The sequence below is a fragment of the Thunnus thynnus genome, chromosome 13, assembly GCF_963924715.1.
Source record: "Thunnus thynnus chromosome 13, fThuThy2.1, whole genome shotgun sequence".
Lineage (NCBI taxonomy): Eukaryota > Metazoa > Chordata > Actinopteri > Scombriformes > Scombridae > Thunnus > Thunnus thynnus.
In genome coordinates this window covers 27,097,615-27,241,793 of record NC_089529.1, presented here as the reverse complement: position 1 = coordinate 27,241,793, position 144,179 = coordinate 27,097,615, and the positions used below count along the sequence as shown (strand labels likewise).

General features: G+C 39.3%; 7 protein-coding genes and 3 long non-coding RNA genes across 16 annotated transcripts; 3 read left to right on the top strand and 7 right to left on the bottom strand.

The window, feature by feature from the left end:
- Positions 1 to 9,731: 9,731 nt before the first annotated feature.
- Positions 9,732 to 16,607, bottom strand: LOC137196065 (uncharacterized). Its single transcript, XR_010931208.1, has 2 exons — positions 15,615 to 16,607; positions 9,732 to 12,823 (listed from the first exon to the last, which is right to left on the bottom strand). It is a non-coding gene; the product is annotated as an uncharacterized lncRNA (long non-coding RNA).
- Positions 16,608 to 22,915: 6,308 nt separating this feature from the next.
- LOC137195058 (cornifelin homolog B-like) lies at positions 22,916 to 27,783 on the bottom strand. Its single transcript, XM_067607127.1, has 4 exons — positions 27,658 to 27,783; positions 26,747 to 26,857; positions 25,622 to 25,776; positions 22,916 to 24,515 (listed from the first exon to the last, which is right to left on the bottom strand). Exons 2-4 carry the CDS (start codon positions 26,847 to 26,849, stop codon positions 24,393 to 24,395), a joined length of 381 nt encoding a protein of 126 aa, XP_067463228.1. The 5' UTR covers positions 26,850 to 26,857; positions 27,658 to 27,783; the 3' UTR covers positions 22,916 to 24,392.
- Positions 27,784 to 43,830: 16,047 nt separating this feature from the next.
- On the bottom strand, positions 43,831 to 51,187 carry LOC137196064 (heterogeneous nuclear ribonucleoprotein A/B-like). 2 transcript variants are annotated; one of them, XM_067608865.1, is made up of 9 exons: positions 51,070 to 51,187; positions 49,391 to 49,626; positions 48,749 to 48,917; positions 47,851 to 48,009; positions 46,856 to 46,987; positions 46,641 to 46,743; positions 45,963 to 46,109; positions 45,125 to 45,208; positions 43,831 to 44,853 (listed from the first exon to the last, which is right to left on the bottom strand). In XM_067608865.1, the coding sequence occupies exons 2-8, from the start codon at positions 49,600 to 49,602 to the stop codon at positions 45,135 to 45,137; spliced, it is 996 nt and encodes a 331-aa protein (XP_067464966.1). In that variant the 5' UTR covers positions 49,603 to 49,626; positions 51,070 to 51,187; the 3' UTR covers positions 43,831 to 44,853; positions 45,125 to 45,134. The 2 variants fall into 2 exon arrangements, with proteins under 2 accessions (XP_067464966.1, XP_067464967.1); XM_067608866.1 differs by having other exon boundaries at positions 45,125 to 45,205.
- A 6,100-nt stretch (positions 51,188 to 57,287) lies between these two features.
- btg4 (B-cell translocation gene 4) lies at positions 57,288 to 61,093 on the bottom strand. Its single transcript, XM_067608864.1, has 4 exons — positions 60,884 to 61,093; positions 59,568 to 59,705; positions 58,027 to 58,309; positions 57,288 to 57,905 (listed from the first exon to the last, which is right to left on the bottom strand). Exons 1-4 carry the CDS (start codon positions 61,054 to 61,056, stop codon positions 57,690 to 57,692), a joined length of 810 nt encoding a protein of 269 aa, XP_067464965.1. The 5' UTR covers positions 61,057 to 61,093; the 3' UTR covers positions 57,288 to 57,689.
- Positions 61,094 to 73,038: 11,945 nt separating this feature from the next.
- On the bottom strand, positions 73,039 to 90,051 carry slc25a14 (solute carrier family 25 member 14). 2 transcript variants are annotated; one of them, XM_067608863.1, is made up of 9 exons: positions 89,886 to 90,051; positions 89,151 to 89,255; positions 87,728 to 87,866; positions 85,094 to 85,188; positions 77,369 to 77,454; positions 76,309 to 76,404; positions 75,021 to 75,145; positions 74,563 to 74,776; positions 73,039 to 73,789 (listed from the first exon to the last, which is right to left on the bottom strand). In XM_067608863.1, exons 2-9 carry the CDS (start codon positions 89,212 to 89,214, stop codon positions 73,748 to 73,750), a joined length of 861 nt encoding a protein of 286 aa, XP_067464964.1. In that variant the 5' UTR covers positions 89,215 to 89,255; positions 89,886 to 90,051; the 3' UTR covers positions 73,039 to 73,747. The 2 variants fall into 2 exon arrangements, with proteins under 2 accessions (XP_067464964.1, XP_067464963.1); XM_067608862.1 differs by lacking the exon at positions 89,886 to 90,051 and having other exon boundaries at positions 89,151 to 89,862.
- A 1,161-nt stretch (positions 90,052 to 91,212) lies between these two features.
- On the bottom strand, positions 91,213 to 96,931 carry LOC137196061 (uncharacterized). The gene is made up of 3 exons (XR_010931207.1): positions 95,864 to 96,931; positions 94,938 to 95,054; positions 91,213 to 93,830 (listed from the first exon to the last, which is right to left on the bottom strand). It is a non-coding gene; the product is annotated as an uncharacterized lncRNA (long non-coding RNA).
- A 2,092-nt stretch (positions 96,932 to 99,023) lies between these two features.
- Positions 99,024 to 103,783, top strand: LOC137196059 (glucose-dependent insulinotropic receptor). The gene is made up of 2 exons (XM_067608860.1): positions 99,024 to 100,579; positions 101,855 to 103,783. Exons 1-2 carry the CDS (start codon positions 100,009 to 100,011, stop codon positions 102,550 to 102,552), a joined length of 1,269 nt encoding a protein of 422 aa, XP_067464961.1. The 5' UTR covers positions 99,024 to 100,008; the 3' UTR covers positions 102,553 to 103,783.
- A 2,791-nt stretch (positions 103,784 to 106,574) lies between these two features.
- On the bottom strand, positions 106,575 to 122,690 carry LOC137196057 (dual specificity protein kinase CLK4-like). 4 transcript variants are annotated; one of them, XM_067608857.1, is made up of 14 exons: positions 122,534 to 122,690; positions 115,478 to 115,520; positions 114,328 to 114,437; positions 113,116 to 113,210; positions 112,244 to 112,418; positions 110,928 to 110,994; positions 110,549 to 110,662; positions 110,164 to 110,330; positions 109,214 to 109,308; positions 108,870 to 108,999; positions 108,685 to 108,767; positions 108,355 to 108,434; positions 107,133 to 107,223; positions 106,575 to 107,048 (listed from the first exon to the last, which is right to left on the bottom strand). In XM_067608857.1, the coding sequence occupies exons 1-14, from the start codon at positions 122,688 to 122,690 to the stop codon at positions 106,911 to 106,913; spliced, it is 1,545 nt and encodes a 514-aa protein (XP_067464958.1). In that variant the 3' UTR covers positions 106,575 to 106,910. The 4 variants fall into 4 exon arrangements, 3 of the variants coding, with proteins under 3 accessions (XP_067464958.1, XP_067464959.1, XP_067464960.1); XM_067608858.1 differs by having other exon boundaries at positions 106,575 to 107,045; XM_067608859.1 differs by lacking the exon at positions 115,478 to 115,520 and having other exon boundaries at positions 122,534 to 122,655.
- Positions 121,158 to 123,118, top strand: LOC137196060 (uncharacterized). Of its 2 annotated transcripts, XR_010931205.1 has the most exons (3): positions 121,158 to 121,802; positions 122,416 to 122,510; positions 122,666 to 123,118. It is a non-coding gene; the product is annotated as an uncharacterized lncRNA (long non-coding RNA). The 2 variants fall into 2 exon arrangements; XR_010931206.1 differs by lacking the exon at positions 122,416 to 122,510.
- Positions 123,119 to 127,080: 3,962 nt separating this feature from the next.
- On the top strand, positions 127,081 to 142,132 carry LOC137196056 (rho GTPase-activating protein 24-like). The gene is made up of 9 exons (XM_067608856.1): positions 127,081 to 130,491; positions 131,745 to 131,858; positions 132,287 to 132,494; positions 132,621 to 132,753; positions 134,368 to 134,441; positions 134,700 to 134,821; positions 135,800 to 136,034; positions 137,659 to 138,660; positions 139,623 to 142,132. Exons 1-9 carry the CDS (start codon positions 130,440 to 130,442, stop codon positions 139,891 to 139,893), a joined length of 2,211 nt encoding a protein of 736 aa, XP_067464957.1. The 5' UTR covers positions 127,081 to 130,439; the 3' UTR covers positions 139,894 to 142,132.
- Positions 142,133 to 144,179: the final 2,047 nt, after the last annotated feature.

Below are 144,179 nucleotides of genomic sequence, written 5' to 3'. Positions count from 1 at the left end.
ATCCTTGTTCCTGAATTTATTCAAAGTAACAGACAACAGAGTCACCATGAAGCCAAGCAGGAAAACACAATATTATACCAACCTGATAAATGTTATTAAAAAATGTAAGACTATTGAAAACCTAACCCTATACACTTTTTAGTGAAGAATTTTGACATTTGGCACTGTTAATAACAGATTGAGGGATAGCAGAGAGCTGAGGGCTTCATTGTATTAAATGAATAAATTAGACTGGGTTTAATTTGAGGTATGCATTCAAGGGTTCAAGACAAAGAAATAGACAACAAGTCCTCATCTTCATCTTCTGTGCTTTGATAGTGAAAGTGTGTCCGGTTTGAAACGCTCTGTCGGACATCTGAGGACACGCTGACAGTTATGGCATTCAGCTCAGTCAGTGACAGCACCATCTGCTCCGACCGTAAACTCTTTATCAGGACCAAAGAAGCCGCTTTGGACATTCCTCCTCTCTGTCTTTTGTGTTGTTCTCTGTGTTTTGTTTATTTGAGTTGTAAAAGATGTTCTAAACTGTCCTGGTGCAGGACCAGACTGCTGCAGAGGCTTTGATGAGCAACTGTAACTGCAGAACAGCCCCCCCAACCCCATGTGTACACCTCCTCTCCCCCCCAACTGAACCACCCTGAACCCCAAATCTAAATGGGGGGCTTTGATGTGGCTGGATGGTGCCTGTTGTTATTGTTTGTATCAGAGCTTATCACTGCCTGACCTCACCCCCATCCCACCCCCCCCCCCCCCCCCCCCCACCCACCCTCAAACAACCAACACACATGCACACACACACTGCTGTCAATGCATCAGAAAAAGTCAGCGGCATCATGTTTTGTACTGCTTTTGCACATTATTTGTCACATTTAGTAAACTTTACTTAAAGTCAGTCTCCATCTTTTCCTCCTCTCCTCTCCTCTCTTCTCTTCTCCTCTCCTCTCCTCTCCTCTCCTCTCCTCTCCTCTCCTCTCCTCAGTACAGCCAGAATCCCCCCCTGATAAGGATGATGGATGGGGCAGAACTCTGGCTCCAGCCAAGCCCGGCAGCTTCCTGGGGGCTGAGAGATACTGAGGGGGAGGTGGCGGCGGTGTGTTTGGTAGGGGTTGGAGGGGGGTTGCTTGCCAGCACCCTGTGTTACCAATAGGACAGCCAAATAAAATAAATCCATAATAGCTGCACATCACTTGCTTTTGGCGAGGTGAAAGCAGCCTTATTTTCCTTAACCAGCCATGATTTAATGAGTTTAATCAGAGGAGTTTTCAGAGTGTTCTTGTGAGCCAGTGCATGGCAGGATTTTCTCAAAGCACGGTGAATGCATGATGTTCTTTAACCAAGTTGAGGTATAACATAACACATGTTCTCAACAATGGGAAATTAATTTAACCTGCTTAATAAAAACATCAGCACTTCTTGTGTTTTCTGAAATGTTGTGTTTTGCCCTTTAGGACCACCGTATTCTCCACCATGCAGATTAAAGCTTGTGTGCAGTCAAAGTCAGTCCATTATAGTCTGACGAAGTTCTTTCTTGTGTTTGCTGCCAGTGAGAGGCAAAAAAAAAAAACAGATCAGGACTCCTCCCTGGTACAAAAAGGGAACATGGGAGATGGAGCACTAGTAGGCGCTTGGGGGGACGTCATGTATGTTGCATCTTTTTGGTTAAATTGGTATCAATTAGAGCCTTTTTGCCTCCTTATAAAGACCCATCATAAAGTCTACACATGAGGAGCAAATGCTTTCATTTTCAAAAGGCCTCCTTTGCTCCCAGACAAACATGGCAGAATATGATTAAAAACCTCTTACTACTTATTCTCTGGAGCAGCACATCGATTTCTTTATTAAATCAAATTTCAACAGCTTCCCATCAATGCAGTTTGTCATTGAGTCAGACCCAAACGTGTGCAAATGTGCAAATAGATTAAATGAACTTTCAGGAGTTTTGTTTTTCACTTTTTTTTTTGTATTAAAATATTAATTTTTACACATTTGTTTCCTTAAATAATCCCTCCAAAACCAATGCTCTGCCTACATTTTATTTTGTTATGTACTCTGTTTTTGATTTTCTGTTTGGTGTGACCTGCAGAAGCACCATCAGGTCAGATCCCTTGTTTGTGGAAAGTTATTTGACCAAAAAATATGTCCGGTCTCTGCAGCAGCAGTGGCTCTCTATCTCCTACTGTAACTGTAGCGTGTAACCTCCCGGCCACACAGCGCCGTTCTGCTGGAAAACAGCGATTAGGTTAATGATTTGTTTGGGTTTCAGGAAGACAGAGGAGGAAAGTCAAGCAAATATAATGTTAAATAAAAAGCCTAATCCCTGTTTACATCCCAAGCAAAGACAGGCATTTGTTTTCATTATGAATCAGACAAGATAGCGTTTCCCACAGACGTGCTTTTTAAAAATAAAACTCTACTAATGTTCCACAAGCATGTGTGCCGCCAGGATTAAGGGTGCAAAGTCTGCGAGCTGACCTGCCGTCGTATCTTGGCACTATCAGAAACATCGACAAGGACGGCAGCCAGGAAGCTGGCAGCTGCAACCTCAAACAGTTTTGAAAAGTGTGTGTCCTCCTGTCTTTGTCTTTATGCGTGACATAAATTCTCTCCACACGCACCTCAGCTCTGTTACACTTGATACACCCAGAGATACAGCCAAGGGACAACTTTTATTTCCCAGAATTCCCCCCATAAGGTGTGCGCTCGTGGCTCACGGCGATGATTTAGGGGTGTTTATCGCCACTCGCTTAAACATTTACTTTTCAGCACAAGGTGAAGCTGGGAAGAAAAATGTCTCCCTGCGGGGTTCAACCTCTGGAGGATTTAACATGGTCTCTCCCCCCTACACGCTGCTGACGTTTACAAGACAAGCAACTTGCGATGGCACCCAAGGAATCATGGGATACATGGCTGGCTGTCAGAGCATCCGAGTGTGTGCATGTGTGTGTGTTTTGTAAGGTCACTCACGGAAGTACATTCGATCTTGATTGCTACACTGCGTCTGGGAGGCGTCTCCATTTTTCATCGCAACACATTGTTTTGATCCAGTTCTTCTTTTTAATGACCCATAATCCTTTACTGTAAAACGGCTGGAAGGAGATCCAAAGGCCCCTGCTGAGTGACTTATTATCAGTTTATGCTGGAGGATAGAGAATAAATAAATGAACATTTCTCTGCGTACCTTGAACCTTCACCTTTTTATGTTCTTCTGAGATTCTTCACGACTTCTCGGTCGTTTTATTGCTTCTTTCGCTTTTTTGTTTCATTTTAAAAATTCTCTGGCTTCACTCCCCCTCATGCGTGTCACACCCCCCTCCCTTCTCTCACCCCTTGCACCCCTCCACCTCTCCTGTGTTAAGCTTTGATAATATGCAACACCTTGAGCTTTTTAGGAGGCTGCAGTTTTAGAGAAATTACTCCAGAGACGCTGCTGGATGCTAAATGCAGAGGTGTGTTTCTGAAGGGACAGCCGGTTTTCCTCGACTCTCTTAAAGATCGGGACACGGGGGTTGCATGCAGGAGGGGACTGATGTAGGGCCAGAACAAGGTCAAATTTGTAATGAATTATTAGAGATTGTTTTAAATCATTTGGGAGTGTCATTTGGGTTTATTTAACTATAAAATAAAGATAAACAGATACATTTTGATATATTTCCAGTCACAGAAAGCTTAAATAACTTTCAAATAACTGTGTGTGTGTGTGTGTGTGTGTGTGTTTGGGGTTCCCACTAATAGGGTTTTGGCTGAGACACATTAAGATGTGTGGAGGAAAGTAGCCGAGCATGATTAGTGACCACCCTAATGGTATAATGGTATGTGTGTGTGTCCTAGGGGAATGCATACATGGACAAGAATGTGTGTGCGTGCAATGAATCCTTACAACCACTAACTCCAACTTGCACATATTCTATGAAATTTTGTGTCATCTATGAAAATGAAAGCCTGTTTTGTAACACTTGTTACATGTTAATGCTGTGACAGCTGTTAGTAAAGGTTGGAAGTTTATTTAGGTTAGTTTATGACTAAAAGAACAGCTCATTTACATCACTGTAAAGGAAACTTTAAGATGGATAAAAGCAGTCATGGTGATAAAACTATATGCTCACAATGACAATGATGACACGCTGAGGTTTGCCTTTTTAACATCTGGCAATGACAAAAGATGAAAATTTGCTTTTTAGGCTAACTGAGCATCGTCCTTGTCAAATAAATAAAATAAAATAAATAAATGACATGGCTAAATTGTGCTAACTAAATCATAATCAAGTAACGTTAAACTTACAGAACTATTGCGACAATAGTCTGACTCAGCAGCAGGTGAATGAACTGTCAATCAAAACTGTCAATCAACGCACACACGGCAGACATCAAACCTACTATAATTCTTCAAATCTTATTAACGGAGCAATAATTTCAAAAATGACCACCAGGATACTTATCAGAGGACCTGAATTTAGCGATTGAGACCATAATGACTCATTGGCTCGTTAGTATCTCTAGAGAGAAGTTGACGCTTTTTCAAGGGGAGTTAATTGTTGACAGGGATTTTTTGGAGCCTGCATCTAGCAGCCGTCAGTGGCGTCGCACTTTAAAGTTGCTTCTTCACTGGTTTCAGCCTCAAGTCTTGGCACAAGATCAGGACACAAGATGCTAATCACCGGCTCCCGTGTCAGTCCTGTGCTTTGCAGCTAATATGGTCAAGAGTGGTTTGGATAATCAGACTGCAGTCCTTTCTAAGTGCATCTTGGGGGCATTTCTAACTGTATTGATAGGAGCTATCTGATCACACTCCAATCAAGAGGACAATTTTAGCCCCATAATTGATGAACTGATATATTAATCCAAGCCTTCCTCCATGACTGTCAGTGCCAGGCCTTCTGTGTGCTTGTGTGTGTGTGTGTTTGGTGTGTGTGTGTGTGTGTGTGCGCTCAGCCTTATCTGCACTGCAGGAGTGACGTTAGAGAACCGGCCAGGAGGGGGAGGAGGGAGGAGGGAGGAGGGAGGAGTGGGTGTGTGTTTCTCTTTTCAACACACACTCACAGTGCTCTTCACTTTTATTTCTCCTCTTCTAATGCCGCTTTCTGACACCATGACCTCTTCAACTCCTCGCTGTTGGTGTTTTGTAACCATGGTCTGTAGCTGTGAGTCACCTTGGAAAATAATGTGAACTCAATGCCTAAAAAGCACGAGGGAGTTGGAAAAGGTTTTATATGAGTTTTAAAGAGAGAATATTTGTCTAATGATCAACAATCATGTCATCTAGTGGCAGATAAAACTCATCAGGGATGTGTTTACCCTGCACATTAAATCATTTTTATTGTGATTGCATGAGCTTTTGTTTGCTGAAGAGGCAACAAGAGCCTTAAACTCATCAGTCATCATATCCACACACCAATATAATTATTATTATTCACATACGCAGTGACATACATTTGGATCAGTGTTTTCTTGATTACATTTTTTATTTTTAAAAAACTGAAAACCACTATTTTTCACATAATACACTGTGAAAAGTAACAACCTGTGGTGGAAGAAGTACTCAAATCCTTTACTTAAGTAAAAGTAGCAATACTACAATGTAAAATTACTCCATTACAAGTAAAATTCCTGCATTTAAAATCCTACTTAAAGGGGACCTATATATATAATGTTACAATGTCAGATGTTCATATTAAATGTGGCCAAAGTGTCAAATAATGAGGTAAACGTAGGTAGACGTAATCCCTGTGAGCTTCAGACTGCTTTGAACGCTCAGTTTCCAACGTTTTTTTCTACTTTCAGCCTGAGTTGACGTCGGCTGGTGACAGATTTCTTTATATGGTCATCTGCTCCACTCACAGTGCACCAGTTCACTGCTCTGTTCTATTAACATTATGGCATTTTTCCGTTGTTTTGGGTCTAGTCATGCTGAGCCATGACTCGAGTCGAGCTGGCACGCTGTGAGTGTTTTTCCATTACACAGCAGGGCAAAGTAAAATAAGTTGTTTACCTGTTGGAGGTGTGCTGTTCGTCTGCAGCTCCTCATCAAACATCATCATCACTGTGGCTGTTTATGCTTGTACTGTTCCTCCCTGCAATATTTCTAACTGATCCACTGAACAAACAGCTCCAAATATCTTCATATGTTGTTGTGTCGCCCCGGTTATTAGTCAGCTAATGAAGCTCTGCTAATTCAGTGAGGAATACGTTTCCTTCACAATAAAATATGAAGCAGTATCATGGGAAATGTTGGGTTTTCATCACCAGTAATATAACACGACTCTGATACGGCTGCCCTCCAGCAGGCTTCTGAAAAACTAACCAATCAGAACAGAGTGGGCTCATTGGGAGGGGGCCCTTAAAGAGACAGGAGCTAAGACTGTCTGTTAATGACAGAGGCTGAACTGAGTAGCTTCATGAAGGGCCAGTATAAGATAAATAAGGAGTTTTTTGAAACATGCAAAGCTACTCTAATGGAGTCCCAGAATAAAAAATATAGAGCTGGAAATGAGCATAATAGGTCCCTTTAAGTGAAAGTACAGAAGTATTATGAGCTAAATTTACTAAAAGGTGCTTGTTTGGCAGAAAATCGAGCCCTGTGACAGATAAAGAACAAAGACAGAAAGAAGAAAAAGCAAAGTTCTGCCACATAAAGTTTGATAAATTTTTCATCTAAACTTTCCTTTTTTTGTGAAATATTGTGAAGTTTTACCTCTTTGGGCCTCAAACAATTACTTATTTGGTGAAACTGCAATGTGACAAAGAGCCACAAGTACAAACAAGGTGTACAAATCAAATAGTTTGGTAACTACTGGTCTAATCTATAACAATTTTTTTTTTATATTTTATAAGCTAATCATATATTATTCAAAGTAAAATTTTAATCAGAAAAATAACTACAGCTGCCAAAAAAAGTAGTGGAGTAAAAAGTACAAAAAATATTTCCCACTGAATTGTAGTGGAGTAGAAGTACAAATTATGAATATACTAATATACTCTGTTTTTTTAATTGTTTTGTTTTTGTTTTTGTTTTGGCTGGTTAGTGTGAGGTTAAATTGATTAGGGTTGTGTGATTGAGGCCATTCAGACAGAAAATATGAGATGTAATTCTCATGAAACAATTTCAGTGAGATCTGGTTGGTCAGATATGAACAGCAGAGTAGCCATTTCTAACAAAAATCCTCACTTCAAGCTCCAAAAACAAGCAGGACTGACATGTATTCAGATACATGAATGCCCTTGTCTCCTGTTGTACCTGTTGCATTCTCTACAATTTGACAACATCACTCAAAAAACAAAAAGAATGTCTTCCTGGTTATGGGAAAAAAATAGTTAACGGAAAGACGAGAGTGAGCAGAGACGGTAAAGAGGCTGAATGGGATGAGGGTTAGAGGAGGTGATTTAAGACGGAGAGATGACAAGAGCTGGGGAGGAGAGAGGAGGAGGGAGGAGAGGAGATGAGGTAAGAGAGTCGTGGGAAAGAGATGAGAGAGAGAGTGACGAGGAAGAAGAGGAAGGGTGATGAAAGAGGGAGAGACAGAACAAATCTTTACCTCTGTGAGCCTCTACAGGTAACCCGGTTGAATTACAAAAACAATGTCTCCTGTCATGCTCGTCCCTCCTGCACCTCATGCAGCTATGATGACCTCATAAACAGCAAAAGTCACGTTTTCACAATAACGATGAATAACCGGTCCTTCTCGTGCACGACAGTTTTAAGTGGCGCGTGGCGTCTCGCTTAGTTATGAGTTGACTAAGTTGAACAAAGCATTCAATAACTCACACACTTAAACTTGATGCCCACTAGATGGTTTGTGTGTTCTCAGAGAGATTAAAGACATTGAGCCTCATGCAAGAACCACTCAGTACTTTCTCCTCATGGGGAAAGTACTGTACAAGCAGTTTAGGACAAGTTTGGGCAGTTAAGAGAGTTTTAGGTTAAGAATACAAAAATGTTCTCGCAAGAGACTATTTGTTTTTAAAAGACACAGGAATGTTTTTGGAAACCCTCTCAATAGAGAAGAGTGTAGCTATTGGATGATTCTACAAAACCTTGGATTATGTTCAATAACTTTGTTATTGAACGTAATCCAATATTTGCACATGGCAACTATGTTATGGTTAAAGTTAGGGAAATTGTGGTTATGGCAAAATAAATTATGACTGACGTATGGCTAGGATTAGGCAACTTAAACACAAGATTGTGGTGTCGGTTAATATAACGGTTGCAGAACTGTGACAGGATGTAAATTCTGTCTCCTGCATGAGACCACCTCCACACCCTTATTCTCAATCTCAATCAATCAAGCCATATTTAGGGCACTGTACACTGCTTCCCGAATTGGCACTGAATGTTGGCCTTGGACGTAAATCGTGAAGATCAGAATGGTTCAATATGGACGTCATTCAAAAAACTCATTGCAATGGTCTAATTGCAGGGGTTAAAGGGGACATAACGTTTTTTTTTTTTTGGTTTTCTGCCTTCAAGTCAAAAGCCAGGGCTTCAGTTTGTTCTGACTGCTCAGTTTGCAATATTACCTCTACTTCCTCATCGAACTGACGTCAGATTGTTCACACATGCCCACAAATGGCCGGCCATCCCATAGTCTTTGTTGCTAAGGTTGTTCCATGGGTTGTTCGTGTTGTCCACTCGCATATTTCGAATCGGATTCAGGCTCAAATATGTACGCATGTATGTGAGAAGTTTATATTCGAGTAAAGAACAAGAAAAAGTGAAATCCGAATATTTGTTTACGTAACCTCCCAAGCTGGCGAATGACTGTTTAGGGGCAGCTTCCGGGAGCTAACCAATCAAAACAGAGTGGGCTCGTCATGAGGGCGGGCCTTAAAGAGACAGGAGCTAAATTGGCCTGTTTCAGATAGAGGCTGAACTAAAGGGCTGCAGAAAGGGCCAGTAGAAGATAAATAAGGAGTTTTTTTTTTTAACTGTGAATCATGCAAAGATATTTCAGTAGAGCCACATAATATAAATATAAATATAGTCCTGGAAATGTGCATGATATGTCCCTTGAACATTTGGCTATAAAAGAAACAACATTGCCAACATATTTGATATATTTCCATCCTGCTCTGCGCATCAGTGTCCATCTAGTGTATCTAAAGTCTGTGAGCCATATGTGATGTGTAATGTTGGCTTTGTTCTTTTAGGTGTGTGTGTGTGTGTGTGTGTAAGCTTCATGTGTCCTTAGCGTCTGTCTGTGAGATTATAGTTTTCCGGTTCCTTGTGATGTTCATGTAACTTGGTAATGTCCTATTACTGGACTGTCATTGTATCATATTTGATCAGTGAGTTTTTACATAGTTTTACCAGCTCGGGTTGAGGGTTATCAAGTGGATCGGCTCCATTATCATATCATATACTTGTTTAGTGAAAATTGCTAAAAAAATAAAGGAGTGAAATGTCAGCAAATAAGAGTTGTGAAAGAATAAGAAAAAGCACAAGACAAGGGAAGCTTTGAGAGAGATAAACCAGCAATGAATAAAAAAGCCTTGAGTCATTGGTCTAAAAGGACTAAATATCTCCAGCAATGACTGAATTCATCTCCTTGAGATGCAGAGATATGAATTGAGTAATCATGAAAGAGACTGACGTAAACTTCTTAAAGGCTAATTTTACAAGACTACAAACATGTCAACAAGGTAGATAGATATGTGAAATAAACTCCTCATATTTCCAAGCTAAGCAGAACTCATTAGAGCGAGTAGAGGAAGTGAACGGAAGTGAAAGAGTTGAATCGGAGTGCAAACCGCAACAGCAGCCACTTGTTTCTGTTTATTTCAGCTTCGTGTTGTTTGTCTGATGGGACACACATCAAAGAGGAGACAGACGTTGTTGGGTTTTCCTTCTGTCATTTTTCTTTCTGTGCTCCCTATCTCCGTAACTCGGGGGAAACATGGAAGCTGTGTGACCCTGGATGATTTATCAAGACATTTCTCTTCTTTTTTCTCCTTTCCAGTTAAAGTAAATGACTGGTATGTAGAGACTCTGGAGAGTCCACAGCCCCCCTCGCTGGCTATTAGGCCTCCCTCCGCCTCCCCCTGCAGAGAGAGGAAGATAAGGGAAAATTGAAAATGAAGAGGAAAGAGAGGGAGAGAGAGACATCACCACATCCACAGCCAGACCTCTTGTTCTCCTCCACTATCTCTCCTTCGCTCCCTCCTTTGAGCTTGATTAGCCGCCAAGCTTAAGAGGCTTGTTATCAACCTTGGAGACGATGGAAGTTCATCGGCCACAGGACTTGACTGATGGAGGCGGGGATGGAAGCTTTTTCTGTGTGCGTGTGCATGTGTGTGTGTGTGTGTGTGTGTGTGTGGAGGAAGTGGCGTATATCTTTTTGACTGATGTGGAGTCACGGTAGAATGCGGTCAGTTCATTCGTATCCAGGACCGCGGGGACTCCAAAATGTCTGCTGGCTGGTTCTCATTCAGTCACATGACTTGCCTAAGTGCTGCACACAAATCCGTTGTTTGCTCGGGGTCAAACTGAACCTGAAATCTACATTTTAGGCAGAAAAATAAAAGTGTTAAGTTCGGTGCTTATTGAAAGCATGAATCAGATATGACAAAGAAAGTTTACTAATAGAATTTCACCCTGGAGATCAATTAAGTGTTATTTTATCTTATGTCATCCACAGGGGGGCAGCAAAACCGTCTCTTCTGAAGTCCAGACAATAAGTCCTTCTACCCACACAGTAAAATAAGTTATGTGTCATTGCCTTGCAAAACAATCTGTATCTAATAATCGATATTTAAGGTCTAATTAGGAGCTATTTCCACAATATTTCAATTGGATCTCATAGGCATCATCAGCAAATGTACATTGCTCAGTTGTCATAATGTGACATACAGTACCAGTCAAAAGTTTGGAAGGTGTGTCCAAACTTTTAACTGGTACTGCACATACAGAAGTTTGGTCACATGATAACAGATGGTTGTATTTTCAACCCACAACAGTCAGAGCATCAACCAGGAGAGGCGTCAAAATCATCAACCAGGATGCAGATCAAGGAGACCGTTCACATCCGATACCAGCGGCAGGGTTCGCCATCTCCCCTCACATTTGATCGAAGCTCCATTCTTGGGTCACGTATTAATAAAAACCGAGCCATCTCCATGAATACTGAGCAAATTCCATCCACTGATGTACGATGTGGTTGAAAGTTCTGGAAAATGCTGGTAAACGGACTTTGAGTTGAGATTATTTTTTCAAAAAACCTGTATGACACTTACAAAAACAATTAGTGGTAATGTTTTCTGATCTGATGTGGTTTTAAGTTCAGGCACTAAACTAAATCTATGAAACTCAGCGTTAGTTCAGGCAGAGAACCGAATTCAGTTCAAGTTTATTGTCATTATACAGTGCAGAGAACATATACAACAAAAAGTGTCAAGTCACGCTTGTATTGGCTGATTGACATCAAATGACGCCAAAAATTCAATAAGGAAAATCTCTTCCCTCATATTCTGCCTGTATTCCACTATAGATGCATGTGTCATATTTCCTCCTGTTCTATTTCTCTCCATCACTTCCATTTTCCCCTGTCAAAATCCCAGTATTCACAACTCCATTACCGTATCGACCAATGATCTTTCTGCCCACTTTCCTCAAGTCAATCAGTCCCCAGATGTGGTTTGGTAAAAGTCAGAGCAATTCTGTCATTCTGTCTGTCAGACCTACTATTGCGCAACCCACCTTCTCCCCATCACCACCATGACCTCCGTGATATCCAGGGAGAATCGTCCGAAGGTTTCCATCAACCACTTACTGGTTCCAACCCGTCGGCGATCCTTTCCTATCTCCTATCTTCATATAGGCTTATGTTTCACAAAATCTTTCTCTGTTGCTAACCTCAATAAATGTTGTTCCATTTAATCTCTCTTTATTGAACTGTTTCCAATGTGTTTCACAATCATTGGCTCATTCGCAGCTTTGACGCCTGTAACGTCCAATCATATTCATGCAGGTGAACAGTGCAGGGAAAAAAAAGAAATATTTTGTCATTGAACATTTCAGTCATACGTTCAGTATCAACATATTTGCCACTTGTCAAATCCATTTATTAACAGTGTTTGTCGTTTAAGTTGACAGAAAACGTAACTCTGACAGCATTATCTTTTCTGTCGTAATTTAGTTGAATAAATAAACATAATTTCCCAGAGACAGGGTTGGTCAGAGATGTGCAGTCTGTGGTTTCCATCCAACCTGGTTAGGAAAAAATTTTGAGATGGTAAAAAAAAAATCTCAACACATCAATATTGCAAACGATGCAAAAGTGCTATTTTTACAGTTGCCTTGTATTTCCCTGTAGTCTTATCAGAAGCTGTATCAGTTCCAGTCCATGACTTGGTGAACGTTGTCTCTTCTCTCCTCTCTGTCTGAGACCTCGCCGGCTGTGGATGAGGCCTCAGAGGGCGACAGCACCGTGTAAACATTCCCAGCCCTCCGAATCTGTCTGTCTGCCGGGGGTGATGCATCAGTCCAGCCCGTTTGTTTACTGGCCGAAGAATGTTAAGAATATAGGCTTCAGTCTGTGTGTGTGTGTGTGTGTGTGTGCGTGCTTGCATGTCCGTGTGATTGCGCACTTAAAATAGAGAGTGCGAGGAGGCCAGGGGGACACATGGGTGGGGCGGAGTCACGAGTTTTGTTTCCTTTTTTTTCGTCTTAATGTTTGTAATGATCCAATGGGCTGTGGATCTGGTGAATATTGCACGCTGTTTAGTCTACCAATCACCACGGTGACAAAGAGTCTAGGTTTGAAGGGGCGGAGGTGGAGGTGGAGGTGGGGGTCGGAGTAGTTAGTGGTGTTGTGGGTCAGGAAAGACTGCTCTGGAAAATAAAAAAACCCATATGTAAAAATACACAGAAAAAGCTGCAACAGATTCAGGTTCTCCTCTAATTGTGACATTGCAGGTTTTGCTTTATTGGTCTAAAAGTAATTTTAGGGCTGGAGGACTTCTTTGGCTACAGGAAATGACAAATTTCAAATTAAGAGGGAAACAATAACAAACCATTTTCTTAAACGCCAGCGACTAAGCGCTGCATACAGAGCTGCAAAGCATCACAGAGAGCTGAGCATACAATAGGTTAGGTTACTGAAAAGATATTGTAAGATTTCTACCTATAGATACCTAATATTTCTATCTATAAACATGTATTTTTAAACCTCTTAAACCTGTTATTACAAAATACATGTTTGTATTAGTTCTTCAAATCCACATAACTGTATGAACTGTTATGAAATTTGTTCAAAATGATGCATTAAACATTGTTACAAAGCCATGAAAAGATGGTTTCTCTAATTGTTTTTGAATATTTTGCTAAATGGACTGCACTTATATAGCGCCTTTTTAACTTAACGGACAAAGCACTTAACAATTTTCACCCATTCACACACACACACTGACACACCGATGGTGGCCTGACCATCAGGAGCAACTTGGGGTTCGGTGTCTTGCCCAAGGACACTTCCACACATTGACAGGAAGAGCCTGGGATCAAATTATACCTCTTGAGCCACAGTCACCCCCAGTGTACGCACCATATAGCTTCAATCAGAGGTTTGGACTTAACTTACATGATTTGGCCTTGAGTCAGACGTGAGTCATGAATCATAATGAAGATTTTGGGCTATAAAATAAAACTGACTTGACTGACTTGTACCTCAACTCGCATTAATACCAATGAATCGTGACTTCTCTTGGACTTAAGCTGTTTGACTTGAAATCACTGGATATCCTTCCCAAACCTAAAGATTAAAAATAATCTAAAACATTGTGCAGCGAATCAATTCTTCATTTTTCCTGACAACCAGACAGCAGCAAATCATGTTGCAAAAACAGGAGGGAAAGGTGCATTTGGCAGATAGACAACTGCCAAATGCCAAATCTTTCCTTATGATACCTCTCTCAAAGTCAGATATAACAACTAGGGAACGATCAAAACAATTAAATGATTTTCAAAATAGTTGCCAATTAATTTTCTGTCGATTAACTAATCCATTAATCGTTGCAGCTCTGAAAGACGCAAAAAACAGACGTCGACATGCGAAATATTCAGCTCAGAAATGACCGAGCATTGTGATGGTGTCACAGGAATAACATATAAAGGCACACCTCAGCATTTTGCTTTTTAAATGTTATTAAGTTTCCTGAAAAGTAATAAATACACACTAAATGTTACTCTGTTTAACAGATTATAATGACTTTATATTTGGGGACTTTGTTTAGGACTAGAAAAATCACAAAGTTTGGGACTTCTTGGTCTTTGAATCAAGAAAACCATTTCTCTACTGACTTATGAATTCCTAAACAATGCCTTAGTTGCACCTCTGGCTACAATTAAGTGTTAACAAGAAAATGTACAACATGTGTATTTGATAATGTCATTGTCAAACAATGCTTTATCAAACATTTTAAAGCTAATTAAGTGTACATTGTATGGTAAAATCTAGGATTAAGACATTATTTAAACCAAACCTGTCAGAAGTAAGATAAAAAATTCTAAAAATTTCCTGAAACAATTCCAGAGATGCAAGCAGTGAGAAAAGGCAACAGTGACTGTGCAGTGCCACCAAAACCCTCCATACACATACACACAAACACACACACACACACACACACCTCCAGCACCCCCAGAGCTGCTCTGGACAGTTTAAACTGCTGCTGTCTGTGGAAGGTAATTCCTGCGGCTGCACTCTTACCGTAAGACACATTAATTCTCATCTGTCTGCAACAGTTGGTGTCACTAGGGGATGTAACATATTTGGGAAATCTCGTGGGATGTTTAAATGCTTGGATTTGGTTTGTTTGGCTACTTTTTTTTTAAATTTGCGTTATGTTCATTTGCATCAAAAGTTTATGTTGTACACACAGTACAGACAACGATGGCAACAGGCTGAGGAGAAGAGGTGAGATGTCAGAAACTGCTAAGCTCTTTAAAAGTTATCTGTATATTATTAATCAATCACTACACTATTAATAAATTAACTTTCTCCAACACTGGATATAGTTGGTGTAATCAATATAAAACCTGAGAATTTTTGTGCATGTTCATTTGGATTCAGGAAGCTCTCTAAAACATTTGTAAATCAATCCTCTGACAGTACAAGTGTTCATTTTGTTTTATAACAATATCAAATGTGGATGCATACTGATGATCATTTGTAGTATTACATTGACTGACAGTATCAAAGTCTAAGTGTTCAGGTTGTAAATGGTCAAAAGCTGTGCATGAAGATTAAAATTTAAACATTTCTGAATGGAATTCCTTCTGATGTTTTTATTCCTTTAACTAAAGATTTAGATCAGATTAGATCACATTTTTAGACCACAACATATTTGCATTTTTTACTAATCAATTCATTTTTAAATTAATTAAAACATACAGCTACTATAATAGTCTTTGAATGTTGAAAACATACAAAATATGGACCTGTGTACTGATGTCAGTTGTATCATTCAATACCATGTGCAACTCAATGCAAATTAGATGTATTTTGTTAGACCAATTAAAGTCATTTTTTCCCCCCTAAAACTTAACGAGCTTGTAAAGTCGCTGTCCAACCCAAAAAAAAAAAAAACAACACGACATCCACACAAGAGTTATAGATCTTATTCACCCTTTCAATGAACCTTGAGATGCACTTAGAGGTTGTTTGCAGCAGCCGTATATCACGGCTAACAACAGTGGAGATCCTCTCCAGAGGAGCCTGGCATGGCTTTAACTCCCAGTACTGACCCCTAGTGGAAGAAAGGTTTATATATGAATACATGAAAGAGCAACTGAGGCTTCATAAAACTTAAAAATACTGTGATAGAGGAGACATTTGTAAATCTAGACTCCTATTACAGCTATAAATACTTCTGTTCCAAACTTTTAGCAATGTGTAATTTGCTGTATGTTTTGATTAATTAAGTAATTGATCTATAAAATGTCAGAAAATCTTGAATAATGCCCCTCACAAATTACATGACATCTTCAGTTTGCTTGCTTTGCCTGATCAATAGTCCAAAGTCAAAGGATATTCAGTTTTAAACAACGATATAAAACAGAGAAAAGCAGCAAATACTCACATTTTAGAAGTGGGAACCAGACGATGATTGGAATTTGTCTTTAATAGATGACTAACAATCAATTGATTATCAGAATTGTTGGCAAGTAATTCTTAATTTATTAATCAAATCATTATTTAAGCCCTAATGACAATAAGACCAAAAACAAATGACAAAAAACCTCTAATGAGACCAGGAAGCATGTAAACACTGAGACAAGCAAGTGATTAAAGGCTGTAATTGGATTCAACTGGTAAGAGAAAAAACTCCTCCAGAAACCAGAGTTCAGTTTTTCATCTCTTATTTCTTATGTTCCCCTTCGGTGTGTTCGCCAAGTGTTCAAGCTCTCTGCTATCTGAATGACAAGGTTCAGTAATCAAAGAATTTGTTGACCCTCCCTCCTCTTCACTGAACTCTCTTCAGCTGCTGCACCTCCCATCCTTCTCTTCTTTTTAATTTGTCTGTATGTGTCACAGATGAATACGTGCATGTACAAGCACACACATACTAAAGGCCAAAGTCCAAACACAATACTAAATGTGAAAATGTTTCTCCAAAATATTCACTGCTAGTGTTTTTAACTTGTTGTCCCCACAATATCTCTGCATGGCAAAGGTTTGGTTAAGATTAGGCAACTAAAACCTTTGTCTTGTGAAAAATGACTGCAGAGAAGCATATGCAGAAGTAGCATGACCTTGTTTTAGTGCAGCAAAATCTCAGTATTATTATCAGATGTACAACAACAACATGTCCCACCAGTGTAACTCTTTGCGTCGTCATAACATAGTGCTATTTCCAGCCTGAATGCCTGGTCAGGGAGGAGGTGTTGGGTGTAAAAACACGGGAAACTCCAAACACGCCGAACACTGCATACCCAACATACCCTGCCAGGTACTTTGTCGATCGCCTTACCTCTCTCTCTCTGTCCTCGTTTCCTGTCTACTCTACTCTCTACTATCATCTAACCAGGAAAGGCAAAAATGCAACAAATTCTTTTAAAAGATGAAAACACAGGAGACTGTCTAAGTGGCAGATCAGGAAACACTCACTCATGAGGTTTTTGTGACTGTAAATTCAGTCACTTTTTGAAGGCACTTTGAATATCTGTTGGTTACAATATTCTGTTTAAACATCAACACACTCCAGAACTATTAATTTTATTTTTATTTATTTATTAACTATAAAGTTACATCATATGTTTGAGTGCAACAAATCTACAAGAACTTTATGCAAATGTTTTTCAGATGAATACTGTTATCAACATATGTGCCTGGCAGTTAATGTGTAGTTAAGGTCAGACAACTAAATCCACTTAGTTACTGTCAGAGTAGGATTGTGGTCTTGATTAAATAATAATAACAAGACTAAAACCTAGTATATGGCTGGACTGTGTATGAAACGACGGATACAGGATGTGGCAACACGTGGCGACCAAGCCCCCAGGAAGTGTGCTGGGCTTTGACTAAAGCCAGTTTGACATAGTATATCAAGTTAGGACTTGCATACTTGCTAGTTCGGACTTGGCAAGTTCAACTCGGGAGTACAAACTTCTGAGGACGGGAGGACCCAGTACAATCATTCTGCAACTGGAACAGCAGCGTACTTGCTGACAGCAGCAGCTCAGCTTCAACACAACTACCTGACTGTACTGTGACAAAACAATCTCAACTCAAAGCTCCACTTGCACTTATTTTTCTCTCAAAATATAACCTCATTGATGGAGAGTAAATTATGTTATTCAGTCTGTAATGTAGCTATAATAAAAGTCCAGACTGTAATGTAGCTTAATAAAATAAAACAAAATTTAAAATAGACTGATCTGTACAGCCCCAGCCCCAGAGCTGTTGTTCTGTCCAGTAAAAACATGAAGCTTCACTTTACATTCAGACAAACTAACATGGCAGCTACGATTGTTAGATTTCACCTGTGAGTCCAACATTTATCTTACAAAAGGAACTGTATCATATATGAAAATGTTACAGAGATATTAGAGCCAGATGTAAATCACCAAAGAGCTGCACATATCAGTTCAATGGATCATGTTCCCCCCCGGGATGATGATGGACGTTGACCGGCCGATCATCTCAGGAGTCGGGCTGCTAGATGCTGCTGAGATGACCGGCCGGTCTCACCCAGCCATCTCCTCTCACATCTCCGAAAACGTCGGGCCAATTTCCAAATAGGCGTTATTTGGATAAACTGACCACATATTGGGAATCTAAATTGTTACTTTCTCGCCAAGCTTAATATATTTACATATTAACAGTCCTACAGCAGAAATTACAATATCTCCGCCGGCTTCAGCCAACCAATGGTGTAACTGACTCGGTCAGTCACAGACATTCGTGGTTACAGGAATGGCTCCACTGTTGCGGTCCAGCCAAAAATATAAATAGTGACTGCTGGTATGAAAAGGGATGTGCACCTGGGACAACAAAATCATAGAAAAACACTCACATTTCTTTTCACTTCGCTCTATGATCATCACAACAGTTCCTGCATTTATCACTGAATGTTGTTAAATATCTGATGAGTGTGGATTGTACTGTTCTTCAAATGTCAGTTTTCATTACTTTTCATTTCCATTGACCTTCATGTTATCAGGATGGCAGCAAATCTCAGAAACTGAAATGTCTATATAACTAAAGGTAAGAATTTATGTTTTTTGGGTTTTTTTGTTTTGCAATTTGAGTAAACTGACCCTTTAAAGGCTTTTCTACTGTTTCAAGATCTCAGTGCAGATGAGAAACCTTTAGAACAGGATGTGACATAATGGTAAAGATGTTAAATATTACTTGCATCGACATGGCCACTTACATGGATGTCAGTATTTTAGAGCATTCTGGGCCACAAAAACTCACCACTGAAACCACAGTTGAAATTCTTTTCGGACTAAAAGCTCCTGTGAGTCAGTGAGTCACCAAACACCAAAACTCTCACACATAAGCACACCCACACATACACCCACAGCCTTCTGATTTTAATAGACACTGAGACACAAAGATCACTGAGGGATCAAATAAGTCTCGCCCTGCATGCCCCTTTGGCCCCAGCTCTCTACCTCCCTATACACACACTGACACACACACACACACACACACACTGACACACACACACACACACACATACACACACTCATTGCACCATCACCAACCTCTACCTATCCGTCTCTCGCTATCAGCAGCTCCCTGCTGCCGTTGTTTTTAGAGGTCAGAGCTGTTTGTTTGCTCGGAGGCCCATCGTCTGATAGAGTGTGTCGGACTACGCCTCCCCCTCCCGCCTCATCTTAACCTGAGCCGTTATCAGCCGACTCCCCCGGCAACTCCAACCTTGTCTTTTAAAAGGAACATTTCCCCAGGAAATTATGGAGAGACTCGGGCAGATAGACGCTGTCTCTATCTGTCATGGTGGAAACCTCAGAACAGACAGGATGACACTCAGACAGATTTCATGAACTGCAGGTTCAAATCCATCTCGTGGCCTTTGATTCCCATTTCAGGCCCTGGCTGCAGGATTTACTCATCAAATATAATTAAGGCTCATCCTTTTGGGCTTTTTTTTAAAGCTGATTTTCACTGTGATTTATTTCCCCACAAATCCAAAGCGTTGTGTTTGTGGCTGAAGATTATTCAGAATAGTAAATAGAAAACAAGGTCCTCTTGTGCTGAATTCATCCAGAGGGGGACACGCATGTCAGAATCAGAATCAGTAAATTATGTTTGGACACACTTGAAATTTTACCCCCAATATGCTTCCATACAAATTTACAGTAAAGATACATGTACAGGTGATATGCAGCTAAAACAAAGACAGTAAGCTAACAGAGATAAGTAATATGTTCAGATAACTGTTCTAAATGACCGAACAAATAAATAGTGAAAATACTAGAGAGTGAAGAGCAGAGGCAACCATCCACAGTGCCATCTTGAGCGTGAACCGAATGTCATGGTAATCCATCCAACAGTTGCTGAGATATTTCAGTTTCAGTCTGGACCAAAGTGGTGGATTGACCAATCAACAGACCTGCATATACATCCATAAAACCATTTCCTTATTATGTTGATAAAACTAATGTAATTCAGGTGGCATTTCTCTCAAAACTTTTTTGTTGCATGTAAATATGCATGCATATTCTGTTACACAACACCATGTTTACAATCAGACACCATAAAATGTAATGGTCATGTTTGTATATTTCTACATATGAACATAGAGCGACCATTATGGTTGCACACAGTAATTGTTGTCTTATTGTAATGTAGTGTTAAAAAAAGTCACTCTAATGAAGGTCTTGTTTGTGTATCTGGAAGTACAATATTACAGAATAAAACCTGGAATGAAGGAGGATGTTTTAAAAAGAATACACAAGAATGACTGACGATGATGGAAACACTGGATAATGCACAGTTTATTGTTATTGTTTGGCTGTACCAAAACAATGACAATAACTTTCTTCAAAAATGTTGAAATTGTATTTATTTTTCACTTAGACTGAACAAAATGCTCATTTATCTCCAAACAATGACAGATTACTCTGACACAAATCCCCGTTGGGCTCTCAGAAACCTCCTTCTCCTCAGCACAGAGTCATCTGGCTGATTCTGGCTGGAAGTGCAGCCGTCCGTGTGGCCACAGGAGAGAAAGAAAAGAGGAAAAAAAGCAAACCTGTGATGAAATTACTCCCCCAACACTGGATCAAACCCAGCGGGGAGGGGAGCGCCAACCACCTGATTAAGCAACATGGAGGAAATGAGAGAAGCAAAGGGGTCCATTTTCTTCAAGAGTAGGAAGGAAAAACCCAGAAGAAAGAATGGGAGGGGATGAACGAGGTGGGGGTAGGGGGGTGGGCGGACGGGGGGGGGGTTGTAGGTGGGATAAGTTGTGTACGTGTGTGTGTGGGGGGTTGAGGGTGTGCGGGGTTAAAGTCACAGATTTTAAATCAGTTCTTTGGCCTTTAACGGGCACAACAGAAGCCCAGTATGAGAGAGCAGAACAAAGAGGGCAGCAGTGGCCTCGACCAATTAACATTCCTGCAGCCTTTATGAGCCGCCTGGACCCGCCCCTTCAATCACACCCCATAAAAGTCACAAACATCAATTCTTGCAAACTATAACTGTCATTATAATCCCATTAAAAACAACCCACTGAGCAATTTACAGTGAACACCAGGGCCAAGTTTGCTGGCAGAGGGAAGGGATTGCCTTAGCTGGAATGTGAACCGGACTAAACAAATGGGAAAGTTTATTGGGAGTAATTTGACAAAATATGACATGATAGTGACTCCATAAATCCACCATCCAAACTGAACAACAGTAAATGAGGTTAAATCTCTTCTTCTCCTGCCTCTTTTAAATTTATTTGGGTAATTTGAGATTTTGGCAAAGATCTAGCTGACCACACAGTGCAGATGTTGTCATTTAAAGCTGCATTTATCACATTTTGGCCACTAGAGGGCAGAAAAACACCAAAAAAAAGAGCCAATAAATACATAGCCAGTGCTTATATAGTTGTTAAAGTGTTCACCTGATGAACCTAATATTCACCCTCCTTTTAGCTCTGTTTTCATCTCCACCAACTCTTGAGACACATTTCTGGCTCTTTAAATGCTTTAAATGGACTTTCAGACATTTTTATTGGAAGTTGCTACATGTTGAGATAGATGAGTTGGCTCAAACTCCCACACAGATTGTAAAACCAAAACAATGTGCTAAAAGAGGCTAAAAAGCTCTGTGGGGCTTCAAAGTCATAAGAAAACACAACTGCAACTTTTAATATTAGCATTTAGTTTTGGTGAGTCTACACCTGAGGCTAACAAAATACCAAGTTATGTACAGTCAGTGTACAGTGTAGTATGGAAGACCAATTCTGCCAAGAAAAGAAAAAACAACAAGAGATGTTAGACTTGATAAAAATAAATAAATAAATAAATAAATAAAGCTCAAAGTCAAAAGTCAAAATTATAAGATAGCATTATGAGACAGTATGACTTAGTACCTCATAATTTTATTTTACAGTAGCATAACTTCTTTTTTTTTAATAAATTGCCAATAAATAGAGGGTGGGAAAAATAACAGATACAACATTTTGCAATCTAATATAACAGCCCTGCAATAAATCTCATGAAGTTCATGTCATGTCCTCATATTTTTTTGTTGAGACTGTTGGACATGATTCAACTCTGGATTTACAGGATGTGGACAAAATAACAGAAACATGGCATCAAAAAGGACATTAATGTTGAAGTAATTGAATTAGTAAAGCTTTTATTTTATTTTATTATATTTTATTATTAATTCTTGATAATGCAGGAATTTGCAGAGAGAAAAGCTAATTAAGAAACCAAACTAAATATTGATTCATTATTAATTTATTACTGGAAACGTTATTCTCCATATATGTTGAATTGTACGTTTGCCTGTAGAAAAAATTCACATTTCTGTCACACTTACAATTAATTTGGAATTAATTGATGCGAAGTATACCAATTGAACACTGCATACATGCATAGTTTTTTTCCAGGATAAGACATAAAGATAATTACAAAAGAAGCAATGAAAGTGAGTTATGCTAAGATGAGTCTCATTTAGAGATACATGTCAGCTTTAATAGAGGTCTGAATGTCTGGTAAAAGAAGACAGATATTCACTGCGTGAGCTGCTGGAGCATCAGTCTCAAACACTGCAACATGATGTGGAGTTCATTTATGGTATTGGGGTGTTATATGGTGTTTTTGTAATTTTGTCCACCTTCTGTTTGGGTGGGCGACAGGTCCAGTAAGGTGAGACATGACATGCAGATCATTGGTCTGATCCCCTGTGACCCCACATGACCTCAAACTTTACTAAAAGCATGTTGGCTCATTGTGAAGAGTGTGGTTCCATCTGGTGGACGTCTTATGTTTTACATTCATATTTAAGGTGAATTTAAGTTAATATTTAAAGTTGCAGAATCATATGCTTTTTGAGCAATGGGCCTTTTTTGCTTTACACATACGCTGATTAATTTATATATTTATTTAAATTATTTTGACCTTATCTGTACAGCATTCTGTCAGATGTGTTGATTTAAAATGTTTTGCTTGAACATACAAAGAAGCAATGGAAAGTACATTTTTATTCAAGAACTGTATACTTACAAATACAGTTTTGAGGTACTTGTACTTTACTTGAACATTTCCATTTTCTACTGCTTCCTATTTCTTCTCCACCACTTTCCAGAGGAAAACTCTTTACTTTTAACTCCAGCGCATTTATTTGACATTAAAAACACATGATAAGCATATAAAATACAATGCATTGGTAAAGATTAAACCAGTGTTTCCCAATAGTTTTGGCTTATGAGAAGTGTCTAGTTAGGGCCCCTTGTCATTTTCAAATTTCATTTCCCCTCTAGACAAGTCATAGGCCTGAAGACCCTTTGGAGGGGCCTGACCCCCAGGTTGGGAACCACTGCACTAAACTACCTAACTATATATAAAGTCGTTAAAACTAGTTCACCTCAACCGGTTAGCCTACAGTAGTAAAATGCTGCTTGCTTTAAGTACATTTTACCAAAAATAGTTCTGTACTTGTGAAGTGAAGGCTCTGAATATGTTTTCCACCACTGCAAAGAAGAAACAGCAAACTGTTGTCATTTTACAGTAAATAATTTTGGTGACAATAAATCAATAATTAATAAAAGCCATCTTTTTAAATATGACAGTGCCAAACATGAGCTATAACAGATATATATTTAAACACAAAATGCAGTACAGACAGTATACTGTGAAGTGTAACAAAGCAAAAATAAAATTGATAAAACTATCAATTACTGTATTTTTATGTAACAATTTAATTTAAAATTGCTAAATACCAGTACAATAAATGATAATATCATAAGATATCAATTAAAAAAATACAATGTGATTATGTGATTATAGAACGTGTAAGAAAATTAAGCATCAAACTATGAAACAAACTTTCGATACTAAATCCCAGGTTAAGAGAATATACATCTAGAACAGTTGAAAGTAGGAGTTTTGGGGTAAGAAAGGGGTTATGGGAAATACAGAAGAGAGGATTCTAATAACAATAAATTGAAAACTTATTTACATAAATTTCTTGTGGCAAGAGCTTTGACGCATGATGCTGGAGGGTTCTTCTCAGTTAACCTCAGTAAATTATTATGACTATATAGTACAAATGTAAGGCTACAAATTTTCATTCGACTACAAAAGCACTTAAGGCTTTAAGTCTTTCTCAAATCGCTTCAGTCTTACAACATGTTATTATAGTAACATCTGAGGCAGGTTGAGGTTTATTGAAATATGCGACAGCCCTGTTGGTGATGATGAGAGACGACAGAGGTCATGTGTGCTTGGCGCCGACCAGGAGGATTTGGATTTTTCTTCTCTTCATCTCTCTGGACATCTGACACCAGGCGCAGGGTGTACAACAGGTCGCACACATGCAATCGTCACACATGGTGCCCTGAGGATGAAATGCAGTGACGTCTCTCAGTAACAGAGTCTGGTAGGGTTCTGCACTTGCTATACTTGTTGCTTCCCTCAAAGTCGTAATTCTTACACTCAGATTTAATCTACCGTGGTAAATCATACTCATAAAAAATGTTCCTACTGCGACCCTCCAGGCTGTATAGCATGTTTTTTTGTTTTATTGTGTGTTATTTATCTATAAAACGTTATTGCAAAAATTGCCTCATTAGCTCTGTACTCACACGTTGGTCACATATTAATACAGAACTTACAATGTCAGATCAACTTCACTGATTTTAACATCAGCTGTACACATTCAAACTGAGCTCGCAAAACCTCTCATCTCACTAAAAGATTTCAAAAAACTTTACTGAAGTACTTGAAATTCTACTTGTAATTGCTTTTCTTAATGTGAATTTAATGTCTTTTGTGTATGTCCGTTCATGCTTAAACCGCACATATCTATTCTTGTACACAGGTTTCTCTTGAAAAGGTTTCTCGTGAAAGGTTTTCTGTGTGTCACTTAAGTGTGAAATGCAAGAACGAATTAATTTGATTAAATATTTTGATTTAAAGAGAGATTAACTGCTTTCATGTGAACCCACCCTCTCGTATGGGTTGTGATTTTTACTGTCAAAAAATATTCCCAATATAAATATTTTTGCAGCCCAGAAAAAGCAGTCATTGGGAAATCATATTAATTATTTGAGAATAAGTCTGTAATACTACCGCCACTACCATCATCTTTTATTAAGTTTTTGAAAACCAACCTTCCTAGCTTTTTAAGATCTGACTGACTTAAAGTTTGCAGTGGAATAAAACTAATAAATTGTTCAGAGGACTTACACAGGTTTTGTTAAGTAGGTAAGGTGAAGAAAAAACAAGGAAAATAATGAATCTTTTCACATTTGTAAAGACTAAAATTTAAAGAGAAACTTAATTGTAAAATGAAAAGTAGCGATTGATTTAGCCCAAATTGATCAAAATTACACTGAAAGTATGAGGTCAAAAAAATTTCAGATTTAGGCTTTAAAGCTACCAGAGCTTAAAGTTTTCCACCTGCCAAGTGAAAAAGACACTACCACAGAATTGTGTCCTTACTTTGATGCCGTAGCGCTGCCGCATGGAGACCCTCATGGACATGGTGATGGGCGGGATGCAGCCGTAGATGTCCAGCAGAGGGAGGCAGAGACACTGGCCGTAGGCCTTGGTGGTTTTACAGGCGAAGCAGGGACAGCACCAGAAAGCAAAACAGCCTTAACCAAGAAACAAATAAACACAAAAGCAAAGGATTAACACACCCGTACCAAGAAAAGACACACCTACAAACACTCAGAGACAAGGAAACACACACATTATGCAATGAAGATATGATGAAGTGAATTAATCACCTGCTTTTTCTGGCTCTTATGACTTTCCGTCACATCATTCATGAAATATTTATGCTGTGCTGTGACCTCTGAAATCTTTACCAGGCTACAGTTTTTTGCAACAGCACTGATGTATTTTCATGTACCATCATGTTCAGTCCATATTATTATAATTCTGTTCAATATTGAAAAGTTTCTTTGGTGTTTAAATAAGAGCTGCAACGATTAGTTGATTAATTGATCGACAGCTATTTTGACAATTGATTTGACAATTTGACAATTGAATTGTTTTGAGTAATTTTTAAAGTAACAAAATGTAAAAATTCTCTGATTCCAGCTTCTCAAATATGAATATTTTCAGGTTTATTTATTCTTCTATGACAGTAAACTGAATATCTTTGGGTTATGGATTATTGGTCGGGACAAAAGAAGACATTTAAAGACGTCACCTTGGCCTTTGGAAAACAGCAATCGTCATTTTCCACCACTTTCTGACATTTTATAGACAAAACAACTAATTGAAACCTTAAAAATCAACAAATATAGTGATTTGTTGTGAGTTACAAATGGAATTAGAGAGAAAACAACTAAATGACCTGGTACCGTAATCCCTTGTATTTTTATGTACAGTCGTTGGTTCTATCAAAATATGAGTTTTACACATATTTTAGAAAAAAACAAAAACAACAACAACAGAGAAACAAGGAACAAAGATATGGCCTGAAAGTGAACAAACACTGTCCTTTTGTTGCAAAGTTATAGCATGATTATCTGAGCTAAACAGATAAAAAATCTACTCAGAGTTGATCATCCACTGGTGTGAGTAATAATCGGTCACTATAGTACAGACACTTACACTCGGGCACGTCATCGCAGCAGTCACATATCCCGGATCCCCACTCGTCAGACTCTTGGGCCTCCATCACAGGCTGAGGCTGCTTGATGACCATCTTGGACATGGTGGCTTCTACAGGAGGAACCAGAATGTAGAGTTCATGTTGCATATGATTAATAATGTCACTCATATAAGATATATATGCATACACAAAGTGCCTAAAATGTATTGCTGCCATTTGGTAATATCTCTGCTGCAACATGGAGACAAAATGACAAAATATTCACTCAATTTGGTCATTTAAGTGAGTAAAACTATGGAACGTAACACAATTTTACAGAAGATGTTGTGGTTTCTGGGTGGGATTTTGGATGTTTGTATGAAATCTATCTATGTTGTTAATTGCGTTAACAGTGTTACCTCCCCTACAAGCCTTGGGAAGATCACTTATTCTCTATTTCTCTACATCTGATATAAATTGTGAATTGAGGCCATTGTGTTGAGACTTCTTTGTAATTTTCGAGTACTGATATACCAGTTCATAAGTTGTCACGTTAGCAGAGCAACCAATTCACTGGTCAAAAAAGCATATTGGTCTAAATAGCCCTGAAATCAAATGTTTCTCACAGAAATATCATCAATAACTAATTAAAGAATGAAAACCACAGTCCAGATCTCAGGATTGTTACACTGTGAAATTAGCAAGTGCTTGAGGAGAACCCTCTCAAGTCTTCAATACAGTGGACTGACTTACAGGGATTTTTTTAATTGTAATTTCTTAATAATTATTTATTATTATATACATTTTGGTCTTAAATGTCTGAGTGACTACAGTCATTAAGTCATTAAGTAATTAAGACAAGTAAAAAATAATAAAAGTAAATATGTATATAAACCAGCATACCTTTATTATAGGACAGTTAATGTCTCACCTGTGTCTTTGAGGAGAGAGCTCTGAGTCGAACGTCCCGTTGCAGCGGATGTCTGCACTGAGAATCTGTCCTTTCTCCGTCAGTTCAGAAATACCTGCAGACACCAGAACACCTGACAGAGTAAACTGGACATACTGGTCTGTCCTGTACTCCTTAATTATCCTTTTGTACTATTATTTATTGAACCATAAAGGTGAGGGTGTGGCCTTGGCATGCTCTCTTTAAAACCCATGTCATGGCCTAATGTACAAAAAATTGTGTGACACTGTTCTTATATAACTTCCAACAAGCATGCCTATCAGTCAATCTGACTTTAATTTCATGTGAACAAATAGTGATTTATATCACCGGGGGCATTTTTCTCAAACGTTAAATGGTACAATAAGTGTTACCAAAAAAACAAACCCTTGCATATTATCACAGTATTCTATTTTTACTGCAAAATGTTCAAAAACAGGGACAAACAACAATGAAAATATGTTTAAATACAACATGTCAGTCACTTCAGCACCTGGTAACATGTGATTTTTATCTGGATACGTTATCTGAATAATGACATCTGATCCGAAGCGTTATTTCAATTCTGTCCGCATTGTGATCCGATTGCAATATTAGTTAGTCAGGATATCTCGGCCTCTGCTGCTTCGATTTTGACCGTTCTTTGTTTCTTGTGAGTCCTCCAATTTTATGAAAGTGCTTTATTAAATTGCTGCTGTACTCCTTTAAATTCTGGTGAAGTTTAGACAACTAAAACTACTTAGTAAATGGTTTGTTTGTTTGCCCCCAAAAACAGCCATCTGACTGTACAGGCAGTAGCTGTACTAGCTCGGTACTCAGTGACTTTATGTGCGTGGATGGTGCCTCTGCTGTGTTTGTGTTCAGCTCAAAATTTAACTGACCTTTCTCGTGTTTTCCTCCCATCTGCCTCCTTTTTTCCCCTTTTGTCTCTGTTTGTTTATGAAGTAGATTCATAAAGCGTACATTTTTTGTTCAACATTTTCAACTCGTGCAGATGTGTCTTTTTGTGCCCATTACAGTCTTTTCATTGATTTTGTATAAAATATTTTCTTTGCTTTCTGTATGAACACACCAAAAGAGTTTTTTCTACTTCTACCTTTGATACCATACAGTCAGTATTCATATGCATACTTATCAGGAAGATGCAAAAATAAATCATTTTAAGGATATCAACAAAGAACAATGCTTTTGTTCTTTGTTGATATCCTTAAAATGATTTATTTTAAGTAATAATGGCATAGCTCAAATCTGGGAAATTCAGGTCACACAACCAACAAGTCCAGAACAGGTAGAAGTGATGCAATAGATGGGTCTTGGACCAAAAGGTCACCTGTTTGGCCTCCTTTAGTAAATCTGGACATGTGTCATGAGTAAATATCCTCTCCCATTACTGTACACCAGCAACTGCAAGTAAAGGCTGTAAATGGGCCGCGATTGTGAAAAGGATCCCCAGAAAACCTTCCCTGACTGAAGTGGATACATTTCTCTTTCTTTACCAACCTTGTAAAGATGTGAGATTGTTGTGTCAATGCTTCTACAAATAGAAAGTATATTGTGTAATGTAATTAAAAAAACAAAAAGGTAGGGAGTTGATTTGACTTTAGTGTACCAAAACAGAAACTCATCTGTTAACACTGAGCTGCCAAGCCCTGCATTCCTGATCAGTTAACAAAGAAAACTGAATGCCACAGTGATTATTATACCTGTTTTACATCATCATCGTCATCATCATCTACAATACAGAGACACATTTAGTCACACTTATCCACTGGAACATTACCTGGAAATTTGTGTTAGCTACGCATCAATTGATTAATTATCAGTGTTTCCTTAATTCTTCAGCATTATTGGCTCATTGATACATCAGCTGATCAGCTGCCAACTGACAATAACTTCCGTTCATGTTCATGCAGAGGTGCAGGTGTGCAGGTGTGCAGGTGTACTTCTTCCACCTCCACAGCCTCCTCCTCATGTGTTGTAGCTTTGGCATTATGGATTTTGCATGTTATAGCTAGTTCATGTTATATTTTTGTTTTTATGAAAAATAATAATATAATTTTTCATTTGTTTGTTTGTCAAAAAGTGGGTGAAAGTTGGACGTAAAATAATCAACCCAAAATCCAAGTGAAAATCTGATTTTTAGCCGTGCCAGTATGGTAATCTCAGTCTGTCAATCGGACCGCCACTTTGTTCCAGACTGAAATATCTTAACGACTACTGGGTGGATTCTCAGATGTTCATGGTGTCCAGAGGTTGAAACCTACTGATTTTGGTGGCGCCCTGACTTTCCATCTAGCACCACCATTCACACCTTCATTTCCTTTTACATCGACTTTTACAAATCATTATTTATTTGACTTTATGATGCAGCAGTTGCACTAGACTAAGATAATATATATCTCTCCAGTTTGGCTGAATTAACTGAATTTAATTTAAGATGTTGATTCTGACTGCTTCTAAAGACCTGCATGGTTTGGGTCTGCTATATAGTTTGGATCATTAAACTCCTTATTCTGCACCAAGACCCCAAAGATCCCCCTAAGATCTGCAAATCAAATAGTAAAAGTTCAAGAATCCAGACCAATCCAGGCCAAAGGCAATCATGGTTTTACTGTGGAACAAACACCATCTCAGTCTCAGATGAGATGAGTCAGTACCACATTTTGAATGGCTTTTTAAAAACACAGCTGGCAGTTTTATAACCTATTATTCTGACGGTTTTATGTTTTTCTTTTATATTTTGTTATATTTGTCTTTGTTTGGTTATTCCCCAAAACCCTTGTTGTGTTTTATGTACAACTGTAAAGTACCTTGTAACTGAAAGGTGCAGTAGAAATAAAGTTGTAAAATAAAGTTTGCATTGGAAACACTTTAGTTTTACTATTTATTGATTTTTTTTTTTTTTTAGAGTGAGTCAGATGCATTATCAGCAGCTCATCAGTTTACTTTCTATTACTGGAATAGTTTCAGAGCTGTCCTCGCTGCCAGACCACCTAGTTTACTGTAAACTGTGGTGATCATCAGCCTCTTGCAGCAGAAGAAATATCTTTTATAATCACTGCTCGGATTCTTCGAAAGCCTCAAAGATCCTTGATGTGAGAAATGTTTGCAACATTATTGTCAGAGTGAGGATCACATCCCAGGATACCTCTGCACATTATCTGGATATGTTCTGCAAAAAAGATTAAAAGATTTTTGAATTTTATGAAATAAGACAAAACATTCATTTCTGTATTAATTTCTTCCATGTTTGAATATAACACCTTAGAGAATAAGTCTGTTTTATACTTTATTTTTCCTATTATCAACAAATCGCAAGATAAAACCAAAGCCAACACATCTTCAAATATCTTCTGACTTCCATACCACACATTTGGTGCCCTAATAAGTATTTCATGCAGAAGTATGGTGTATGAGTCAAAATAAACTGCAGTGTGTGTGTTCATAGTAAAGAAGGATGTGTGGCTCATTGATAGTTTCTGGAAAACAATGCAGCTCTATGGAACAGAGGAATAAAATATATCAGATTTTAGATACACAGACAATACTTGTTAGTAGGATACATTTATTAAGGGATACTGTACTTTAATGTTAGGTCTATTGCATTACTGCACGTGTTTCTGGGTTCAGGCTAGGACTACTGATTCAGCAGCTTTCCCATTACCTTCAACCCAGATCGATGGCGCCTAAGAGCCAGCACACACCGGGCAAACTGACCCTGATGCACTATGATACACCTTTGCTTTCCCCTATGTGAACTTCGAACCATAGCCTTATATAGATGGAGGGAGAAACGTGACAGGCAGTTTATGAAGCCATGACGATCACATGATTTACTGAAAGCCACAGATAGTTGGAACAGTTGAGACCTGTTAGGGTTACTACAGTCTCATGTTCTTGACTTGTATCCTAATATTTGTTCACAGCTGCACACATGTTAACAGAAATAATACAATACAGTGGAGAAAAGTAGTAAAAACGCCCAGGTGTACATTGCACATTGACATAAAACAAATATACTGATTAAACATAGGAACTGATCCAAATCTGATATGAAAGCAACAAGCAAAACGACCCAAATCATACAAGAGCATTTTCGTAATCTTATCCTAAACCTTCCAACGCAGCATGCTTGTACAAGGTTTCCAAATCTCTGAACTGCACAAACCTGTCATGAATTTGCTCATTTCAACTTGATGAATGCCACGTGTACATCAGTAGACACGTGTTCATGAGATTTGATCCTCAGCATATTCACCACATTGCTATACCGTGTAAGTATAACTGTTATTTGTTTATGGGTAGCATACGTTCACAAAAATCTTACCCAAGAGTGAAAATAACTTCAATTTGTGGAGTTTCAAGTCCTGTTGCCAAAAAAAAAAGTTAGACCGTGAGAAAAATAAAGAGGGAATGTTTGACATTCCCAGACAACGTCTTGCTAAAGCTGAGAAGTCTAAAACAAGATTATTGATAAAACTGATGAAGAATGTGAAAGCTCCTTCTTAACTCACTTGTACATGCCAATTAAAAGCAAATCTGTTCGTACAAAGTTTCTTGGCAATGACTTCCTGAATCCTGCTACTTTGTTGCAAGAACTGGTTCAATATGTGGTCACTCAACAGACACACACACACACACACTTCAAACCCCAGTGTCCAACGGTCTTCCTGCTTTGTCCACATCACATAAACTTGCTGAACTCAGGAGATGAAGACCAGACAGCAAATGTCAGATCAGAGCAAACAAATAGCAGAGCGGCAACCTCGCGGAGTGACGTTAAAGTTTATCCTCTATCAACATAATCTGGAACTTCTGTTTGAAATCTCTTAATTTCCCAAGTTCAGCAGCAAGCAAAATGAGTGCAGAGAAAACAGAAAAAATAGGAAGATTATAAGATTTGTTATAATGAAATGATGCATGTAGCAGCTATAGCAACCCTGTCTTGTAAACATGTTTATATACTACTAATGTGCAACAGCATATATGTTGAGGGAAAAGTAACACTGCCCAGATTATATTCTTTATTAATGTTATGAGCAAATGTTTTTTATGAACATATCTGCAAAGTTGCAAAATGTTCATATTGAACGTACCTGCAAAAACCTTTACTGACAATGAATTCCAGCAGTTTTTGTTGCAATACTCGATTGTGAAACCAGAGCATGATTAAGTTTTTTTTTTTTTTTTTATTTCTGTGGGGGCAACTCACAGCACACAGTGAAGATTAGGAAATAGTTAAATATTGAAAATGTTAACTGGAAATTAGGTCAATGAGAGCACCTCGAATGACTCATAACAGTCAAGTTGTGGGTCGTAAAACCAAAACAATACGCTGAAAGATGCTAAAATGCGTCGTGTTGTGTGATGATTCTCTGTAGGCTCATCACTACGAGTGACCCCTCTCACATTACACATTGTCATTTGATCCATTGTTATTACAAAATATTGATTCGTGCAGCTTTAACTTCAAGCCAGTTTGGGTGAGAAGTCTTACAACTGCTATTGATGAAATGAAAACAGCCACTGAACTTGCACCAAAAAACGCTAGTGAGTGGACCTTTATTTGGGATTGTTTTGTACATTTTTTTTGATTGTTTTGGTGTATCAGTGTAGACTACAAAACATATCTGCATTAGTTTGGACATGGCCTCAGATAAAGAGACAAGGGCAGTAGAAAACAATCACTCCTTAACTCAATTTTGATGTTTTTCATTCTTACTTGCTTCTTAGTTACTTTTGCCGTTCTATAGTTGATTTTATCCAACATATTTTCCCTTTTTCCTTGAATTTCATCACCAATTCCATACTAAATGTTGCCCGTAATCTGAACTGTACTTTGTACCGGTAACCGGTACAGATCACTTAAATGGGGACTGAAACAGGGTCAGAGACAGAGAGAGAGAGGGTATGAGTTAGTGAGAGAGAGAGAGAAACCAAAAGAGAGAGGTTAAAGAGAGAGAGAGAGAGAGCAGTGGCGAAGCATTCAGTTCTGACAGGAGGAAGAGGAGAGAAGAGGGAAATGACGACCTCATACTGAAATCTGGTATTTACTGAATCAACAGTTATGTGTGATGTATTTTTGTAAAATATATAAAGATGCACTGCAACTGTTTGCATGATTGCTGCATGATTTTCATTAATATTTAGATATACTGTAGATGTATGTATGCATGTATCTGTAGTAGCTTGAAACTTCTTGTTTTGTGCTGGACAGGTAGCGAACACTTTGCTAGTCTGACCTTGATTGTTGGAATCGGGTGGTTATATTTTTATTTAGGGGGGGGATATGAGAGAAGTGAGACAGTTTCTGTCTGTACAGCCAGGGAACCACAACAATGTGCTGAAAGCTGCACACATCCTGTTTTTATTTCCCTTTAAGTAGCTTTCAGGTCAGAAACATGATCTTTTTGCACATTGTCTGACAGTATCATATATGTATCAGCTTGTTTCAGCCACTCATTGAAGTATATAATGCTAGTATTTTACTAATATGTAAAGCAGCCATGCTTAAAAATAGGTTAAAGCTGTGTTGATTTGTAAAGAATACTTAATATGATCAGTGTGAGACTGCAGCCATACTGTTGTGTCTTCTTCATCTTGTTATTATTCATATTTTTCATATTCTTCCTCCTGCACCTCTGCAGCCAGGAGCTCTGGGTTTCAGTCTACCTCAGCTGGGACATCCTGTTCTTTTATATGGTGAAGCTGACCAGGACATCTCAGCCTGGGCTCTGTGGTGGCTGTCAGGGTCTCCAGACCCACAGCGTGACAGATTTGTACTCCTGTCCAAAACACTGCAACGACAGCTTCAGCATCCACAGGTTAGTTCATTGAAACATGACTAAACACAGAGGAAAATATCAGCTTCTTTCCAGTCTAGCTTGTGGTCTTTCATTGAATCTTTGCCTCCACCTAGTGGAGACTGTCTTGAACATACAGGGACTGTCTCAGCTGCAGCCACTGCAGCACCAGTAACCCACAGAAAATTATCATCAGTTCTGCAGTTTCCCCACAACTCTGCAGTGTTTTAGCATTTTTCAATCCTTTGTTTTGAGACTGCAAACATCATTTTACAGGAGCAGCAAGCAGCTGTTAGTTATGTTAAGTTATGATAAACCCATTGTATGCTACATGCCCAGCATCACACGGCCAAGTAAGCGACTAGCTGGTGAATTTCATACAATAACAGACTGTGTTTAGGATTAAAAACTACAGTCATGGCTTCTGTGCCCTCTTCAGCTTTTCCTTTACTTTAAAAAAATGCATTTCAGGTTTTTTTGGCCTGTTATCCCTTAAAATGAAGCAATTTCCACAACCTGTTATCTCTCATCACAGGTTGAGAATGGCTGTGAGTTGTGGTTTTTGCTTCTCTTGTCTGGAGAGATTAAACTAGCCAAGTAAAACATAAAAATTAGGAAAAAGTCTGAAAAATATGCATAAATTTGTGAAGCAAAATTAAATTTTTGATGCTTTTGATCCAGTTAACAATTTCACAATTCCTCAGAGTTTGTGACCCTTTGGGGGGTCCTGATCTTTAGGTTGGGAACCACTGATCCAATCTGATCTAATCTCATTTCATCTAATCTACTACTTTAACAATGTGATTTACAGGTGCCTCAAAACAACTGAAGATTTTCTACCTCAAACCAGCTGTTCCTGTAATACAGAAGCTGAGCTGGAAACTTGAGACTACAGGGTGATGGAGGGCAGCAGTAAGCCAGAGACCATGACTTCTAGTCTAGGAAGGACCTCAGTCACACCTGGACCTCTACTCTCTGACCCCCTGGAGAAGCTGCACAGCCAGGCGGATTCTATCCTCACTGCAGCCCGGCTTGTCCGCAGAGGATGGGGAGAGCAGAGGAAGAAGACAGGGTGGCAATTTTCCCATATCAGCTACTCATCACGTCAACCCGCTCTCTCCAGTTCAGATGGAAACCAGGGCCCAAACCGTGCTGAGATTTGCCAGAAGGACCCCAGGAGTGGGCGGGTTACTGATGCGAACAGCAGAAAGACAGCTGAGGACGGCATGACAGGCTCTGAAAAAAAGACAGATGAAGCAAAACAGGCAGCTGAAGCTGCCAACAGACCCTCAGCCAACAGACAGGCAGATAGAAAGATGGATATCTACAGCCAGGCAGGTGTGGTGTATGTCTGGGCGTCTGGCTGTCGCACCACATGCAGACAGTCCAGAAGATTTAAGGCTCCGATACTACCAGTCATTGCTGAGATATAGCATAGCTGTGAGTTGTTAAAGAAACAATAAATTACGGAAAGGTGCAGTTAAAAAATATGGTTATGATTCTTCTTGGCTATAATAAGGGCACTAGAATCCAGACTTTCATCAAACCCTCTTTTACATGGAGGATATTGATGGCATGAATATTATTGTTGTGATTAAATGGACAGCTGTATATATTTGGTGTAATGTGTTGATTTGTTCATTAAAATGCAACTATGTACAAATGTAACTATGGGTTGGTGGTCTGTTCTTGTAAAAACAACATTATGAGTGCAGGATAATCAGGATTGAGACACATTTTTGTTTTTTCTACCCACAAAGTTTTTTTAATGTCCTAAATTGTGTCATCCAGCCATTGCAATCAAAGGATCAGCTTAACTTAACCACATTACTAACTCTTTCTGGAATGTAACTGTAACTTGAGATGCAAGTTTTGTTACCTACAGTGTAAAAACTGACTTTTTAAAACCACCTCTGCTGAGAATGACAACATCTTTTAGACAACTTTAATTTTTCCAAAATTTCAGCTGACACTTCCTGTTGACTCCATTGCTAAAAAAAAAAAAGCCATCACACTCCTTACAATATGATTGCTCATACAGACCAATTCAATTACTAAATGAGGACAGAAAGTTCAAATTAACAGGCATTATATCTACTTTATTCAAGGCCGTACCTCCTGTAATAACATTAGCTGCCTGATCAACATTATCACATTTCATATAAAACATTGGCCATGTTCTCTAAGCACCTTGGACAAAACAGAGAGGAAGAAAAGAGAAAAAATGACACACAACTTTACCCAAATTATACTGATAAAGCGAATAACAGTGGTTATGGTGCTAATAATAATACAACCACAATGATATGAAAACATAATGAACATTTACATTAACAAATCTAGGATATCAAACGGCGCCATCTAGTGGCTTTTCTCAGACATGGTACTGACTGAGCACTTAAATAGGAGCTGCTTTTCTTGGCAAGACCGTGGATGTGTTGTAAGAGCTGAATACTGGACCAAAAATGGCGCCCATTCAGTCCAATAAAAACGGCTCAGCTTCCATGCACACCAAAAAAAGTTTCTAGCTGTTTGCTTCCACATTGTGCAGCCCCCTGAATATGGGCAGTAGTGTTTCTCCCTCTGACCCCACGCACAAATTCCCGCCCGGCCCATTGACTTCACATTGTGATGACGTAAAATACACTTTGCTGCTGTCCCTGAGGGGATTAGCACATTGATTAGCTTCCTGACCCCCATCTACTGCATGGATAAAGTACCTCATACAACCCTACTTCAAAAAACACGAACTATCCCTTTAACACTACGGCTGCAATACCCGCTTTGGCCACTAAATGGTAAAGGGGTGGCGCTGTTTCGAATTAATTTGACAGAAACAGAAGAAGTGAAAGTAAACAGAGTTAATGGTGAAACGTAACGATGTTTTCTTCTCTTATCGTGACACTCAAATTATGAATGAAAGTAGATTTGATTTGTAATGCACACTTGTACTAGTGCATTTGCTCTCGTCTAGACCTTTCCTTGTTTTTGTTTCATGCAACCTGTCGTCTCTGTAGTTTGTAACTTAGTTTACAGTAAGTTAATTGACGTCTAAGGTAACGTTAGCTAAAACGGTCATTTTATCAGCTAGCTTTATTGCACCGGATGATTTATATAAAATGTTGGCACACACATACAAACACACAACCTGATTTAATTTAGCAATGTTTCCTCTATAATGTCACAGTGCTCCATGGCAAGGAAATTACTGCAATTTCACATTACTGGAAGAGGAAATGTGAAATTAAAATAATCATTCAAATGACTTATCTAAAACTGAAATAAGTGTGATCCAGATGCTTTGGAAATAATGAATATATTGATTGTAGTATGAATAAAACATTTTTTATAACACTAGAGAGTGACAGATAAGGGACAAAACTAAATTATTGCCCATGAATATCAATCCAAACATATCTGTTTCAGTGTATACAGTAATGTATTAATCAATTCACACATTTGTTTTAAACAGACCGAGAGCATGAAGAAATTTCTGTCTCAGGAGGATCACAGAGTCCTTCAGACGAGGCCCATCAGGCCATTTACAGCAGGACAGCTTGTACCTCATCAACAAGGCTGAACAGGAGGAGGAAGCAGGCTACTTCAACCCTGTGGGCCACAGCAAGGACGGCCTTTTGTCCTCGCTGCAGTACTGCAGGGGATTTAAACAGCTCGAAGACCTCCAGAGGTACCTGGCAGAGAGACCAGCAACCAGCTGCTGTGGAAATTGAGGATGACAATTTGGTGGGCTTTGGGGCCCGGGCCAAAGCAACGAAGGGGGACATTTGGAAAAGTAGGGCTGATGCCTTTGCTTCTTTCATCCTGCACAAAAGCTGCGTTCCCAACAACAAAATGCACCAGCTGTTCCTCCTCCTCTGCATCTCTACCTGCAGCAGCCTCCTCTGCACCTCTACCTGCATCCTCCTCTGCACCAGCCCATCCTGCCTCTGCCCCCAGTTATGACGAGGATGTCAGCCACTGGAACTGCTCTCTCCATCAGCGCAACAGGATGAAGACTGAGCTGGAGGCCTTGCGTCTATGGTCAGGGTCCCAACCAGTCCGGCATCCAATGAATATGGTATCCTTGTGGCGTCATCCACCTCAGCCTGAACTCATTGACTCGATTTCTGAGCTGCCATCACCCAAATACTTCCAGCTCCCTCCTTTCTTTATCTGGAAGCCTGAGCATGCCATCATGGAGTGACTCAGTAACAACTACATCCTGCCTTGTCTCTATGGATGTCCTTCTCCCCAGGTTTTGTCTTCAGGTGTAGGAAGGCCTCGAGTGATTGTTGGCACCAGTGGCCAGTATTACATCTTTGCTTCCTGTCCCAACTGCAAGATATGTAAATGGTACTGGTTTGTTGACAAGCCTCAGTGGCTAGAAATGCTCCAATGCTCCAGCATTCTCCCAGCTTTTTTCTGCTACAAGGAGGCCTTATGCAAGACAGCGATGGATGAGCTAAGGAGAACAGGCCAGTCTCCACATGACATGGCCAACCAGGTGACTGAGTTGCTCCACCTCAAATATAAGCGTGCCAGCCTAGCCTTTTCTATGCCATGAGGACTCACCTGCAGGTCACTTTATCATCTGGCACCATGTCATTATATGCCATCATGAATGAAAACTGGATGTTCCTCTCCTGGGTGATGCTTCAGTCAGAGCCAATGTCTGAGGGGCTGGCCCACTGCTACAACTCTGCTGGGGTACAGAAGGCCAAGCACCAGTGAGTGGACAAGTATGAATCATAACCTGAACATGTTGTCAGATTACATATTTATTCAGTTTAGATTAAATCATTTCATACATAGAATAACTAGAAAAAGTAACTCACACAACATCATCATTTATATAATTTTTGAATCATCAATCATTTTAAAATGTTACATTTATTGGGTATTTACATCTAATGAAAATGTGTATCAGCCAATTTCACATCACACTTATCAATACAATTTCTCTTTGCTTTTTTGTATAATTAGAGACTGCTCTGCTCCTTTATGAGTCCCGGACCCTGAGCCTCACGCGCACCATTAATGGGATGCCTGGAAGATCACTGATGCCATTGTGGCTGAGGCCAACTCTAGGAAGTTGGCCAACGTGTGCGTCACACAGCAAGTTCAACCAGGACACCACCGTAAAGCTGGATTTGTTCCACTGCACTGAGCACCATCCACTTCATAGCACCTTCTGCAAGTTCCTGTCTGCAGCAATCGGTGTGGTGGATCAAGATGACCTGCAGAAGCTGAAGGAAGCCTACACATTCTCATTGTGCCTGCTAATCCAAGGTGCCTCATCAGAAAGAGTTGGTAAAAGAGTGGAGGATGTCCAACACCACTTCCCCCTGACCAAGGACCCCAATGGTGTCTTGCTGTTCAAGCCCTCAATGCTGAAGGAGTGGAGGATCCAGTGTGTCCACATCCTGAGAGGCTGCCTCAGTGACCCATACGATGGCACCCTGCAGCTCAACTATGTGCAAGAGCCACTGTGCCCATCTGGATCCCTGTCAGGGGCACCTCTCAGCAGGAGGGCTTCCACTTTCACCATGCCCGCTGGTGTAACGGGGGACTATATTAGCCTCACAGTTTATAATGCCCCCGTTAAGTTTCCTTTATATCGCTGATAATAGTGACAGCCTACAGTCTCTGCGTTGTGTTGTGATGATGATGGTGGACTAACGGCTGACAGTTAGTAACATCAGTTGACTCCAACGAAGACACCCAGACAGCTCCGATGTCGATTCAGTGATGTCTGTTTATTGCTTACAAGCACTTCGGGATCTGGGGGATACAAGCCCGGTCTCAGTAAAACTATTTAACATAAATAAAATCATAATCAAAGGAAACTTACAATACTAATAAATTACTTTTGTGACAAGGCTTAATAACCGTTAAATAACAAATTACAGGGCCAACGGTCTAACCTTGACCGGGATCAAAAACTCACTATATTACAGATTACACAAAAACACTATTGATACAGATGAATCAGTTCACATAGATAATCACTCTGAATGTCTAATGTCTAATAATTATAATTAGTTATAAAGTCTATCTCAGGTCAGCTATACATTATTATTTACAGGTTTCCATTTAATAGTCACACACTCACCTGAGGGATACAAGCCCGGTCTGACTTGTTCCCCCGGTGATGGGCTTTATAGCTGCATCATTACCTTGGATACTATGTAGCCAAGTATTAAATATTAAATATAAGATAACAGCATAAAATAATGAAAATAACACAAATATGTACACCTTACAACTATTAAATAAAGGTAAAATTACTGACAAAATTATATTCTATATTAAAAGTTATTGCTGTTAGACATAGTGACCATTTAAAGCACATTTAAAACTATGTTTTTGGTTGTTTTTTTTTCTCTTGTATTTACATGTAAGGAGACTCAAAATTAGTAAAAAGGTGTGAATAACTCACTCATACAGATGTTTCACTTGTCAAGATATTCTTAAACAAATAGAGGAGTAAGAGAAACTGGCCATGTAACTCTACTCAACATTGATAAAATGTGCCCGTATTCACATTTCTACATTCTCAAATGCACCTTTGAAATTATTAAAACACACATAGTGATAACATATGTTCAAACATTTAGAATTCAATACCTTTGTTAGACTACTTTGACCTGGGGTTCATATTTGTCTGGAAGGACTCAATGTCCATGTTGAGGCTACACACAAATCTACAAACTGCCTTTATCATGCATTTAAAGCACAACTAATGTATTTAATGTAACATGCAAGAGGCATATGTTACACTGGGTGAGAGGCAACCAGGTGTCCACCAGTCTTTTCCAGGCCCAGGGTATGACAGAAGTGGTGAGGTGGCTTCTGGATTTGAAGTAGCCTGACGTGGTGCTGCCAAAAGTGTTTGACACTGTTTTAATAGCAGATTTAAACAGGGCATCTGAAAGGGTGATGGGGGCCATCAAATACCCAGCACTCCACCTCTCTGTGAGGGATACAGGGAAGAGGTTTGGACTGTAGTACCTTGAACCAGGCTGTGGTCCAGTTCCACATGACTGGGACAAACACAAGTCCATAAAGACAACCCTTCCTCTTCCTCCTCCTCCCCTTGTTAATGTAAAAACAGAGCAGCCCTGCGTCCAGCCATAGTCTAGCCCTCCTGTGGTGTTTCACTTCCCTCCTGCCCGCCATGCATCAGATGCCAGAAAGGGAGACACTTCACAGGTAATCATCATTCAACTTGAATTTTACAAATTGATGTTGTCTAACAGGGTTTGTCCAGCTGTTTACCAGCTAATCACTGATAGTAATTCGGCCTGTTTTCCAGTTGAGCTGTGACATCAGTGAGCTATTCTCTGTCTCAGCAACAGCAGCACAAACTGCCCTGCAAAGCAAGTTGGCTCTTTTATGAACACAGGTAATTCTAATTATAGTGTAGTCAAACATACTCCTACAAATAACTTAGTTAGTAGTTGACATCTCTCCCACGCTTAATGTAGAGCTTAATACTTGTTCACACGCATGCCTCCTTTTTTATTGTACGTTTCTCACAAGTTTACTTTCTCAATAACAACTGATTTTTTTTTTTTTAATCTTATTTTATTTTTCTAAGATCTCCAAAGGACACCACCACTGCCACTGGCTGCTTCTCCCAGGGCTGCTCACACTGGTCCAATCAGTCTTTGTATTGGACCACAACAGATGGCCAGCCTCGATGAGAGCAGCCATCGATTAACTGCTGGCTAAACACAGAGGACGAAGGACCTCCTGGGGCGGGTTAACACTAATTATGCAGCCCTGATGCACAGCTGCCGTGGTGACCCCAATAGCCCCCTGCATCCAACCACAAAGCAGCACATCTCACGCTACATAAAGTACTTGGCAAAACAAACCAATGCCAGTACTTCACTTAACACCAGCCCTAAGAAGTGCCAGCAGCTGTGGCAGCGTTTGACTACAGGGAGTTTGTCAGTGTCCCTATCATCACTTTGCCTCCAGCCCTGGTTAATCCACCAGCGCCAGCCACACAAGCGGCTGAGGGCTGCCTATAGGAGCCCCCTCTGACCCGGGCTGCAATGGAGAAGGTGAGGGAGATCCTGGAGAAGCAGCAGGGAGCCATGCAGGAGCTCCCCAAGAGAACATATAACTGCCTCACCAAAATCCTGGTGCCTCTGGGATGACTCCTCCATCCATTTTTTTTATGTCAGACAGGAGAGGTGAAATACTTTCACTGCTCCACTAAGGTCTTCCTTATAGTAATTAGTAAATATTGTTTATTTGCTTCTATTTCCCGGACTTATTCTTGCTCTTGAGGAATTCAAAGATAAATCAAATGCTTGTCTTTGTTCTTTTCTCATTATTGCTCTTTTTTTCTCATGATCTGCTTTCTCATTATTTAGATTTTGTTTATTATTATTAGTACTCTGTTACATACTACTATTATTCTGTACTGTTGTGTGGCCCAGTTCAGAGTTCAACTGAATGCTTAAGTACCACAGAAATCACCACTGTACTAAATCTGCATGACAAAAGACAGATAACAAGACCTAATAAAACATCACTTCTTAAATGAAGAAACATGATTTTTGACATGAGGTGACATAAACCTCACTGCCACTACAATCTAATGATAACCTGAAGAAAAGGTGCACAACAAAGTGATATTCATGTTTGTTGATTCAAAATAGCTGTTTATCTTTGATAATGTATGACAGGCTTTGCCCCAACCAGGATTCAAACCTGCATCCAGAAAATCAGCATTAAATATTCAGGTGAAAACTGCTGCGTTACAGAGCAGTTCAGCACTCTGGACAGCGTGAAAAATGCTGCAATTTCATTGGCTGTAACTGTGTCACACCCACCTGTGGCTGGCCCGCCCTCCCTCAGGCAACTATTTCCACCTCAACAACACTTCTTGCCCCCAAAGGGAATCATGAGTTACTTGGGTCATTATGTTTTTTCCTAGTTTAGTCTTAAGCGTATGAACCCTTATGACTTAGTATTTTCATAAGGGACCTTTCCCCTTCAATTGATACCTTTTGAGCAAACTTAACACTTTTACAAGATAATGCATCATATAAATGGCATGACTGCTGAGAATATTAATGATAACCAGAGGGAAAAGCCTTTAGAATTAGTCAAATCTATAATTGTTCTGAATAAACATCCTCAGATCCTCAAACTTGAATTTTTGGCCAAACTACAAACAAATTTTAATGGCAAAATGTATCAAATTCTGGATTATTTAGGGAAACAACAAAGGACAGGAAAAAATTTCAGGCGCAATTGAAAAACAAAACTATTGTCCATTCTTCATGACTCAGTTCATTATTAACAGTAACATTAAGCATTAGAAATACACAGATTACAAACCAGAATGTTTATTACTAATAAATTGAAAGAGACACTGAAGTCCATCCAGAAAAACTAAGCAGACATTTTATCTCAGAGGTCATTTCTAAAAACTAACGGCACTTGACGAACACAAACTAAACCAGCATAGAAACTTAAACAGTTTGCTTGTTATTTAAAAAGATGTGGACATAGTAGGAAGTCCGCAGTTACACGTGGCTGCGTGGCTATATTATATTATATACTTCATCCCACACATCTGCATGCTTGGAGGTGTTAACTTCCTTGGTAAACTCAGAACATCCTGGAAGACAGAAGCTTTCAGGCAGTCCTTTTAGGTTTAAGGAACAACAACCTCGAAAGTTTGAATTCCCTCATGGTACACTGCACTCCAAGTAAAAAGGGAGAAAGAAAATAAAACAAATAAAAAACACAAACGTAGGGATGTGAAGCACAATTCCTGAGTTAAGCTAGATAACTTCAAAAGTTATCTGCCTAACATTCTTCATTACTACAGATCATTAAAAACCAAGAAAATCATAATAAATCCATCAAAAAAAAAAGCTGTTGAACGGGTTTTGTATTAAAGTTCAGTTGTCAAATTCTTCCACCCCAGAGCCTGGAAGCATCAGAACAAAAAGTTATTACTGAAAACGGCTTTTATTTGTCAAAAAAGCTCCTTTACAGCGCCAAGATTTCCAACCTGTAAAGCCAGCAAACATGTAAAATACAACCCTTACAATACATTAGAATCAAAACAGGTACCAAAAAGTACAGTAAAAATTACACTTCCTTCGATGGAAATGTGGAGGGAAAGAAAAAAAAAAAAAAAAAAAAAAAAGAACACCAAAGGGAAAAGTAAAACCTAAAAACGAAAAGGATAAAAAAAAAAAAAAAAAAAAAAAAAAAAAAAAAAAAAAACATGGAAAAGTTACATTTCTTTTGTTTTCTGTACAAATGGTCTTCTGTCATAAAAGAGGTTGAGTCAGGACCAGTATGTCCGTCCAGCTGTCGGTCTCACTGGATCGCCAGAGTCCTGAGAGAGAGAGAGAGAGAGAGAGAAAGAGGAGACACACAAACTTAGTTACACTGTGTTGAGTAACACTCTCTTCATCTCACGTGTAAGTGACACCAGACAAAGCAGCGCACACACACTCACAAAAAAAAGGTCAATTGGAGAAAACTAATTGCTCTTGAAGGTTAATTCTCTGAACACACTTTGCAGAGAAGCTCGGCATCACTTGGAATGATTATGGGCACGGTGACAGTATATAAGGGTACGGCAGGTAAACCCAGGGCAGACCTACCATGTGATCATCAGTATGGCTTGTAGCCGGTCTGGTGTGCACCCCGTCTCGGGGTTTTCCCGTAGCTGGCACTGCCCTGGTCTGCTAGACAGAGAAAAACAAACACATTTCCAACATATAGCAAGACACCTACATTCAATCTACTTAAAGTCAAAGAATAAGTCAGCATCTTGGGAACTGTCTGTCTGCGGGAAATGTACTTTCTATAAACAGTGTTTGTGTAGTCCATATACAAACCCAAACATAAAGACCACTATTTGTGGGTTTAGGGGTAGTTGGGTGCTGTAACTGGTCAGTGTTTCCAGCTATAATGCAGGTGACCAGATACAGTCATTGAGCAGCAGATACACGACTCTGTACAGCAAAAAACAACAAAAAGCCTCCAGAAAGCTGCACACAGTCACTGTGTCCTGCTGTCGTTCACTGTTTAGAGGGCGTTACACGGTGCAACCATTTCTCACGAACTTTCAATCATCGATTTTATTTATTGATTTTCTCGATTAAATCAATTAATCTATAAAATGTCAGAAAATGTTGAAAAATGTCAATCACTATTTCCTAAAGCCCAAGATGCAACCTCAAATGTCTTGTTTTGTCCCAACAGCCCAAAAATATTAAGTTTACCATCATAGGACTAAATAAATAAAAAACATTGACATTTAAGAAGCTGAAACCAGAGAATTTTAGCATTTTCTCTTTAAAAAACACCTCAAAATAATAAATAGATTATCAAAACAGCTTATGATGAAATGTGGGGGGGACACTCACAATTGAGACTATTGTATCCCCAACTACAATAAACTATGTTGTGCAAAATGTCTTTTGTATGTCAACTTACTGTAATCATATCCAGGACCATATCCATAGTAACCAGAAGAGTAGTCATAGTTGCCATAGCCACTGTATCCACCATAGCCATAGCCTTGGTTACCATATCCCTGGTTCCAGTAGTTTCCGTAGCCCTGGTTCCAGCCCTGGCTCTGACCTGGGACACAAAGTGACAAGTTCACATGAAAACCAGTTCAAACAGCCCGGAAAACAACTTTCCTGGCAACACAAAGCACAGAAAGCTGAAACCCATTTAGGCATTTACATAGGAATCTAAGGCTTATAACAAATGCATTAACAGCAAGTCAGACTATTTCTGCTCAGAAGTGACAGGTGTGACACCAATGGGACAAATTTACAAGAATTCCCCCGCTGCAGCTGATTGGTCAACAACTGAATGCCAACAGGTGAAATCACAAAAACTCTAAATGGAGGTTTTGAGGTTAACGGTGGCGGTTATTTAAATGCTTCTCTGGAAATGTTTAAAATGTCTAAATCACTGACTTATTTACAGATTTTAAAAAACATTACATTTAATGTTACATTTTATATAACGCTTCAATTTCAGCATTTTAAAAAGAGACATGAAAAGTTATTTTTATTATCAAACTCATACATTACGATTTGCTGTCCAGACATTAATATTTTATCAGCCAACTAGAGCCAGCTAGCCCTAAAAATCTCTCACCTCCACGGCCTCTTCCTCCCCGGCCTCCATAACCACCGCCACGTCCCGCTCCATACTGCTGCTGCTGGTACACCTCCTTTGGCTGAGCGATCTTCAGCTCACACTGCAGAGGAGACGTCAAACATACACTTTCAAACCAGCAGGCGGAAAAGGCCCTGAAATTCTTCAATTAGCAGTGCATTCAGTAGATCACTACTGTGTGTGTTTGTGCATACCCTGCCGCCCTCGATGTTGTGGTATTTCTTCTCCAGGCACTTCTTGACGCTGGCTTCATCTTTGTATGTGATAAAGATGAAACCCCTCCTTTTCTTTGATTTGGGGTCAATGGGAAGTTCAATGGTTTCAATCTAGAGAAGAAGAGGAAGAAGGTGGAGGTACTGCTGTTAAAATGTTAACATGATACACTTCTACATTTTATTTTTGCAGATGTTTTCTACTTGCAACACCACAGGCCTCTAACACAAGACCAAAACAAGTCTGCCAGCTGACTGTCCAAAAAATTTAGGTTGAACTTCTTCTGGTTCACCATACCAGATTTTTACATTTCCCAAACAACCACGTTGAAATGTATCCCTGTCATTCAAAAATGGCAGGGGTAAATTCAACAAGTGCCAGAACATCCAATAAGAATGATCTATTTTTCATCGGCCACATGTCAGATGAATCTTCAACTTGGGTTCAGACGGCCACTCGTTCATTAGCCAATCCCTCAATTAGAAAAAAAGGCACCTGTGCCCGGCTCAAGGATTAGATCAAGTAAACACTGCTGGACAGCAGCCACGGGATTAAAATTCAACAACACATTCTTCATTCAGATTTCTGTGGTAGAGAACAGCATGAGCAGTTAAAAAGAAAGGGTCTCCAAGGACCAGTTTCATTGTACTGTAATTAAATTCTGTAGAAATGACTGCCACTGTCCTTGCAGCCCATTCTGTTAATTGAATTATATGTACATCTATGTGCAAGGCTATTCAAAAGCAGCATCAATGAAATAAGTGCCTGCCCACTGAGCCAAAGCTACAAAATGTATTATAATAGACAACTTTCAATTACAGACACATCGTCAGATCAAAGTGTCAATTAGTAGCTTGAAGTCAGTCTGCCGGCACTCTAAGCTACACACGGTTGAGCATACAGGACAACACTAGAGTCTACTCTTCCATCTGGAGATCTTGTGTATTTTTTAAGTGGCTCCATATAGTGCACTGACCTCTCCAAAGGCCCCGAAATATTCCCTGATGGTTTCCTCAGTTGCTTCTGGGTTCAAACCGCCAACAAAGATCTTCTTGACGGGCTCCTTCTTCATGGCCATCGCCCTCTTGGGGTCAATCTGACGTCCGTCCAGTCTGTGTTCCTTCTGCTCCAGCACCTGCACACACACAATCATCGTTTGCATGAGTGTTACCACACAGCAATTAGACCAATGATATCAAGAGCCTGGAAATAACCCCCTTGCACTGTGTGACATGAAGTAATTGTCTACAGAATTGACTACATTAAAACTGTGTGGCAGCATTTGGCCACACCTTTTAAGTGCAGCACTTTATTTTAAGCAACATAATAGAGCAACATGTGGCCTCTTTGTGGTTCACTGCATGCCTCATTAAAAACTGATTTAGACATTAGTCACAACATGCTACCCAGACTTATCTGCTAGCAACATATTGTGCTAACACAAAAGCCTGCAGTCTATGCCCTGCACTCATTCACTACAGTAATGTTTATGGTGCATGCCAAGTAGAATTACCCGAATAATTTATACAACTGGAACAAAAATCCATGTATTTATCGTTTTACGCTTATACTCAAGCAGCATCATGACAGTACTGTGTTGATTGACTTGAGTTTAGAACTGCAACTAAATTATTTTCATTTGTCAATTAAAATCGGTTAATTATCGTCTCAATTGATCAGATGTTCTTTAAAATGTTAATGAAAACGTTCACATTTACAAGAAGCTGGAACCAGAGTTTTCATCTTAAAAAACAACTAATCAGTTATGAAAATAGTTGACATTTCATCCTCTGATGATCCGACTAATCGTTGCAGCTCTACTTGAGTGATGTAACTACATGACGCAGGTTTCAGGCAGTGAAGAGGGGACCCACCTTGTCCACGCTGGAGGAGTCTTTGAAGAGAACAAAGCCAAAGCCTCGGGATCTGCCAGTGTTGGAGTCCATCTTGATGGTGCAGTCTGACACTTCACCGAACTTACTGAAGTAATCCTTCAGGTCTTTTTTACTCGTGTCCCAGCTGAGGCCGCCCACGAACATTTTACTGCAAACAGAGTGACACAGTCTTGTTCATTTCTTGCCCTTTATCCCCTGTTATTACACAGGTAGCCTTAGCTGACACAGAACACATAGCTCATTATTTATTCTTTAGTACACCTGGAGAATCCTTGTGGGATTTTCTTTTAAGTTGTGTGTGGTGGAAAAGCAACCTCTACCCTTTGCTCTCTTTTTCCCGCTTTTCACTTGACATCCTTGCTGTCATTTCTGTAGACAGTTGATGCACAAGTTGCTTGGGAGAGTCATGAACAAGATCAACTGAAGACTGACTATTCCTAGTATTATCATACCTGTCATTATCCTGTAATCGAGCCTACAAGGTCCTGGAATTTAGTTTTATTAGGCCACCGGTGAAGCCTTAGTTTGTGTCATAACGTTGTATATTTAAGTGTAACTCCGACAAAAACCAAAAGTGCTCATATGTGCCAAGTGTGATTGGTTTCGGAGGAAGTGACTCACCCAGCGTCCTCCTCTCCTTTGCTGGCGTCAATCTTGCCTCCATCTGTGCCGTTGTCCTGACCTTCCTGGACTTCCTGGACGTCCTGGTCTTCCTGACCGTCCTGGCAATCATCTCCACCCATGAGCTCCTGCTCGGCTCCGTTCTGGTCTTCCTCACCTTCGTTACCGTTCTGCTCTGATGTCTCCATGAGCAGAGTCTCAGCGTCTGCCATTCTAACGGTGGGTTCTTTGAAAGACTGAGACATGACAAGAGAAACAATGAAGGACTGAAAGACACAGAAACCTATCAGCACTCCTCTTATGGAATATTACAAGGACCCATGTTTTTTGCATGTCAATTTATTATGATTGGATCAATCCAGGCTTTGTTTAGGAAAATGCAGTACGTGAGCAAAGTGGAAACTACAACAATAAAGTGCTTCAACTTAACATTGACACAGGGTCCATCTAGAAGAAAGGGCCACAAGATATAGTCAATCTACAGAAATTAAATCTCCAACTATTTTGATAATCTTTTAGTAATTTTCTAGGGGGAAAATATGAACATTTCCTGCTTTCTTTGGTCTTCTCTGATAACAAATTGAATATCTTTGGGTTGTGGGCTGTTGGTTGGGACACAAGAAGACATTTAAGGTTGCACCTTGGGCTCTGGGAAACAGGGATTGAAGATTTTATACAATTTTATAACATTTTAGACCAAACGACTAACCAAGAAAATAGTAATTGTAGTGAAGTTACACAAAAGCAACTAACAAGGTGGACCCTCGAGCTTTTATGCCCCCTGAAGGTGTGGGGGCCCGGGGTAGCTGCCCCCTTTTCTTGGCTGGTAATTCATTGCCTGGCTGATGACCGCCCACAACTCAAATATCTTAATAAAGGAATGCATTGAGACGCGTTCATTCTGCACATCACGCTACATAATCCGGCCTTGCACAATACATTTTTTTAATGCAGCGGGAGCTTCAACCAAATGGTAGAATTTGGCATTTTCATCGGTCACACGTTAACTTGAATAATTAAGTTAACGTTTAAGAATTTATTGCAACACCGTAAAAGAGCTACAACAGAGGCTACCTCGATGCTAACACAACGTCCCAGTCCTGACGTTAATTCATTTAAAATGTGCTTAATTTTAAAAATAGTCGTATTTTGCTACCATAAAACTAGATAAAAAAAGGTATGTATTGCACCGGTAGTGGATTAGAGGTACATCTGAGTGTTTACTTGAATATAAACGCGTTGTTAGCAAACAAAAAGTAGTAATAAACCACACCGAATCTCCATGTTGAGCGTTCAAGCGGACCGCGCTTTACTCCGTTACCGCTCGGAGCAAAGAGCAGGCCCGGCTAGCAGCTAGCCAGCTGGACCTCAATAAAAACAACAACGTATTTATAGCCGATGCAATAAATAAAATATCAATAAACCCCTAAAGTGTGCAAGAGCTTAATTCCCACTACAAATGGTGAACGGACCGTTGACTCCGCGCAATAACCGCGTTAACGTTTATTAGCACCGCTGCGGCTAACAAGGCAGTTGGCTGCATTTACAGCTAATGAAACGACAATATATGAATAAAAGTAGTCCGATGGGAAACAACAGAATGAAACGAGCCGCTACGCGAAGGCGAACCTGTTCGCCTACATTTAAATACACAAATAAAAACAAGAAAGCGTGCTTACTTTAAGAGAAAAATACCGGAGACGCCGACTCGCTACTCAAAATGGACACTCTCCAAATTCGCCGCTAACTCGTGGCAACATATATACGACCGGATGTGACCAAGGGCTAGCGGACGTCGTAATAACAAAGCCTGTGATTGGACATAAGGTCATTCGCGTGAATAAAGGCGTTACGTTATTGGCTGATTTTACGCAGTGACGACAAAAAAAAGTACGACAGAACAATTGTCCTTCCTGTTTCCTGTCCTCTCACTACTTTTTAGACTGTTGTTTGCTCCAGTACGACTGTTTAATCAATACAGTATTATGTGCTGGGTGTTTTCGTGCTCTGACAAAGGCTAGTATACCGGTGTATGTTCGTATTTTGCTCGGCGGATAAAAAAAAATAATAACCTCAAGCAGCTTCAGAAGTGAAACAGTTGCCCACTGGTTTCATTTCTCTGCGCAGTTTCTATTTTAGTAAAGATAACAGTCAGCCCTGCGGGCACACACACACACGCACGCACACACACACAGAGAGAGAGAGAGAGAGAGAAAGAGAGAGAGGTGTGATATGTAATCTTCTGTAAATTGCTTCGGCAACAACATGTTTTTGTTCATGCTAATAAAGCTATTTGAATTGAACTGAATTGAAAGAGAGATTATGCTGTTTGATAATGTGACTGTTAGTTCAAGATATTACTATTGTTTGCAGTTGTAATAAACATACTATAATGTTATATACAAAAAGCATTTTTTGTGATAGATCATCACAGGCCAGGTTCATGACCTATGATTGTAACCTGACATGAGATTTTAGTCTGTCAATTATAAAATGCACACAGAGAAAATTACATTTACTTTAACCTTTCCCACTCCATCCTTATTTGGAGCAAATAAAAGAGCCGCAGCTCCTGAACCACAGTGACTATCTGCATAAATTTGACAGAGAGGAAACCTCCCAAAGCTTCAGGTGAAAATGCCAGGAACACTGCAGCTGCTACAGAACAGAGCAGAAGGTCTTTGAAGTCAGTCAAAATTTAAATATTTTGTCTAGAATATTTTTTTTCAGCCTAAATAACTGCCTGTGGATTTGTCTGTAGAGAGTGTGGGGTTGTAAACTAAACACCAGTGAATACCTGCCTTACATTTGAAGAAGACAGCACGCAGTCTGACACTTCTAGTGTTTTATTTATGAAAAGGTCAGGACAGATTTACAAGAAGAACAGTTGGAGACTCCATATTTCTATAAACACAATGGCAGGAAGCCAACAAAACCACAAGAAAGGCAGAGAGGAAGGACTAGTGGACGCTGGTGTCCTAGCAGAGTTAATGAGGTTCAGGAACAGACTGTTGATATTCATGGATGGTTTTGGAAACACTCTGCTGCTCTATGGTCTGATGGACCCTGTAACAAAGTTGGTCAACAGTTGTCCCAGCTTACATTTACACACCATAAATCATGGCTACTTTTTGTGCCCTTCTTTGCATCTATTTTTAGCCATAAAACAAACTTTGTGTCTCTTTACATGTAGCTGACTAGAGTCAAAAGCTGCAAAAGCATCTGCAAATTCTCTCTCAGTGAAGGAGCTGACACAGCACAAACAAAGTAGTAGTATAGTAACAAAAAGAAGGGCTTTGGCAGTAGAAAGACTGTAACGTTGAAAGATATCTACTTGATTTGACTCATTTGTACGGCTGAAGCTTCATATCAGCTTCAGATAGACTTTTAAATACATTTTTAGGACTGTGGATTTTGGCCCCCATCACTTACATTATAAGTGCATTATAGAGGGATCTTCTAATGGTCAGATCAATTACAGGAGGAATGATTACAAAAATAAAAACGTTTCAATATTCATTTGGGTCCCTGACTGTTGGTTTAAGACAGACTTGAAAAATTGTGAACCTGTGCTTTAACATACATCGATTAACTTTTAATGATTAGCTCGGTTTACTTTTCCTACAATTATTACATAGAAAACCTGGTTTGCAGAATAATTTACAGAAGTGCTGAATGTATAAATGTAAGATGGGACAACAGTTGACCAACTTTATTACAGTGTCGTACTGGACAAAATGAGGGTCCATCAGACTGTAGAGCAGCAGATTAAGATTGTTTCCAAAACCATCCAAAAACTCACTCCTTTACCTTGTATTTTTTTTCTTAATTTGTTTGGCTTAAAAGTAGCCAAATTTAAATATAGGCCTACTGTTTGTACAAATGGCTGTGGTCCATGGATTGAAGGATTTGGACACACACCTACACCCATTGTTGGCCCCCTCATGTAGCAATATTACATTCAAGTCTCAGAGCTTTCTGAAAAATACGTTTTTGACTGTATTCAAAAAATCATGTTAAAGTATTTCCAGAATCCTCAAAGACTCTTCTGAGTCAGCCAGTCAGCTGCACTAAAAAAAAAAGATTTTAAATTTGTTTCCCAATTTGCGACTCTACTTCCTATTCCAAGCAAAGATGGAAGCCACAGATGGGATGTCCTGTTGTTGAGTCACCATGTAGCCGAGGCGTTCCCAGTTCAATTTGCATGAAGTGAACCAAAAAGTTTTATTGTAAATTACATTTCTCTAGACTTTCCATTATTTTATATATTATTTATATTCTTGTTGTGTAACACAAAATAAGATAAATCAATAAAATATTAAAACATACCATTAGTCTGTTTGTGTATCCTGATCTAGCCACACCTCCAGTGCAGAGACATTTACACCTCATTTACACCTGGTGTTAACATGCAATCTGTATCCCGATAAGAGAAAACACATGTTAATGCCAGGTGTAAATGGGGTACTCAATGATTAGATAGCAAAAGGTATTTATTCAGACCTCTACTGCATTAAACTCATGGAGTTGTGTAGTAAATGTCAAAAAAAGAAAAGAAAAGAAAAGAAATTGTGGCTGTGGGTTTAAAATGCTGACCTCCAGTAATAAAGCTTGAAGTTTAAATTTCAATTTTGTCACTTCAACCATCCGAAATGCAGATTTATTTAGTTTAGTTTTTCTCAGGACCAGAGTACAAAAGCACCAAGACATCTTAAAGGGGACCTCCACCAATTTTACACATAAAGATCAGTTCACTCACTCTGAAAGACAACAGTTGCATGTTTTCTGTGCCTCTGGAGAGATCTTTCTAAAGTTTAAGAAAATAATATTGAGGCTAAACTTACTAAAAGTCAGAATATCTCAGCCTCCATTCGATCGATTTTGACGGTCGTCTGTTATCATGTGTCTCTCGTAAAGGTATATCTAAAACTTAAGTACAATAAAAGATGTGGGTTCCACGGAGCTGTTGTGGTTTGAGACGGAGATGAGGATGCACTGAGTAATGTGAAATTTATAAATGTAGTTAAAACATATGAAAGTCCTCTGGTCACAGGAAACAGAGAGAAACTGGCAAATCCTCCTCAGGGTGAGTGTTTACTGCTGCCACTGACCGCTTCACCCTGGCAACATCCACTATACCTGCCTGCCAGGGACAAGTTGAGGCATGACCTGAGGCAATGGACACACACACACACACACACATACACACACACATACACACACACACACACAGAGTTAAGTGTAGTTAGTGTAGCTGTGGAGACAGTTGTGTTCCTCCAGCAGTAGTCTCTTGTAAACAGAGCGGTGAGGACTGCAGCGACCACAGGTAGGGGAACACAGCACTCACTCATCCACACATTTTATACAGTACAGCAACAGTGCTTCACTTTCAACATTGCTGCTGTTTAGCTGAAAACAAACATTTTTCAAGGTTTGTTTATTCAAATCATACTGCTGCGGGCAGAGCTTTCAGCCTGCGGTCATATTGTGTGCAACGTGATCATCAAGTGGCCTCGAAACTCAACCGATGTTTGGACGACAAACCCGTCATTAACAGCCAATCAGAGTCTCTGCCTCCTTGCTTCCTTTTCGATGTGATTTTAGCTTCACAGAGATCAAAATGAAGAAGTAAAAAACAGGAATAATCATCTAAAATTAATTGATTTGAGCGTGGCTGCCTCAATCAGTGGTAAACTCTTGAGTTATTTGATTGTTTCCTATTATTTCTGACTAGTATCACCTGATTAATGTTTGCTAATCAGTCTTTACTAGCTATTTTAACTAGTTAAAAGACAAATGTGGCCTATTCTAAGTGTGAAACAACATGACTGTGAAGGCAGAGCTGTGAAAAAGAGATGATTTCAACTCAGCAAATATAAATCAGATATATTTTTTTTCCTCACTCAACATATTCTGTAATGAGTATTAGGTGAGTTACTTAAACTTGGTTTTGTTGTTTTTCTTTGGTTGTTGTTTCTGTTGTTCTTATTTTTGTCAGTATTTATAGTTGTATTATCTTTTGTGGCTGTCCTTATGGAAAAAATGTGATGATATTGATATTGTATATAATGTGGTTACATGTTTTTCAAAATTGTAACAGTGTCTTAAGTGATTAGCATTTTATTCTCATTGCATCAGTTACAGTGAACACCTGAATTCATCCTTTTATAGTTTCCAAGAAGTGATCCTTTTATTTTAAAGTTCAATGTTTATATTTTACATAACACCTCTACAGATTGTCTTTGTGTAATTTCAAGTTCAAACCTTCATGCAAAAGTACGTCATGTTAAATCTGTTTCTCATTTCCGATGGTGACTGGGGTTGCTGTGTAGGCAGTGTTGTTAGCTGATTGTCCTACACACCAATCACTAACTACACTACCAGTACAACCACCACCGCACACAGCCGCCCAGCCACACCAGCTATCAGACAGAGCTGTATTCAGAGTACATTTAAGTGCATGTTTGATTTTGTTCAACAAAAAAAGCAAAACATAAAAGCACAAAAAAGCATGAACAGAGGCCAGGAACTCTGAATAAGTAATCAAGAGTCATATTACCACTTTGTTACTACGCCGTTATTAAGTCTGACATCATTTCCTGTTCAGGGGGGTCTTCTAAATTTTCAGTGTTTTGAGAGAACTGGCTTCTGTAGACTTTGGGAAAGTTCTACAGATATTAAGTCTTAATTGTTTAAAAACAGAAAACAGAATAATATTTGACTTTGGGTGCTATTCGAGGTGTCCTGTTAATAGTTTTACAGTTGTGTCTTTTATGAAGTTTGTCTATGGATCACGTGAGAATCCTCATAGGACGCTGATTGGTCCGAACCATCGGTTGTTCCGACACAAGCGCAATAACTTGATGCCTGACAAGATGGATTCTTGAGTGATCTCATGACGTCGTGATCTCGTGAATCCAGCTGCCTCTCAAGGTAAGGGCTGGGGGTGGTTCCCAGGTGAAATGGAGAGGATTTGAGGACATCTAAAGGCTGAAGTGTGTGAAGATTTTTTTCCAAGTATCCACGAGGATGTTTATTTGCACTTAGCTCGAGCTCAACCTGCTGATTTTAAAAGGACAAAGATGAGTGGGAGGGAAGCGACTGGCGCCACATTGGCTGTTTTAACCCTCCCATTGTCCTCGGGTCAATTTTGACCCGGGAGGATAACAGGTGTTATCATTAGTATCCTGACTAAACTTTTACATATACCAGTCTGCCATAATCCATCAACATTTTTTCCTCTGATCTCAACCATAATTAAAATAATTCATAATTTCTTAGTCAGGACACTGTTTTGAAACCATTTCAGTTTTTTTGATGACAGCACATAATGACACCTGTTGTCCTCCCGGGTCAGAATTAACCCGAGGACAACAGGAAGGTTAATGAGCAATTTACTTTCAAATAGCGTAAATGCTAGCTGGCAGCTAATTTAGTTCATCTCACTTGATGGAACCGACTACTTACTGGCGTTTACCAACCTGTTGGCACTTTAGATGCGGGAAACTGCATATTTAGCTGTGAAGCATTGCTTAAAGCGTGGCCAGCAGTGAGATTCAGTGTATGGCTTTACAACCAATATTAAAAGAAGTTCAATACCATTCCCTTATGGCCATGATAAGAATGAATGCAAATCCATAGTGGAGTCCATCAGTGCAGCGGGTCTGATATCCCGTCCTGCCGTTTCCAAAGTAGGACACTAGGCTATTTATGATGGCTGCGCCTGAGCCAATGAGAAGAGGTGCTGGACTTATGAACTGTAAATGAAAGCCATTTCATCACATGTAGTTTCACTTGAACTAACGTGTGTATCTGTGCAATTTAAACATTTTATAAGTTTCTGCTTTGTGCAAAGCAGATAGTCACACAAATAGTCACACAAACTGAATGTAACAAATACATTTCAATATTCATCACTTTATTTATGTAATTATAGCTCTAGAAATAATTCAGGCCCCTGAGAATGTGTTATGAAGACACAGCTGACACAGACATTTATTTCTTTTCAATGACAGTTCAATGTTACTTTATTCAAAGTTACTTTTAGTTTAAAAACACATTTATAAAGACTTAATTTAAAACACGAATATTTCGAAATTTTAAAAACATGCTTAAACAGCAATACTTTAAATCATTATTACTTTAAACCATGTACGAATAATAAACTTATCCTTTAAAGATACATAAACTGTCCTGAAACTTTTCTCTTTTTTTCCATGGCTGCAGTCTCTGGTCTCTCTGGTCTCTGAATCAGAATCAGTAACCTGATTCTGGTTCTAGGTTGAAGGCGCGGCTCGCTCTAGGATCGGGATTTGCTGACCCAGTGGTACTTGTCCACACGAGGCCCGGTGAAGGTGAAGGTGGCTCGATAGGACTTGAAGCCTTTCTGGCTGCAGAACTGTGAGGTCGGACCTCCAGGGGGAGGAGCGTGAGGTGGGAGAACATCCCCAGTAAAGGGCTTCCGCTTCGGGTAAGTTAGCCAGGTGTGAGGGGCGCCTGGAGCAAACTCACTGAACTGATGACGGGGGGGGAGGAGTAAAACGTTAGAGGACAGCGATAGAAGAGACTTTGAGAACACAGCAGTCAAAATTTCAAATTCAAGAACTAACAACCCCCTTTTCAGCTTTCCAACCTACCCGGTAGACACTGTTGGGGTTGCTGACAGTTGGGATGGTTTTGGGTTCAGGGTTGCTGGGCGGGACTGGAGCAGGGCAGAGAGCAGATAGATTATTGATGCTGTTGCTGCTGCTGCTGCTCATGCTGTTGTCCGCCACCTCCTCCTCGTCTGAAGAGCTTCCTGATTGAACGTCAAGGCCGGCCCGCTCCACGGCGTCATGGATGCGGCGGGAAAATTCCCCGTCTCCACGCCGACAACTGTCCACCACCGAGACGCAGAACGGAGTACTGTGTTCACCGTATCTGCAAGGAGGGAAAGGAAAGAAAAAGAAACTTCGGCTAAGAAAAACACAACAAACTTTACCATATTTTGTACCAGTCTGGCTCCAGTAATGGTCTTGTCTTATGAAACATTGACATAACAGACATTATGTCTCCAGGAAGTCATTACCTTCAACAGACAAAGCCAGCAAATGCTTTTCTGTATCTGAAAGGGGCTTAAAAAGGAACTGCACTGATTACACATGAAAGGCTGTTTGGTCCTGTGGAGCAGTACTAATGGTTGTTACAAAAAAAGTAGTCAAAGCTTTTAGTGGCTCCAGAGGGAGCTGCACAGGTATGAAAATGTTGGTTGGTATTGAAGGCTACAAGTTTGAAAATTAAAAAAAGAAAAAGAAAAATCTGGGGGTGTGGAGTTAGAAAGAAATGAGATTACAAGACTTCTGTAACTGACTCATGTTTGCTTGAGGCTAGCAGCTCAAGGATACATTAGTGTAACACACCCGAATCTCTGACCAAACATGTGTTTCATTCATTCAACACAAGTTCTTTGAGTCAATTGTATAGGAATGGTTCCATATGTTGGGAAATAGTCACTCTTTTACAGAGAGTTCGATAAGATTGATACCATTCTAATGTATTTACTCTCAATATGAAGCTGTTGCCAGCAGGTGATTAGCTTTGCATTAAGACTGAAGGCAGGAGGAAACATCTGGCCTGGTTCTCTCCAAAGTTTAATAAACTCATTTACCAGCACCTTTAAAAGGACCAGTGTGTAGATTTAGTGTCATCTAGCTGTGAGGTGCGTGTAAGAACCTACAGTGGCCGTGAAATTCGTGAAAAACATGAAAGGCCCTCTCTAGAGCCAGCGTTTGGTTTGTCTGTTCTGGGCTACTGTAGAAACATGGCGGGCTCCGTGGAAGAGGATCCGCTCCCTATGTAGATATAAAAAAGGGCTCATTCTAAGGTAACAAAAACACAGCAATTCTTATTTTCAGGTGATTATACACTCATTAAAACATACTTATTATATTATTCCATTTCTGCTAATAGATCCTCCTAAATCTTACACACTGGTCCTTTAATCCGGTGTATCTCATTTGTTTAATCTATACACAAAGAAATGTAAAAAACCTCAAGTTGTGGTTTTACTAATCCTAAATTGATTAGGGATTTTAAAAGCGTACAAACTGAAACAAAGCAGCAGTTCTGTCGAGGGCAGAAGCTGCAGTTTTTAGGTGGCTTCTGAACTTAAGTCTTGATCCTGCTGAGCTAAGCTGACCTGCAGGACACCTCTCCTGGGTCGACCCACACTGTCAGCTCCTGGGGCAACCCCAGGTCGTCGTACTGCACCCCGCTCCGCTCGCAGGCCTGCTGTAACACCGGGTCCTGCAGCCGCACGCGGTTCATACGCAGACACCTGAAACACAGCAGTGACTCCGAAATCTCATTTGTGTGTTCAGTGATTAAAAACAGAGCTGAATTTGCTTATAGTAGCCACCATGTAAAAAAGTAAGACTGGTGAGACATAACCCAAGTGTACTGAATTGTACAAATGGTGCGTTTTATTGCTTGTATATTCAACTTTTCATTTGTAAGAGGAAGAGGAAGAAGTTATAGTCTTTTTAAATGTAATTTTTACTTCTGTGGGCACCATGAACGGAATTTCATTCACTTGTATTGTAATAGAGGAAATCATTAAGACAAATACTTCAAGACCGGGGAAAATTAGAGCAAAAGTACATCCATAGATGAGGAATATTTGAAAAATGCAGTCATTTCAACAAGAGCTGGTCACAGTGAAGCGTCCCACACCTTACCCACCCAGCATGCTTTATGGCTGTATTTCATTCTCACTGACTGTTATTTCTGTGTATTTTTTTCAGTGTCTCTGCCTCTTTTCAATTACAGAGCATGGCAAAATAGCAGCTATAAAAAGAAGTCTTTGCAGCTGGAAATATGAAATGATCTTTGATCAACTGTCCAGAGGAAGAAGAAGAAACATCAGAATAATGACTAGAATCACAAAAAGCAGAATTCTCCACAATTGTTACTTTAAAACAGAATTACAGCTGTGATTTCTAAGTGTCTACATTTATATAATATAGAGCCCTCAAAACTTCCCTTCAATGGAACAAAAAAAAAGTAGCGTTCATTGCTACTTTCTGCTAACAATCCCACAATGCAATGGGTCATGTTTTATAGATGCAAAAATAACTTGCCTAAAGCTGTGACTTATGACACAAAATGATGTTTAAATATCCATAATCTCAATTTATACTCACTATAGAGTGAACTGACTGTAATAGTGAACAGTAAAATATGGTTTAACATGATTAGAGAATTGTCATAAAGTTTGCTAACATGAGGCTAACTGGTCGTACCAGACCAAGTTGGGCTGTACTGGCAAAACTCTTGAGTGTTTTGAGTTGAGCAAGAGTTTGTTTTATGGCCTAAGATTCAACTTTTTTGTTGACAGAGGAAGGATGTGTCATGTCCTCCTTCCAAAGTTCAACAGGTTAGCTCTAATTTCTCGTTATATCAATGACAAACCGAACAAAAAGCAACAAATCACATTTTCTAAAATGTTTCACTAACCTGTAGGCCTGCCCCTTGGTGGGTGCGTTCGGGTGCCAGTGGTTCTTGTACTTCTCGAACAAAACGGATGTGAGGGCAGCAGCAAAACGCTCCCTGCCGTCATTATCCAGACAGCCGTATCTCTTCACCAGCCGAGCCACAAAGAACACAGCAGCAGCAATCTCCTCCTTCATGGCTACAATACACACACGCTTTCTGACCTCTGGCTCAATGAACCTGACCAAATCCAGAAACTTAACCCTGTACTGTTAAAAACCCCTTCAGAGAATATAAAACATGTGTAGGATGATCCTACCGTTTTAGAAAAGTAACAAATAAAACTAATAACGAGACAGACTGGAAGCCAGAACAACTCAAGCAAACATATTTGCTGCTGGAGCTCCAGACAGAACTCAGCTTTGATTTATAACGCTGCTACACCAATAAATAACAACACACATTTATACATCTACATATATCTAAATCTGTATATGAAGCAGCAGCTCGCTCAGTAGTGGAAACCTCACATGCATCAGATACTAAAAGAGTCATTCCCTCCCCAGTCTCTCATGTGGTTTGATAAAACCAAAGTTCAGCTGTGTGACAAGCTAACACACCTGAAGCTGGTTGACTTAATGACTCTCTCTCTCTCTCTGTGTGTGTGTGTGTGTTCCAACATGAGAAGGTTGAATCCTCTGCCAAAGTACATGCTTATGACAAAATAAAAATAACTATTGGCTTGGAAAACCAAATATTCACTGTCCCACTTTCTGCAGCACTTCAGCGATGAACAGTGAGTCCCAGAGAAGGAAACATTTTTATTTTATTTTATTTTATCCTTTGTTTAAACAGGTAGTCTCATGTTTCAAGAGTGTACAAGTGTATAAAAAAACCCCAAAACATACAGTTAAAGCATAGACAGACACACATATAATTCACAGACTCACATTATACAGTTTTCACAATGAAGAAAAGCTGTTAGAAGTGTGATTACAAATACATAAGTATAATCTTTTAAAAAGTTCAAATGAAATAAGAGAATGTAACGTAATATTTTTTGGACCTCATTCTATTTGTATGCAGCATATAATGTTTGAAGCCACTTTTTCCAAGTTCAGTATGAACAAGAGGATGTTAAGATGTTCTGTGACCTGACTTTGTAAGTTCTGTATTTAAATGTAATGTAACAGCAGTTTTTGCAGCAGACTCTTATAAATAAACATACACTGCTACTCCCTTCTGTTTGTTGAGAGACACCATGTCACCTTTTCGTATAAGATGCAATGGTGAGAAATGTATCACCTGTGATGAAGCGCAGCACACTGTGATACACGGAGTCAAGAGGCTTTAAGGTGGAGGGAGAAGGATGCATATATACAATATTACCATCACCAAGGGCAGAGAGAATTGTGGATTGTACAATGGTGTTTTGACTTTGTTTCTATACAAAAATTCAGTTTGACCTTCAGTTTGCTTGATAGCTGTTCCACATGGGTCTTAAAAGTGAGTTTGGTATCCAGTCCCAAGTATTTATAACATTCAACAGTTTCAATTTTGGAAACCTGAAGAGTTTGGATACGGGCAGTAGGCTGGACACTCTTAGGTGACCTTGACAATAGCATACATTTAGTTTTGCCAGAATTAAAAACAAACTTAAAATTTGATGAGAGAGATCTGAAATGTATCAAAAGCAGACTGTAGATTTGCATTGGCCAGAGTTAATTTAGGTTTAGGTTTGAGTGCAATCAGCGAACACTCTGTCAATAAATAGTTTGTGTGAACACACTGTGTCAACATTGTTTTATGTAAATGAACTCCTGTCAGAGTTAATATTTTAATGAGATAAGATGAAACTGTATTGATCCCACAAAGGGAAATTTTGGCGTTACAGCAGCAAACCACAAATAAGAATCAGACAACATACACAACATAACACAACTTATGAATGTCTATATAAACTATGTACACAAACCACAAACAAATAGCAGCCACAATTGTAAGACCTGAGATATAACTGCTTCAAAGTAACAATATATAAAAGATGACAAGTATGTCAGCATAGGGCCAGGGCTTGGGTGGTTCAATGTGAGGAAATATGATTCATATCGGATATGATATGGTTGTGACCACTGTAAGCAGTGATGACTTGTGTTGTAGAGTCTGATTGCTGCAGGGACTCACTCACCATGTCCAGGGAGCATCCAAGGACAGATCCAGCCTTAATTACTCAAACAAACAAATGAAAAGCGTATAGACGGGAGCTGCTGCAACAGGTTGCTGTCTGCATGGCGCCACCTTGAGATTGTCATGATTTTAAATCTTTAAAGTTTAAAGGGGGCATATCATGCTTTTTGTGATTTTCTGTTATTTATATACTGTTATGATGTTGGATGTCTATGTTAAACATGGTTCAAATTCCAAAACTTGAGGTGAACGTCTGTAAAAATGCTTCCTGCAAGTCATAAACCAGGGTTTCAGCCTGCTCTACCACACCATTTGCATAGTTACCTCTACTTCCCCATCGAACTGGCATCAGTTTGTTCATGCATGCCCATAAACAGCTGTCCATTCTGTAGCCTTTGTTGCTAAGGTTCTGCGTGTAGTACACACTGTACACTCATATTTCAGTTCACATTTTGGCTCAAATATGTACATATATGTATATGATGAGTCCTGCATCATATAAGCAGACAGGTAATTGCTTTTCTCACTCGTGACATTGTGAAATTAACCTTTTTGAAAATAAATATAGTTAAACAGACAGAAATAATATGTGGTCTTATTACTCTTTACAATAACTTTATTTAACATTTGTTTCCTTCCTGCAAGGACAAAAGTGTTTTCCTCCCAGAAAGCCGTCCTGCTCTTCTCGAGGCTCACTCAGCTGTCTGTTGCTTTTTACAAGGATATCATGTCAAGAGAATGACAGCATGGACCTCACCCCGACTTCAGCTGCTATTTTAAGCACACAGTGGCTATCATAGGATTATAATTGCAATATCACATGTAAAGGTTGCAGACAAGCATGTAGGCCTACAAAAGCCAATGCATTTCCATCACTGTAGTTTACTGGAGAAATACAATTTACTGAGCTTTGAGAACTGCCTAGTTTATAAAATTTTAAATGGTTTGGCCCCTTCCTCCACTATACAACTGTACAATCACTCAGTAAGTTCTATTAGATCCTCCAGAATATCCTCTATACAAGATTGTACCAGACCATTTTGTCACACTGCATGTGGGCAGTCAGCTTTCTCTGTGAAAGCCACAACTCAGTGGAATGATGATATGAAGAGCTGCAGTTCCATCAGTACGTTCAAAACCCCAATTAAAAAATCTGCTAAAAACTACTCAGCTCTGTAACCACTGACTCTAAATTTAATCTCATCGTCTTCTCATGAAACGCAAATAATCTTGCTTTTTTAATTTGACAAGTTTACATTTTTAATTTCTAGTTGCCATTGTGGATGTATGTGATATGCTATTGCTTTGTATGTAGCTTTGTATTTTGTATTAATGTGTCCTGTGTGTTTTTTGCTTTGTACCGTTTGTTGTTGTGCTGTTATAACGTTTTAATTGTAAGGGACTGCAGATGAAAATGAGCTGTAAGCTAACTCTGGTACAGCACATCGAATGGTAACATTTATGTTTAATACTGTACATGATCCCAATAAATACATAAATAAGTAATTTAGAGACTCTTGATGATGTCACAATAGAACGATCTCTAGTAACCATTCTAGAATGGACAGCTTCAGAACTTTATCTCAACAAACTAAAAGCAATACTGCATGAACTTAAAACTGATGTGTTTACGTTTCTGTATTGGACAGCGGACAACAAACGTCACAAACTAAGAGGAAGCCTACAACTATCATGGATCCATCGCAACTCTTACTGACCGCTTTTGTGAAATTCCCTTCATTCAAGGGATGCGACGTATGGATTAGTCCGTATATAAGAGGTTTGTTGAAAAGGCATTGGAGTGCGGTGGAATCTGGCAACCTCAACATTGACAGCACGAATTTGATGGTGGACATGTGTCAGCACATTGTTAATTTGACTTCCTCGTTTATCCTGAGGGCTATTAAGCCCGTCATATCAGACTGGCACAGGAAATCCCTCCGGTTACAACAGTATCTGTACCCTCGACATTGTTTCTTTGGTGTAGATGAGAGTGATGTCCTCGCTAACCTGAAGAACATCCTCCCACAGTGTGTCTGCAATGGTTTAAGCTTACCTACAAGTGTTCACTGCGAGAGTTTAGACAAGTTCATCCAGCTAGTCGCAAGAGAGGTGACGAGAAGCATAAACTCTCAGATAGCTGTGGTAATGGACCTCTTCAATTTGTCTCTGCAACCCAAGACTTTTGATTGTAACTGCATCTGTTACACAACTCTTCATACCATGATTGCTTTGGTCACTCAGATGCTAAGATGCATGTACCAACAGAACTGCCAGTGCACACCGTTGTCCACAGACTTGGAAAGGCCCAACACCATTCCAGCCATACGTGACAACAGGAAAAAAAGGCCGCTGTGTATGGTCATAGAGCAGGAAAACTGTGTAATCACCTATTGTACTTCGAACAATGAAGTCATGGATATAATGACGGAGATTCCTAAATGTGTGCGTCCAATTGTTACCACACATGCAGGATCCTGGTGTGAGGACTCAGATGACTGGGTGTCCACTGACAGCACTGATGTCTCCGAACGCAGTGGGAATCATGCAGATATTTCAGCATATGACGATGACAGTGCACTAACAACAGATACACATGACTCAGATGACTGGACTTCTACTGACAGTGGTGATGTCTCTGGATGCAGTGGGAATCATGTGGGTATCTCAACATATGATGACGACAGTGTGCTAACAACTGATAAGAGATCTTATCAAACAGATACACAGGACTCAGATGATGAGTCTGAGGACTCGTTCAGCCAGGAATCAGCTGAAACTATCAACAGTGGACCAGTCTGTCAAAAAACAGCAACTTCCCAACCAACTCCTGCAGGGAGTTCTGTCAGTCCAGCCTCACTGCATGAAGATCAGGTTGATGGATCCACAGATGCAATAGCTGTTTCTTCTGACACTGGTAGTCTTCAACCAGTTACATATGATGACACAAAGCACCAGCTGCTCATCCTGGTGCTTGTCGAGTTGCTATTGTGTACTACAAAGAGGGCCCGGACATCACTGCCCCAGACGGTTTTTAATAGGGTCATCCAGAATCTGAGAGATAAGGCATTGGGGAAAATCCATGCCAATGAAATTGCTGTGAGCTCCAACCCTCAGAGTGTTGAGAAGATCTACAAGGCTGTGTTCAAAGACCTGTGTCAGCATTTTGGCTCTGCAGAGGTGCTTCTGCAAGCCATGACATCACAGGATCCCACCACTGATGATTTTGTTACCACAACCCTGAGGGATCACCTGATTGTGCCCTCTCCGAACAACAAAAAAAAGAAAAGTGCCATTGTCAGGTTCGTCTCTTGTGTGGGCAGAGCTATTGTGAAACCCTTCAGGGCCTGTATGTCCAACTCCTCGCCCCCAGGAAGGAGACAAACAGAATGATGGCAATACCAGCCTCATGCTAGCTAAGAACCTTCAACCTGCTCTGAATGCTTAGATTTAAAAACAAACATTTTTTTTGTCATTTTTTTCCACCTTGCTTCTACCTTTTTCTACCCTGTCAACATATTGACTGGGTACATACTGTACCAACTAAACCAACTTAACATTTTTTTCCATTTTTTCTTATCATTTCTAACAAATTGCACCACCCTTTCTCTAAAAATAACTCTTAAATACCTGCAAATTTTCAGGAAATCAACATAAAAAGAAGGCACCTGTAAAATAAAGGCGACAATTTAACTGAACATGCAATAAGAAATACACAGGTGCAGAAACAATCACGGGATATATTTTATTTGAGTGTACGTTGAATTTACAACAGTATATAAAGCCAAACCCACTCTGTCAAAGAAAAAAATAAAAAAGTACTCTCCACTTAAAACTTCCACCATAGAAATTCATCAAGTGAACAAGCAAAAAAGGTTATAGACAGCAATAATACAAGCTGAACGGACACCAAAGTGCAAATGATCAGTGGAAGTGAAGAGAAAATTTACAAAAATATTTATAGATTTTCTTCTCCTGTCAGACTGCAGATTTGTCATGTTAATAACAATTTCCACAAAGTATTTTAAAATCTGAAACATTTTGACTGATGCCTCAGACAGCATTTAAATAGAGGTGGGACACAAAACCTCTCAACTCTTTCTTTAGAAACCTACATCAGTTTAGTAGAGGGTGCACTGTACATTTGGCCTTTAAATGAAGAATTAAACCAATAAAATATCTCAAGAAAGTTCCCTGCAGGTTTTCAGGCTGTTTGATCAGGACAAATGATGCTAACCCACCAAAATCCAACGATTAACTAATCACCAATATCTTAATTTAATCAATGTAACAGTGTTTTAATTTTGTTCAACATGAGAAAGGGGGAAGGTGCTTTAGCTAGGATAAAAAACACACTGTATGTCTGTAGGGAAAGTGAGTTTGGATTGTGAAAAATCAGACTGTAAAGTCCACTGAACAAAAGGTTTTAAGAGGGAACCTTTAAAAAAAAAAAAAACATTTTGCAGTGGTTCTTTGGGGTCGTCAGGAGGGAACTATTTTATGTTCTTCCTATCAAACACAAGCTCTCATGAAGTGCTACACAGTCACAACAAAAGATCTATTTAGTTTTTGGAGTGTGAGGATAACGTGAGACTTGTCAGAGTTCATGAAACACTGTGACGCTCTTTGATTCAGACTAGTGGTGTTAAAACCACTAGTCAAAGCCACGACTTTGACAAAATAATCTTAACTTAAGGTCAAAAGCTGTTGTTGGACCTTTCAACTGAATCTCAGTCTTCATCAGAAAATTTAGTTCCACCGTTGCATAGAATTGTCAAACAAGGAGTCAGCACTCACAAACTATTCCACACCTCAAGATCTTTACTGGTACGCAACTAAAAATTATTTTCATTATCGATTACTCTGCTCATTATTTTCTTGATTCACTGATTAATTGTTTGGTCTACAAAACATCGTAACATCTTGAAGTGGCCAAAACCCCAAAATGTATACTTTACTGTAATGGAAGACCCAGAAATGCAACTTATTCTTACATGAGTACATTTGAGAACCTGGAACCATCGACTATTTGGCATTTTTGCTTACAAAATTACCAAACTAGTCATTAATTAATTCTGTCAATCAACTAATCAACTAAATGTTGCAGCTCTCAGTTTACCCTAAAGACAGGACACCTGTTATCACCTGACTGAAGTTCCATGCAACTGAGCAAACTCCCTCCACTGATGAAGACGGTAAGATGCTGTTGCTCCAGAAAAAGCTAGTAAGTGGACCTTGAGTTAAGATTTTTATTTAGCTGCCGATGCATTTTTACACACAGGTGGAGTGTGACTCAGGAAAATTAACGAGAAGGGATGAATACAAAACTAATTTAAACTCTCAGGTTTCTGCTAAAATTAGGCTGCAGGTTCCTTCTTTCAAAATGGAGGAAATGCAGGTATTCAAGTCAAAATCATTACAGGAACAGTTCAGACATTTTGGGAAACACTTGTTTGCTTATTTACAAAGAGTTAGATGAGAAGATCAATTTCACTTTCCTATCTTTGCATTAAGTACGAACCTACAACCAGCTGCTGGTTAGCTTAGCTTAGCATATTGACTGCAAGTAGGGGGAAACAGCTAGCCTGATTCTGTCCAAAGTTAAAAAATATGCTAACAAACACCTCTAAATCTGACGAATTAACACATTCTATCTTGTTTGTTTAATCCACACAGAATTAGAAATGTAAAAACTAGAATCTGTAGTTTTAGTGGGACAGTTTATTTGACCACCCAGTAATTCTGTGCAGCGTTTCCTCACAGTGATGACAAATCACTGCACCCAGCTGTTGTTCACCAAGATACTGTTACCACAAAGTATTTATTTCCCAAAATGTTCAACTACGCCTTTGAGAATAATCTTGGTCACTGCTATTTCAGAAAATGTAGCCACATAAATAAATGTAAAGTTTGTAATTTTTAAACATTTCCCTTTATTTCAGATTGTTTTCTGCTGCCTGCTGTTCACACACACGACCGTGTGTTTCATTAACGGAGCTCAAGTTGTTCATCATGAACATAAAATGCTGGTGAAGGGAATTAATTACTAGGCAAATAAGTGGAGTTGTTTTAATGTAGCTTACTCAGAGCACTTGGTAACAGTTCAAATGAAAACACAAACTTACTACTGTTTACAAAAAAAAAAGCATGCAAGCATGAGCATGAAATGTTTTTTTTTTCGTCTTTTTTTTTCAATTCAAGCAGCAATGGAAAGCAGCATCAGCCAAAGCGCATTCTGGTTCACTGAACAGAGTCAAATAAATACTGTAGATGAATCATTCTAAAGTCAAAACAGGTCAACATGAAAAGCAGGACTCTTTCAGATAATTAGAAAATAGATAAAACTTTGCATAAGCTTAAAAACATGAACAAATCCCAAATATGGTTCTAAAATCATTTTGCCGGCATGAAAACTTTTACAACACAAACAATCACAGTCAAAGTCAAACAAATCAAAGTTGAACTACGGGACGATCAGTGACGAGCAGAAACAGAAATCTTTTGGACGTTTTTAAAAAAGGCTGGACAGTTCATGTAACATTAAACAGAAATGGGAGACACCACGCTATGATGTGAACAGACATGTCTTTGCAGAGGAGCAGCTGAAAACAACACTTTCTTCTAAAGAACATGATGGATCATAATTACATGAACATGATTTTTCAGTACTTTAAAGGGTCAGTTTACCAAAATTACTAAAAAATAGCATTAGAGGTAAATAATTTGGGTGACCGGACACCTTAAAAATGTGCTGCTGCCACTTCCTGTCCTGATCTTCCTGCCTTAACTTTGTCGTACACTTGAAATGTTTCCATGAATATAAACATGACAGAAGCTCAGTCTTATCATCATTTACCAGGCCGAGTATCACAACAGCGATTACATTCACTACAACGTGCAAATAAGTGCACAAAGTTGGAAACCTTTAACAGACAGCTTGATGAACAATTTTAAAATCTGTGTATCTCACTTTTTATTCCTTTAAAACATGTTGTGATACTGTAACACGTCAACACGGTGATGATGAACAGGCAGTCAGACACAAACTACATGTTCAATAACCTCCATCCTAATGTGGATCCATTTGAAAACAAACGTGCTTCCATCCACACGCTTCTCTAAAGGTTTGTCATTCATGCTGCACTGGATGATTATTTTCATATCTTTCCATTTCATTCATTCGAATTTTTTGGATAAAATCAATCAATAATTTGTCTATAAAATGTCAGAAAACGCCCATCAGAATGTCCCAGAACCCAAAGACGAGTGTTTGTTTTGTCAGACATACGTAACAATATAAACTCAAAGGTATTCAGTTTCTTATGATATGAATCACAGATAGGTGAGAAGCTGGAACCAGAGAATGTTATTGGTGGATTATTTTTGTCGACTAATCACTTCAAAACTAAAACCAACGCAAAACTGGTTAAATCTGTTTTCTTCCAAAAATTCTTCAAATTCTTCCAAAATATTGGATAATTGAAATAATCTGGTACTAATGAGCCATCACTGGCGGTGTGTCAGCTCAGTGTGGATGGACTCAAACCAAACAAGGAAACACTTTCAGATGTATCCGTAATAGTATGAAAACAGCCTCACGGGACCATAAGCTTTATCTCTATCTGACCTCTGACCTCAGCTGAGCCGGGGGCATATTCCTAAAAGTAACCATACGACACTCAGATTGTGATTAATTCACTTGAAACTCTTTGCTGACAATCTGTAGTCACTCGACAAGCTTAAACTCCCCAAAAAAACCTGATCAGAATCCCTCGGTGCACAGTTCAGAGGAAGGTAAATGTGTTAAAGATGAATTGTGTATCACAGTGGTTGATATTGTGATGCTTTTCAGTACACAAGTACTGCGCATCACTGTCAGCAGATAGTTTAAATGGCTCAGGAACGCACGACTGCTGAGGTAACTGAAATGTAACTGAAATATGAACTCGAGAACTGTATCACAACCTGTAGACTTTAACTAAAAAAAATATATCTCACACTCGGTATGGTAATGAGGCATAGGTATCAGCAGAGGTGCAACATTATCACAGATTATAAATATAAGGCTGTAACAGTGCATCTCTCCCAGGACTCCAGGGGCTGTGTTCAAATATCTTCACACAAAGCTCATTTAAAAAAAAAAAAAGGCAGAAGCACACCGGGAACGCCAGACACACACACACACATGTTCCAACAACAGGAGTCCAACACACACTCAAAACCTAAAGTGACCTCTAAAACCAGCTCGACTCAAAGCGCACACTGTATTCTAACTGTGTTTTGAGTATATTCCGCACATTCACGCTGAAAATGTTAAAATGAAGTACACTTAAAAATGCAGAGATTGCTCGGTTTCTTTAAGTGTGGTGTTGATGAACTCGACCGCCCCACGATGAAACCAAAGTTCTGGCTCAAGGAGAAGAAAAAATTAACTTGGAAATACACATTTTACTTGCTGTTTGTGACTTTTTCCAACTTGGATACTAGAGATAGCGTTTATATGAGGACAGATTATGGGTTTAATTTTGGATTCGGCAGGATCAATGAAATAAAAGGCCATTTGTGAGATTTCTGCAGCTGCGATGACCACTGATTCATTTCAGGGCAAAAGGACACCATACGTGTGTTTTTCCATCAAAAGCACGAGGAAGCCAGAGGGAAAAACTTGATTCACAAAATCATAAAAATATACCTACATGTATGTGAAAGCACTAGGGGGGGAATGTAGCGAGTAGCAGGGGATTGTACACAAGTATGGATGAAATATGACCCTTAAAGGTGAGCCAAGACAGAAACGTTGCCTACAGCAGTGTACGTAGAAGTGCAGGTTGTCAGTGCTGTTCAAGCTATACATCATAAAATATCTATAATGGACATCAGTTATAGAATCCAGCACGTTTGCATCATTACAACAGAAGAGAGACTCGCAAGATCATTTTGGGATATCCATCTGATCATGGATGGAAAAGTTTTGGCCAACTGTCTTAAAAAAAAAAAAAGACAAAAAAAAGTATATCTTCAACTTGTAAAACAAATCTAAAGTACTATAAATGAAAAATAAAATATTTGACATAAAAGAAGCTGTACTACTGTACTGTGCAAATCAAACAAGGGAAAATAAATATTTGTAAATAATTCCTAGAATTTCTTAGGATTACTGTTGAGATATCATTTACAGATTCCCGTGAAGAATAAAAGATAACAAATGCATTCAGTCTGTTTTTGTTTGTTTGTTTGTTTTTACATGGGTGGAGTTATGATTCAAAAAAATCAATTTGTTGTTTTCAGTCTCAAACAGGTGATGTATTCTCACTAACTTTCAAATACTTTCCAGCAAAGATTTTCTCCTGTAAAATCAATATTTAAAAAGGACTAAAAAGTAGCTGCAAACAAAACCAAGTTTGGTAGAAACACATTTTGGCCCACTTTTCCCTCTTTTTATCCACACCAGCTGCCTGTTTTCTATTCATGCCATGACTTGACCTCAAACCAGGTGCACAACATTAAAAATAGCGGAACAAGGCATCATACGTAGAGCCGGACATGCCTGCGATAAAATAGTACATCCACCTCTATGTGTGAATGAGTCTGTACAGCCATTTACATCATGTAGTCATCGTTGTGGGTTAATAATGACTCTCTTTACTCTAGAGGCTGCAGCAGACTGGAGGCAAACAAAACAGGAAAAAATAAACCAAAAAACACCGTCGTTAGGATTTATTGATCTGGATTGAATATTTCGGTTTTGGTTGTGTCTCCGCTCTCTTATTAGAGGCTTTGGTTCTGATCTCTGGTTGTTTCAAGTAAAACTTCAGTGGATCTTTAAGATCACATCTGATCCTAACAAACGATAAATTAAAAAAAGGAAAAACATTTTTTTCTTCACTATTTTTTCTTCAGTTTTAAATTTATACAGAAACTTCATGTGTTGAATGATTTTCTGGCAACTGACCCACTTTGAGATTGAAACTGTTTTGTAAAATTTCAGAGGCTTTGTGGCACTTTACTAAACCAAAGATCACAACATATCGCTGAATATTATTTTCAATAATTCATGTGGAGTGCTGTTGAGCATTATTCCTGTCCAGTCTTATCTCTGCACATTAACTACCTGTAACAGCCTCAACATTCAACAGTTAAATCTACAGTAATAGCTTTCCCAACACTTTTTATGCAATGTCTATGTGCTTAAAAGACAGGGTTCCCACACACACAAAAAGCTTTTCCATTTATATTTTTCCAGCCCTATTAATAAATAATTTTCCCCAATGTTTTTCCAGATCTGTGTAGGAATCCTGATAATACAATCACAAGTTTCTTGTCTTCTTTGTTTATCTTTTAAGTTCAGATTCCACTCATTCAATTCACAGTGGAAAACTCCACCTGTCACACCTGCTCAAGGACATAAACCTAATTCATCCAAACTTCCAGTTTTCTGCTACAACCAAACATTTAGCTGCCTGGGGAGAGTCAAAGGTGGTTGAACAGAATCAGTGACCATAAATAAAACACAATGCAAAAAAAAAAAAAAGATTTGGATAAGCATGGGCAGGTGACTGATACTGTATGGTATCATTGGTATGGATTTGGAAGGGAGTGTGAATATACTGGTGCCAAAACTCCAGGTGCTGCCGTGCTTCACACCCCACTTATGCCCGACACAGTCTGGCAGATCGGTGCAGTCCCGCTTCCTTGCTCGCGTTAAAACGGGAGCTTCTTCAGCTGCTCGAAGGTGATGAAGAACTGAGAATTGTGTTAAGGAAAAATTTCATGATTAATTTCACAACAGGTGGTAGCTGCTCGTCGGATCAACAGGCTCTGAAATATGAGCAGATGCCTTTCCTACCGGGCTTCACATAAATGTGTGCACAGTTTTACAAGCTAATGCACATTTTCGGAGCATTCAGCTTCATTTTACTTTTAAATATGTGGTTTTAGATTAACTGGAATAAACTATCAAAGATCAGGGACCAAGTCAGGCCAGGTCCAAATTATTCTATGAGTGTTTTCAAACCTGTAGTTCGGTTCATTTGTTCTGGTTCAAAGGAAAAAATGATACATTGTTGCCTTCTAGTCTTGGTGCAATTTGAGTTCACACACTTTTTACAAAACAGAGCCAGAGGAGTAAACATGAGGTTATACAGACGGGTAACTCACTGATAAGACAGTTTTGATGACTGTCATCTTGCATCATCAGTGTTACATGGACCCATGTGGGGAAATCAAAGTCCAGATCAAGCAACACTTTGATGCTATTAATGTGTATATTCATGTTCTATTTACAGACCTCACAAAGAAATAACTGATTATGAGAACTATTATTAGTATTATTTTACCTCCACATGTTATGGATAACAATAGAGAAAGGACAAAAATATCTGGATCAGACATTTAAAATCCTATTTAAGTTTCTTTCCAGAATTCCTGAATCTTTCCGAGAACCAGAAATGATCAGAAATCTGATTTCCGTGTTTTTCCTCACCTGTGAAGGAGTCCTGTACATATTAAAAGGATACGATGATGTTCCAAGGCCCAAGTCGCAGCCAGTTAGGCCAGAATCCCTTATAGAGAGCGAAGAAGCCCTCGTTCTTCCACGTCTGCATCACGCCGTCCAGTGTTCCTTTGTACAAGGGGCCTCCTGACAAAACTCGCTGGTTCATCATACGGGTTCGAACCACATCTACGGGGTTGGAAGCCAGCGCCCCCGCCAAGCCACACGTGAAACTTGAACTGTAAACACATCCGACATGGAAGGAGATTAACAGACGAGTCCGAAGCTGAAGAGTTTCACTCCAAATTCAAACATGAGCCTTTTGAATTTGGAGTGAAACACACTCAGAAACTATAGAGTATATGTTTTTACAGACCAGTGTTAATTTCTAAAGTAGGGTCCTGAAAGTGTTTTAGGAAATGTGATCATAAAGGATCACCACCCCTGACTTGAAAAAGAGAGTTGAAGAATAAATGAACTTACATGAAATGTGTCAAAATGGTGTCTCCCATGACACCAGAGCGAAGGAGGTGCTTCTTCGTTATGTCATAGACAGGAAGTTCTACCCCGACGACAATGGCTGCTCGCTGTGCTGTGGGAATGACACCCTGAGGAAGAGGAGGATGAGGAAAATAAGTCTCATTTTCACACTATTACAGTACAACTCAGTGGACAGATTCGATTTGACATTCAACAAACTCATATTACTAGATTAGAGCTGCAATTACTAGTTGATTAGTCTATTAGTCAAATAATCTATTGACATCTTATACACAAAATACATAAAGAGAAAATCACAGGTACATGAATCGATAATGAAAATAAGCCTTAGTTGCAGCCCTGTACTAGATAAAAAGATATGACATGTAAATGAGACAACTTTGGAGCAGTTGGTGCCTTTGTTTCCCTCTGATTCAAGCTAAGCTAGATCAAACACGTCCTGCACTAATCTGTGTACTGAATGCATTACTCTTGGAAAGACATCAAACAAACGTAAGCACACAAAATGTTGGAGTATCCCTTAAAGATCTGTTTGGTTTTGTGGTGGAAAATCTTCAGATGGGCCAATAGATCTTCAGGTCTCCCACAACATATAAGTCTCGAAAATCAAGTAAGTTCAGACTCAAAAGAGACACACTTGAAACTGGCAGAGTTCAACGTGAACTGGTTTACTGTGTATCACCTGCAACACAAAGCAAACCGAGGCTTCGATCTCAGGATGAAAAACCTGATGCAAAACCACAAAACATCATCTGATGTACCTCTCATAACCTGTTTCTAGGCTCTACCTCGTTCTTCACCTTTTTACAGAAATTTTCTACCATTGTTGCTAAGTCGTCCTTGTAGGCTCCTCCCACAATGACATCATTAACGACCTTTACGCTTTGGCAAAGATTCAACTTATGATTCGGTCTGGGAACAATGGAGTCCCAAAAGTCCCTAAAATTAAAAATAAAATTAGGGCCAGTGGCCTTTAATCAATTATCATAATCAAATGATCAAATGTCATGAGAACTGACCTTTCCTTGATTCTTTAATAATTAACCATCCTGTGTACTTCCCTGTAATGACTGTATACTGTCTCTGATGACACTGCCGTGACTGTTTACACCAGGAAAATACTCGTCCACGGTTTGGTTTTGCTGCTTTATCAGTAGAGGTGGTTGTAGTACGCAGCACTTAAAGGAACTTTTAATGTCTTAAATCTTACTACATACTGTGGCTAATGCACATACACACACATCCCTATACACAGTAATCCAGCACTCACTCTCCACAGCCCTCTGGTGCCCTCTGTCTGGTAGATGTTGATGAAGTTGGACATCATGCTGCCTTGGAGCAGACTGCCCTGCGCCTGCATTCTGATCTGAAACAAAGAGACATACAAACAAAAAACCTGGTCAAAAAAACAAACAAACATTTTCTCCTCTAATTCCCAACACAGTACTACAGTCAAGTGTCTGATTTATTTATTTATTTATTTTAGAGATCATTAAAATATTTGACTATTTAATATGGGATATATACACAAATCATTTCAATGCTGATAGGCCATTTAAAATCAGAGTGGTCATCCTGTGACTCTGCTGTTAATGTTGAAATGAGTAAATCATTCAGTGCGAGTAAGTGTAGATCTGATTAGTGTTGTTATATGAGGCCTGATATTATTTTCTTGGCTCTCTACTGTAGCTTAGTTACATCAGATATCTTATCAGTGTCATCGACAGGGTTCGATCATTAAACTGCCAATCACTCTTATAGCTAGTAGAGTATAAATTAAGGCAGGAACTAACTTTTATATTATTTTTATTAATTAACGAATCATCTGTTTAACTGATAAATTATGTAAAATGTCCATTACAAGTGATCAGAGCCAAAACTAGGTCTTAAAATTGCCAACAGTCTCAGCAAATGTTCTTTATTCTTACTTGATAAATGACTTGAAATAATGAATTGATTACCAAGATAATCAATGAGTATTTTTCTGTTAATTGATTAATTATTTCGACACAATCTTAATGTAAATCCAACCATTTACACATAACAATTTACAAGAAGTTGAATTATTATTCTAGCCCCACAGCACATGTTCTGTAGTAATGACAATCAGGGAAACGTTAAGCCTTTAGAGTAAGAAATTACTGAAAAATAATTTAAGAATTCAAATGATTGTTAAAATCGGAAGAGAATATGAAATTTCAGTGCATGTTTTAGACTTTTGAATTACTACTTTGTTCAAGTAGGAACAGCTGGTGTATATCCACTATTTCAATAAGCACTAACTAAACACTGCTTTAATCTTAGCCAAGTCCCCTGGCATCAAGAATCACCTTGAGGACGTCCGTGGGATTGGCCAGGGAGGAGGACAGGACTCCAGACACGACGCCGCAGAAGACGTTGATGACCATGGTCTCGTCTGTCAGCGGGAAAGAGACGAGAAATGCTGTTAATTAACACAGCAAACAAAAACATACAAATGCAATGCCATAAAGAATAGCCTATACTTTACTATGTATAGATGTCTAGAGGGATGTATGTTATTCCCATAAATCATAACGTTAATCATGCATGCTCTCCACTTTTTGAAATTGTGTCATTTCGAATACACTGGTTGATCTTGTTTGGGACAAAACATTTGTGTCATTATTCAATACAATACTTGATAAAAGCAACAGACCTGATGTTTCTGGAGGGCTGTAAGTTACTTTATAATGTGATAAAAATTGTTTCTTATCTTACTGCTAATGACTAGAAATAGCAAAGAAAGACTCATCTCAGCGTTTATTTTGTGATAAAAAGCTCACTGTGAATTACATTCTATAAAGCTACAGTGCACTTTATAGACGACTGCTTTTTCTGAAGATTAAAGCAGATTCACGCTTATTTTTCAGAAATGTCATTCAGGTACGTGTAGTTAGAAGACTGAAGTCCTGCATGAGTTTTTTTTTGCCCCAATTTTTTTTGCCCTTTTTGCTGTACAGACCTTGCATTTTCATACAGAGCCTCTGAATTACTAGAACAGGACTCAACATGTTCTGCACTTCTGTAACTACACACAGGCAAGAATCTTAAAAATCCCTTCTAATCAAGTCTAATACAGGTCTGCTCGTAGTTTCAAATATTTGGTCATGGCAGATATATACTTTTTGGATCTTATTTAGGACAAATATAATGATCATTTTTTTAAAAACACAGTCTGCTCTGACCCAAACCAGACACCAACTAGAGTATGTTGAAAATAACACGTTAAGAGATAAAACTTCTGATTGCAATGAGCTATGAACATACGAACGATAAGAGAAAGTCAGAAAAGACAAAAAGGCATCTTACACAAGAATGTAAATCAGCTTTTAAGAAAAGATTTCTGTTGATTAGGAATCACAAAGAAATCATTACGTCTAATTTGTGCCATATTTGCTTAAACTTACTTGGAAAGTGGGGAAATGGGGTTAACTATACATCAACGTAAGTAGTTGACCACAAAGCTACACTTGCTGGACCTAGAAACAGTCGAAATGTTCTCGCACTCGTCTATTTCTAATGATAAGTCAAACCCCACCTGCCTGGCACTCCAAGCAGATCAAAACAAACACTGAGATTTATTTGACATTGCTGTTGGAGAGACAACTCCAAGGCTAATTGTTAGCAATTAGCCTTGGAGTCTGTCAGTGTTAGCAAGTGGTGGATCGCATTAGTAGTAACCCAGTGTGGTGTCTAGAGTGGAGTAAGAAGAAGAAAGAGGAGACAAAATAATAATGGATTGTGTTTAGAACAATAGTTACAGTGATCCTTGATCAATCTGACCAACAGTTAGTGTGGCAGTCCTCGCGCCGCTCATATTTTGGGCAGAAGAACGGGCATTCGAATCCCACCACAACCACAGGGAAAACCCAAGCCTGCATCAAAACAAGCATTCAAAACACAGTGGCACTATTGTGGCAGAGGGCATGCAGAGTGGAAAGGCAAACAATAAACAGGAAAAAAGTGCTTTGCATTTTGGCAAAAAAAAAAAAAAAGGACACAGACACACACACACATTGAAAAAGTGAAGTCAGGCCTCAGTAACTAAAACTCAAAATTCCCTCTTTAGCCTCCTTCCCTGCTCCCTTCCCTCCAACCCTCCATTTTCTCCTCGCATTGAGATTTATTATAATTAAGAAAGTACACTGAATGAACAACACATTTGCCCTGGTTCATTGGTGCTGACACATTTGAAAAAGTTGATTTATTACTGCAGATGCAGAAGAAAACTTGATGTATTGTTCAGAACTTGTGCTGCCAATATAATCAGAGTTTAATACAAATTTTACAGTTCATGACTATAGTACAAACAGACCCAACTACATACTCAGATAAAGATTATATGAGTGTAGCAGCAAATAATTAGATGGTCTCATTTGATATGTAGGCCTACTGTACAATTACATCAATAAATAGCAATGGATGAATAAATAGGGATCAAAATTCCTGGGTATGACGGTGCTGCAAAAATTTGTAAATTGTATGTTTTTGTTTCAATTTTAACTGAACTCACTTTGGAAGTGAAATGATGATGCTACCGTAGTGTATGATAGTGAGGTTCCACTGTTCCTTTGTCTAAAGTAGCACAGCATAACCCTTTAGACAAAGCAACATTTTTTCCATTATCGATTAATCTGCTGATTATTTTCTCGATTAATTGTTTTGTCTATAAAATGTCAGAAATTAAGAAAAGATATTCAGTTTACTAAATGTACAATAAAAAAAGTATCAAATCCACATGTTTCTTAGGCTGAAACCAATGTTTGGGATTTGTGCTTAAAAACTGCCTAAAATAATTAATCGATTGTCACAATAGTTGCAGCTCTATTACTGTGTTGCATCTCCATAGAGAAGAAAAAATGTAAAAAACAACTATTTGTGGTTTTAGGGGGAGTAGCGTGCTGTAAGTCTTAGCAAACAACACCCAGGCATGCTGACTATGCACCACATCCCTAAGTCCTGTCATCACAGTGAAGATGCCAAAAGCAAAACCTGTTCTCACTGTTGTATCTGGCAACTTGCACTGTAGGTGGAGATGCTGCACAGATGTACTAGGTGGATGGGTGAACTGTTGTTTCTAAAATAAATACTGGAGATTCAACATTCAGCTCTCCTAAAATCAGAAGTTGTTGATTTTATAACTCTTTATTGAATATGTAAAGGTTAAATAAACAAGACATATGTAATTTAGACAACCTTAGAAGTGTTGATAGCAATATTTTTCAGTTTGGACAGAACCAGGCTACTCGTTTTCCTTTGCTTCTAGCCTTTATGCTAAGCTAGGCTAACCACATCCCAGCTCCAGCTCTGTATTTAACACACAGAAATGAGATTCCTATCAATTGTCCCATCTCAAGCAAATATGCATATTTTCCAAAATGCTGAACTATTCCTTTAGAAAAAAAACCTTTTCCTTGAAGAATAGTCCTCATAAATGTCAGAAGTAGAAAATACAACTCCAATCTTTCATTCTGTTTTCCTACCTTTTATTCTATTATAAATATCTTATGTACACTAATTGACCATTAAATCCTGAGAGGAGCAGAGGTAAAGAAGGGAGGGAGAAGAGGAAAAAGCGAGCTGGTAAAGAAAGAAGAAAAAAAATCAGAATTGAGGTCATGAAGGTTAATGCCAGATAAAGAAGGAACCAGTCAATGGAAAAGAGAAATGTCAAATAAAAAGCAGACAGAGAGGGAATAGAGGAAGAGAGAGAGAGAGTCTGAGGCAACAAATTTTCTGTGAGCCACAGAAAGATGCTGGCGCCAGCCAATGACTGATAAATGTAGCGCAAACCCATTTCGCTGATAACTAAAGTGGCTCTCTCAGAGGGCCTGACAACAAAGACTGATCCACTTTCAGGTTTTTTGGATTTCTGTCTCTAATGCCAACCCAGTTTATTTCTGTCCGCTTTACCTTTCAGTATGTTGACTATGTTTTTTCTATTTCAAATGTGGTGTATGTGAGGTTTTCCTGTCTCTTCTTCAGCTTGACAGTTGTTTTGGCCCTACGGTGCATGTTGTATACACACAAAGGTTGTGTGATTTACAACACAGAAACTCAAAAATCTCCACATATTGCCAGTTACATAGCTACTACTTATTCATGGAAACAAAACACCACATAGTAGTTATCAAAAATTAACTGCTCTAATTTAGGACTGCAACAGTTACTTCCATTGCCAATTAGTCTATTGCTTACTTTCACGATTGATCATTTTGTTGTTGTATGGTATCGTTTAGTCTGACCAACAGTACAAAACCCAAGATATTCAATTTGCAATGATACATGGCAAAGTAACGCAGAAAACCCTCACATTTGAGACGCTGAAACCAGAGAATGTTTAGCATTATTGCATAAAAAAGTATAAATGGATTATGAGTAGCTGCCAATTAATTTTCTCCACTTATTGATTAATCTCTACAAAGGATACTTTTGCACATATTTCTGTTATGCAACATTCCTATACGTCTTGACTGATTTGAGGCATCTCCCTGAATATCAATCATGCTGGTTGTTTGCTTAATATATCCTACCTATGTCAGATAGGAGGGAGAAAACACATCGAACTTACAGTGTGAACATAGCAACTCTCTCACTCTTCCTGTCCACTCTTCCCTGCTTTTCTGTCCCTTCCATCCTTACTTGCTTCCTTCCTGGAAGCTCTTTGCCTCTTATTTAGTTTGCAAATTAGTGCCGGCAGGTTAACACACTCACTCTGCTTCCAGAAGGGTCAACACAGATTGTCCCAATATATCCAACCTTTTTTGGAGGGGGTGTTGGGGGTGTACACCCATACGACTAAAGGTACAGTTCAGTATTACTGCTGTGTAAGGAAATATATTTATTGTAGGATTGAAGCTAACGAATATTTCATTATCAATTGATCAATTATCAATCTATCTGCTGATTATTTTTCTTGATTAAAGAGGACCTATTATGCTCATTTTAGCTCTATTTTTATTTTTGGACTCCACTAGAGTAGCTTTGCATGATTCACAGTTCAAAAAACTCCTTATTTACAGTACTGTGCAAAAGTTTTAGGCACTGTAAATGTTTAGATTCTTATCCATTATGCAATACCATCAGGGAGGTGTCTGATTGGTCCCAAATTTATTCATGACATGACAATGACCCCAAGCATACAGCTAGAGTCATAAAGAACTATTTTCAGCAACAAGAAGAATGATGAGTCCTACAACAGATGGTATGGTTTGGCCCCCACAGAGCCCTGATCACAACATCATGGAGTCAATCTGGGATTACATGAAGCACCTGAGACGGCCTAAATAATAAATCCACAGAAGAACATTCTTTCTTTCTGCCCGTCAGACCCGTTGCTTCTTCCCACTTTAACTTGAATAACAAACCAGGGCTCAGTGCTCTGGTTGGATCCACATGGAGAGCCGGGGCTAACGTTAGCTGAGAGGCTAGCGGAGCATTAGCTGCAGCATGGCCGGAGGGAAGGACAGCCAGCTAGCCTCTGCTAGCCTCCCAGCTAGTCTTAAGTTAGACTTAAGTGGAGCCTGAGGAGGACGCATCGGGACCGTCAGAGAGAGACAGTCCGTCAAGGAGCTGCTAAATTCAGCTGCACAGATAGGAAACTCCTCGGCTGACAGGATGTACCACTCTGTTTGGAAAAAAAATCTTTTTGGTTTATAACAGCAGTTGGCAACCAGCTTATTAGGTGCATTACTGCCACCTTCTGTGCACACTGTGCATGTAGCAGATGTCCATATAAAGAAATCTGTCACAAGCTGACGGTAGCTCGGGCTGAAAGTAGAAAACACCGTTGGAAACTTAGAGTTCAGAGCAGTCTGAAGCTGGTGCTTTTTGCGCACAGGGATTACTTATTTGACACATCGGCTACTTTTAACACGAACATCCGACATTTTGACATTATATATATGTCTGAAAATAAGGAAAAGCATAATACGTCCCCTTAAACCAATTAATTGTTTGTGTATAAATTAGTGTATAAAAAAAAGTCTTTAAATGTCTTATTTTGTCCAAACAACAGTTTAAATATATTCAGTTTACTATCATTTATGACAAAGAAAATCATGAAATCTTTAGATATGAGAAACTTCAAACTGGCAAACTTTTGGCATATTTGCTTAAAAAAAATTGATTATCAAAATAGTTGCTGATTAATTTTCTGTCGATCTACTCATCAATTAGTGAACTAACCGTTGCAATTCTGTTTTTGTTGGTAAGCAGAAATGTCACAACACCAATATCACCAGGGTAAACTGCCATACACGTCATGTGTTTGTGCATTTATATCACATTATTTACTAATTCTGATAATGTTTCACAGATAAAATTAAGTGCAATTACTTTTTGCGACTATATTAATTCCAAGAGGCAAATTCTATATTTCTACATTTCTGAATTCACCACAATTGCAGTCAAGCCCAAACACTTCATACTTGAGGTTAATTATGACACAGAATATTTAACTCCTTTTCATCCAACCAGACATGCAACCAACCACCCACTGAGTGACACCAAAACCCCAGACATGCAAGCAAAGTGCTCCAAAATAAACAAAGAGGAGAGAGGGTCTGTAAGGGGTTTGTGCTGTTTAAGGCACCAACGATGATTACAGTCCAGACGGAAGGAAAAGGAATGAGAAACCGCCAGAATGAGACTGAAGAAGAAGAGTGTAATATGAGAAGGGTTAGAAATAAACCATTTTGTTCACCTGCCAAGGAGATTTTTAAAGTTTAGAAAAACATACTAACAAAGATTTGCTGAAACATTTGAGAAACTACATTAAGGTTGTTTTTAAATTTTCTATATATATATATATATATATATATATATATATATATATATAATTGTGTAGTAAGATACATTACATCCTTACATTTGTGACGGCACTTTTCATCAATTGCATTTGACTTAATGCTACTTTGCTTGTCTATTTTTTGCAGGGTTTTTTTTTACTGTATCTGTTCTTATTGTTCTCCTAAATGCTTAAATTAGCTTGGATATGACAAATCTGGAGCATAAAAACACGATATACCCACTTAAAATACTTAAGCCAGAAACACACAGTAAGATAATTGACTTCAGCTTGCGTTGTGCTCGAGGCCTGTTGAGTGTCAGTCTGTAGCTCCAAACTTGTTTCTATTCTAACAATGCCCAAGGATAAAATGTAAAATAATATTTTTTATTCCATGAAGCCATATTATGTATGTATATAATGTAACATGTATAATTATCTAAACTTTCATACCAATACTGCCATTAATTTTTAAAATATTTCTTTTATTTGCGTGTTTGGATTTCATTAATTCCTCTGGAAGCTTATCAAATCAGTCACTCTGTCAGTGTGAGCTCTTCTTAACTTCCACCTTCAGTGCACTTTAGAGCCGTCAATCAAACGCTCTGAACTTTCAACACTGCAGTATTGGCTACTTGTAAGAAATATCTCTCGTTACACTTCACTTTGGATAATTGCATCAGTTAACTGGCTAGAATGTAAATTTGATCAAATAACTTAGGTGCTCGTACTAACAAACTCTTTTGCTGTGGCTTTCAGCTTTTCAGCAGTTTAAGGTTATTTTTTTACTCTAAAGGGAAGCTGCTTGTAAAAAGATTCTCTCACTGTGGTCCTAGAGGGCTTACTACGGTTTTGGTCGAGTTAGCGTCATCATCAGTCCTTACAGACCAAACTTACTTTGCAGGAGATTGCATCAGCCTTTAGCCGGTCAGATCTCCAATGCAAATATCTAAATTTAATATACAGCCTGCATGATGTCAGTGTCATTTCCCATTGATCTTTGTTTGGCCTGGCTTCCAGCTGCAGAGCTCAACAAATTGTGACCGTTTTTCTAGACTAATATCTTGTTGTCGAAATGCTTTCGGCTGGCCTCTGTGACACTAATGAACTGAATCCAGTGAATTGTGAGGCTAGTCTCTTTCCCTGTATGCAGGCTTGAATTTAAGACTCTGATGATAAAAGAGTGTAAAAGACAGAGCAGAGAAGTAGAAGATAGGATCTCAGAGGCAGAAATAGTGACACCCACCTTCTGGGCGACTGACAAACAGCCTCTTCAGAGAATTGTAGGTTCCTATCTTGATTGTCCCATAAGAAGCTTGTCTCAACAGGGCAGGAGAAATACTGGAAGGAGAGGTGAAATATGTTTATTAATCTTTACGCTGGGAGTTAAAGGACCAGTGTGTAAGATTTAGTGGCATCTAGTGGAACGGACTTGGCAGAAATGGAATATAATATTTCTAAATATGTTTTAATTAGTGTATAATCCCATGAAAATAAGAATTATTGTGTTTTCGTTACCTTAGAATCAGCCCTTTATATCTACATAGGTTTTCCTACATGCTTGGAAGGGGAGGGGGAGGGGTATTCAGTTGGTTGCAATCTGCAACCTCACCACTAGATGCCACTAAATCTTACACACTGGTCCTTTAACTGTGTTAAGCAAGGGTACCCTGAAGGTAGAGGGAGTGCTTATTATTTACTTTCCCTCACTTAGGATGCATATTAGCAAAATGAGTCAAAATCAGTCTTATTGACTAGTGTGAAAACCAGTCTTACTGTATATTGACGAAAAGCAGAGATTAACCTTAATGAATCTTAAAACTTGAATCACAGCCACTGCCTAAAAATCAAAAAGAAGCTCCCTCTTACCCTGTTTCAAAATGGAATAAATTTCCTGTCTCACTGGGCTTCTTTCAAAGCTTCAGCTGGCTTCATCCATATCACAGTTCAACCACCCACAAAGTGTAACAGCTCTGTGTGCAAAGCATATTACTGCATATTGAATTGAGCACAAGCTGTCTCCATTCCATCAGCATGGAGCATATTCACAAGTGTGTTTCAAAGAATAGTAACTAGATTTTCTTAGCAGCACATTGAGTTAGACGGAAAGCTTTCCCCATGGAACGGCACGGCAAAGAGATCCGGGACTGTATTCACACTTCCTGGAACTAAGAGTCGGTCCTGGTGCTTAAATTCTGAGGAATCCTACAGCATTTTCCAAGAACCCCCGCCCCCTTTTCTGTAGCTAAGGTGTTCTTTAGCAGATGTGTATTAAACAGAGGCAGGAGTTATCTGATAAAGTGCTACAGAATAGATTGTGCAGGGACGACCCGTGTTGACTGAATGAATTAACACCATTACGCAATTAATGCTATATCACAGCCTCTGTTTATGTAACCCCACCAAAAATGCATACCAACTGAAAAGCATTAATCGATATAAGACCCATGTATGGGTCCTATTAAAATGTACACCGATCAGCCACAACATCAAAACCACAGGTGAAATGAATAACATTGATTATCTTGTTACAGTGGCACCTGTCAAAGGGTGGGATATACCAGGCAGCAAGTGAACAGTCAGTTCTTGAAGCTGATGTGTTGAAGCAGGAAAAATGGGCAGGTATAAGAATCTGAACAACTTTGACAAGGGCCAAATTGTGATGGCTAGACGAGTGGCTCAGAGCATCTTCAAAACGGCAGGTCTTGTGGGGTGTTCCCAGTATGCAGTGGTCAGTACCTACCAAGAGTTATGTAGCACAAACTGCTGAAATAGTTAATGCTGGCTATGACAGACACGTGTCAGAACACACAGTGCATCGCAGCTTGCTGCATATGGGGCTGCATAGCCGTAGACTGGTCAGAGTAACCATGCTGACCCCTGTCCAATGCTGAAAGCGCCTACAATGGGAATGTGTGCATCAGAACAGAACCATGGAGCAATGGAAGAAGGTGGCCTGGTTTTACAAACCACATTTTCTTTTACATCATGCAAATGGCCGGGTGGAGGAAGTGTGATGCTCTGGGCAATGTTCTGCTGGGAAACTTTGGATCCTGGCATTCATGTGGATGTTCCTTTGGCACGTACCACCTACCTAAACATTGTTGTGAACCAAGTAAACCCCTTCTTCATGGCAACGGTAATGCACCCTGCCACACTGCAAAAAATGTTCTGAAATGGTTTGAGGAACATAACAAAGAGTTCAAGTTGGTGCCTTGGCCTCCAAAGTCCCAAGATCTCAATCCAATCAAGCATCTGAAGGATGTGCTCAAAAAAGTCAAATCCTTGATGGGTCAGAACTGTTTTAGCGACACAAAAGAGACCTACACGATGTTAGGCAGGTGGTTTTAATGTTGTGGCTGACTGGTGTATCTATTTATGTGGATCTACCAAAACAGCAATATTTCAGTAATTACAGAAGTAATTCACCTCCACTTAACATTAAACAGATAGAAAACTCAAAATGATTGCCACACAAATAAAAGCACCACACATATCATTATTTTTATATTTTCAGTGAATCACACTTTAATATTTTTGTGATTATGGAGTGGTTTTCTGTGAGAAATTAAAAAGTAACATGCTGGGATTTTACTTGTTTAACCAATACAATTTAAATAAAGTGTAATAGTGAAAGGGTCAACAACACTTTCACAATGGGATAAGACTTCATGTTTGTCTTGTTAAAATGCGCTTTGACAACACTGCTAAATCTCTGTGACGGTAACTTTTAGATGAATTTAAGATTGTCACAATGGTTGTGAACATGGACACCGAAAGTCACAAAAACATCTGTTTACTGTGGCTGCTCCAAACTAGCATGCACTTGGTAAGATCTTGAAAAATCTGTTGTGGTGCCTAAAAAAAGTCAGTTCCATACCCAGAGTAGAGCGCCCGGATGCCCTCCTCCTTGCCGATCCTGAAGAGGGCGTGGAACATGCCTCTGTAGCGCACCTCTGTATACTGGGACTGACCCTGGACCTGTAGCCGTGTCTTAGTCAGGTCGATGGGGAAAGTCCCTGAGGATTGAAAATATAATAATATAATAATATAATAACAACAATATTGAGAAGAAGAAGAAGAAAATTAAGGTAGTGAAGTCAAATAAATGTTAAGAGATGACAATGACTGAGTAGAGGAGGATATTTTGCAGGTATACTAAGAATATAGATAAATTCATACTGTCAGGAGGCCCCAGTTTCTGTCTCTTATGTATTATCATTGTATTCAAGTCATATAGTATGATACAATAGTTTTATAATTTCTCAAGTTACAACTCTGCTTCCTATTCACGTACCAGAACTGGCATATTTCCTTCCCCGATCTTGTACAACACAAGAAAAAATTCAACATAATTTCAAAAACAACACCAAATAATTTTAGCTCATGCTGTCGATTAGAAAAAAAGAGTCATAACTTAATTTAATCAAGTTAATCAAGACCGGTGGTAAGTCTGTCTCTGTTGGGAAAAGGGAGGCTCTGTTAAGGTTATGGCTTCAGAGACCCAGGCGCCAATTTACAGATTGTGTACACATGGCAAAATGCTTTCAGAGTTTTCACTTATTAAGTCTCAAGTACGCATTCTGTGTATCATATTTTCACTTATTTTATTTTATGTTTATAAATATTATCAAATAGGTTTTATTTTTCATCTTATGTACATTTAGACATTTTTATGTTCGTTATGTCTTTTTTTGATGTGAAGCACTTGGCGCATGTAATTTCTTTGGTTGTAAAGCACTCTGAGCTGCATTTTTTGTATGAAAGGTGCTATACAAATAAAGTTATTATTCTAATTATCATTATTAACTTGGGAAATAGGTTAAAATCTCTATTTTATCATGTAGCAGATGATCTACATAAATATAATTTTCCACTGTAATTACTCCAATTACTCTAATGTAATGATACTATGTGAGAGGTACAAACTGCGACTAACTGCCAAGTTAATAAATAATATGAAAACTAGCAGACTATTGTGTATTATACAAATTACAAAGTAAGCAGTGACGATGCCTGCCAAAAATCTGACTAAACTCAAAATTCGTGAATTGGGTACACCTACAGTTGCAGGACAATTTGCACTAAAGAGCTCTCCTATTTCAGCTGGATGCACAATGGCCCTTTTAAACCCAGTGCTATCATCTCTCAGCAGTCAAAGGAGGAAAATATCCCTAAAGCTGCAAATTCTGGGAATTTAAAAGGCTATTTCTCTAAAAACATATATTGATATATCATATCAGCGTCTAAAGCCAACAGTATACATGACGGTTAACGTCTGCATGTTGTGGTGCATCACGTACCGAATTCTGCGACAATCGAGGCCATCCCTCCGTAGATGAACGGCTTCCAGTTCAAGTTGGACATCTCTGCGGCGGCGGCTGCTGCTTCCACCTGCTGCAGCCCCGCTAAAAACAACAGTAGGCCGCACAGACAGAGGTCAACACAGTGCTGCAATCTCAGACAACACAACATGTCGAGAAACATTGAGATGCAATGATGCTACAGATCAGCTAGGGTCCTCAGCATCAGCATCCCAGCGTACTGCGCCGGAAAGAGACGCCCGCAGTGTCGAACACCGTCGAGAGAGCCATCATATTTGTTGCGGAGTTGCTATTGGATGAGAGTTATGTCAATCAAATGATTCAGCGATTCAATTGGCTCGTGTGCCAGGAAGGGCAAACCATGAGTGTTTACAGCAACAGTGTCACGAGAATTGAATGAAGTTATTTCATATCGTAAAAGCTACTCAGACACTTGAACAAGATGCTACTTGGAATACGACATAACTACACCATACTCTTTAAGATATAACAGTTAAAACTTTATATAAAAATCAGAAAATCATGCATTTTACTCGTGTCTACAACAGAGATGTCCGTCCCACCCAACTGTTTCCAACGGTTAGCTCGAAGCAGATGGCTCGTGCTAGGCTAACGGTTGGTCAGCTACCACTTCTGGAAACGACTAGCCTGCTCGTTAGCGAGGTTACTGCTTAGCAACTAGTTTCCGTCACATATAAGCCAAAGGTCACGCACCTGTGGTGTCGATAAAATCCGCAACTTTCTATTTGACTTGATTTTCCATGACCTTACACATGTACGTCGCTCGACTTTAATAAAGTGCAAGCAGAAAAGTTCTCGCCCGCTGTTAGCTTTCCATTTCAGCTAATGTCAAGTAAACCAGAGACGTTAAAAACAGGATTTCCGTTAGTACTTTCAAAATAAAACCCCTTTGACGAGCTGTATTTTTCAGTGTAAGGTCATGTGTCCTTAAATCGGACTACTTTATATAAAAACAGTAATAACAATTAAATCAAATGTATGTAAAATATGAGAAACTAGTCTAAGAAAATAAATTAATTTGGGGACAATGTTCAATTAGAATCAAATAATTGAACTCAAAAGTATTCTTGACCTCTGTAGTGGTAATTTGACAAAAAAAATCTTAACTAATGATTACTTTTAGAATCAAAGAAATATGAAAATTATTTTTTTTTAAATCAAATGGTATTTGATACTACTACTGTGGGGTCCATAAGTCTTAGACCACTTTCCCATTAGTGAATGGGATACAGTAAATAAATTTAAATAAATCTGTAACTTGTTAGTTTGTTTTGGACATATCGGGAATGTCCTGTTTGAAAATACTTTTCACTCCAACATTTAGATACACACTCAGTTGCCAGTTTATTAGGTACACATAGCTGAAACAAATGCAGTCTAATCCAGCGGCCCTGCAATAAATGCTGCAGTCTACATGAAAGTATAATGTTCACTTTAGTTTTATGGAGGTGTTGACTGAACTTTACGGTCATCTTTAGGCTGTAGTTTTTGCTGCTGTTGAAGAGTATTGTGTTATACCAAAAGGTGTAAATAATATTTTGTCCACCCCACTTACTGTATATCAATGTGGGGCTATAATCTTCATGAAAGCATGGTTTATTGCCAGGATGCAGCATTAGACTGCAGTAGTTTTAATTGTACCTAACAATGGGTGTGTAAAAGCAAATACAGTTTTGTGTTTTCCAGTAAAATACCATATGTTTCCCCTAACTTGCATTGGCTCAGTATGAAAGTGCTTTGGCTAACATTACTTATACTCCATGTGTCATATCATAATGATATAAACTAAATTCAACAACAAATTCATGTTCTGTTTAGTACAATCACCACCAGTATTCATTTTAACCAAAAGATCATTTATCAATATAAAGATAGACAGATAGTTACATAGATAGATAGATAGATAGATAGATAGATAGATAGATAGATAGATAGATAGATAGATGGAGTGTAAAAATGAAAAATGACACAAGCTTTTTAAGAAAAGTGATTTGTTTTATTGAAGTTAATTATTGTTTTTAATAATGAATTATTATTACATATTGTGTAGGGACTAATTGCAGCGCGAAATAGGACTTCTCATCAATCATATCACCTCAATGGACAGCTGTCGTAGCCCAGTGTTTAAACACACCAATCACAACTGTTCAGTAGTCACAGGATATTTTCTAAACTTAATTTTTTTATTTAAGCATTTAAGCAAACACCTTGAACACCTCTTTTTTTTCTTTTTCTTTTTTTTAATTTTAGTCTCCAAAGTGGGGAAGTTATTCCTCTGGGTATGGTTACACATTCATATTCTCATCTCTAAGCCAAAAGGTAGCAATTGTATTTTTTCCATTAAGATGTACTATAGTAATTTTCATATTTTTTTATACTCATCTTTCTCAGTCTGAATCAGTCTTTACTGACTTATGTCCTCTTTCTCAATTTAACAAACACAAATTCTAATTGAAACCAACAGCTTTTCAGCTTTCAGGTGACCTCCTACCTAAAAATGCGGATTTTTTCCTGCATTGCTCATCTTTTTTGACACCAAGGCAACAGATGGGAGACTGTCCTTACCAAAACAAAACATCAGATTTTTCATTCAAAGGGCTTAAAACGACCCATTTTTGTTTTCCTGACAGGCAACATCTGTGATCTCAAAATGAACAGCTTTCATTGAAATTGTACACATTTTGCTGCTGAATTCTTTAAATGTAAATTTTCAATGAGCCACACAAACAAAATTCAATTGACTTTAGCGTAGAGGCACAAATCTCTGAAATATCTCAAAACCTGGATAAATAAAACTGAAACAACACCATCTGCATGCCACCACTATAATTAAGTGAAAAAAGTCAACCAACTCCTTAAAAAAGTAGTTTTAGTTGCATAAACTTTAAAAAAAAGTGCTGCTGATGTGTCTTCTTCCTGCCGATGTGTCCTCAGATCAGCAAAACTTTCAGATGCGTTGACTTAGTTTGTTATATTATAACTTATATAAGTGAGGACTTGTTACACAGGCAGTTACACAGCAGTAAAGCTGAGTGTATATACTATAGAATTAGGCCAGTAGTGTCAGCTATCGCCTAAAATCTCTATTAGTTGGTGAGGTCTCCCCTTGATTCCCTTTGCATTATCACCTCACTGACTTACACAACACATTACTACTACAGCTGTCAAAAGTCAATTATCAGCTTATTCTCTTGCAGCTTGTTGCTGCATTGGTGGAAATTTGGCAACCTGCTGCCTTTTAATCCCAGTACAATCATACATGGACACACAATCAAGGATGCGTCAAGCTATGCTAAGATGAATTCACACATTGTTGCCTTCAGAAATGTGACACCGGAAATTCTTAACACAATACAAGTTTCACACAAACAACAGCAGTGAAGGGTATCATAGCAACAATGAGGCCAAGCTGTCTTGTCTGATGATCATGTTTTCTCCTTCCCTGCCATGGTAAATTTGCATGTTTCTTGCTCTTTCACCATCACAGGGAAGTGAAGGTGCATGTTGATCATGTACAACTGTGCCAGGTATTTGAGAAGCACAAGCCAAATGCTGTCATGATGTTTGTATACTTAAGTAGAGGTCTTCACAGGTGCTCTTGGTTTCTATTAATCAAGGTGGGTCCACTTTATAGTCAGTCTAATTGGGTCTGGGTAGGGTCTTGTTGAATTGCCACAGGTCTTGTGTTAATATGTCTGATAGTGGATCGAAGCAGACTTCCTATCAGTTCTGATAATGTTTTGTGTCAGAAAAAAATGGCACGCATTGCTGCTCTTTTGACTGTGGCTACTTGTTAATTGGCATCATGCTGCTGCCAGTGTTGGTGTTCTCTTTCTTTTTGAGTCTGTCTGATCAGATCTTACTATCCTCGGGTCAATTTTGGACCTGTTCTGACCGTCCTGGGTTCACTTTCGAATGCGGTCCGTTCCTTTACTTGCTTCCTTTATACATCTCGGGTTGGGTATATAGGTTTCCACAAATTTTGGACCTGTGAAGACCTCTCAAATGCATATTTCAAGCTTCACTCTGCTCCAAACAAGCCACAAAGCAGCTCCTCAGGAATAACTCTGTGGTGGTTGTTATTGGAGGGAAGAGGATTTGTTCCTCTTCTCCTAGCCAGTTCAGGAATGTTACCCAGCAACCTCTTGGTAACAAGCGTATTTCTGAGAGCTTTAGGCTTCTGTTGTTGTAAAAACAGTTTGAAACATGTGAAACATGAAAAAGCCTTAAAATGAAGACTGCTGATGTCCCATCCACCTCACTCACATCTTACACAGCAAATATCCACAATTTTGATCAACATGAATCAGTAAAAAAAACAACAAAAAATTTAGATTCACTTCTCCCCCTCATCTAAAATATAGTCAGAGAATTGCAGTAGTGAACACAGCAGGGTGGGTGGAGCTCAATTCAGATAATACTGAGTTGATAGAAACCCCACAGTCCAAAAGTGGAGTGACACCTTTTAGCTGATAATGCACTGCTGGATGGCATTCTTTACAGCAGCCACAGCGGCCACGGTGGCAGCACAGGTCCAGGGTTATTGGTTCAAACACAGGGAGTGCTGCGGATCACAGAGTGGTACGCAGCAGCCGAATGACACGCTGGTAAAGCTGCTGGATGACCGACACCAGATTCCTGTGGGAAGGGAGAACAATTGGGAGTAGGGGATGAACAGTGAGTGGTGGATAGAGAGAGAAATGGAGGAAGCATGGTGGGAAAAAGAATGACTTAACAGAAAGATAAAGAAAGACGTAAAAGGAAAAATACTGAAGAAGAAGCCAGAAGGACAATTGTATCAGTGAGCCAGCATACAAATAATTATGCATGCTGTGTTTGACAAGTCTAAATATCTGCTACTGAGTTTAAAATGATTATTGCTCATATTTAGCTATTTTTGTGTCAAAACCACCAAAACCAAGCTTGCATGCTTGCAGCTACTTCCAAATACAGTCATCTGCATAGCTGTCCATGGCCTCAAGTAAAAGACTACCAGTTGGCAATGCCATTTCAAAGCATTATTTGGTATTCTGAGCAGATGACAACCCTTTCAGAGTGGAGTGAAGATGATCGATTACTTTGTTTTGTTTGTCTCTCTGCAACTATTTTTGATTAAGAACACAGGCTACTGATTTGTTGCTTCTCACACAGACCGTAGGGCCAAAATCAATATTAAATCAACTTTGGTTGCCAGTCAAATGGACCATAATTCAAATATCTAGTAATTCTCTTGTTAATATCTCACAACTCCAAGGAAGGGCGGAGATCATGTAGTCTGGGTATGATGGTTTATTGACATTCTTCATATCCATTAAAGTCTTTCAATTTAAGCCAAAAAACATATTTTACATGTTACACAGCCAAAGATCTTTTTTGCTCTACTTTTAACTTCACTCTGAACAAAACCATGATCATCTTTAACCAGCTGATCACATTTTTTGCTCTTTTTGAATCACGGCTTATTACTGCACATGAACAGTATCAAAATATGAAAATAATATCCTAATATCCAAACATCTACAGAAATGGTGAACTGGTCATTATAGTCTTTGCTATGTGTTCAAGTGCAACAGAACATGTGAGGCAACATGAGAGGACACCAGAGGGCAGGAAATGTTGAATTTGGGAAACAAATTCCCAAACATGCCTGCTACTGTGTTGTTCAATTAATTGATTACTACATACCTAATCTACAAAAACTCTTATTTTCATAAAGAAAAATATGACAAGTGTCTAGAGACTCACCGAGCGCCGACAGAGAAGCAATTGGCGCGGTTTGGGTGAAGGCAGAAGAGCGAGGCCACACAGTAAACACAGCACAACAACATAGACAGCAGCCGTCTCTTTAAAGACATCTTCAGTCTGAAAGAAACACAATCAGTTTCACATTGTCTGCAACAGACCGTACATGAGCAGGACATGTACACTGGTGTAAACACACAACTCTAGTTGAGAATACTTTTTGCTTTTTGTTCAGTGGAGACTGTGGCTAACACACAGACACTGATAACACTCTTTCTTGAACTCTTATTTTTCACTTCTGGCATTTTACCTCAAGATCTTGGCCAAAAGTAGTCAAAGTTTCTGAAGTACGAATACCGTTTAATACTGAGTTTGAAACATTTTGCTTACTCTGTTTGTCTTTTTAAATGATTCGGGTAGAGCAAAGGCCAGATTTAGAATAAGGAAAGATTGATGAGGGCCTGGAAGTTTTTTTCTTCCTCAGAAAAGTTTTAAATAGAAGAACAAAGTGCTAAAAACCTGCAATATTATCCAACAGTCTATTAATAACAATAAGGCTGATATTTGTTTTTAACTGGCAAAAAGATGTACTGTATTAACTGAAAATACCAACAAGAAAATTAAAAAAAAAATTCTGTTCACCATTCATATTAAATTATATTTTGATCACATCATCAGACTTACAAGTTTATGGAACTATTTAGTTTTCACGGCCGTCGTCTGTGTGAAAAATAAATTGGAGCAAAGAGGTTTAAGATTAAATATGAGATGCTGCATCATGAGTGACTAAATAATGGCAACGCTAAGACCTCTGACACAACTCAAACTCTGCTGCACAGTGATGTGTAACAACAATGGAAAACAGCAGCTCCTGTTGAAGGCCACACGTTACCCTGAAAACATCACTCACATATCATCATCATCATCACCTTAACAATCCTGCCCAGTTTTAATCTCCAGATGTACTTTTTCCTGTCAGATTCCTGTCTTGAAACCTCCTCGCTTCTGTTAAAAAACCCTCAGCAGTTCCTTCGAAACAGATCCCAGGTCCAGGTGGAGTTACAAGAAGCCGTCACAGCGGTTGGAGGATGGTGTTGGCAGAGGTGTAAACAGGATCTGGGCTCCCTGGGTGCTGCTGGGCACTGGGCACAATTACTGCTGACCCACACTTTGTTTTGAAAGGTCCTGAAAGGTCTAGCAGTGGTGAATAACATTCCTTCATTGTGTGTCTGTTGGAGCTATTTTGGTTTGTCGGGAGGGGAGGGGGGTTGAGAGGTGATAAAAAGAGGATCTTTCCTCTCAGGTTGCTGTGGACTCATATAAAATGTGATGAAACTGTTCTGGGCCGGCTGGGACTGTAGTGTTGAAGTTTGATGGTGTGTGTGACTGAATAGCAAGGTGTGAAAACACTCAGACTGGCTGAGCTAACACCTTTAGATTTTTACCAGTTTTTTTTCTCTTTGGATTTTTTTTTCAAACTTAAGTCAAGTTATATTTAACTCCTGACATATTTTCTTCTCAGTGGCTTATAGAATCAAATACTGATTTAATGACAGTCTAACAAGACTAAGAATCTACAGCCACATGCTGCTCTGTTAGCCTGTAGGCCTACTTAGGAACAGCAGTGCTTTGAGCTAAATGCTAAATGCTACAGCGTGATAACAATGTTAACATTGGGGGATATTTTGCAAGTAATGTCTACCAGGTGGTTCACAATCTAAGTTTAGTGTCTTATGGCTTAAGAACAGCTTGAGGCTGTAGCCATTGTGGAAGTACCTTAAAGTGTAATGCCATCGACAGCTGCTAGATGCTGGCTCCAGCTGACTTCCTTTCTAAAAGCCTCAGTTGCTCTCTAGAAATTTTTAGTCAATCATTTTATTCAATGACTCATCATGGTCTCAATCTCTAAATTCAGGCCCTCTAATAAGTGTGTTGGTGGTCATTTTGGAAATAATTGCTCTGTTAATGAGAAGACTAGTAGCTTTGAGGTCTGCAGTGTGGGTTCATTCTACTACTACTACTTTCCCCGTCTCCAGGATTCACACTGAGTTGGGACTACTGTTGCAATATTTCAGTTACTTTAATGTTACTTGATTACGATGCCTGCCCTGTTAGTACAATTAACTAAAGTAGCTAACGTTAGCCCAAGTGTGCACTGCTTGGTGTTCTCAATGAGCTAGTGTAAGCTTGGGTCTGAGGTAGCGGAGGGTGTTTCCAGAGCGTGAAAGGCAACTGCCGCACTCCTTACATGGAAGGTACTGGCTCCAAACCGAAAGGATATTGCCAACCATAAACTGCAGCTCTGGTCTTCAAACTGGCTCCAGTGCAAACCAATGGATGTCTTCACACATCCAAGTCAATCTTTAAATACAGCCTATGGTCTTATCATGCTAACATTTGCTCATTAGCACTAAACAAAAAGTAGGCTACAACTGAGGCTGATGACATTGTCATTAGTTTTGCAAATATTTATCCATAAACAAAAGTAAAGTCAAATTTAAATTTTGACCTCACAAAGTCAGAGGATCAACAGTTTTTATAACTTGTCCTGAGGGGAACATCTATCTCTGTAGTGAATTTAATGGCAATCTATTTAGTAGTTGAAGATATTTCACTTTGGACAAAAGTGGCACTAGGAAAACTCAGGAGATCACCCATGTCATTGGAATTTATTGTCTGGGAACTATGAATGTCCATACAAAACGTTGTGCCAATCAACATAAGAAAGCTACTCAACTGAATAAATTGAAACTTTGGCTTGCTGGTGAGAAAAGGTCAGAGGAACACCAAAGTCGTTAGGTTTCATCCTCTGGGCACCGCAAATGTCTGTACCAAATTTTATGGTTATCCATTTAGTAGTTGTTGAGATATTTCAGTTGCACACAAGTTGCTCCTTTTAGACCTAACATCCTGTTTTAGCTGGAAATACAATGACTTATGAAGCAAATGTAAAATTCTGTTTTCTCGAGACATGATTGACAAAAAACAACTGCACAGTATAGGTCACTGCCATACATGCTTTCAAGGCTAATCATTAACCAGATGATTTTTTTTTTTGGTACTTTTCTTGGAGACTGCTCGCTACAGTTTGGGAAGCTGGTGAGATGCCAGATGATGTTTTGACTGTGTGCAGCGAGAAAGCATCATTAGCCAGATCTATTTGTGCGTGTGAATCCTAGTGGAAAATGGTCCCATCAGGCCAGATGTCTCTCCTGGGGACTCTCAGGGCAGGACTGCAGCCAGCAGGGTTAGAGTTTACTTAGAGCTCATCCAGCTCTGTACAGCACACAAACACACAGACACACACACACACACTGTTTTAGCTGCTTGTGTATTGTACTGAATGAGCCATTTCTGTCCACTACTAATGAGCAGTACAGTACTTAAAGAACTCAAGGACAGGGGTCAAGAGGTGTACAGGGGCTCCCCAGGAAAATGGAGAGTATGTTGATTCTGAACATGTAAAAGTCTGGGAGCCCCTGGACATTTCTAAACAATGCTCCATAAAGGGTCAGAACACACTTCATGGGTCTCTGCTCAGCTCCACTGTCTTCATGCACTGCTGGACACTCATCTACAGTAAAGCTGCAACCTGCAGAGCACACTGCTTGCTTGAATGCACTGAATAATATAACACACTGTGTTTTGCCTGCCTTGGAGAACAAAATCTGACAGATTAAAAAAAAAAAAAAAGAATCAATCAATCAATAAAATGACCAAACAAGTTTAGAAGTAAGTCAATCCATTAATTTCACATTATTTGTTTTATCTTCTTACGTTATTATTTAGTACTATATAGTATTTATTTACCTGTGTGTGATTTTGCTCTAAACGAAGATGAAAATGTTGTTGGCAGTCTCTTTCTTTGATATGCATATCTATGTATGCAATTTAAATGTAGTTAGATGTACACTTACTTTAAATTTGAGTAAATTATGGAGGGGGCTGTAAATTCTTTGGCTGTCAAGCAAAGCCTCACAAGGTATGTTTCCTTGTTTTTTCAATTTGCTTACCAAAAAAAATCACAGCAGACATTTTGACTTGTTTGTAGGAAAAGCACAGGTATTACAAATAACATTAACAATGACAGTGTGACAGTGAGCCAGCTTGCACAATGCCAGGACCCTGAAACTGAAGCAGCAAAATGGAATTCAGCCATCACAGATTTGATTACTTACACCTGTGCTGTTCCTACTGGAATATGTCGACATGTCTTCCAGGAAAAAGGCCATTTAGATGTTAATTCATTAATTTATTCTATACTAATTTCATTTATTTACATTCATTTATTTACTCTCTAATTATGTAAGGTTTGGTACTCCATATTACAGCAACCCTAACAAAGACTGAGTTTTTAAATATATAATTAAGAATTGAAAATACAGTAAAGTTATTATAAAAACAGAGATCTCAATGCTTGGATGAGAGCAACAGGCACACAGATGGGACAAGAGTCAATTGAAGCGAGGCAACAACAGCAGCAGTGGAAGGATATGTATGCATTTGTATCTTCATGTGTGTGTGTGTGTGTGACAGAGGGGAGGGGACAAGCAAGACGTACTGATAATGCTGTGAGTTTTTCTGGCTTTCTGCATTTGTTGAGTGGCTTTTAAGGACACCCATGAGAGCTGTGAGATTGAATGGATGTTTTAGAAACAGTTAAATGTTCTGAAAATTTGACATCAGTCGGCGTGGAGTCATTACGAGACACTGGATTAACATAACAGAGAACAACCACATGGACGATGTTGGCTGATAAGATTCCTCTTCTTCTGGTAATCAGACCAGTATGACACTTGAAATCTTTGCTACATTAGTGCAGTTCCACATTTAGCTGTTGGAGCTTTTCAATAAATATTTTCATTTTTATATTTTTCACAGGCCTACTTTTCTTAAAGTTTCATCTGTGCAAGTTTCTATTTTTTCTAATGGGGATTAACTGCAAGTGTCATATTTTGTGTTCTGATGGACAACAGCTGTAATGGATAAAACACGGATTTTGATTGCAGAAATGTCTGCCCACCCCTGCTGCACACAAGCTTTGTGAATTTTATTTGGATTTTTTGTTATTAACATGTCATATTTGACTGCACATGTGAGCATTGAGCCCCCTGTTAGCATGACTCCTGACAACATGAACTCTAACGAGCCAACAACCCAAAGCGACGTGAAGCCTCGGGTGATGGGTATGATCCTGAGCATCGCCTCCTGCCTCATCATCTCCACCAACCTGCTGGTGGCAGCTGCTCTACTTAAGCTACTCCTCAAGAAGAGCAGCCAGAGCTGGTGCTTTGTCCTCAACTTGGCGCTGGCCGATGCCCTGGTGGGTGTGGCCATCACTGGCCTGGCCACAGAGGACTTCAATGACAACAGCAATAATATCAATAATATCAGAAATAATAATATTGAAGATTGTCCTACAAACGCTACATCTTCTGCTCAAGGAAAGACCCGCTGTTTGATGCGAATGGCCTTTGTGACATCACCCTGCACAGCATCCATCCTGTCCATGTTTCTGATCTCACTTGACCGCTACGTTGCCATCAAGATGCCCCTGCGGTACTCCCAGCTGTCTGGAAAGGGGACAGCATTCGGGTCCCTTGTGGCTCTGTGGGTTTGCTCCCTCATTATGGGATTCTTGCCAGGTGAGACTTAAAAAAATTCAACCTCAGGGCCAATATAGAAAGTAGAAATCGGTAGAGTGACAAAGATTTCAACATACAGCAGTTTGAAAAAAAACAGAACCTATTCTTTAAAGGGGACACACTATATCATGCTTTTTGTGATTTTCTGTCATTTATATACTGTTACAACCTCAGGTGTCTATGTGAAACATGGTCAAAAGCCAGGGCTTCAGCCTGCTCTGAACACTTTGTTTGAGCCTACTTCCTCCTTGTGATGATGTCAGATTGTTCAGGCATTCCCACAAATGACCGTCCGTTACGTAGTCTTTGTTGCAAACATTGTTCCATGGGTTGTTCACGTTGTCCACTTGCATATTTTGGATCGGACTTCGTCTCATGTACGTGAACAGAACATGTACAGATGTATTTCAGAAGTTGACATTTAGAGTAAAGAACGAGAAAAAGATGTGAATTCCGACAACTATCGTTTGTTTACGTAGCCTCCGGAGCCAGCAGGAGTCTGCCGAGGGGTAGCTTCCTGAAGCTGGCCAATCAGATAGGGCTCACCCAACACATCCTCATAAAAAAACGATAGTATACGTTTACGCCATCTAGCGGCTGTAGTAAAGCACTCTGGCTTCCCAAAACTGTTACAAATCACTGTTAAAAAGTAATTATGCTTTATGATGTAACAACGTTGTGGTTAAGGTTTAGGCACAAAAACCACTTAGTTAGGGTTAGGGAAAGATCATGGTTGGGTTAAAATGATCATTTGAAACGTGGATTATATTTCCTTCAAGTTACACAGCCTTTGTCATCATGGCAACAGCAAACACCACAAAGTTACTTTTTTTTTTTTTTTTTTTTTTTAAAAGATGCTCGTGGTTGGAAACAGGAAGTGAACAGTGGTCTCCTGCACAAAGTCCAAATCTATCTATAGCCATCCACCCAACCCACCTCCTCCTAAGAAGACAAAAATCATCTTATCAAGTCACCTTATACTGACGTCATCTGAACTGTCACTTCCCTGTGTCATAATTACTATGCCCGCTAGAGGGCATAAATCTAACTATAAGTTGTTTTTGCCAGCCTGAGTTTGAGATCTACACTGTCATTTTTTTCTTTTTTAAATTGTAAATCATGCAAAGATATTCCAGTAGAGCCCCAGAATAAAAATATAGACCTGGAAATGTGCATGATACGTCCCCTTAAATGGGCTTTGAGGACTGTTTTCTTCTCTGATTGTATGTAGCAGTATTGTCATATAGGAAATAACCAACGTCCTCTGTTCCTCAGTCATGGTGCGCCAGCTGCAGACTGAGGACTACAGCGGCTTATGTGCCTTCTTCTCCGTCATTGACCCCGGGGGCATCATCATCTTATTCAGCATATGCTTCTTCCCTGTGCTCTCTGTGTTTGTCTACATCTACCTGGACATCCTGAAGATTGCCTGCAGCCACCAGAAGCAGATCTGCCAAATTAGGCAAGCAGGCTCCAGGACGGCTGACAACCACAGCCATCAACATTACCAGCATCATCACCAGAATCAGCAGCTGAGGAGCCGTTACTGGAGCCATGTCAAGGCCCTGAGGACAGTGGCTGTGCTTGTGGGCTGCTTCTTGGTCCTCTGGTGTCCCTTCTTTGTGGTGTGCATTGTGCAGCTTCTGTGTAAAATATGCAAACTCATTGCGGTGTTGGAGAATTATCTGTGGCTGCTGGGCCTGTCCAACTCACTGATCAACCCTCTGGTGTACGCCTTTTGGCAGAGAGAGGTGCGGCTGCAGCTGGTAGCCATGTTTTCCTGCTTTACAGCCAGGTTTTTGGTTACTGGATCATCAGGTGTAACAGACGTATGTAACCCGCAGCCACCTGTGCAGACTCAAGCTGGTGTTTCAGGTGGAGATGCCCTGAACCCTTCACTGTTGCCTCCAGTTACTGTTACCTGCAATGAAGAGGCTCACACTCAGCCACTGTCTGTCACGACCAGCTTATGAAAGAAACAAGGAAACCAGAGAAACAGTGGCAACAGACACTTAGATAGACAAAATGTATTATCAGTGTGATATTCTAGATGTTTTGGTACTGTAGCTGCAGAGTAATGACCAAGAAACAGACAAACTTAAGAGTAATTTGTTCTACTCTCCACCCTTCCGCCATCATGACTCTTTATGAAAAGCTAAAACATGTTCCTGTCAAAACTTTAACCAAAATAAAACAATTATTTAACAGTCAGTCAATTACAGCTCCCATGAGGCTTTGACTGTGTGCTATGTGTCTTTTTCCCCTTCAAAAGGCGAATATCTCTGAAAATAAGAATAAAAAAATGTTATACATAAGAACTAATTCTAAATAAGACCTGAACAGGTGTGTGAATTAGCTTTAACTTTTGCTTTAAACTGATTCATGTATTTGACTACCTCTTTATATATTTATTTTTAAATACTGGAGTTAAGAGTAGAGAGCGTTTTACCTTTACATCTGCCCAGAGCAGACCTAACTGTCCTAGGACCCATTTTTAAGATCTTTTTTGGGAAAGAGGACCTTGATTGATGCTCCAGAGTGGCTTAAAGAATAAATGTCTGGATCTAAAATAAAAATATTACTGTTAAACATGTAACCAGTATTACTTTCAATAGTAACATTACAACAGCACCCTGGGTATAAATCCTATAGATAATTCTATCCTTTTCTCACTTCATCACACATGCAGCAGAATCATTTCATTGATTTGAACTGATTTCTTTAAAAATTGTAGAATTATTGCTAAAAAAATAAGTCAGACAGGACATGAAAAGTCAAAGAAAATAAACATGTTTTAACCAAACTAGCCTCAAGTGAGCTACAAAAATAATTTCCAAGTTTTATCAAACAAGAATCTTCCTTTCAGAACACATTAGAGAGACTCATTTAAGTTATAGCACCACAGGAACTTAGAGATTTGCTCCATTGTAGTTCCCTGTTAGACCAGAGGGGTCAAAGGTCAGTGGCAGCAGGAGGCAGGAAAGAGTTCAACGGTCCAGTTTCATAGACTTTGTCAGCCCATGAGAGTTCGGGCCTCTCCTACTGTGGAATCAGAGGGTGCACGAGGGACTCTTACTGACTTTATACACACTGTCTGCCATCCCCGGAGACTTGCAGAAGACACTGCCTGTGTTTATCCTGAGGGAAAATCCACATTAATGGGCTGTAATGTTGTAATGTAAACAGGGACGACATGGGAGGAAACTGACAAGAACATGTTTATACATACCAACAGTCTCTGTGTTGTTGTTAGTCCTGCTGTAATGAGGTGATGATGACTTACAAAAAAGTTTTCATCTGATTTAATTAAACTACAATAATATTTCACACTTAAAATGAGAATAAACAGAAAACATTCCCAGTTAATTAAAGTACTTATGAAATATGTACCTTTTTTTTTTACTGCCACAAAGACACATACAGCATGTCGAGCTTTTGTTGTATCAATACCATTAACATCAACATCCAAGTCCCAATTACGACTCAGATTTATCTAAAAGCCTCAACAAGTCTTCCAAACTACAACAAAATGCATTGTTTGTAATTGCCGTTCATAACGACACATAGAAACGTTTTCTAATCTAACATTTTGGATATGGTTTGTTTAGGTTTGGATACAAAAACTTGCTTAAGGTTAAGGAAACATGGTTTGGGTTAAAAATGAGAGTAATGGCTAAGACACATACCGCATAACTGCAATGTCCCTTGGGAGGACAGTGTCTCCATCATGTGAACTGGTTCATGAGCACCCAGGTGGCATTAATTAGATCCTCTGAGCATTCAGAACTTGTGCTGCGACTGGGCCAGCGTCTTACTCAAGACACTACAGCAGAAATTCAATTGTTGAATTGACAGTAATTTGTTTTGGTGTGTCCATTAATAAAAGAAAAACTTGTGGAAAATGCAACCCCAAAAAAATAGTTAAAAAAAAACAGACATATGTATAGAAATAACTAATAAAATGTAAAATGTAAATATTGAAAAACAGAATAAGTTATACAGTCTAAGAGCAGCTCAGTTGCATTGCTGTGTCATGGTTAAAATATGAAGCATTTTTTGAGGAGTCAAATGCTTCTGCACCTAATCTCTAAACGAGACCACGACCTCACAGAGACCAAATCTAACAGTGCTTTCATGTCGGCCGTATCAATTTCCACATTTACCATCAGAAAAATAGAATATTATCTTACCCATAATTTTAGTCCCAACTTCTCTCTAAACATCATTGTTTTTCGGCCTTAGATTTATGATGATGTGTGATGCCAAATAAATCAGGCAGGACAGATCATAGATAACATGCAGCAAAGGTCATGAGACAGAAAGGAACCCATGACATTATACATAAATTGGGTGCTTTGGCCCTCAGAGCCGCTTTGTTTTATACTGCTTTATTACGTCCATGTGATTTAGTAGCTTTAAACTGATGTTTCCCAGATAGCAGAGGAGCCTGCTGTTTATCTGAGGGGCTGCAATTGCACACGTAATATTTTATAGTTGGATAACTATTCAGTCATGGAAACTTCCTCGCCTGCTTGAATCTTGATAAGTATCGTTCACTTTACGTGTCAGCTGCGTGTATCAACAAAGCAGTTAGAGCAGCTGATGTAGATGATTTCTAGGTAAGGTTAGATAACTAATGTTTACTTTAGTGTGATAGACTGCAGTGTCTACATAAAGTCTAATCAGCTGAGCTTGTAATAGGGCTAATTTACCTTTGGATGGTTTGTCTTGTGTCATGTCATGCTGTTACATGTCAGCTTTTAGCAGGTTGTTTTTTTGTTTTGTAAAAAGGACACATCACGATATCCAGGTTAGGTTGGGACAACATAGAACCTTGGTCTTAGTTTTGTAGTTTTGTAGTTGTCATTTCTATCAATAATAATACAGTTGTGTTCCACCAAAGTCATTGCTGAGATCTGGAACGAAGGGACATCGCTAAAAGAAATCAGACAGTGTGATCGGATCTGTCCTCAAGGTATCAATACTGCAGACAGAAGTCTTGTTTTGAGTATCAATACTATAGTATCGATATAGGATTGATACAAAAACAAAAAAATATCCATCAAGTTAAATCACGCTCTGGGTACATGAACACTTTTCTTAGTGCTGCACTGTTTTACATCTTTGCTGCTGGTCTGCGTGACCTTGTTTATTCAGTTCAGTATGACTTTGACGTGCTTGTGTGCGCAGACTTCCTTTATTTCCCCTCTGCCCTTGATATTACGTAGCACCATAAACCACGTCCACTTCTGTTTTCAGAGAGCAGGGATGTCGCTAAACATGCTGACTGGGACTCCCCCGAGAGTGAGTGAGAGCTTAATAAACCAGTATTAAAGTGCACATCTCATATTCTTTGTTGGACCTGTGATGTTCCATCTCTCCGCCAGACGCCCTCAGAGTTTCCTTCCCTTTGACCAGTCATCTGATCCCGCTTCTCAGTACCCCATTAGCTCTACAGTATAGACCAGCCTGGTTACTGGTCACAGGCAGGATTGTAGTTGTTAAATGTGTCTGATTTACCTTCCTGCCTTTGTCCTTTCAAAGTTGTTCGCCTGTTTAAATCCTGGTAAAGTGCATTTGGGTCCCCCTCCCTGAACCCATAATTAAAATGTGACCTTGTATGCAACCTGACTACCTGGTTGATCAGCTGACTGGCCACTCTTGTTTCTTGCCTGTTTTTGACTGTTAAAATAATGTTGCCATGTTCCCAGATCTAAATTAAGTCTTTGGTGAGTATAATGTTATCATGAGCAATAGAAATAATGGCCAAAATTACTAAATTAAGAATAAGGTTGTAATAAACCTTTTTTTTTTTTTTTTTTTTTTTTGCATTTTTTGAGGCATTTAGCTGACATACAAACATTAAGAGGGATTCATGTGAATGCGTTAATACCTTTACTTTCATACAATTTTTGCCAACTCACGTCCGATGTTGTGAAAGCAACGTAAGTAAAACGTTTCATTGAATTTTAATAAAACAGAATTGAGACACACCAAAAACAAACAATGTATTAACAAATTGCTGGCAAATATTCATTACAATCAATAAAGGAAAACACAGAATTGCTCTAACTTACACTTGACTTTTTACAATGAAATGTGGATTGTTAGATCATGATGGGATGACAAAAAAATGCATCTCAAATAAACAGGAATGCTCTCCAAAACTGTTATTACTGTAAATTAAACTGAAAGTTTTAAACTGAAAGTGTACTATAAAAAGTTAAGCAATGATGACACTGAAACTACAGGCTGAGGTAGATGTTGTGTGTGTGTGTGTGTGTGTGTGTGTGTGTGTGTGTTTGAACTAGTGCTAGCTGCGCTGCTGCTTCTACGTCCTCAGCGAGCTGAAGAATGGGTGCCACAGCGCCTCCTCCAGGGTGATCCGTCTGCAGACGTCGTACTCCAACATGCAGCTGAGCAGGTCAAACAGCTGCCTCTCTTCCTCACTCTTCCTCTGCATGTACTGCTGAGAGACCGAAAGTAACTGTTACCTCATGCTGGTGGCACCTCTACCACACAACAGCGGCTGGCTGATATGAATGCTGTTTACCTTCAGAGGTTTACAATGTTCCCTGATATAATCAGCAGAGGAGCTCTGCTCGTCCCAGTCCAGATGCTCATTGTGCACGTAGTGCTGCTTTCTACAAACATAATAAAGTACATACACATAAATTATACAGTAGTTTGTTGCAGGTAAGTTAAACTTTTTCTTTCTTCACAGCCGTGGAGAGGACATTAAAGGGGATATATCATGCCTTGTTTGTTATTTTCTAACATGGTCAAAGTTCCAAAAATTGGGCTGAATATATGTAAAGATGCTCCCTGAAAGTCAAAAACCATGACTTTCAATGTAACTTCTACTTCTCCATCGCACTGATGTTCTCATTGAACTGACGTCGACGGCCATCCGTTCTGTGGTCTTGTTGTCCACTCTCATACTGATCTGATTTTGGCCCAAACATGTACAGATGTATTTGAGAAGCTGACTTTTGAGAGAAAAAGAAGTGATATCCTACTACTACTGTGCTAGCCTCCAGAGCTGGAAGCTAACCAATCAGAACAGAGTGGGGTCATCAGGAGGGGGGCCTTAAAGAGACAGGAGCTCAAATAGCCTGTTTCAGACAGAGGCTGAACTGAGGGGCTCCATAAAGAGCCAGTTTAAGATAAATAAGGAGTTTTTTGAACTGTAAATCATGCAAAGATATTCCAGTAGAGCAACAGAATATAAATACAGACCCAGAAATGTGCACGATACGTCCCCTTTAACCTGTGGATCTTACCACTCTTGATATAAGCAAGACACATCTATCACCATGGATACTGATGTACACCATGACTCGCCAGGGTACATAACATTGCTAAGGCTGCACAAGCAAAGCTTTTCACTGTTTTAGGTTCAACTGCTCTTTTAATTACATCATGTTGTTGCGCCATCTTTCCCCAAAATGGTTTAATGGCACCCGGCTGGAAAATGACCAACTCCTAATATTTGCATAACAGTAGTGGATGAATACATGCATAAACATTTTGTTTTGCCAATATTGTGGACATTAGGTTAAAATTTATTGTACATTTTGATAAAACTTATCTAACTCTATCATTTTTTGTAAACAAATGTGATAATGCACATTTTTTGTGTGCACTCAGACTAATTATCCAGTGGGATGCTTCTATGTAAAAGTGTGACTCATCCCAGTGAGAACCAGCCGTACAGTCTGTGCAGCCAGAGAACAAAATCAATGAGCAATAAGAGGCTTAGTTCTTGTTCTTACCTGGTTTGTTTCAGCAGGTGGGGGGGGATCGGTCCCAGGATTTTCTCCATCATGGCTAGATGTTCTTTACTGTCGTGGGTCTGAAACAACAGACAGACAGGGCGACAGCGTTTATTACTGTTCTTTAGTGTTTGTATGTGTTTGTTTGTGTGCTCTTGTACACTTCTGAAAGTAAGAACCAAGATGAAATAAAATTATCTTTCGATCTTTGGACTTGTGATGATCAATATTAGGGACTATTGATGTAGTATATTCAGTAAGAGTCTTTACACATGTCTTTGTGAGTTTGTTTGTTTGTTTGTGTGTGTGTGTGTATGTGTGATTGTGTACCGGAAAGAGTGTCTGTCCGAGGTAGTACTCCATGAGAACACAGGCCAAGCTCCAAACGTCACACGACTGGTTCCAACCCAGATCTGAGCACACGGTTAAAAATAAAAACATGTATTAATGTCACGGTAAACTGGTCCGATTTAGAAGCTCTATGTGTGTGTGCGTGTGCATGAGTGTGTGTGTACCCAGTATGACCTCTGGAGCTCGGTAGTGGCGTGTCGACACCAGGGATTCATGGTGTTCGTGGTCAAATGTGGCGGTGCCAAAATCCACCACCTTCACATCCAGACTCCTCAGTTTCCTCTCCTCACAATTCTGACACACACACACACACACACACACATATATATATATATATATGTGTACCGTACACACACACATTGCTAAACACCCTTCACTATTTGCACAACCTTGAAATGACAGCATGACATTTTGATATTTTAGTTGGTATTTTGTTGGCAGTACAAACCTCTAGAACAAAAAAAAAACAATCATTCTGGCCATTTCGGCTCATTAAGTCTGCTTTTACCGTCTCGCTGTTGAACTCCAGGTCACAGTCAGAGCAGACAAACAGGATGTTTTCTGGTTTCAGGTCTGTGTGGGTCAGCTTGTTACGATGCAGGACTGTGAAAAACACAAACAGTCCACTATAACTGTGATGACATGTTGCTCCATGTAGTCTTGGTGAGATGAACAGCACACAGTTAGCAGGTTTTCCTCACAATGCTGCAATTTGTATAAAAGAGATGGTGAAATTATAACCCTGTTGTTTTACACTTATCTCACTTACCTTCCTCTCTCCTTGCAGATAGTTTGGGTTTAATGTTTCCAGGTTGCAAAATATTTGTCTGTGTGATAATTGTTTTCACTACTGATTGATCAAATGATCAAACTGCTTTTTTTGTTAATAGGTTGAAAGACTTCCATCATAAATAATGTCAAATGTCAAAATCAGAGCCCAAAATTTATCTTGATTTTCTTCTTACAGCAGCAGTAAGTATTCATTTTGCATCCAGAATTAGCTAAAACAAAGAAAAGCATGCTGAATTTAAATATTTGATATTTTTAATAGGTTTAACAAAACCTATTTAAGTTATAATCCTTAACTTTTATCAACATGTGTATTGTATTTACATTTTGCAATTAACTTTCTATATAGTAGTTTTCATCATTAGTGGCAGAGTCCACCATTCCCGCCCTGGATTCAAATTCCTACTTACAACGCAAATTTGGTTGGTTGCACTGTAAACAGATACATCAGTTGCTTTTCTGTTGTATTTCAGCAAATGTAGTTGGTGTCACCAAACTAAAATCTTACGGATTATATCTTTAATTGATTACCCAAACTATATTTAATATTTAGTTAATGAATTAATTGATTAGTCAACCACTTGTTTCAGCACTTGTGTGTATTTGGATATTTCTGCTGTGAACTGTGGAATATTTTGTCCGCGGTGGTGCAGCAGACACTCGACTCACAGCAGACGGCTCTGAAGATCTGGAAGGCCATGTGTCTGATCTGTTCCACGCTGAACGGCAGGAAGTCGTTCTGTCGGAGGAACTCGAAGGTGCTGAGACCCAGCAGCTCGAACACGATGCAGATGTGACCTTCGTGGTCGAACCAGTCCAGCATCCTGACACAAGCGCTGGCGAGAGAGAAGAAGTGATCTATAAACATGAGGCAAGACATCTAAATAACAGAAAAGCTGCAGAATTAAAATGAGGGAAATGATTATGTATGAATAGCTTTCCTTACCAATAGCACATGGGTAAATTAAGGGCATGAAAGGTCACATTTAATGCTTTTAGAGGATGAATTAGCCCTCCAGGATTTGCTCTGCTGATCTGCTGCAGCTATACTCACAATCTGTTGTTGTCATCCAGGCTGTTGATCTCCTCCAGCACTGCGATCTCAGACATTGCAACTTCACGGAAACAGTCGATGTTCCTTACAATCTTCACGGCCACATGCTCAGCTCTGTTGAATATACAGACAGGTGCACACAGATGCACAGATAAAGACAAGAACATTTCCTGCATTAATGCCACAAAGATGAATTATTGTGCAATTAGTTTGCATGATGATTAAATGGTTTCTGGTTTCTGGCTGTTGGCTAATAACTCTTGATGTTGCCATGATGGATGGAAACCTTAAAAATTTCTGGATCTGTTTGAAGAAGATTAAATCCAAGCAGTAAAGCCATTCAATAGAAGGTCAATGATCGATTAAGATGTATGCTTACTTGTCTCTATCAATACACTCCACCACGTTTCCAAAGGCTCCTGTTCCCAGTGTAGATACCACCTCATCTGGGAAGGAGAGACAGATATTTATTAGGGTCAGAAATATAAGCAGAATGTCTTAAGAGGGTAATGCAATTGTCAATATAAAAAAATAAGAGATAATTGCAAAAATAGGCCAAAAAAATAAACAGGAAGTACATGAAAATATACTGCATCTTAATTCAATGGCTGCATCCTTCAGAGTCTTGATTTTGAAACCGATAACATGTCGACAAGGCCTGTCGCATTTCAAAGACGTCCTCATGTGTTGCTCGGAAATGCAGTCACAGTTGTTTCATTTTTTCGTATACCATGATCCATTGTGCACTGAACAGTCAGTGGTTTAATGGTGTTAACAGGCACTCCGTTTCCAAATGATGTCACATTTTTCTGCGGCAAACACTGAACTTATTCACCAGACGACCTTGACTTATTTCCTGTGTCAGGATCCCCACTGTGTGTCACAGAAATCATAGAAGACGCTGCAGTTTTTGATGAAATGCAAATCTGAAACTGCATTAGTTTTTGTCTTTTTGAGGCCAGATGTGGAGGGAAGATGTGGGCTCAGCAGAGTCTGATAACAACTGACACAGCACGGTTGATAGTGAAGGTGTAGAGATTTGGGGACCGATGTGTAGAGACATTTACCTTCAAATTCAGAACACATCTGGAGGTTCTGTGGCTCACACTGTCATAGGATTTCAACCAGGTGTAAATGCAAGCTCTGTGTTCACACCACCAGCAAACTCAATGGTACTGATCCAACACCACCTGGAGCTTTACCCGTCAGTTTGCATGAGAAGTTATTTACTGTAGAAATCTCACAAAAGTGTGAGATAAATGCTGATGGATGTGAGTAAAACGTCGCTCCAAACTTCACCTCCAACCAACTTTACTGCACCAACAATCAATTTAATTTTATATTATTATGATTCCTTCTCTATTTACTTTATGTATTCCTCTGGTAGGGTTTGGTATCTTTTTACTATGTCCTTATATGGCTCTGATCTGCCAGTAGCCTATATGTATTGAAGAAAAGCTGTGACATGGATGTTACAAATACATAATGTATAGATTATGTATTATGTAGTGCTGTCTTGATATTTTCCATATGCTCACTTCAAAAAAAATTGAAAATCTTAAAAAGATGTTTGAAAAGAAAATAATTTCTGGCGTTGCTGGTGGTGTGAATGCACAGTGACCTTCACGATGTTAGAACATCAAAGCTATGACAAGGACAGAGAAGACACCAAAGACAGAGGTAACAGTCACGTACATCTTTCTTTCAGCACGAGGCCGATGTGATAGACCAGGTGGCCCTCTTCATCATCATCCTCACAGGTTTTCCCCCTGTAACTCTCTTCTACTCCGTTATCATCCCCGTTGACAGTATTGTCACCGTGGCAAGCGGTTTCAAGTTGGAGCAAGTTGTCATCAGGTTGGGTTGAGTGCTGAAGATATGCGACAAATGGAAGATGAAGCGATAAAGGCGTCAAGCATGTTCGCGTTGGTGGTACGTAGCCCAAAGAGACACACAGGTCGACAATCCGACATATAGACAAGAAAATACAAGAGAAAGACAATTTGAAACATGTTAGTTTGTTTATTACATGCAGGAGTTGATCATTAGAGACATCTAAATCTGAAAAACAGGACTGACTTGATTCCAGTGAAGGACAGTTTGAACTTAAAGGTGCTCTGTGTAGTTTTTGACCACTTGTGGTTTTGATAAGCGGTTCCCTGTTTTGTTTGTGTCTCATGCTCTAGTAGCATTAACAGAGGAGAGGCTTGTTGATTTAGATTTTTTTTTACTATATATTGTTCAAGCAGTTAATGAAGAATGGTGTTTCAAAGACATGTTACAGGTTCTACAGGATCCTGATCATATTTCTTTGCAAAAACTTTGCAAAAGTAGTTAAAAAGTGAAATCCTTTTATATATTTCAGGATTATTGTGTAGGTTTGAAATTACTTCTGCCTTCAACCTAGATTGGTTTATAGGAGGTGCTGGTAGTGGGTAAATAGGCAACAAGACTAAATTGCTATTTTAGATCATCCTGAATTGCAAGAAATGCAAAATTAATACATGCATTAATAAATAAATTCAAAAGGTCCAACCAAAATGTTGACAGGAGGAAGATTAACGTACAGAGTTACCAATCTCCGAGAAGGTAAGGGGATTGCACTGGTTGAAGTTTTGAGTCTTTCTGCCAGTGTGCAGGTCTGATTTGGCATCATCACCATCTACCAGCAGAAAGAGAAGCAGAGCGGTGATTTCTTGTTACGTGGGTTCTTTTAAAACAGTTACAATAAACACTCCACATGTTAGAGAAAAAAACACACACAAAAAAACAATGAAAAACTCGCACAAACATTTTAAAAAAACTGAATGGACACTAGTCCTACTCAGAGCATCAATAGCTGCAGCCGAAATGTTTTGCACAATAAAGAAAAAAATGATGTGATCATTAAATATTCAAATATACTTTTAAGTATTATACTTTTCTTAAGAGCTTGTTATTCACTTTAGTAAAAGGAAAAAGTAAACAAACTTTTATTGAACTCAACCCATTGGGCACTGGCCAATATCCAGTTGGCTGTAAAATAATACACACACTGTTTCCATAGCTCCTTTTAACCTTCAGTCTTGAATGTTGTACAGTAATTAGCTGATATGGGGAACAATTAAGGCATTAACAAGAGGTTATTTTCAAGTGAAAAAAAAATGTGTCTTTCACTTCTAGAGGGGAAACTATCTCTCCCCTCATGTGTCTTGTTAGCCCCATTCAGGACTTTTTTACCCACTGCTTGGGAGACAGATGTGGATGGTTCCCATAGAAAAGCTCTGGGAAGAGTTTGTGAGCTGCTCGTTAATGGAGGTGGGGCGGTTAACCAGACGTAAATTTGACAAACAAACCACTTAGTTCTCATTCTTCAAGTCTTTTCTCTTGGAAAAATAAAAAAATATTGTCTGGAAACACTTCCAATAAATCATACATCTCATCTTTGTTTGGCTTGTCTAAAGTTTGAGTGAAGCGTATTCTTTGCCTTGTTCAAAAACAAACAAAGTCAGTAATTATATCTTACGGGAAGTATTTTTTGGTTTTACAAGAGAAAAGACTTCAAGGATGAAGAAAACTGGTTGGTTTGGCAAACCATCCGCTAAAGAGCTGTGCTTGGCTGCTTCCCTGAACTGTTCTATGGAAACCATCCAGGACTGACTCCCACGCAGATGATGAGACAGTCCAGAACAGGGCTAGCATCTTGTTAGAGTGCCCATGAGTCCACCTACTGACTTCAGTGTGAGCTGGACTACACATGATGAACGTGACATAAATGATCAACATTTATGTGGAGATACCTATCCAGGGACCCAAGTTGTCGTCGTTCCTGCCCATAGTGCTGTTGTCCACACTTTGTGTAGCCTCACTTTGCAACCTGTAATCCAGCCTCTGGTAGATCTGGCGATAGCTAGATGGGTAGGAAGGAGAAACACACAGATGAGGCTCATGTGAGGTCCTTTTAACTAGAGGGGCAAAACAGTTCAGCCTTTCACGCCAGCGAAAAAGTCAGATCAGATTGGTTTATCTTCTACAGCTCTGCATTGTCAGACTTGACTGCTGTACTATCTTTGTACATTAGCATTAAGATAAGTACAGATGAGCTTTGGTAACATTAGCATACTTAAATATAGCATGTAACATTTAGCATGTTAATATGCTAATGCTAATGTGTGCACTTAACTTTGGCATTAAATTGAACAGAATAGAATTAAATTGAATTATGATGTAAATTGGTGCATATATGTTTTTTTAGACTCTGTTTTGTTTATCTTTACAATTATTTGCATTTGAATGAGGCTGTGTGTATGCACTGTATTTATGTAAATCCTACTGTGAGATCTTTTGGGATTTTATATGTGCAGGCTGTATGTTTAAACTTGCCAGTTGTGTTTTAAGATGGGTAAACATGTAAGAATATTTGTTTGTTGATGATTACTGTGTCTGATTAATCCCATATGAGATGGGTCAAATGACCGGAAAAAAATATTCATTCATTTTTCATTCATTTGTTGTTGTTGTATGTAGGCGTAGCATGTTTGTAGCTAATGATAGAATTCCCTTCAGTATGCTAACTGTTGGCATGTTGACATAGCATTAGTATGCAAACTGTACACATCATGCTAGTAATAACAACTGCATGTTTCAGTGGGGAAACAGTTTTTTGTTTATCTTGTTATGAAGCATTTTATAAGTGTAAATTTTGACCTGGTGGTGGTGTTAGAAGAAAAGTCAGGAAATTGACAAATCATCATTTATCGACTAATTTCATGAGAATCCCTCCAGTAGATATTTCACTCCAGACAAAGACAACAAACTGATGACTGACCATTATTATTGTCATCTCTTGTAAGTGCAGTCTGTTAAAACAACTAGATTAACACCACATTGTCCTATACTGGCACAAGTAAAGTGGTTACAAAACGATTAGGAGGGAGCGTTATAACTTACGAGATCTGAGATCTGTTGCTGCACCTTAATGAAGAATGGGTTCCTAAAAGAAAAGGTCAAAAAGTCTTCAGCGTCTTCCTCTGTCACATTTCTATTCTCTTCCTTCCGGACACATTTTGTCAAGGCACAATGTTTAATCTGGGCCAAAATAAATTCCACTGAAATGTCACGTTTGCATAGGAAGCTGGAACTTCACAGCTCTTAACTCTTCGCTGAGCTCTGCCTGGTATTCAAAGCCTGCTCCCTCCACAGCCCCTGGGGCAAAGGTTTCCCTGTCTCTTCAACCCCTGATGCCGCCTTCTCTGTTTTCAAAGCTATACATAGTGTTAGACCACTCCAACCTACAAACTATTGGCGTCCCTATCTCCAGGGCTTTCCCTGGCCTTTTGGAGAAGTCTTAGTTACGACCCCCAGCCAGCAGGGCAGCTTCCAGAGAGGTGAGAAGATAACATGAAACCATAATGGTCCCTGTGGGGAAATTAGGTTATTAGAGCAGTCATGGGGTCTGTCAGAGTAAAATGGAATAGAAACAAGAATAGAGCTATGATATACACAACGGACAATTATATGAATAGAACATGTTGCATAGAAGTGAATGGATGAGGTTTTAAAAAGGTACACATTTTGACTTTGTTGTTTTGTTGTTGATTTATTCATGTGACTTGATGATTTTCTTTCACCAAGTGTAAAGAAAAACATTGAGAATAATAGCATTAAAGGTACAGTGTGTATGTTTTTTCGTTTACTTTTTACTTGAAATATGCTTCAAAGCATATCTTCAGGTTGTCAAATGCTTCTGTGACTCAGGCTTATTGAACAGTCTGGCAGCAGTACAGAGATATTCTCTGCTCAAGTTTTTACGTGAACCTCATTCTTTTAGCCATTATTAGACAAGGCCAAAGTCAGGGGTAGGAGCTCACAGCTGTCAGTCAATACATGAAGGCACTTCTGACCCACTACTCATCTCGTACTGGAAGACAAGTACTGGAAGACATTGCTATGGTTAACTCACAGGCTAGCAAGCTCCTGATACCTGTGTTAGTCAAATCGAAGAGTTGCGTTAGTCCCAGGGTGAAATTAATGCATCAGTTGCGCACAATAGACATAGTGAGGTGTGACGTCACCCACTGGTTTGCAATGGAGCCGGTTTGAAGCCCAAAAGCAGAAGCAGCTTATGGTCAGTGCCATTTGGAACCAGGACATGGAAACACGCCCTGCTACCTCGGAGCAAAGCTAACGCTAGCTTCCTGGGAACACTGAGCTGCAAATTGCACTTGGGCCAATGTTAGCTACCTTAGCTAAATTGTGCTAACAAGGCAGGTATCTTAATCAAGTAACATTATGTTATAAAAATGATGATTACACTGTGTATGAGTGTTACTATTTTATCTAGATCATGATGAATTGTTCCAGTCTTGTACTGCAACTCTGCAACATCAGCAGACTCATCAGCTAAGGTTAAAGGAAGTTCAGCATTATATTTGTAAAGAGGAAGATGTAGAAATTAAAATTCGTTGGAGACAGAGTGAGACATGTCATCTGGGGGTCAGTTGGGCAGGATGGCTCCTGGACAGGAGAACTGAAAACAGACATGACGTTATCTATAAGTCTGTATTTTGATAGATTAAGAAAAGAACTGTAACTTAAGTTGTATAAAACCCTGTTATAAGCGCTCCACTGGGAGCCTTTTTCTTTGTAACTTCATCCCGTGTGTTGCACTGCAAAACGCTCCTTCTTGTACAAGAAAATAAATTCTGTTAAATTTTGATACTTTGGCTCTGGTCTCTATTGTTTAATGGTCATTAGAAGAAATTCTTTAACACATTAAAATGACCGAAACATTGCGATAGTAGTCCAACTGTTGAGAGCAGCTGGTGAGCAAACTGTCAGACACAGCGGTCATTCAATTCCCACACTGCAGACTTTAAAGCTAAGTCTTCAAATCTCATTAATGGAGCAATAATTAGAGATTGAGACTATAATGACTCGTTGAAAAAAATGGTCGACTTAGTATTTCTAGAGAGAAGTTGACGCTTTTTCAATGAGAGTCAGTTGGAGCATCTAGCAGCAGTCGGTGGCACTTTAAGGTCCTTCCACATCGGCTTCAGCCTCAAGCTGTGGTAGCTGCCGTTAGTACATAATTTATTAATTGTATGCACATCACATGTAGGTTCAAGGCTATTGGGAAATAGCAGGGGTAAAATAAATTGAAATTTTGTGGTTTATTGTGCATGATAGGCTTGCAGAGTTCACAGGTTGAAAATACAGTGCTTGGACTGCATACTGTACATTATGATCTACCTCGTCTCATATTAAAGGTCAAGGCTGGGGTCATCCCGTACTTTTATTGCTGTCAACAAATCCCATGAAAAGACCAAAGCCAACAATGCATCAGTACATCTCTCAATACTTTGACTTTCCAAGATATAAATCTTTTTTATAAATCCCAACAATTTCCTAAAAACAGCTGGGCACTGGAGTTTTAGGCAAATGTTAGACACACTGTAGTAAACTGTGCATTTTGGGGGGATTATTCTCAGCATTTGGAGCTTTAGTAAGTATTTCTGGCAGCAGGATGATATATGTGGGATTAACTCAAAATAAACTAGTGTGTGTATTCATGGTGATGAAGGAACATGTCACCCAGTGCAACAGTGTGACTAATTGATGTGTTTTAATAGTTTTTGGACAATAATGGAGCTCTAGGGCCCAGGGGAAAAGGCTATATCAAACTTTGGCTACACAGGAAATTGTTAGTTTTGTTCTTTCCATGGAATTTCTTGACAAAAAGAAAAATAAAGTATATCACGAGCCTTATCCTGTAAATTGTGTATTTTAATTCAAGAGGCTGAATCAGATTTTCCTGGGCTGATTGACATCTTGACAACTGCATGTCTACAACCTAACAGTTTTCTGCAGCAAGCGCGCTGGCATGCGGATCCGTCGCATTCATTGGGCCTTGGCCATCACACTTGTCAGTGCCTCTACTGTACCATACCTTCATGCAAGGAAAACCTCTCTCTCCCTCCCCGTCCCTCTTCCACAAATAGCAGACATGCCACTCACAGCAGGGGTCTCTCTCTCCCTCAGAGTTATTTCTTATTCATCTTTTCAACACCTCCTCCTCCACTACTGTTATATATCTACATTAGACTATCACTATGTCTTATAAACTTTGCAGCAAATATTAAAAGTCAGTGCAACCTACAACATAAATATTATCATTTGGGCACATTTTAGCAAGAATTTGCCTCACAAATTAATATTTCAAAATGTTTTCCCAAGAAAAAAAACTCTTTTATGCTTACTTTTTTTGTGTTTTTTACTGTGCTCCAATGTATATTGAAATATTTCTGTTTGGTTGACTGGCCTATGAGATGCCGAGGGTCTTTTCTTTTTATAGCTAACAATGCGAAGGAGGGATAGTCATTCCAGAGCGGCATTTTCTTCCACCCTCTCTCAGGAATGGATCTGCCTTTCCGTGCCACACTGCTCAGCTGTCTCTAATCAACTATAAATCAGCGCTGAGGATGACTCACTCCTGCTAACAACGTGCAGGACCGTTGTCACTCACTTAAGATCCTCCGACACTCACTGCACTGCTCACAAACCACTGCCAGGAGTGTGGAGGGTTTCACTCCGTATACAGCTCGATAGGCCAGAGTTAGGGGCCCCATTTCAACTGCAGTGACCAACAGCGTCACTGATGATTTTCTTCAGTGGTTGCAGTTGTTATTAAGTAAAAGATTTTTTCCTGGTTTGGTAAATGAGCCCATCATGTCCCTCAGGGTTCAACTCATCAATACTTGTCCCCTTATGTTTTTGTTTTATAGAGTGAAGAAGAAGGAAGAGCGAGTAATTGCGGATCAGTATTTTTAGCCAGGGTTGTGGCGTGGCTCTAGAGTCAGTGTCAATGTCAGTCTGTCCTTGGTCCACACTGAAATATCTCAACAACTATTGGATGGATTGCTAAGACATTTTGTTCAGACATGGTCATTTTATGTCCCTAGAGGATGAATCATTATGACTTTAGTGATCCCCTGTCTTTTATGTACAAAAGGTTCTATATACATCAAGTTTTTTGTTATTTTGTTTACCAGCAGGTCAAATGGTCCACTTATCCAGTGAAATATCTCAACATCTAATTGATAGACTGGCACAAAGTTTTGTTCAAAAATTCATGGATCTCAGACAATGTATCCTGATGATTTTGGTGATCCCATTACTTTTCCTCAGGCACCATCATGAGGTTCACATTTATGGTTTTGAGTGAAATATCTAGACAGCTATTGAATGCATTGCCATGAAATTTCTCAAAGGATGAATTGTAATGACTTTGTTGGTCCCGTAACTTTTCATCTAGCACCATCATCTGGTCAAAATTTTAACTTCTCAAATACTTTGGTTTATGACCAAATACCTGCAAGATATTCCCATCAGCATCAGCTGTACTTTTGGCACTAATTAGTAAATGTTAGCATGCTAATACACTGAACTAAGATAGTGAACATGGTAAACATTACAAATTTATTTATTTATTTATGTTTTTATTTCAGTATTATTTCCCCTTTGCATTTCCCCCCTATTTATTTCCCCAAACTTATTTATCTGTATACTTTCTTTTTACATTTATTTATGCATTTCTGCTTTATTATGCAAATGAGGGGGCTGTCATTCATGGGGTCAACTTTTTGTGTATTGGTTGATCACATTAGACTGTCCAAAAATAAAAAGAATCACAGGGCAGCCTGGTGTGGTGTCTGTGCTGGGAGCGGGTAGCAACATGTCTACCTGTCTTTTGGTGCGCTGTGGCCAGCATGCAGCAGTGTGGCACAAGGACAAGGAAGAAAGAAAAAGACAAAGCAGGATCCATGAGCTGCCAGACGGCTGCCTCACCTCTACAACAACTAATAGTTGCTTTCCCTTAATTTATCTCCAGCAGGAGCAGGAGACGGTATAGAAGAGAGCAAGTGGGAGAGAGAGTCAGTGTGTTGTGTTAATTCTTGTCTCATTTGCGGTCAGATAAACAGTAAATTAATCAAATTCAGCGGCCCATATCACTATTTTCCAAGCTACACGTAATACAGCCTCAATGCTTGACTCAAACAGTTAATGTTTCCCATTACTCAACACCAGACACCCACTGAACATACAGTAGGTACATACAGGAAATAGCAGGCTAGCGGCATTGATAGTTGATCTGTGCACTCTAATGTGATCAACCAATAGGCAAAAAGTTGACCCCACGAATGACACCCACCTAATTTGCATAAAAATACATAAATAAATGTAAAAAGAAAATACAGAAAAATAAATAGGAAGGAAATGCAAAGGGGAAATAATACTGAAATAAATACATAAATAAATTTAAAAATGAATAAATTAATGAGTAAAATGGAAAATTAAATGGGCAAGTAAATAAATAGGGTGACTTATACAAACATAAACAAATACAGAAGCACATTAAAACAGGAATGTCAATTTATGCCACATTTTATCAATTAATTAATGCCTACATTTATTTTTTATATTATTTTTGGTGCATTTAATAGCATATTAATTTATTTATTGAGTCATTTATTTATTTATTTATTTTTGATTTTGGCATTTTCGATCCTCCATACATCTTTCAAGTCATTGTTTAAGTAAGCTCTATGCGCAGCAAACTTCAATAGCCTATTGAAATCATGACATGCAATAGCACGACGTGCTGTCATCTTAAAAATAAATAGGTTAGTTGCCTTAGACTTGTCAGAAAAGTCTAAGAAAACAGTTTTCTTTGATGACAGACTTCTGGCTTCTTTTTATGCTTTCCTGTAGAGGAATCATCCGCGGAGCGTCGCCCCTCTTTTACCTGCATCTCTGCAAATCTCTCAGCAGACAAGGAGGCGACGTGTGGTCGATTTACTGCGTCACCACGTAGCCTTAACGCGGTGTCATCTCTATTGTCACGCGAGCGCTGACAGTGAAAGTCCGTTTCTGATTTTATTGTTGGTTGCACTAATGACTGTTCTCATATTGAAGTGCTTTACTTAGATTTTTTTTTAAATAGCCTATTTTTATTTTAGATATTTTATATGGTCTATGGGTGAAGCATCATAAATCACTATGAAGGGGATAAAGTTTTGTCCCCACAGGAGATAAAAATAACTCAGCAGGGGCATGGATATATAGACCAGAGCGGTGCAGTCCTCCGGCCCTGTCTAAGACCTAAAATAAAATGCTTAAAGTTTTAACTCCATTCTTTTGCTAATTTGAATGTGACATGATCTAATAATCTACAATCCACAAGCTTGAGATGAGCAAGTGATGGCTTTCATTGAAGGTGATTATTCAACTCTATCAGCTGTAGTTAAAAAGTTAATCTGATATGGCTGAAAATTCATTTAGATGCAAACTAACAATGGTCAGAGCTCTGCAAACTGAGCAGCTCACAGAGTCCTAACCTAACCATGAACTCTATGTCTAATAACCACACTACAAACTGTAGAGTGCAGTGTGTTCATTCGTGCAGCATACTGAGAATACTGAATCAGTCCTGGGTGAAAGCATGGGGCCATAATACAGGTAGCCTTTATTGCTGGCAGCTGTGTTAAATGTCATGGGTGAAAAAGACCCAACTATATTTGTTTGTAATTGAAAACTTTAGAAACAAACTTTAGAAAATGGATTTTTTTTTTTTGTGATTGGAATAAGCACTTATTAAAATAAAGTTATTATTATTAGAGCTAGATTTAATTTTGGTTTCAGTTGTGTTATTTTGGGGTATAAATGCAATTTCTCCATCCTTATAGATTTGAAAGTATTTAAAGTAACTGAAAATATATACTTAATTGATTTTATTTATTTTTGCATGATAGTGGTCCGATAAAGGTTTTGAATAATGGCAAAAATAAATAACTGGTAACTGTACTTAAAACATATCTCTTTCTTTTCAGCTTTCAAAAGCTTATAATAGTCAAATCCCTGTGGATTCAAAGTCACCTAGAGAGATTCCTGCATTTATTTGACTTAAGATTTGTAGCTGTATGAGGTGAAAGTGATTTTTCCGCTTACCAGTCTTTGTTATTGAAAGGTGTAATGTCTTCTGCTGCTCCTCTCCCCTTTGCTCAGTGCTGTTTGGGCTCCTGCTGGTCTGTTTGAGTAACTTACCCTCCTCTTCTTCTTCCTTGTCCCTGCCTCCCCCAGGGGGAATGCAAACACTTGTTGCCATACCGCATAGCTGCCAAACAAGGAGAGACAGAAACGGTGTCCTTGGTGCAATAAAATATTATGTCCCTCAGAAAACCAAGACGTGGACATTCCTGCGTACTTCAAGGCCGTAAAACCCTCAGCCAGCTGCAATGAAAAGGGACACGGCGAGCTGCTCCAGCCTCGACCCCTGGCCTGACCCAGCATGGGCTCCTCTTTCATCCCACAGGAGAAAACATAGTGTACTGTGTCCGATCTGGATCTTTCCTCCAGCAGGTGATGCAGGAGATGTGTGATGTACTCCATGAATGGAACGGGACACTGAATACACGTGCAACCTGTAATTCATAATGGATTAATGGACACATGTAAACACAGTGTTACATAAGACCCAAGTAAACAACTGTAGGTCCATGCACATTACTGCTGTTTTAAAGACGTTGAAAAATTGTTTGTTGCAATGTTGTTTTTCACTTGAGATTCAACAGACAGTGACGATGTAGTGTAACATCAGAGGATTTCTTATCTTTATCTTGATCTTTTTATGCTGAACCCAACGTTTATTCTTCATATTTACACTTTGTAGCTACAGTAGTGTGACCAGCTGAGACAACTTAACTATACTCACCACAATAATTGCAATTACTGAATATGCCACCCAAATGCAACAAGTTTTTGTTTTTTTGTAGAATTTTGCCTATGACCGACAATAAGAGAACAAAGTGAATGACATGCAGCAAAGATCCTCAGCCCCAATCAAATTGGGGATGTTGTGAGACCATGTCTGCATGTTAGACCACCAGGGACCACAGGTACACCTGGAAATGCAACACTATGTATAGTTTTTGGACAACATGGGGCTTTTGTAGTATAAGAAATAAAGTATAGTAGGCTGAAAGTACATTGATACAAATGATTTTTAAGATTAATTCATTGCTAGATATGCTTTTTTAGGGGAATTGAAATAAAATAAACTAATGTCAGCCTTGTTCTTTAAAGTTGCATTCATTTATTACTGGTTGCAAGGGGGCAGGAGAAGCACATAGATTTACAACCCTGATATATTATCACCTTTAGTAATTGTAGAAAACACTTACCTTCTTACAAATGCAGTAGGCGACAAATACAAGCCCCAGTATTCACTGTCCTTTTAGCTTTGGATTGGTTGTGGCTTTTTAGCTGCTTCCACTTTCTTCAACAGCTATTCGCTAACTTTGCCATTTTGTGGTGATCAGGTAGCAGTACAGTGGGTTTATCAGAGCATGTTTGGTAAAAACAGCTACCTGCTAGAAATGGAAAGTCAATCTTAGTCTTGTTTTTCTGTGTATATACTTTCAATCTGCTTCATAGACCACAAAAACTAGTTTAAACTAAACTAGATCATGATTCTGTCTGTTAGTGGTGTCCATGAAGCCATTTTGTTCATTTAGTGTTTTAAATCTTAAAGAAATAGTTAAAAACAAACATTCAGCTCAGTAGCCTGGCTTCCTTTTAAGATGCATAGTGTCTAAATCTAGAGATCATGTTTTCACTATAAAACATCCAAACAAACTAACTTTAGTTTTACAACCTAGGCTTAATCAGGAGAACCAATCTAAATTTAACATCACAACACCAAGGCTGAATTTTATACCACATTGGATCTGGCAGACAGGCAGGCAGCCAGCCTCACAGATCCACATTTTGTCATCAGCTGCCAAAGTTTAAAGTTTGTTGACTTAACTTGAGTCACTGTACTACACAACGTGATGCATATTTAATATCTTCCTTATTTAACCAACTTAACCAGTTAAGTTTACATATTAAATGCAGTCTTGTTAACTTGACTCATCAGTTTTTGCTCACCTGACTGAGATGAGTAAAATCAGATTTTTCTTTTCTCAATCGGTAATATTTGATATTCATGTTTAAAAGGGACATACATTCCAAATAATTTTGAGCAAAACAGTTTGAAATGCAAAGAACAACAAGCCAAAATATTGCATTTTATGTTTTTTCTCTTGAAAAATGTAAATTTCATTTAACTTTCACCAGAATCTTTCTATAAATTTGGCATACAGTTTAAAAAGAAAATAACAGCTTTAATTTACACTGTGCATGTCCCCCTACATGAAAATGGTTGACAGCCAAACCATTTTAAAAATGTTTAACATTAAATGAAATGTTGCTCTTGTATATCATTCATTAGAAAACAGTTTGTGTCATTGAGTTTTATCAATTAAGCCTTTTAAAAACAGCAAAATGTTTGAATGCAGTTTCGTGCGAGGACCTGAAATGTGACAGATGGGATTTTTACTGTGGCTTTGATCCACATCAACCACTGCAACGGGTTTGTATTTCCTTCCTTATCATAAAAAATAAAAATATCCTCACCTTTTACAACTAGCATAGTTCACATTCTGAAACTAGACACTGACCCCACCACAAGCACGAGTGCTCTTCTCCTCTGAAAAATAAATTAATAAATTGTCGAAATAAATAATCACAGATGACATTTTTTACATTTCTGATTTAATACTCATTCTTATAGTTTCATCATACTTTGGTCATAATCTCACAATTATGATGTTTTCCTCAATATTCTCAGCTTCTGTTAGAGCTTATTTTAACAAATAACAATGTCATTTACTGTATATCCAGTGGTTTTTAAGCATTATGCAAGTCGGTTTATTTCCTCCTCATGAAGTAGTGATGGCAGTTTTATCAGTTAAGGGTCATCATCTCTTTATAGCAGCAATTTATGAGCAACTATGGAAATCAGAGCTGATATTTCAGTGCAATGAAATCAGAAAATTCAGGGAAAAAACACACAAAAAATCATATAAACATATTTCTTAAATCTTGGAGGTTGCTGGTGGATCATCTAGTGTATGTACTGAATTAACTCGTATTAACAGGTAATGCCAGATAATGAAACGTCTCTATTTTGTGTGAGGTTTTCCGTTGTTACTGGACAGTTTATTAAAGTGATTCAAATTGTAATTCTTCTGTATGATCACTTGAGGGTGCTGCTATTAGACTGTTTTTCTCTACAAGATGTAGATACAGGTCATTTTTTTCTTGAGAGAAAGAGAGAGAGGCTGACTGCTCCTGGTTAGCAATATTTCCATGAGTGTGATTCATTACAGACATGCAGTCAAAGTGAAGAGGAGAGGAGGTGACACATTTCATTTAGTGGAGAGCACACACACATGCACGCACACACACACATGCACACACACACACAGCACACACACGCAGCACTTTGTAATGAAGAGTATGCAGTCCAATGCCAGTTGTATTGACAGACAGATGTGAAAGCTCTCAGCTGTGATTGGAGTTCAGTCAATCAGACACAGACAGGTAGAAATACAGTATGGCATTAATATCTATTGGGTTGCAAGTCTGTCTGTCTGTCAAGCTGTTTGACTGAAAGTCAAGACTGTCCTCACCTGAAAAGCAACAGCATTGTTTGCTTTCGTCAAACCTTTAAAACATTTTTTAGATCTCAAATAAACACAAATAATGAATGCAGAGTGTCAGATGCAAAGGTAGAAGTAGTTCAACTTTGTTAAAGGTGCAAGATAAGACATTCAGCCCCACTAGATGTCAACAAACAACTATTTGCTATGTAAAGATATAGTGAAGTAATGGCGTCCTGAGCAGAGAATGAAGTCACACTCCCTCTGTGGTTGTTTTATCTGAGCTTCTCTGTTCTTTGTTTTGATAGCCGGTCCAGCTGTTCATGCATGTTAGTGAATGTGAACGTTCATGTTAGTGCATGTGAGTCCCTCCCTGTCCTCCTCGTGACTGTCGTCAACAAGGCAGCTGGGTCACAAAGTTTCTCATCTTACAGCTAAATAGTATACTAAAATATGTTTCTGAAAACATTTGAGGTGAGAAATAGGAAATGCAGTAACAGAATCTTGATCTATATTTGATCAGCACTGCCTAGTTTTCATGAGCTGTGTGTTCAGATATTCCACCCCCCTCCTGCCCCCCAACTTTATTGAGTAATCAATTCTCGCATTTGTTTTGTTCTGAGATGCTGTTGCTCTAGTGCGACATCTAGTGGAGCTGAATATCATCTGTGGCACCTTTAAGGTGACGAATCTTGACCACAATCTTTCCTTAGGTTTAACCAACTAGTGTAATTTGCCTAAACTTAACCAAACTTATGATTTTTTTTTTTTTTGTAACAGTCACTTGTAACAGATTAAGAGAGCACTGACAAATGATGTCACCCTACTCAAAGGGGGGTCAGATCAGAAAACAATTGTTGGAGTGGCTGACAGGTGAACATACTGTAAAGCATTATCTATTGAGTCATGTTCAGTTGTTCAGCTGTTCATTTTCTTATTTCAAAGATGAAGAAGAACAATGTCATTTGTTGTGATCCAGATCAGTTTATGTAGAAGAAAAATTACTCAGAAATTAAAAGGACTATGGTATCTGGGTGATACTTGGAAACCAAGCAGAAATTTGTACAATTTCTGAATAGAGAAATGTTAACAAAAATATAATCTAGTCTATTCTCTCCGTGAAGCCCAAAATTAGGTTGATGGCCCTATGCTGGACCAGTGGCCCTCCTGGGACCGTTCTCCTCCCCTCGGCCGATTTTCAGAGATTTTAGATGTGGATCTTCATCCTCCAAGAGATTCTTGGTCTATTCTATACACACAAAATCTATTGCATGTCTTTCTATCCTGGAAGAGGGATCCCTTCTCTGTTGCACTTCCTGTTTTTCCTTGTTAAAGTTTTTTTTTTTTGGAGGAGGAGTTTTTCCTCATCTGAATCGAGGGTCTAAGGATAGAAGATGTTGTATTTCTGTACAGACTGTAAAGCCCCCTGAGGCAAATTTGTGATTTGTAATATTGAGCTATACAAATAAAATCTGACTTGACTTGACTTAAAGAAATGTTTTTCCCAGTTTGGCGTTTGAGAACTTGAGTGACCTGCACAGAGCCCTGACCTCAACCCCATTCGACACCTTTAGGATGAACTGGGAGCCAGACTAGGAGCCAGGCCTTATCGTCCGACATCAGTGCTGGATGGGAGGTGTGCAGGTGTGTATTTTAACTTGTAGGCAGAACAGCTGCTAATATTTGATAGCTTATATTGATTAGTTACAAAGCTTTATCAATATACTGTACTGTCTGCTGTATTATACTTTGGGCCAATAAGGCTCATTGGATTGAGAGAGACACACACAAAAAGAGAGGGAGGTTCCTCATACTTTAATTGAGTTCAAAAGTTGACCGACCAGCCTCTCTCGCTTTTATGTCCACTTGAATCATGGTGACCGTGTGTTTCTGTATGTATATGTGTGTGTGTATGTATATGTGTGTGTGTGTGTGTGTGTGTGTGTGTGTGTGTGTGTGTGTGTGCTGCAGCAGACCATACTTCAGCAGCAGCAGAATTTGAGCCAGATCATCTCTCTCTCTCTTTCTCTTCCACTCTGTCTCTCTCTCTCTCCCTCACCATCAGCTGTGATTACTTTAGTAAAACAGCGCTGCAGCGTCGCAGAGAACCAATTTTCCTAATGCACAGCCTTCACACACACACACACACACACGCACACACAGCATGGTTATTGATGAGGTAAATGGGGAGGGGGGCAACAAGGGGGCACACACACTGCTGGGAAATGGAGAGAGAGAGAGAGAGAGAGAGAAGGAGTGAGGATAGTGGGAATGAGACAGAAGGACGAGCTAGACGGGGACAAAGCGAGGGACATCGGGAGGGACAGACTGAAAGGAAAAAGGGACGGAGCAAAGGAGGAGATTAAGAAGAGGGACAGGGATGATGATGAAGACATTCACATGTGTAGACTGTGTTCTGGGAATGGAGCGGGATGTCCAGTTAAAGAGCTAATAAAGCAAATGACATAGAGAGGGAGACAAAGAAGGAGGGACCGTCTGTTTTCTTATGGACGATGGAGTAGTTTGACTCGCCGGCCGGTGGAAGAGACAAGAAAAAGAGTGAAACAATCCTTCAGGATGGTTTAAGTTTTTGTCAGCAAATATGACATAAGAAAGAGAAATAAAGAGACAGAGACAGGTGAAATAATGCTGATCCTGTGTCTCAGACAGTGATGTCTTCCGCCAAAGATAGGAAGCAAAGTCAGACATCTCACTCCTGGTGGTTTAGCAAGCTGGAGACATCTTTGAGTACAAGTACACTCGCCATGAAACTCAACAAATTACAAGGTACAAACCAAAACTGGGTGTACATGGAGTTCTGGAAATGGACAAATGCACTCCAAATTATCTTAAATTATTTGTGGTAGATGTTTAAAAGAAGAAGAAGAAGTTCTAATACAAAGAGGAACCAGTGCCTCCAATATGAAGAAGTTTCTACCACGAGCAACATGGAACATTTTGAAGCATACGCTTGTTTTTTGCTTCCTCTAAGTTCCTACGAAACACCACCCATGTATGCTGCAATCATTTTCTCACAGGTTATAAAAACTTTTTGGACTTTCTGCCAGGAATAATTCAGAAACCAGTGGGACATTTATGTATTTTATGTGACTCTGGAGAGATGGCTCTTGTGAAGAGGAGGCTGGAAATATTTCATGCTTTGAAATGTTGGCTTTGTTTAGTAAGTTGATCAAAGGAAACTGTCTGTGCATGCAAGGCCAGTGGAAATTCTGAAGTAGCGCAGGGAAAAAATGCTCTAAGAATAGTCTGAAGAATAATAGTTTGGTTGCACAGTTGCAACATCCTGGGACCTTTCTTTATCTGTGACTCAACCCTGAATCTCTCTTTATAGTGCATTTCCACAGGGGACCACTTTTGAGGGCTGTACATCACCCGGGAACATCTCATTAAAAATCTGTCTGCCAGGAACTGCTCCTGAATATGTTATCCTGTGTCCAGAGATCTTTCTCTATGGCTCAGTACCCAACAGATACACCTCCCTTTGAGGCTAAAATCGCTCCGGAAGGCCCCAGATCCACAAGAAATCTCTAAAAAGTGGAACCTCTTTTTATGACAGGACACCAACAAGTTATTTTTTTTACCATAATCTCTCTCAAGGCTCTACTGTATGTCCATGTAGGCCAATTTAGAGTTTGCATACCCACCAGGAACTTTTCTGCAAGGTTTAACATCAACAAGAAACTTCTCTTTAAAGTTAAATATACTCCTGGAACTTCTCTTTTCCCCCCTTTCCCTCCTGGAACTCCTTAATATCCTTCAGATGCTTCTTGAAAGAGTAAAATACTTACCAAGAATCTCTCTTTCAGGCATTATATCCACCTGGACCTTCTCTGTAAGGTTCTACATGGAAGCCTCTTTTTAAGGCAGAACTGCCGACATGATGTTGTCTTTAAGGCACCTTAACATATTTTTTTTGATGTAACATCTTCAGTATCTAACAGGAACTTGTCTTTAGATGTTTATAACCAGCTGGAACCTTTCTTTAAAGTTTAAATACCCACTAATGGTTCTTTTTGAGAATCCGCTCAATCGATGATTTTTCATCTACAATATCTTAAGCACTATATCCACCAGGAACTTCTATTTAGTCTATATCTCTAATCTTTTTTTTTTTTTTTTAAGCTATTCCCAACAACCAAGAACTGCAAGGAGAAAACTGGGACTCTTCTGACTGATGCATGACCAAAAAAACCTCATTTTAATCAGAAGTCATGCGTTTTTTTATACACCATAAATGTCTCACCTTCTAAACTCTCAGAAGTCTGCAGAAAATTTTTACATCGCTTTGTGTTATTTGCACTGAGCATCTACAACTAGTACCATAGCGACCGGAGCTGGAGCGCTGCAGCATGGGACTCAGCTGCTTCAAGTCCTGGAAACATGACAGTACAGGCCACAAAGGTGAGACAAACACACACACATGCACACGCATAAACCATCAACATATTACTTGTTAATCCCTCCTGAACTCTAGCTGTGTGTTTGTGTGTGTTACCCTTGAGTGACATCTGTTAAATGCTGACTCAGGGTCTTGACGTGACAGTGTGTGTGTGTGTGTGTGTGTGTGTGTGTGTGTGTGTGTGTGCACGCATGCTTCATACATGTGTCCATGTGTGTGTTTGATGTGACTTTGAAGAGGAAAGACAGCGGAGCATAATGGGACATTGAGGGAGAAGAGAGGAAAGTGTGTTAACGAGTCAAAGCATCATAAGACAAAGATAGAGAGATGAGATGGGGGACAGGGTGTGTGTGTGTGTGTGTGTGTGTGTGTGTGTGTGTGTGTGTGTTGTTGGTAGCTGCTATATTTGACATGCAGCTTGTTCATTTTTTGTTATTTGTTGAGTCACTTCAGTGGTGGTTTAAATTTCTTAAACTCCATTCAGACAGGATTAATATTCCAGGGGGAGGTGGGAAATAATTATATATTTGTTTCCTTATTCTGGTCTTTGTTCCTTATTTACAGCAGCTCCTGAAAATAAGCAATAAAAACATCTTTTTTTTGTTTGTTTTTAATTGTTATTATCTTCTTAGTCTGTAATTGTCTTCTTTCTTTTTGGAAAGTGTCCCGAGACACTATGTTATACTACACTCAAATCTTACTCATTCACTATTTACTAATAAAATATGACACTGTCCTCTGTAAAAACGATAATATTTGTGAATTATAACTCTTGCCTTCAGGAAAAAATGTTTGGAGTGTCGTGACATTGTTATAGCATCACAAAACCTCTTATGGAGGAGGTTAGGGTGGATGGATGGGTCAAGAGAGTATGTGACTTGGACAAGCAATTGGACAAATTTTTTTTTTGTGCCTAAACCAATTCCAAACCTTAACCATAGTGGTGGCAGATGAAAAATTTATATAAATTCAATGTGTCACAGTGTTGAAATAATGGTCTGTGTGCACTATTAAAGGCTGCCCAAGTTCTCTTTTCCTCTGCCTTAGTAATCATTTTTGTAATCATCAAATACATTAAAAAGACTTGATTCAGGTCTAGAGAAAAAAACCCAATCTACTAAAACTACATTAGCCTTGTGTTACTGTAATGGTCAGCATGATGTACTTGCATCTTGGTTATAAAGACTTAAGACTTGACTTGGACCTGCTCCCAAAAAAAAGACTTAAAAGCAGCCATGTGTGTGTGTGTCTGCAGGGAACAGGGACGTGTTGGCCAGTCCGGGCTCGTATTTCTTCCTTTCTAACAGCGCCGGTCAGGGAGACGAGTGGCTGAAGAGCCTCAATAAGGGAGTCTGGATCCCTTTCACAGGTACACACACACACACACACACATTGTTTTTAGACACTTTTGCTAAAAAGTGTGTTTCCAAGCAGTGTCTTTTCCCTGAATTTGCACAATTCACACAAGCAACCTAATGAATGTGAATGTTGCTCTGTGTCTACTTGTATGTAGATAGGAAACTGCTTGCCAACAACTTAGTCATAACTATATTATATGGTGATAATATGTCAGGGTTGTGTGTCTGTCAGTTTATTTTGGAGTTCTTCTGCCCTCTAGTGGCAAAAATGTTAAATGAAAATTGTCCAAAGCAATCTCAGATCATGACTCTGTTTTTTTTATTTTACCAATGTCAAAGGCTTTTAAAAACCTTACCTGACCAGTCAGCTTGTTTCTGATGGATCAAGGTGGATCTTGGATCCAGGGAGGAATCTCATGAATATCTTCCTCCCTTGCAGGGGTTTTTGGTCAGCGTCTGGAGGAGACGGTGCTGTATGAGCGGCGTTACGGGGTGCGTTTGGTTCCTCTGGTGGTGGAGCAGTGTGTGACCTTCATCAGGGAACGTGGTCTGCATGAGGTGGGCTTGTTTCGCCAGTCGGGACAGGCCAGTCTGGTCAAAGAGCTGCAGGAGGCTTTTGATGCCGGGGAGAGGCCCTCGTTTGACAGGTACAATGAGCCAAGGTGGTATTTGTTTGTCTGTGTGTGTGGCTGATAGAGAACTGTACTGTTTTTGATCACGTTCTTCAAAGGGTTTTGTGAATAAAGTTGTCTTGCTCTGTGTTTTGCCTGCAGTAGTACAGACGTCCACACGGTGGCGTCACTGCTGAAGCTCTACCTCCGACAGCTGCCGGAGCCTCTGGTTCCATACAAGCGCTACCAGGACTTCCTGATCTGCAGTCAGAAGCTGACCAGTGACCGATTACTGGTAACTGCAGTTATACACCAAGCTGTTAAACTATTCATCAGTTTAAGTTACCCCATGGACTTTTCTCTTATTATTAATTATTAAATCTTATCTACTTTAAAACTACATCCAATTTTAAATCGTCTCCCAGATAGCATACGGAAGTGGGCCACATCAGGCAATGATGCAGCACTGCTGGCCTTCTTCTGGCCCGGATAAAATGGATGTGAGCCTGAAGTGGCTTACCTGTAAAATAACAAATATGGCACAAATATCCCAAAACAAATGTGGGCCATTTTTGGCAAAGGTGCGGTGCATTTGGCGATGTGTAAACTGGATGTGACCCTAAAGTCGCCCATGTGATACATAGTGAATATGGCCCAAATATCACAAAACAAATGTGGGCCACCTTTGGCAAAGATCTGGCACAGTCGACAATAGTTAATATGGGTGTAAACCAAAAGTGGCCCACATATGGTGCAGCAAATGTGGCCCAGTTATCTTAAACATATCTGGGCCCGTTCTGGCAAATATACAACACAGTAAGCGCTGGCTAATCTGGAAGTGGCCTGCATATGATATGGCGCATATGGCCCAAATATTTTACAACAATCTGGCCAGTTTTGGCAAATATATGGCACAGCCAGCACTGGCTAATCAGGTTGTGAGCCTAATATGGCCCATATTTGACATGATTGAACAGTATTGGGCTACTATAGGTAAAGATGTGACGCAATTGGTACTGACTAATCTGGAAGTGAGCCTAAAATGGCCTGGATATGACATGGCACAGATGGCCCAAACATTTTACAACAATCTGGGCCAGTTTTGGCAAATGTATGGCACAGTCAGCACTGGCTGTCATAGTGTGAGCCTAATGTGGCCCACATTTGAATATAATAAATATGGCCCAAATATTGCTGAACATTATTAGGCCACTTTAGGTAAGGATGAGGCACAATTGGTACTGGCTTATCTGAATGTGAGCCTGAAATGGCCCACATATGATGCAGCAAATGTGGCCCGTTTATCTTAAACATATCTGGACCAGTTCTGGCAAATACAAGACACAGCCCAGATAGCAAAATTGCTGTGGCCCATATCCAGCCCACACCCGACACTTTCATGTGGCCCACATACCGCATGGAATGATGGCACTCCTGTTTGCCAGATCCGGGCCACAAGCAAACCATGGCAATGCCACAAGTAAACCAAGTGTGGGCTGGATATGGGCCACAGTAATTTTGCCATCCGAGCTGTGTTCATTGTCTTCTGGCTTATGACTACTGTTGGTGCCTTACTAACAACAACCATCAATCAGTGGAACAGCATGAAGCTTTTTGCTTGTGCATGTTTATCCTTGTGTACGTGCACAAGACAAAGTCTCATAAAACATTGCTCTATGACACCACTAGCAGTCAAAATCCCAACAAGGTACCTTTAAATCATGACTAATTTTTCAAATTTCACATGAACAGCATACAGGGGCATGTACCATTTAATGTGTCTTCACCAGTAAAGGAAGACAAAATGTCCCTTTTTCCTTTTTACATTATATCTTTCCTCATTTCTTCCTTACTTTTCTTTCCCCTTCTGTCCTCTCATCCTCTTATTCTTCCTCTCTTCTTCTCTCAGGGTTTGGGGGAGTTGAGGAATCTTCTTCATGAGTTGCCGGTTGCAAATTTCAACCTGCTCAACTTCATCTGCCAGTAAGCCCATCGTTATTTAGACTGACTGTCAGTAATCATGTTTCCATCCAAGTAGTTATTTATTATTTATATTATGCAATATTGATTTTAAAAGGTTGGATGTAAAACACCAACCTAGCAGCTGCATCCTGCACCATGTATTTTATCCACTTAACGTAGGAATGGAAACGCACCACCAGTTTGACTTATAATAAATTCACTGCAGAATTTGTGTGTGTGTGTGTGTGTGTGTGTGTGTGTGTGTGTGTGTACACACAGGTTTCTAAATGAAGTCCAGAGTTACTCCAGCAGTAACAAGATGAGTGGGCAGAACCTGGCCACCGTGTTCGGGCCAAACATCCTCCGAGCCAAAGCTGAAGATCCACAAAGCATCATGGGAGGTAAACAGATAAAGTGAACACGCCCGCGGCACCATATGAATAATTTATTTTCTTCCTCAAATTTATCTTGAAAAAATGGCTGTAGCATCTGTGATGTCACCTGTCGGTAAGGGGTCATTTAGGAATTGAATTCATTTTTCGACAAACAAAAACATAGTCACCTAAAACATTATAGACAGTGGCATTAATTTATGTCTTTATTAAATTAAGTTAAATTTATTTATTTACTTAAATTAAATTTAAATTATTAAAACATTATTATTCAACATTATTTATTAAATTCAATTAATTTAATTAATTTAATGTCATTTAAATTCTCATTTAAACAATATTATGTGCAGGATGAGGGTGTTTTAACAGGCTGAAAACAACATTGTTGCTTACTTATAAGCTCTCATAAGTGAGATTTGAGACAGAAGTAGTGTACTTAGCCATATTTTGGGAAAAATTTGAGTGTTTGGAAAATATTGACCATATGATGGGAAGTGTAAAAGTGGATTTTTTTTGACCACTGTAAATCCAAGCTGACTACACTCTCCAGCCTGCATGAAGACGAGCTGCAAACGTTTTAAAGTCCTTATTTCAAGACACTTTTACAGGTGTTTGATACTCAAAAGAGATTACACTTTGCTGTGGTGTTTTCTGCTTGTGACACTATGTTAATGTTTTGTGTGAACCTGAAAGAACCAAAAGGGTTCTTTGACAAATATCTTAAAGAGGACATATCATACTATCATGCTGGTGTGATGTTGGAGGGGGGCCTTAAAGAGACAGGAGCTAAAACTGCCTTGTTCAGCCTATTTCAGACAGAGGCTGAACTGAGGGGCTGCATAATGGACCACTACAAGATAAATGAGGAGTTTTTTCTAACTGTAAATCATGCAAAGATATTCCAGTTGAGCTGTGGAGTATAAATATAGACCCTGAAATGTGCACGATACGTCCCCTTTAATTTATCTGTGTCTGTATGTGTCCCAGGTGCAGCACTGGTCCAGGTGTTGATGTTGGAGCTGATCAGAGAGCACGAGTCTCTGTTCTCCAAGATCCCTCCATCCATCTCTGCCCGTCCTCCTGGAGGTTCACATGCATCACCAAGTGCTCTGAGGCAGGCTCATCTCCACCCGTCTCCCTGCCTCCGCCAGCTGTCTCTGCCTCTCATCACAGAGCGCTCCCAAGAGCCAGGACAGCCCGCTGCAGACGGACACAACCCTGGGTACAACAGACACGCTTCAACAAAACTTCACTGACAACATCTGATACAAACATCTCACAGACTCACATATGGGTGCTCTGGGAGTCGTGTCAGTTCTCACAAACAAAATGAGCGCTGATGAATGAAGGGATGATGTCATTTGCCAAAAGTAACAGTCTGGGGCCTTGAGTTTCTCACTTGTGTTAGTTAAATCATGTCATTTTTATTCCTATAGCCCAAAATCACTACTGCAGGTGCCAGGGTATACATGGAAAGATTTGGGATTTGATCAAATAAAACATTTGATTTGACTAAATGAACATTATGTCCATATAGCTATAACATCTGAACACCACAAGCATGAAAAATAATAGTAATGGATATGTTAAAATAGTTGGCTAAATTTCAATTTCATTTCATTCCAGTATCAGTTGAAATAATTAACTTAAAGATCCCCTCCAGACATGTATTAAGACATATAAAAATATTCTATTTGGAACAATAATGTGTGTTTCCACAAAAAATGTATGATTACCACATTAAAATCCTTAAAATGGCATCTACTCCTTCTCCCTCATTAAAAATTCCAGTATCTAGGAATATGAAAATGTTGGACACAGGATGTCTCCTACGTCACTGAAAAGTCCTGAAAACAGGCTTCCAGTGTCAAACTCTGCACATACATCATTCTATACAGTGAAGCTCAAACATCCAAATGAAGGAATAAGAAAAAAAACACACTTTTGAGAGGAGGGGGACTTTAAAGTAATGATTAAATGGTTTAAACGTCCAGCTTCTGCCACTCCAAGTCGTACGATAAAAACGCAAACCTAACCAAACCAAGATCCACTTTTATATAATTAATAGTTAAATAATGTTCTGTTTAAACTCAGTTCAAATGAATACATTTGGAACATGACAGGTGGTGTTGATGAAGGGGAACTTGAGTTGATGTGAGCAGGCTGTTGGTGAACATCAGACAGAAAAGTTTGGGAACCCCCGGCACAGAACACCGTATATCGTTAGATCCTCAATTCGGAAAAGGAAAAACCTATTTTCAAAAGAGATAAAAGAGAGTAAACCGAAATACAAACAATATTAAATTACAGCATGTAACATCAGAAGGACAATATTTGGTAGATCGAATGGAAACATATAGGAAATTTAACTTGTAATACTTATCAGGACAACATTAGAGACAAGACCACTTATACTGGAGGCATGAAATTATCCCAACCAGCTGCTTTTATTTGTTCACTAAGTAGATGTCAAAAAGATATATACGGACTCACCCTCAGTTCTTTTCCTTTGTCCATTTATCTTCCTGCTTCATCCCTCCATCTTCCCCTCCCTCACAACCATTAATCCTCTCATCCTTCCTCTCAATCTCTCTGTTGTTCTGCTTTCATTCAGTCCTGTTTATCCTGATTCATACATCCTCCATCTCTGCCTTCTGTTACTGTCTGAAGCTCAAAGTCGGCTCAGGTAACGTTGCCTGAGATGCATCCTCAGTACTGAGTCTCCTCCTTCCCAGCCTTCTATATACATTTGTCCATCCTCAACAACTCATTAAAGCTTTTACTACATACTGTTGTAGTGGTCTAACCCCTAACTAGTCCAACTTCCCTTTCCTTGTTTTCTGTAGCTTTATCTCCTCTGCTGCTGCCAAATCAGACTTGTCTTCAGGTCAGAAGAGACTTCTCGGACACCGCTACACCTCCTCTCACCCCGAGAACTGTTTCTATCCTCTACCCTCTACTAGTCAGCCCCTTCAGCACCACGCTGACAGACAAAACATAGATTACCACCAGCACCATGCTGGCCAAGGATCACCCCCTGCAAATGTTCAAACCTCTACAACCATTCTCCAGCCACAGGACCCACTGCCAGACAGCTCCAAGTCCAGATCGATGCTCACGGGTTGGACAGAGGCCTGGCCAGGCCTGGAAGAGGCAGGGGCTAGTTTCTGGAGCTCTGGTGCTGCAGAGGCTGCAGAGAGTGCAGTGCCAGAAGCAGCCAGTGGAGGCAGCAGTGAGGCTCAAGAGGACAGCACCGCGTCTGTCTACGACAACCTGGATAGAGTCTCTATATCTCTGTGTCAGAGGATGGAGAAAGGCACCAGTGGAGATTTTGAAAACGTTGCAGTCAGCCATATTAGAACTTGTGAAGAGGAGGTGGAGCTAGAGGAGGGCAGGCACACAGCAGACTCCTCTTCTTCATGGTCCTCCTGCGAGGTTTTCCCATTGGACGAGAGCAGTGATGCTGTGGGCGGGGTTAGTCCTGACGTGTCACCAAAGAGACCGACAAGGTTACCTTCAAGTCGGGTAGTAGAAGATGAAAACAGTGATAATGACGACCATGATGATGACGACAATGCCAGTCATGACGATGACGATAATAATGATGATGATGATGTTGGTGGTGATGATGGTGATGACGCCCACCTCTATAACTCTCCAGCCTCCTGTTCTGTGCTCAGTAACAGCCCTCTCAGTACAGGTAGCTCGGAGGTGTTCCTCCCCTCTGGTCCTCCAGACCTCCAAGGCCCTGAACCTCAGTCACAGCCCGAGGACGCTCACTCACTCCTGGCTGAGCTGCGGCAGCAGATGGCCCAGCAGAAGGCTGAGTACCAGGCCAGGATACACAGGTGAGACAGCATCTGTCCTTTGACTTTGAACTTGTTGAACTTGATACTTAGGGTTATAAATGAAGGGATCTGCCTTGTTTAGTCAATGGCGTTTGTTCCACCTGGTATCCAGCTGCTTCTTTAGTGTACACTTGCTTGAGAAAGAAGATCTAACTACTAAAAGTGTGAAAGTCTGATGTTACACCCATATATGCCTCTATAACAGCCTCCACTCCTCTGAGGAAGCTTTTAACAATATTTTGGAACCTGACTGCAGGGATTTGCCCCCATTTAGCCACAAGATTATTAGTGAGGTCGGCTGCTGATGTTGGGCGATAAGACTCGGTCTGTGTCAGCAGGAATGGTCTTGTGCCAAACTGATGTTGCAAAATTGGAAGCACACTAATGTCTCAAATATTATACGTGTTAGTATAATTTCCCCTCATGAACTGAGCGGCCAAACCAAAACCCCCCCAGACCAAAAGTAAACAAAAGTATGTGGGCACAGCTGTCCAGGCAAAAGAAAATACTGTAATATGGAGACAAACTATGATATGCTGTGGAAAACAGTTGGCAGTAATTAAGAATGATCTTACTTGTAGGGCAAATGGGCAAAAGCGCACAGAAAATACACTGAGACACTTAATTAAACAATTAATTTGCCTTGTGTTTGACCATAAATGTGTGCCTAAACTGGTTATAATGACAAAAGTTTACTAAAGGTACATCTTAACTTCTAGAGGTGAGAAATAACCAAAAATATAGTCACATACAGTAATTTGGTGTTGGTAGTGTCTGAAACCAGTTACATGCCAGTATCTATCAGTAACTATTCTCATGCCATTAATAATAGCCAAATACAAGCTAACAAAACAAGGATACACTTAAAACATCAATAAATATTCACATTTCACAAGTGCAACATGTAGCTAGTGTTTGTTTAAAGCCTATTTATGTTCTATTTACGTGCGCGTGTGTTGCAGGTTGGAGCGTTGTAACGACGTCCTCGAGCGGCAGGTTGCGGTACTGCGGGTCAGTCTGGAGCAACACAGGCGCAGCCAGAGCGTCGCCGAGATCAAGATCCGCAACATGGAGCGAGCCAAAGCTGACGCAGACCGCCGAAACACAACACTCCAGAGAGAGATGGAGATGTTCTTCCAGATGTATGGAGAGATCAGAAAAAGAGGAGAGGGGGACGAAGGAGAAGGAGGAGGAGGAGGGGGTAGGAGAGAGCGCGTCTTACAGAGCCTCTGAAGAGGAAAAGAAATTTAAATTGCATGAATAGTGAAAGGTTTGTTGGTCAGAGCTTAATGAAAGAGATTGGTGGATAAACAGACAATAAAACTAAGAAATTTCACGTCAAGAAAGTTTGAATTTGGTGAGCAGCAGTTTGCGATGTTGACTAGCTTCTTCACCTGTGAAATGAATGTCCCGGGGGCCTGTTGGATTGGTTGATTGGAGCAACTGCTGGACATTTTTTTGTGTCTTCTGCTTTATCCAACCAGTCACCATACTATGTCTTTCAAGGAGGCCCAAGTGAGGTGCTACTCTACATGAGCCTTTAAGAAACCAACCTCCAATTTGGACGGTACTTGAACAACAAAGATCTGGTGGAGTACTGGTGAAAGCAAATGCAGACGAGAAAGACTTTCAATATATCAAATATTTTCAGTAAGACATTTCTGTCCCAGGAATTTCTGTTCACAAACTACACAGTTGATCTCAGACAAGATGTACTGATAACAAGATTATTTCAGTTCGACAGATCTACGGATGGAGCAAATACCAGATGCTAGAAGCTCACTGATCTCACGCCAAAGTTCACTAAGCCTCAGTTCCATCTCTTGTGTCCATACATGTGGAACACCTGTGCCTATCTCTGCCTTCTTCTAAGCCATTGTCTTCTTCCTCCTTCCTTTCCTGACCCCAGTTTGAGAGCTGTCACGCTCTCATTGGATATTGCTAATCTCCCATCTCAAATTCGTCTCTGAGGAGCCTCATGTACAAGTGCATCTTGATTTTGGCTACGATAAATTTAAACTTGTTTGAAAACTGTCAAGACACATCCCAGAAACGCTAGAACTACACAACTGAGGGGATTGCAGATTAAAATTAGCTATAAGCTAACTCTGGTACAGTACATCAAATGGTAACATTTATGTTTAACACTGTACATGGTCCCTTACAAATAAAATAAATGAATAAATAAAATACTATACTACAAGTGTGAATTCCTTGAAGACTCAAGCGTCAAAAACTTGTCTTGGTCAGGCAAATCATATCAAAAGTCATATAGTCAGCAGAAGGCTTTAGACAACTAAATAGTATCTTCCAATGCTCCCAGAATTGAAGTTTCTACCATTTAAATGCAAAGAACAACTCCTCAAGTTGAATTTCCACAAAGGAAATTCATGCAAAATTTCTCTGCAGTGAGGTGTCTGATTCATTTTCCTGACATCTCATTGACACGGCAGCAGACACTGTAAACACTACAAGGCCTTTTACATGTTTATTAACCCCCAAAATACACTGACCTTTTATTTTCTGCAGCAAGTGACATTTGCTACTGAAAAGAAGTAAATAATACAATAAGTGGACAGCTAACATAAGCTGCTGCACATGGACGGGTTTGGAAAATCTCAACATCTGTGTTTCTTTGTTTCAGAGCTCAATACTGAGCAGCGTCACTAGGAATTACTGACTTTTAGCTGTGGCCTGAACGCAGCATCATGTCCTGTTGGAGAGACTTGTGGGAAATAAAATAATTATCAATAAAAATCAACTTGATGCACAGAATGTACACGAATCAGATGAGTTTCGGAGCAATCCGCGAAAGATTTGTGAATCAACCGGATGTTATCCGACGTGCTATCAGATGGGTTTTCTCTATGATAATAAGATATTGACTGAATGCTATACATGATGATTGCGTTTAAGGAACTAGACGGCCTTGCTGTGCAGGAATTCCAACAAACTGAAACTGCACTCTGACAGAAGCAAGGTGAGAATGTGCTTTTTTTTACAGTTTGAGTGCCAGTCATCACAAAGACTAAACGTGCACAATGACTGTCTCAAGCATAAAGATACCAGAAGCCTTGTTCTGTTCACTTTGCATGAAGATGCCTTTCCAATAAAACTCTTACCTGAAAATAAACTCGCACTCCTCTCTCTACAGATTATTTAATTAGTGCATCTTTTTTCAGTATCAGTGTTGAGTAGTCAACCTAGTATCAACCTTTAACAGCTTTTATTGGTAATTATTAAAGGACAGATTCACAACATTTGTGTTTAAGTCTGTCTTAAAATAGTCAGGAGCCGATATGAACGCTGAAATAGGTTTTTTGCTCGCTGCTTCTGTTAATACTGACCACTAGAAGATCCCCTCAAAATGTGCTCACAATGTAAGTAATGTGGGACAAAATCCAGTCCTTGTTTTTAGCAGTAATGTATTTAAAAGTTTATGCAAAGTTAATATAAGGCTTCAGCCATTTGAGTGAGTCAAAAATGTCCTCCCTCTTTGATTAAGATTTAAGATTTCCTTTAATGGTCATTTTTATGCACTATCATACATAAAAACCCAAACAATGTTTCCCTTAAAAACACCAGACAAAAATAAATACAAGGCAGTGCAAGAGTCAATAAATATAGCAGCTAAAAAAGTCAATGAAGAAGTTATACTGGCCAGTAAAAATTGTCCATCTGATCCAGAATGGTCATGTTAAGGTTTATAAGTCTGATTGCCTCAGGAAAACTGTGTTTAGTAGCCTTGTGGTCCTTGAGTGAATGCTTCTGCACCTTCTTCCTGACTGCATGAGGGAAAACAGGCTGTGGGAGAGGTGAAAGGGATCATTATGCTATTATGCTGGATGCTCTGTGGACGCAGCGTTGGTCGTATATGCCCAGCAAAGATGGCAGCAAGGCTCCAATGCTTTCTTCCAGCCAATGGGACATCTACAAAGATGGGTTGGGTATATGGTCATGTGGTTTCAGGCCAATTGTTGTCCAAGATTAACAGCGGCAAGGGGAGTGTCCAAGTGCCTCTGTTAATCTTGGACAACGATTGGCCTGAAACCACATGACCATATATCTAACTCATCTTTGTAGATGTCCCATTGGCTGACATGTGTCTATTTGTATATGATTGGTTGTCTCTTATATTTTTTTTTAACTTTTTTTTTTTTTTAACCTTTTTTCATACCCAACTTACTTTATTTAAATGGTGTTTGTAATGTGTTTTATGATGACCCCGATGAAGGCCACAAGCCGAAACGCGTCGGTTAACTAATAAAGTTGTTCCTCATACTACAAGTGTTGCGGGAGTTCTCATCTTTCTAGACTTATTTCCCTTTTCCGTGCACCTTGGAAGTAGGTGAAGTTGTGCCAGAGACCCTCACTCTGCATCTACACCAATGATTTCTTCTGCAGTTCTCACTTTCCTGTTCAGTCTGTGTCTTTCTTCCACTATGGAGGAGGTGGAGGACGGGCCTTCTTGATGACAGCTGTGGTGTTATGACTGGAGGTCATATCATCCGTCAGATGTAGCCCCAGGAACTTGGTGCTGTTTACCCTCTCTACCACAGAACCACTGATAGTCAATGGAGGATGGTGGTTGGGGTTTCCCTTCCTGAAGTCAATGATCATCTCTTTGGTTTTGTCAGTGTTGAGGGCAAGACTACGAGTTTTGCACCAAGCTGTCAGCTGCTCCACCTGACCTCCGTAAGCTGACTCATCTCCATTGCTGATGACGCCTACGACTGCGGTATCATCAGCAAACTTTATAACGTAGTTGTTGTTAAATTCTGCAAAACAATCATGTGTCAGCAGCGTGAACAATAAGGGGCTCAGTACGCAGCCTTGAGGTGATCCTGTGCCACCACCATGGCAGGAAATCCACGATCCAGTGTCCACATCCAGCATCCAGCCTCAGCTTCTCCACCAGCTGTTGTTGCAAGATTGTGTTAAATGCTAAGCTGAAATTGATCAACAGGATCCTGGCATTGGTGTTCCTGTGTTTTCCAGATGAGTCAGAGTGAGGTGGAGAGGGGTGGATATGGCGCCCTCCGTAGACCGGTTTGCTCTACATATGAACTGTGAGGGATCCAGGTCGGCAGGGAGGTGTGGTTGTGCCTCCGTTCAGCTGCAGTAGAAGAATAGTAAAAAGAGGGAATTTGGCACTAAAATTACTATCTTTGGATGGCTGAAGCCTCAAACCTTTAAATAGATTTTAGCACAGAAGCAGGGTTGTTGATTTTGTCCCCTTCCATTGAAAGTGCATTATGAAGGGACCTCTTAAAGGCCAGTATGAGGAGTAGGACTAATTATAGTTTTAGGATGGACTTGGAAAAATTGTGAACCTGTCCTTCAAGGTCTGCTGGACTGATTTTCTAATTTTGTTTGTCCTCCAAATTCTGTTAAGATTTGGAAGATTGGACTGACATGATGCTCCTCTCTGGCTGATGTCAGAGGACCAACAAGCCAATATCAGCCAATCAGATCCCTTAAAGACATTATATATTGTTAAATGTGGAAAATAATGAGTT

Bases quoted from the DNA above. Each gene is read 5' to 3' on its own strand.
- slc25a14 (XM_067608862.1), bottom strand. From the start codon at position 89,334: ATGTTTCTCGACATGTTGTGTTGTCTGAGATTGCAGCACTGTGTTGAC. The intron at 87,867-89,150 runs GTACGTGATGCA...TTCAATCCTCAG, and splicing joins CTCGATTGTCGCAGAATTCG to GGACTTTCCCCATCGACCTG. The intron at 75,146-76,308 runs GTGAGTGCTGGA...CCTCTTCCTCAG, and splicing joins GCACCAGAGGGCTGTGGAGA to GGTGTCATTCCCACAGCACA.
- LOC137196064 (XM_067608865.1), bottom strand. From the start codon at position 49,602: ATGGCAGACGCTGAGACTCTGCTCATGGAGACATCAGAGCAGAACGGT. The intron at 48,918-49,390 runs GTGAGTCACTTC...CTCTGTTTGCAG, and splicing joins AAAGGAGAGGAGGACGCTGG to TAAAATGTTCGTGGGCGGCC. The intron at 45,209-45,962 runs GTAAGTTGACAT...TTCTCTGTCTAG, and splicing joins TGGTCCTGGATATGATTACA to CAGACCAGGGCAGTGCCAGC.
- LOC137196056 (XM_067608856.1), top strand. From the start codon at position 130,440: ATGGGACTCAGCTGCTTCAAGTCCTGGAAACATGACAGTACAGGCCAC. The intron at 130,492-131,744 runs GTGAGACAAACA...GTGTGTCTGCAG, and splicing joins TGACAGTACAGGCCACAAAG to GGAACAGGGACGTGTTGGCC. The intron at 134,822-135,799 runs GTAAACAGATAA...TATGTGTCCCAG, and splicing joins TCCACAAAGCATCATGGGAG to GTGCAGCACTGGTCCAGGTG.
- btg4 (XM_067608864.1), bottom strand. From the start codon at position 61,056: ATGAAGGAGGAGATTGCTGCTGCTGTGTTCTTTGTGGCTCGGCTGGTG. The intron at 59,706-60,883 runs GTTAGTGAAACA...GCTGTGTTTCAG, and splicing joins ACCAAGGGGCAGGCCTACAG to GTGTCTGCGTATGAACCGCG. The intron at 57,906-58,026 runs GTAGGTTGGAAA...CCCCGTCATCAG, and splicing joins ACCCCAACAGTGTCTACCGG to TTCAGTGAGTTTGCTCCAGG.
- LOC137196057 (XM_067608857.1), bottom strand. From the start codon at position 122,690: ATGGCAACAAGTGTTTGCATTCCCCCTGGGGGAGGCAGGGACAAGGAA. The intron at 110,331-110,548 runs GTGAGTATAGCT...CTCTCTCGCCAG, and splicing joins CTGGATGACAACAACAGATT to CGCTTGTGTCAGGATGCTGG. The intron at 107,049-107,132 runs GTAAACAGCATT...TCGGTCTCTCAG, and splicing joins AACATTGTAAACCTCTGAAG to CAGTACATGCAGAGGAAGAG.
- LOC137196059 (XM_067608860.1), top strand. From the start codon at position 100,009: ATGTCATATTTGACTGCACATGTGAGCATTGAGCCCCCTGTTAGCATG. The intron at 100,580-101,854 runs GTGAGACTTAAA...TCTGTTCCTCAG, and splicing joins CATTATGGGATTCTTGCCAG to TCATGGTGCGCCAGCTGCAG.
- LOC137195058 (XM_067607127.1), bottom strand. From the start codon at position 26,849: ATGTCCAAGATGGTCATCAAGCAGCCTCAGCCTGTGATGGAGGCCCAA. The intron at 25,777-26,746 runs GTAAGTGTCTGT...TTCTTGGTTAAG, and splicing joins CTGCGATGACGTGCCCGAGT to GCTGTTTTGCTTTCTGGTGC. The intron at 24,516-25,621 runs GTAAGGACACAA...TTTCATCCTCAG, and splicing joins GGCAGCGCTACGGCATCAAA to GGCACCATGTGTGACGATTG.